Source organism: Uloborus diversus, chromosome 1 (genome assembly GCF_026930045.1).
Source record: "Uloborus diversus isolate 005 chromosome 1, Udiv.v.3.1, whole genome shotgun sequence".
Taxonomy (NCBI): domain Eukaryota; kingdom Metazoa; phylum Arthropoda; class Arachnida; order Araneae; family Uloboridae; genus Uloborus; species Uloborus diversus.
The window spans coordinates 100,840,259-100,977,446 of NC_072731.1; the positions used below are offsets into that span (position 1 = coordinate 100,840,259).

The 137,188-nt window shown below is 35.1% G+C and overlaps 1 protein-coding gene across 4 annotated transcripts; it reads right to left on the bottom strand.

Annotated features, from left to right (window-relative positions):
• Positions 1-8,277: 8,277 nt before the first annotated feature.
• LOC129235147 (26 kDa secreted antigen-like) lies at positions 8,278-112,256 on the bottom strand. 4 transcript variants are annotated; one of them, XM_054869017.1, is made up of 6 exons: positions 112,002-112,254; positions 111,002-111,131; positions 98,264-98,404; positions 12,763-12,892; positions 10,686-10,829; positions 8,278-8,804 (listed from the first exon to the last, which is right to left on the bottom strand). In XM_054869017.1, the coding sequence occupies exons 1-4, from the start codon at positions 112,137-112,139 to the stop codon at positions 12,864-12,866; spliced, it is 438 nt and encodes a 145-aa protein (XP_054724992.1). In that variant the 5' UTR covers positions 112,140-112,254; the 3' UTR covers positions 8,278-8,804; positions 10,686-10,829; positions 12,763-12,863. The 4 variants fall into 4 exon arrangements, with proteins under 4 accessions (XP_054724992.1, XP_054724922.1, XP_054724847.1 ...); XM_054868947.1 differs by lacking the exons at positions 98,264-98,404; positions 111,002-111,131; positions 112,002-112,254 and adding an exon at positions 16,455-16,630; XM_054868872.1 differs by lacking the exons at positions 8,278-8,804; positions 10,686-10,829; positions 12,763-12,892 and adding an exon at positions 38,143-38,464 and having other exon boundaries at positions 112,002-112,252.
• Between the last annotated feature and the right edge of the window lie 24,932 nt (positions 112,257-137,188).

Sequence of the window (137,188 nt, forward strand, 5' to 3'; positions counted from 1 at the left end):
TTTCTAGTACGTCATCGCTCATTTAAGGTAACTACTATGAGGCTTTCTTGTAGGTAGTGATGGCTCAGCCTTCCTCTTCCTCCTACCTCCACCCCAATTGAAAATTGCAACAAAATAGGCAGCAGGATTTTTTTTTAAATTACATATCCAAATAACAAAATCATATATTAAACATAAAATTACGGAGAGCGGAGAAACAGGACCATACACTTCCTAGTCGAAATATTAGAAAAACGAAGAATATTAGATGAACGTATTCAAAAACAATTTAAATATTTCTCAGAATTTTGAACCGACTGATTCCAAGACTCAACTACGCTGCTTGACAATTGCTAAGGAACAGGTGCGTTTTTTGGAATGGTTCAAAATAGACAATGGTTAAAGGAGCAGAACTAAGTACATAGTTAGTAGGGAGGATGTGCCTTTATTATAAGTACAAAATAGCAAATATTACTGCATCGATGAAGTAAAAACTTAAAAAATTTTAAAAAATTCCTACTTAGATTATTTTCTTACAACCACAAAAAAAAATTGATCTAGGTAAGAATGATGGAGACATAAGCGCCTTAGTCTGATGTGTGATTACTACGGACGCTAATGCACATTTTGCATCTGTTTTCCTTGCTCTCCACTAAACTATCGAGAAGTTCTTGGGGGATACTTTCCCACTCCTCTTTCGAGGCGGATTTGAGTTCTTGTACTGTTCTGGGAGGAACGGTTCTTTGCACAACACGTGTGCCAAGAGCATCCCAGGCATGTTCGATTGGATTTAGATCGGGAGAGTATGCAAGGCACTGCATGCGGAGAATGTTTTCAATTTGTACTGTCCCTGATACTACAATGCTCCTGTGTGGCCTTGCAATGTCGTCCATAAAGAGAAAGTCTGGACCTACAACCCCCCTAAAAAGACGAACATGATCCAGTACGAATTCTCTGCAATACGTTTGCGACGTGACGCTTCCTTGTTCATAAATGTGAAGCACTGTTCTGCCATTGTGCGTTATGCCTGCCCACACCATCAAGCCTGGGCCGTAGGGGAGAGGAGGGAGGATTGGGACACTTTTCACATAAATGGTTTTTATTCATAATCCTCTACTTATTCATTAATGCAAAAGTTCACACAATAAACTTGCATATTATAACTACATTTTAAAAATATACACAATGTTTAAACATTTTATTATTTTCACACTTGACTAATTACAAATTTGAAGAATTTTGTCCCATTCCTCCCTCCTGGGTGGGAGGAGGGGGACATGAGTAAGGGAGGAGTGAGACACATTTGAAAATTACAGAAAAATTAGCGAATGTCATAATTAGAAAGGTCCACATTAAAAGAAAAACAAGACTGTGCTCAACTGGTCCCACCAACTAATTGTGGTGGCGGTAATTTCATGATAATATCTGTTTTATCTATAATGCTACAGTCATCCTGTTGAGGAAAATTAAAATTTCATGTCCTTTCTCGTAAATTTTGCATTGTAGCTTTCAGTATCATAAATGCTCTCCATCCTTGCAATATAGTTATGGGGGGGGGGGTAGCAATTTGTTTATTTTTGCTGACAACCGAAGGGGGGATGTTTGAGTGATGCTTACGTAAGACAGTTTCGAAAATCTTAAAATGTAAAAAAAAAAAACTAGAAAAAAAATTTCAAATGGCTAAGTTTTTTTTTAAATTGTGATCTAAGAATTTTTCTTAAATAAGAAATTAAACAAGTATTTTTTTTTTAATTAAGTCTCAATTTTTTTAAATTGAATTTTTACTGTTAAGAAAAGTGGGGGGGGGGGGGGTTGCTATTAGCTTATTTTATTATTAAAGGGGGGTTTTCGATTTGCATATTTCAGCCGACAAAGGGGAGGAGAGGTCAAAAATTGACAAAAACATGCTTACGTAATATTTGAACAGCCCCTTTACAGAAGGGACATATTTATGGGGCATGTCCCATTCCTCCCTCTTCGGAGTGTCCCATTCCTCCCTCTTCGGAGTGTTCCATTCCTCCCTCTACACATTGCTTCTAAAAAATAACTTGTCACATAAACCATGCTGGTTTTAGGCTTAATTAAATTGCAGATAAGCATACATTATATACTTAAGGGGGTCCGGGACACAAAAATCGTCAAATTTTGCAATTTTTTTTTTAATCATTTAAAAAATTACTCCGTTTCTTCTGCTTAAAACGACGTTTGAATCGTTTCTATCTTTATTAGAACAAAAGATATAATTCTCTTTGTTGCCTGCATCTAACTAATGTGTATTGAACTTTAAAACTTTAAGCGCGTTTTTCTCCATGATGCAATTTTTCCCGATTTCTTGCATTCAAACTCTTATAAGTCAAGAACCAATGAAGATAAAGTAATGAAATTTGGAGTATGTCTTTTTCAAACAGTTTACTTAATTTTTTATTCGTCGATTTTAAAAAAAACGTTTACTTCAAAAAATATGTTTTTTTTTTATTTTTTTTTTTTTTAAAGTATCTTCGAATTTTTCGAAATTTTTCTTCAAATATTTTTAATTTTTTATTGAATCAATATTTTTAAAATCGCCGAATAGAAATTAAAGCTTAGATATTTGTGCATACTTTTTTGAAAAAAAATTGAAAATTGATCAACAATATTTTGAGTCATAGCAATTTAAAGCAATCTCAATTTAAAAAAAAAATTAAATTTAAATAAATTTTTTTTTTCATATTTATGTTGTGATTTTGCTTATTAATTAAACGGTGAATCAGTGTAAAAAAATTCAAAACTCTAAAGTATATAATTAAAAAAATTTCAAAATGTGTCCCGGACCCCCTTAAGATTACAATGATAATATATTATGTTAGTTTTACAAATTACATAAATAAAGAAATAAAACTAAAAATACATTAGAAACTTACTTTGGAGGTGAGAAATTTAACTTTTTCCAACTATTAACTGAAACTTCCTGCTGGATAAAATGCAAGTATGAAACAAAAAGAAGCTATAAACAGGCCTTCTAGTGGTCAAACTAACAATAAAACAAAGTGATTTATTTTGCCATAATTTTAGCTGTCCCACTCCTCCCACTGTCCCATTCCTCCCTCCTCTCCCCTACCGATCATGTTCGCAAACAAATTTTTGTGCATAACCTGTTCCACGCGCTCTCCACAATAGTTGGTGACCAGAATCACTCGTCTGACTGAAATGAGATTCGTCGGAGAACATCACTTTAGACCAATTTTGACGATCCCAACCAACATGTTCCTTGCACAAGCGAAATCTCCTTGACGATGGCGTAGTTGAAGTGGGATGCAACGTACGGGTTTCCGTGCATACAAACCAACATTATTTAATCGCCGTGAGATGGTTCTTGCAGAAACATTCATACCGGTAGCGGTTGCGAGATTTGCAGCTTGTCCAGGAGTGAAATTTCTGTTCCCTTTTGCCACGAGGGCTACATAGCGATTCTTTGAAAGTGTTGTGTTCCTACCACGAACCCCGGCATGCTTTCGCAAATCATTTCCACCTTCAAAGGCCTCTTTAATCTCGAGATTACACTTTTTGATACACCCATTGCAGCAGCTACAGTGGGGACACTTTGACTTGCTTCCAGTCGTACAACCGTGCGTCCACGATCGTAGGTAGTCAAATGATGTCTTGCTGACATTTTAATCTTAAATATTTCAAAAATCAAACATAATTTCAGACAAAAAACTTTTTCAACATACAGCACTATTTTTGTTAAACACCAATCATCGTGAATTTTAGTACGAATCTTGAGCTTGTATGCACTGTCTTTTATACAGATAACGAGTCTTGATCTACCACGACATCTGAACTTGAACTTATTTCCATTGGCCAGATGTCTAAGGCACAAATTTACATAAATCACTTGTTCTTAGCAATTGTCAAGCAGTGTATTAGAAATGTATTCACGATGAATAAAAAACCACAACAGTTCGGAATGAACAATATTTCCTTGCAGTATTTCCAGATTTTCCATCTTTAGAACAATGATAAAAGTAAGAAAAATTACGTAGGGATCACAAGGCAAACGAAAAATGTGTGAATAGATTTAGATGAACATAAATACATCGACAATTAAAGTAATACCTGTTTTTAAGTATGAAATTTTTATGTATAGTAAGCAGGGGCAGTGCCCAAAAGCGATGGCACACAACCATCAAATACTACGCAGTACCCCCTCCCCCGCATACAAACATAATCAGAACGCTCTAAAGAAAAGAAAGTAACCCTTAAAACCACCCTGCTAAACTTTTCAATAGTGAAAATTTCAATAGCGCAGAACGGGAAATTGAAATTATTGTACTCATAGGCACACCTACTGGAGGTAAGTTTGTGTGTGTGTGTGTGCATACAAGGCATAGCGGGCAGTTACATTTAAAACAGGGGATTGTGACGTGAAATGCCATAACCTTAAATAATTCTAAATATTTAGCAAATTAGTTTACTACAACTAATTCTCCATAATTTTTAAAACCAAATATTATGCTAATGTGAAACATTTATTAAACAAACGCTCTAAATTTGAAACAAATTCTTTGAATGATGTGCTGAAAACTTGTGTTGTTGAATTTAAGTTATGATTATTTCTTGAACGAAATTGTTTGAACATAAAATCTACATAACTAAGTCTTATTATTTACATATTTTCTATTAATTGTGCTTTGACTTAGACTTTTTTTCTCTAACGTTCTTCCACCACAGATTATCAGAAAAAACAAATGCTTCTTACGGCATGGTAAAACAACATGAAAGGTAAAAATATTTTGTTAACTGAAAAACTCAACTGAAACAAAGGATTCGGAAGTAAGATAGAATAATAATAATAAAGGAATTTTAAAAATGAAATTCTTTTTATCGGACAAAAGAGAATAAAGCTCACACTTTATGTTTACATAGCACTTTTTTTTTTTTTTTGTAATTAATCAAACTTATAGCGAGAAACATTTGAGTTTACTCGACAAATTTCTTGAAATTAAGTTTATTTAAGATTGAGTTATCTTTCTGGAAAATCCACTCACTCTTCAAAGAGTCACCCGCACTTCTTTTTCATTAAAACAAACGAAACTAAACTAAAAATGTTTTCCCCTCTTTATTTGCATTCGTTTGAGAAAGAATCAAACTTATCTCTTCAGGAGATTATTCGAATTCCAACCTCCCCCCCCCCCTATTCTTTTATGCCCAGTGCTTACTTTCATTTTGATTCCCGAGAGATTGTGAATAGAAGTTGTGCAAATACATAACGCAGTTGAATTGAAGGATGAGTGAACGAGACGAGCTTGGATCAACTAATAGTTAAGGAGCATTACGTGGAAGAAGTGAATACACGCAAACAAGGGAAAAATATTTTAAAAGATATTGTTGTTCCCGCATCATTTTAATTACTACTTACTTTTTAAAATCTTTCATTGTGTCTCAAAATTTAATAAAAATAATATTTTTTACCTAAGACTTGTTTCGAACCCGAGTTTGTCTATTTGACAAACTACAGACTTTCAGTTTATACAGAGTTGACCCTGATTTTAGGGAGGTTACGTTCCACAAAAATGCCACGTAAATCCCAAGCTCGTAAATCAAGCCTTATTAGTTATGTCAAAATTGGGGTTAGATTCCTTAGATTAAAAAAATGCTTCATTCTCGTGATAGATAAATGCATAAGTTTCATGTTTACTTATTTCAATACATACGCACAACGCATAGAAAAAAACATGAATTAATTTACTGTTTATTGAAAAAAAGAGCTGATTATGATAGTCCTTTGGCAGTCATTGATTATTTTTCTCTGCAGTTCTTTGTATGGCATTAAAGCATCCATGATCACTCGCGTCATTTCCTTAACGGTATCTTCCTTCAATAACAAATCAGAAAGATCATTTGCCGTCGTCAAAGAATGGCTAAAATTTTTCAATGTGAAAGATTTTGGTTGTGTGTCGTCGATGTCGATATCCTCCTTGGTTTCGTATTCTTTTGTCATTCCTAAAAGTTTATCTTCCAATGAGGTCTGAATTGGGCGAGTTTAATAACTTTACTTCTGGAAATAGCTCTGGGACCAATCACAAAAAATGTTTCCAGTGGCACAAACTCGCTTATTAGCGTGGTGAAATGCAGTTTATTGTATGTTATCTGCAATCTTATGAGTTTGGATTTTGAATGAGGGGAACATTTTCTCTGTTTGCAATGCGTAACATCTAAACTCACCTGGCTAAAACAAAATAAAGACTTCAAATATTAACTGTGTATGATCAAATCCGGGCAAACTAAACCCGAGTAAAATGAGATTTTCTTGACTTCACTTTCAGGAGTCCCACATATGCCGACTGATAAATATATTTATTTAAAAAAATAATTAAAGTCAGTTGAATGGAAACGGAATTTTAGTGTTTCAACTTTAGATCTTTAACTTCCTTGGATGAATTGAGAGATAAAATTTTGTGCTTTCCATCCAAGAGCAACTGGATGTGAATCCCGAGAGTAACTGGTTGGGGGAAATTTTTGGCTTTATGATTATTTGTTAGCAAATGAAATCCTTCGTACATTTACCCCGGAGACTCGGGGGAGAATCGAAATAATGACTCTCTTCCACATGGGGTTGATGTAGGCGGGTAACCGAAATATATACAATCAGTTTAGAAGCTTAAGAAGTTTCACACCAACGATGTTCTATCTGCGGCTCATAGATCGCATGCAATTCACTGAATCCTCCAAATATGATCTGAAGTCATTAAACAGAAAAATCATACGAAAAATTAAATTATGTGCTGAATTCATGTGGAATACACAGAAAAGCGTACCATAAATGAATGAATAAGTAAATTAAATGAAGTACTTCTCTTTGCCTCTTGTGTATTTGCTTCTAATGTCGTCGGCGCCATGCTAAACTAACGAATGTGAAAATTGGCACTTTTCAGTAGAGCCATAAAAATTATTCTTTTCGACGTGTCGCGTCTAGTTATTTTCAATGCTTTAACTTTTATAGACAACTTTAAGTGTAAAACTATTGTTTGAAGTAGTTATAACTAGCAGGTTGCCCTTTTTGAGTATCCGGCAAATGATCGAATTTGAAAAACGCGATTTGCGATTTTTCACATTCGCTAGTTTAGCATGAGGACGACGATGTATTAAACGCTTAAAATCAAAACATGCCTAATGTTAATTAAGTAATTACCTACTGTACTCGACATGAATAAATTTCAATAATTTTTAATGGTAATTATAACAAAAATAATTTTTATAAATCATTATAAACCATAGCATGAGTTATTAAACGCTTAAAATCAAAACGTTCCTAATGTTAGTTAAATAAGTACCTACTGTACTGGACATGAATAGATTTCAAACATTTTTCATGGTAATTATGACAAAAATATGAAATAAATTATTGGCACAATTATATCGTCGGCACCATGCTAAACTAACCAAAGTGAAAGATCGCGAAATGCGTTTTTTTAATTCGATTGTTTGCCGTAGTACTCAAAAAGGGCTACCTACTGGTTATTACTACTTCAAATGATAGTTTTACGCTTAAAGTTATCTAAAAAAATTAAAAGATTGAAAATAACTAAACGCGTCAGGTTAAAAAAAAAATATTGTTTCGGCTCTCTCCTGAAAAGTGACAATTTTCACATTCGTTAGTTTAGCATAGTGCTGACACGATATATCTTAATCTTAAAAGCTTTTTTTTTTTTTTTTTTTTTTGCTGAAATCAACTACGTGTCTAAGTACATAGTTAAAATATTGCAAAATGGGTGGCACTGCAAACTGAAAATATTTTACCATTTCCCTTTGCCCCCCCCCCCTGGAGATGGAAAACTTCATAAGGAAGCCAAAAGTGCCAAACAAACTGGTAATGTAGAATTAGCTCAGACCAGACGAATGACCGGTACAACTCAAAGATTGAAGGCAAGGCATGGTATATTCAGTAAATTATCGCCCATTAGCCAGGGCTAAATCAGAAATACATACCATGCCTTGCCTTTAATCTTCGAGTTGTAACGAACCATTGCTTCGGTCACTCGTCTGGTCTGTGCTAGTTCTACATTAGCTACCAGTTTGTTTGGCACTCTTGGATTCCTTAAGAGGTTTTCCATCTCCAGCTCAGTCACTTTCCTATGCCGGGCTGATAAGTGCTAATAAGCATGAAATTGCAGTCCTTGGCTGGAAATGACTGAACTGGCGGTGTATTTCATGTATTTCTGACTTAGCTAATGGGCGATAATTTACTGAATATATCAAAGGCATAGTTTGCCCACTGATTTATTAGAAGCATGTTCGAAAACACGAAGGACAACTATGCGTTTTCAAAGGCTTTATTTGATTGCACATTCTTCACTACCAATCAATAATAGTTTATATAAACAATTACAAATGATCGGAAATTATTGAGGTAACAGAAGTATTGAAATATCAATAACATCTTTATTTCACAATTCGTTCAAAATGTATACTTCAGATTTATTTTATCCATAAATATCCAAAACATACACAGCTTCTTAAAAAAGCTTTTATTAAAAAATCAGCACAATCAACATTCAAAGAACTTTTTCATTTCGAATAAAAATTTAAATGAAAACCAAACATGTTTTGCATTTGAACTTTTATATTCACTAAAATTACCATTTAGGAATTCAATACGTTGCTTGCATTGGTGACAGCAGGAACAAATTAAAGTCTGAAAAAATTGCAAGCCTTGATGGAGAGACTATGGTTTCTTGCGTATTCTTCCTTATTAAATCTCATTCTATAACTTGATAAGGGACCATAATGGTGAGGTTCGATATATTCATTCTGGCAGTAGACACAAAATAGATACCTATGGTTCGCTAATAGAGAAAAAAAATTCCAAAATTAGAATCAGACATTTCTTGATTAATTAAGCAATTTCTTCTAAAAGTTGCACATTTTTTTTAGCGAAAAGATTCAATTATTTTTCTCGTTTTGACAAGTCATGCCAACAGCTTACACTGAGATACGTCTCTCAATCTCGCTCTCTCTGCGCGTGTGTGTACGTGTGTGATGACACGTATATACACACACGTATGCACAAAAGATTAATAAAATATGTTTCAATCTTTCAATTATAGAATTTAAAAAAAAAATAAGAGGAAAGACACAAGTTGTTTTATCATAACTTATATCAAGCTGCATATTAGGAAATAACAACCGAAAAATAAAGCAGAAATAAATTAAAACTGCATGATATTTATTATATTACACAAAGTTATGGTAACACTATTTTAGCTAAATTAATAATAGGTTTAGTCCAGTGAATACACAAAATTTCTCAAGTGCAACATGAAACGACAGTGATAGAATGTCACATGGGAAATAGTTACATGCTAAAATAACTTTAAGCGAAGGAGACTGTACTTATACATTTCTACTTTAATGTGAACAGCGCAAAAGCACACTTGCTTTTCTTCTGATTTATTTATTTTTTATTAAATTTACAATTGCGAATTTTTTATCAACATTAGTCCCTCCATGGTTACATAGAAAGACTTTTGAGGGTTGTTATAGGGGCTTACGATCATATCCTTACTATAGTATATGAACCCTCACAGTAAGCTTGGGGTCAATTCTGACTCCTGAACACATTATTTGCCACTTCGTTGCAATTCAGACATGTCATCTAAAAATCTGGAAAATGAATCGATTTTGTTCATTTAATGGTAAATTTTATGAAAATCAATTGCAACGTGTGTGAAAAAGTAAATTTTCCATGTTAGTTTTTATTGATAATACTAGGGTACCCATGAGGTCTCAAAAGTTACTCTAGAAGGTTTTATTGTTCAATGTACAAATAGATGAGTAGGGTTTTTTTTTTTCACATTACTATTTTTTTAGGAAATACAGAAACGGTAAGGACACATGGGTCCCAAAAAATATAAAACTATTGTATTAAGAAAGTGTGGTGAACTATCTTGTCAGTAAGTAACAGTTCACCTAAGGCTTCACGCTTAAGGTGGGGTAAGGTGGAGAAAGTAAATAACGAGTCGTATCAATAGCATTTTCAGAAATGCATTTTTCGTAAGAGGTGGAAGCATATTTTCATAGTGATTTTCGTACTTATTACTTACATGGTTAAATTCCCAAAGTCAAAATCATGTTACAAATTTCTGAATATTTACATAATAATTTTAAGAAATTTGTAAAATGATTTTGTATTTTTGAATTTAACCATGTAAGTAATAAGTTTTTAAAATTTACACAATAATTTTAGACCGGCTGGTGGCGTGATGGTAAGGGAATGCTCTTCTACGCCTTTGGACCTGGGTTATGACCTGAGGTGGCCAGTCGGTGGATTTTCGATATGCAGAAAATCATCAGCGCCCATGTCGTATGATTATGCAGCATGTAAAATATCCCTTCTGTATTCGTTTGGCTTAGAATTCCCTTGGGAAAATTTAATTCCTAGTGCAATTTTGCATCAAAAGAGAGACCATGTGCCTCCATCTGGAGGAAAGTGGGCGTCAAAAACTTCTTGTGTCACGCATCAGCGCCTTAATGGTGGCACATGAAAGACTGATGTCTTGTTGGGGAGCGCAATAGTTCGGGTAAAAGCCTTGCTGGCTCTTCTGGTCAGCCTCTTATACAGCCCCACTGGAAACACATAATAATTTTGACAGAAGTTTATTAATTAATGGAATAAAATTTGATCGTGATGGTAGCAGTAACATACGATAAGACTAGAAGGTACCTACGGCTTCCAGGAACAGCAAAAGGAGCTTGCAGGTCCCCAGCTTTACAGGTAGTTGATTTATATCCTTTTTGGAGACACTTCTTTGGAATGTTCGTCGCAAGCTCATGCAAAAATGGAGGCCCCACCACATCGAATGCATCTGGGTCTGTCATTAAAAAAAAGTAAAATTCAAAAACAACTTGTTATACTGCTTCATTTCAACTCAAGTACTCTTCCGAATCAGCAATTAATGCTATTTGGGGAATAATTTACCAACATAGAGATATTTTTTATTAGCATTGATGTTCTAAAAAACAAAAATACGAAAGAATAGAAAAGTAAATATTTATCCATATGATATATATAGCAAAAGACGGGAAAAAACTCATAAAGGGGCACTCTACATTTAGAGACAACCGAAAGACAACTGAAAATTACATGTGAGTTATTTCAATGAGATCGTATCAGATTTTAATCGGTGTTATTTTACCCGAAATTTCATTTATGAAATTATTTATAGGGTAAGAGGAATACAATGAGATACAAAAACTCAGTTGCATTATTTACTGTTAAAAACACAGAAATCAATTTCATTCACATGATACAACATTTGTCACTGTAATTATAAAAATGGATAAAGAAAAACTAGGAAGCTATACAAGCGAAAAATTATGTAAAAACGAAATGCAATTTTGTCTCACTTTTCCTCGAGTAAAAAGGAACTGTAAGATACACTAAGTGCAAACGTATTTTCGAATTTAAAAACTTTGAAAGAATCTAAATTTATTCGGAAGAGAATTAAGGATTGTTGTCTTTTGGTTTTGGTATGAGTTATTACCATTGGCAAGATAACTTGAATGTCTTCTTGATACACATCAGGGACATCTGGTACCGGAGAAAAGTCACATTTTTCAGAGAAATTCAACTGCACCGCATCATTTGATGCGTTAATGCTTTAAACTTTCCCAACAAACCAACTTGTTTTTTTTTTTTTTTTTTTTTTTTTTTTTTTTTTTAAAGCTGGAAATTCTACAAGAATAAAATCATTTTTCTCAAATTTCTTGTAATCTCCTATTGGAACTGAATGAGATTGGTCTCCATCTTAAATACGGAAGTCTCCGTCTGAAGAGTCATCCAAAATTATCTGTGGAGGTCATAGTTTTATCGTTTCGATAAAATCTGGCTTTGATTTGTTTTCTTGGTTTTCCTTTTGGGTACTCACACATCTGTTCGGGATTCAGATAAAATGATTTAGAATATTCTGGATTGGTAAATTGGTATAAAATTTGATCTTGTGATGCAGCATTTGAGGAGGATGGAATGCTTTCACTGTAGCCTTTTTCCATCACTAGCACAACAGCTTCTTTCATGTGTGTTAAAAAATCTTTTTTAATCATAGTCAACTCTCGATAACTCGAAGTTTTATAACTCAAATATTTTTTATGTCGGAGTTTACATTTGATTCTGAAATTACTACCATTGCTAAGTTGTCTCTATATCTCGAAGGTAACAACTTTTCAGTCGAAGCTCTTATGAAAGTTTTGCTTTTTTTTCATGCATGAAAATACAGCAAAAACATGCTTTTTTTTTTCTTTTTCCTTTTACACTGCTTTGTTTTATCAGTTAGCATGAGAGAGGAGTCATCTCTTGCCCTAAAACAGAGGAGAGGTTATTCTCCCATTCGTACTGGTTATCTCCAAATTTTTTAATTTTTTGTAAATTTTTTTGACAAAAATTGTTTTTTATAGAGTAAGAGATTACGAAATGAATGGCAATAAAATTAATAAACTATTCACAAAGTGTGAATCGCCAAAGGGAAATCGTAACGTCAGAAACCGATTTATTTTTTTTTTTTTTCAAATAATGTCAATATTTTCAACTCTCGATATTTCGATGCTTGTTACTCGAATGTTCCTTTATTTCGAAGTTTTTATTGGGTCCGAAACTCATGAGACTGTCATGGAAACTTATCATAGCTCAAACTTCCAATAACTCAAACGTTTTAGCCGGACCCTTGGGACCTCGAGTTATCGAGAATTGACTGTAAATAACTAGTAGTTACTCTCTTCAATGTAATAGCAAAAGTGCATTTTACTCACCAGTTGATATAATAGTGGCGTTTTTACAATTTCGCTTCGGTAACTTAAACTTAATGGTCGGTTCGGTACCAGTAAGACCAAATAGCAGTTTATTCCCACATTTAGCTGAAACACCTTTGTGGAACTTCACCTGTAAAATATTCAGAAAATTATAAAGTTATGATGTTTATGAAGGGAAAGGGAATGCTACCTTTAACTTATGGAAATCATCATCATCGATGATTCATTGGTGGGTATAAGGCAGTGCATACTTTATGGCTTGTTTCGAAAAATAGCGTATATATTATTTGCTTTTTAATGAATTCTATATGTCATATTCGATTTTAATGATTTTAAAATAATAACATATTATGAGGGAAGTTTTAAAATTTGGAACAGAATGTAACTAATGAATAGTTTAATGAAAATAAACAAGCATCATGCATTTCAAAAATACCCATGGGCACTCCGATGGGAGGTCACTGCGACTTTACAAAACTTTTATTATGCAGCAAATTTTGTTTGGCGATTAGGCAAAACTATCAGCATTCGGCAAATTTTGTCTAGTGATTCGTCAAAGTTATCATCATTCAGCGAAATTTGAAGTTCTATTCGGAAAAATTTGGAGTTTCGTTCCGCAAAAATATCATCATTCGGCAAAATTTTGAGCTCTATTCAAAAAAAATTATTATCATTTGGTGACATTTGAAGCTCTATTCGGCAAAATTTAAGTTCCGTTCGGCAAAAAATTTCATCATTCGGCGAACTTTAGAGCTCTATTCAAAAAAATTATTATCATTTGGTGAAATTTGAAGCTCTATTCGGCAAAACTTGGAGTTTCATTCGGCAAAATTTTAGCTCTATTCGGCGAAATTTGGAGTTCTATTCCAAAAAAAAAATACTATCATTTGTTGAAATTTGAAGCTCTATTCGGCAAAATTTGGAGCTCTATTCGGAAAAATTATCATCATTCGGCGAAAGTTGGAGCTCAATTCGGCAATATTTGGAGTTCCATTCCTGTAAAGTTTGGAGTTCCACTCGATATATTGAGAATTTCCGCCCGCCCCCTCGGGGCGACCCAGAATGAACATTTTTTTTTTTTTTTTTTTTTGATAATGAAACACTCAAATTTGCATTGTACTGATTTAAACCGATTACATACACTGTGCTAAACATAAGAACGTTTTTTGAACCCTGATGCGATAAAGAAGAGGGTGGTTAAAAGTAAGTCGTGTGTATCTGTCTGTTGCACCATAGGTCCTTAACGGATGAACCGATTTAGATTTTTTTGACAGAAGAGAGTTTACTTAGGGTTACTTTAAAATACAAAAAAAAAGCCTTCAAAAAACACCAAGGAACTAAAAACCAAAAAATAACCGATTACACTTACCTTTTCCTACCCAAAACTAGAAATGAAAATTATTTACAATTCCAGTACAAAAATCAACTAAGCTAAACACCCAATTGTAAAATAAACACTGATTTTAATTACTACACGATGAATTATTTTAAATACCTAACTAATTATATACGATCTCTTCGTTTTTAATAATTTTTGAAGTCGGGGCCTCCTATAAACTACTATCTAACGTAACTGACAACCCATTCCATCCTTAATTAAACATTAATTTAACTAAACACGAAATTAGTCTTTAAAACCATTACGCAGTTTTGATTTGGAATTCTGTTTTAAAGATAAAGGAAAACCAATTGAGTTTTGATTTGGACTTGAGTGGAAAAAAAATCAAAACTCAATAGCTTTCATTTTTAGACAGTAAAGTTACATTGCAAAGATGGGAAATCATACTTATTTTTCTTTCTAACAATATCAATCATGTTTGAAAGTCAATAATTACTATTATTAGTTCAAGTTTCAAAGGCAATCTAAAGTAGAAAATTTAATTCTTAAGATTAGACACACCTTACCCAATATTATTGGTTGAATACGATTTGATATATTTGTGGTGTTTAACCAAGAAAGCTCTCAGTCATAAAACAAAAAAGGTTTTTTTCTTATTAAGCGTACCTTTATGTGTATTTCTGTCAAGCAGAAAAGGTAGCTGTTTGGATTGCATGCATTTCTTAATGCTTAACCCTTTATATGTTCAAGAAACACAGATCTATTAAGAAACCCAATTTTTCTTCGAAAGAAAAACAATGTTTCCATTTTTCTCAATTTTTCCAGGAAAAAAACGGTTTTTTTCCACCACTTCAAAATTTCCAGAAATTTTACATTTCTAGTTCTGACCCACGAGGTTCATTTAAAAAGGAGTTGAGGCAGTTGATATCAGGGAGGTCTTAAATTTCTAATTTAGCATTGGTTCTTGCTTTTTTTTTAGCACACCCCAATAATTTATCAGTTAATATCTATCATTTTCTGGAACTCCTTCAAGAAAATTATCAGATGCAAAATCTTACTGAAGATGATGAAACTTGTTGAGATGCAAAAGTTTAGTCTCCAAGGAAACTTCGTACTATCAAGAAAACAGATTTCTTTTATGCTGAACTGACAGTAGGAATTTGCATTATTATTTTAATCTGTTTCAAAGTATACCATTTGAGGTAATGAGAAGCAAAGGGATGCAAGTGGCAAAATTAAAAATTTGGAGATAACCAGTACAAATTGTAGGTGAACCATAGACTAATAATAAGAGTAGACCGAGCTTTCTCATTCTTGCTGATAAAGAAAATTGGTTCATAGATGTATCATGTGACTAGTGGAAGGGCTTGGCGAAGATTTTGGCAGCATGGTTGCTAGATGGCAGCATTATCTATAGTTTGGCACTCGACATGTATTTTAAGACAATGTGTTTTCATTAAAAAAAACTTCCAGGTGCTGAGATTGAACTGTTTTTCTTTTAGTTATGCATTATTTTGACATTAGTAATAGTTTTTGATCAGTTTTCGGTAACTTTTATTTCATTTGGAGCTGTCAGCGTTGGCGTGAACGAAATGGCGTAAACGTTTTGCGTTAACACAAAAATGTACTAATCGGTATCTTAAATTGAAACTGTAGGTAAAAATCTTACCGTTTGCTGATTCTTCTTGGTCGCTTGCATCTTTTATTGCTTAGAGAGTTATTGAAATTGACTAAAGAAAATGCACAATGCTATCTAAACGAAAAACTCACTATATTAACAAAATATTTACAACTTAGAATAACAAATTTACAAATCGGACTCCATAAAAGATCATTCTTCCGTGTTCCATCAATTCTATTTATTTTATTTCGCGCTGGCATTGATCGTCTGCTACGATTAACGCCCGCTGTTGCTAGGATATCCACCAGTCACATGGTTTGGTTTATGAGCAGCAAAAGGGTTGCCATAGCTCGGTCTACTCTTATTATTAGTCTATGAGGTGAACCCTTCCTCTGTTTTGAGGCAAGAGATAGAACTGGAAGTCCTGGTAGGTGCTGCTGTACAGCATGATTTCGAATAAAAATATCAATGAAAGCCTACCTAGGACGTAATCTTTATACGCGTTTTACTCAAAATTTGAAAATATCCACTTACATCCATTTGCTTCTCACTGCCTCATTTGATTTTTCTAAGTCTTTGCTTTATATTTTTAACATCGGTATAGATCATGAAAAACAGCCCGACCTTTCCACGTCACAGCGTTTCAATGATTCCACTTGTTTCTGCGACGTCATCCTTAAATTTTCATTCATAGTAAAACATACACATTATCAGTGGTAAATTTATACTAACCCCACATTGTGCCGTCGCATCAGCCAATCCCTCTTTTTTAACTTTGCGACATCTTTTCACTGCATTTACATCGCACAACGATATACACAAAAGAACCAGCGTTGGCAAGACGAAGAGCATCATAGTTATTTCCTCCCAGAGCGGTTTTCAATACACCGACTGGTGCCGGATTCCTATTGAAAATTCACCGTTCGTGAAGGAGATGAGGGACATATTGCTTAAGTTCTGACTTAACTGAACAAATACAGCTTTTCATCTTAATATAGCATAAAAAAGCTACTTAAAACATCAAAACACCGTGAGAAATAGTTTAATAGAGATTATCTATTCAAGATTATTTTTTTAACAACAGGTGTATATAGGAGATTAGCGGCGTAAACGAGTTGAAAAATATTGAAATTTTCTCAGTGTCTTCTCTGTAGTTTTATTTACTAGAACTCCCAAAGTCACGACATTTTCCATGGTTGTGTATTACGGATCGGAGGGGCTACGTCTTCTATGTGCTAAGAAATACAATAAGCGCTTTTTTTTTCCAATGCCAATTAAGGGTGTTTTTTGAGATTTCGAACTACATCTGAATTGTTTTGGTGTTGAAAAAAAAATTTTGGAGTGGAAAACAGGGCTTTTCATCACTTCACGGAATACGCTAGGAGCTTAGGGAAAATGATATTTCCACTTTTTGGATAACGAAACAGATTCTTCTTTTGTTTCTGGGTGGTGACGGAAATTTACTGCCGTGTGGGCTCAGCTAGTTACGCACATAAATCATAAAGGCTTTAAAGCATTCGAAATTTTAGCTTTAGTTGGCGTATTTAGCTAAAAACGATTCTCTGAAAAGATTTGATAGCTTCTAATTAACAGATTTTTAAAGAACTTAAGTCGCCTAATTAAAGAGAAAATACCGTTTTATACTCACTTTGATGAAGATGTGACTTCAATTCGAATAAATAAAAAGTAAGGACAAGTAAACACAGTAAATACGTCTTTAATATTACATTTATTGCAACTGCAAGCATAAAAAGTACGAAAAACTTTCTACTCTTGATTTACACTTTCATATAAAATATATATAGCTTAAATGTACCACAGAAAGTATGATTAGTTAGAAATTACAAGCAATGACGCTAGATTTCTAGCATTCCAATCAAAATCGAACTAGAAGATTAAAAACAAATGATCTCTTTGATTACATTTTTCTAAGTTTTACAGAAATTGGAATCCTTTGAGAAATATGAATTTTTAAATGAAAGAAAGATACATGAAGGCTGCACTATTTTGTCTAGAAATTCCGAGAATTTGCTCAATTTAGCTTAGAGCACAAGACATATTTTTAAGCACTTAAGCTTCAGAACGCGAAGAAACACAAGTTCTTCCCGAACTAAGAGAATATCATATAATTATTACTAATCAAGGGAAACATCTACAACAGTAAGTTTGTTTTATTGATTGAGTCACGAGTTTTCAGTGATTGAAAATATTCATAACTACTTTTTGCTGAAGTTGGAGAGTAGTTTTTTAAGAATTGTTTTTAAGAAATAATGAGTAAAATCTAAATTCTGTTTAAACGTTTTTAGCAAAAACTTTGCAATTTTCAATTGATGAAATGAGGAGACATAAAAACAAAGTAATTAATGTTAAGGTGTGTTAATAGTAACAAATAGTGGAAACAAAAATATGATGGAAAAATTCTTCTAAACTGATGACTTAAATTAAGGTAATTTTCAAAAGCCTGTATTATTTGAAAAGTTTCAAAAGTCCATGATAAATACATCTATGCTTGCTTAACATCATCCTTCAAACGTCATGTGAACAATTAACTTAACTTCATTATTACTATTTTTCTTTTGGTGACCGCAATTAAAAAGCTCATCTGACCCAGAAGACAGAGTAAGTAGCATAATAAAAGCTTATAAAAACGTTTTCGGACTAATAGCTTGAATCATTTAAGTCTCGAAAACATGAGTTTACAAGCTTCTCAAGCAGGAGAACGAACGTAGTGCTAATTTGCCGTGGGCAGGTAAAAGGGAAGTAACTGCAAATTTTTCAGGTTTTTTTTTTTTTCTTTGTCATCTATTGTACGTTAGCTTTATTGTACAAGCTTACTTATTTGGTTTAACGCTGAAAACAAAAGCGCGAACAGAACGTCTAATGGAATCGTTTCAAAAATTTTAAAAGTATTTTTTTTTTCTGAAAGAGCATTCTTAAAAACATAGAATCTGACCATTTTTTAAATAATTTCTTTAAGTCTAATATTTTTAAGAAATTACTTAAATCGGTGTTCTTTCATCGTTTAACGCTTCTGCGGATGAAATCACAAATGATGAAATGCCATTCAGTGTTGCCATTCACGGTCCAAAATATTTAATTCGCATCTTTACTCACGTGTATTGGCAACGATATGGTTGATAGCAAGCGTAGAGCGCAATTTTAATTCGCTGCTTGATTATCATAACGTGGAAACGTAGTAGAAAGATGCGGCAAAGTGCATCATTTGTGACGTCATAAAGACCACGCCTTGTTTGAAAAATCAGACATTTAAAAAAATTAATTTTAAAAAAAAAACTGTTGGGAAAATGAAAGCATTTTCTGGATCCATTTTTTTTTCTCTCAATCTATCCATTTCAATGACTAAAAGTAGTACTTTTTGACTGAAGGAAACCACCCCATTGAACATTTGCCTATTGTTGGAATTGAATCCAAAATGCGTTCCTAAAATATCTCGAAAACTCATTCCTGCAGATACTGCCGTTTACCTGCCCACGGCAGTAATCATAAAGAATATTTAAAGAGATGGTTATCAAATTAACCACGTATGAAACCAATTCGAAGACATGTATACTTAATGTAAAAACTAGTGATAAGTGTTGAGTAGTTTGAACGCTAGAATATTTTTGCTGACAAATAACTAGCATTATATTTCTGTGCAGAACTCATCTTAGTGTGTCAAGATCATTCCTGTAAAAAGTCTGATATGTAATCGCAATAATTAGTTTCAATAAAAATAAAAATTTTCGATTTCTTTGCTGTTACTCACAGCACCTGTAGATAATCTATTTTTAGGAGGGAAAAGTAAAAAAAAAGAAAAGAAAAGAAGAAGAAATGAAGACCAAATGGGTAATAAGGATTTTGACTCAAATGTAATTGATTGTATGAGGCAGTGAGAAACAAAGGAATGTAAATGCCAAACTTAAAATTTTGGAGAAAACCAGTACAAATGGTAGGTGAAATTGTCCTCTGTTTTGGACAAGAGATAGAACTAGTAATCCTGGTCGGTGCTGCTGTACAGCATGATATAGAAAAACTTTTCAATGAAAGTCCACTGCAACTTTAAACGCGTTTTACTCAAGACTTGGAAATTGTCCACTAACATCCCTTTTCTTCTCACTGCCTCATATACACTATATGACCAAAAGTATTGGGACACTTTCAAAAATTCACATTTGTACGGATTTCTCGAGAAATAAAAGACCATTTGCTCTGTAATTTTTTTTTTTACATGACAGGTGTACTCCAGCCGCCATTTTCTAATAAAAGTTAAGTCTACTATTCATTTAGGTAACGAACAACAAATTGAGGAAACAAAAAAAAAACGTTTTTGACCATTTTTCAATGTAAATAGCTGAGAATAAGCTATAAATTCCAGAAACAAATTAAACACCTGTCTAGAATTCATTTTTATACTTTCGTGAAAGTATCTGTTGTACCAACGAAGATATAAGCATTTCTTTCAAAAATGCAAAAATTTTTTCTGAAGGTTTTCGGCTCATATCACGCAGAGTTTTCCGTCAAACGTTACTAAGCTTCCAGAATATTTGACAGCATATCAGAGAAACATAATAATAAAATGTAAAGTTAAAATAATGAAAATTTAATGAAATATGAATGTATAAAGCAAATAATTTTTCACAGCGCATGCGCGAAAGATAGCAATTTATAATCCTCATAATCGGTAGTCCAGATATCCTACGTCTCATTAAAAAAAAATCCCCCTTGATATCTTTAAAATCTAAGAAGTTATCAGCGATCTAATGAGCCGAATTTTAAAAATTCTTGGCTAAACGACGAATCGTGAGGGATCGTTCGCAAACAAGCCGTTCTTATCATGAATCACTTTGCAACGATAGCAGGAAAGTGTTGCCAGTTTGAGAATGACCCCATACCATTCGAAGACCTATACAAGAATTTTAGAAATTCGGCTCATTAGATCGCTGATAACTTTGTAAATTTTAAAGATATCGAGATGGATTTTTTTTGTAAGTTGTAGGATATATCTGAGCTTTGGATTATAAACGTTATAAATTGCTATCTTTCGCGCATGCGCATAAAACATTAATTGCTTTAAACGTTCATATTTCATTAAACTTTCAATATTTTAACTTCATATTTTATTATTATGTTTATCTAACGTGCTGTCAAATATTCTGAAAGCTTATTAACGTTTGCCAAAAAACTCTCAGTGATATGAGCTGAAAACCTTCAAAAAAATTTTGCATTTTTGAAAGAAATATTTATATTTCCGTGGGTGTAAGAGATACTTTCAGGAAAATATAGAAATACATTCTAGATAGGTTTTTAACTTATTATTCCCAGCTATTTATATTGAAAAATTAACAAAAACCTTTTTTTTTTCCTCAATTTGTTGTTCGTCCCGTAAATGAATAGTAGACTTAATTTTTATTGGAAAAGGCGGCTGGAGTATACCTTTTATATGAAAAAAGTTACAGAGCAATTAATCCTTTATTTCTCGAGAAATCCGTAAAAATGTGAATTTTTGAAAGTGTCCCAATAATTTTAGGGTCAGTCATAGTCATATAGTATATGCTTCTCGAGAAATGTGCTTAGTAAAACCCTCCCCGATTCAAAAGTCTGATTACCTGATTGAGTTTCAAGAGTGTGTTTTGGCTTTAAACACATTTTGTCTAACGTTCTTCCACCACAGAGCCTCTGGAAACTCTGACAAATACTAGCTAATGCAGGGTAAAACAACATCAAATGTAACATTATTTGTTAACTAAAAAACATAACTGAAACAAAGCGTTCAAAAATAAGATACAGTCGAATCTCGATAACTCGAAGTTTAGAACTTGAATATTCCTTCATTTTTGTCTTCGAATATCGGGTTCAAACTCTTGAGACAGAAGCAGAAATTGCCCATTACTTGAACTACCAATAACTCGAACGTTTTAGCTGGTCCCTTGGGACTTCGAGTTATCGAGAGTTTACTGTAGTATAGTGCAAGAATTCAACAAATAAAACTCTTTTTATCGGACAAAAATGAGTGTAAAACTCACACTTTATCTTTACGTAGCTCTTTAAATAAATGGTTATAAATTAATCTCTAGAAAGTGTTAACGCGAGAAATTTCTTTAAATAGAGTTTATTTAAGATTGAATTGTCTTTAAAAAACACTCCACTCACTCTTCAAAGAGACACCCGCACTTCTTTTTTCATTAAAACAAACGAAAGTAAACAAAAACTTTTTCCCTCTTTATTTGCATTCGTTTCAGAGATAATTAAATATATCTTCTCAGAGGCTTATTTTACTTCATCTGCATTCTTCTGTACTCAATGCTTACTTTCATTTTGCACACCGAGAGAATGTGAGTAACGGTAGTAAAATTGAAAATAAAGCGAGACGAGCTTGAATCTACTAATTGTTGAGGAGCATTCCATAAAAGAAGAGATAGTGTCTCACACGTAACAAGGGAAAAAAAGGTTAAGAAATATACCTTTTCCAGCATCATTTTAATTACTTACTTTTGTAAATCTTATACTGTCTCAGAACGTAACGAAAATAAAACTTTTTTTTTTCCTAATACTGTTGGGAATTCCAAATCATATTATGAATTCTTAATGTTTATTTTAACATATAATATTATTTCATATTTTTTGGGTTTAGTAAATTCCCGGCCTTCTTGTAAAGTCATATGTTGATTCAAAACGTGTGACGCATTTCCCGATCTTTGACACGTGTGTGCCTCGCCCCACGTCAAGCAATGACGAAATTTCCTTTTTGTTCCATTGGCCTCCATCCTAAAATCGGGAAATGCAAATCTTGGATGGCATGCAAATGCCTCTGGATATTCAAAGTATCTCCAGATGATTTGCGCTCGATAGTCGAAATCGTAGTCTGTTGAAAGTACGGCATTTTTCAGTTCAGCCAGCCGAGTCGGCTGTTTGCCGTCAAGCTCTCAAATAAGCAATTTAAAATATAAACTTCAGTAGCTTTAAAATTCTACTATATTAGAAATGTTTCAAGAGCAATTATTTTTTGTTATTTTTGAGCAATAACGATTGCTTATTGTTCTCACTTGACAGTTTTTGGCGTCCTATCATTTTATTTTCCCACCAGCACCCACCGCACCACCACCGTCGACCGGCTCCTCACGATGCTGCTCCTATAGCGAAAGCCGTCTCCGGGTTTCATCCATGTCCAACACACACGCGCATACATGCACAACTACACACACACATACACACACACACAAACACATACACACACACAAACACATACACACACACAAACACATACACACACACATACACATACACACACGCATACATGCAGACACCTACACATACACACACGCATACATGCAGACACCTACACATACACACACACCTACACACAACTACCCACACTCATGTCTGCACAAAGACACAAACACATATGCCTACATACACACACACTCGTTATTGCGAAAAACATAATTTGAATTCCAAATGTCAAAATTCAAATTATTTTTTTTTAATTAACTTTGCTTGGTTCTTCTCTGTTCCGGGTGGAATCTTGAAACTCAATTTTCACCCACTTCCTGTGTTCAAATTATTTTGAAATTTTATATGCGACCCCAGACCCGATGACAATGCAATATTCTATGTTCAAATATTCTATGTTAATTAATTTACCATTAATTATAAGTTTATTCCAATTTTAATCGAAATTTTTGCATAAATCCATTAATATGAGGATGAAAAATGCTCGCATAAATTAAAAGTAAATCCATAAAAAAAATGCATAGCAACTCTGATTTTTCTGCTTCGGAGAAATGTTTTTCTAATATTCCAAGGTAGTTATAAGATAAATTTTAAATCTTTTCAAATAATTTCATGTTGAGAGAAATGTAGGAGAGCCTTCAGTTGAAATTTCATTGTTGATCACGATCATTGTTAAACTATTCTTTTATTAAAATGTGCCTAAAATTTTTAAAGCAATATAAATATAATTTTAGCAATTTGTACATGCAAAGGATATTACAAATTGGCGAACGTTTAATGTAAATGTTCTTATGCGGCACTTGATATGTTAAAACTAAAACCTTCAGGGAGAATTTCATAATATAGTTTTCGCAAATAAGTAAGGCACACATTTTCGAAAATTAGTTGCACGAGTGGGCCATTTGGGCATTTAATGTGTATTTACAGTGTCAATTTAAAGATGAAAGTGACAAGATTAAAGTGTATCAAAAGTCAATGTCAAGTTCTGGACTTAGTGACTTTTGCTTAAACGAACGAATTTGTATTTTTGAAACACTCATTTCAAAAGCAATTTCTTTATATATATATATATATATATATATATATATATATATATATATATATATATATATATATATATATATATATATATATATATATATATATATATATATATATATATATATATACATATCCTTTTTTTCTTCAAGACTGTTTTTGAGTTCGCTCCTTATCATAAAAGATCAACTACATTATTAAATTCTCGTGTAAAAAGGAGACAATTTTTCTACTGCACCACAGTGGCGTAGCGTAGGGGGGGCAAAGGGGGCACTCGCCCTGGGCGGCACTTTGTTAGGGGCGGCAAATTCTGTAACTCTACATTAACATCGAAAAGGCTTTTTTTTTTTAAATAAAACGGCGCTTTACTAGGGATGTATCACTAAATCAACATCAAAAATTTTTTTTTTTACTCTTCAGTTCTAACTTGCCTAAAGAAATTTTTCTCGTTGAGGCACGAGCACGAAATAACGGATACTAACATGCAGGCGAACCATTATCACTGGCGCTGACATAGAAAGACGAGAAGAGAGAGGACAATCTCGTTGGAGAGGATTATAAATCACAAAGATCGACAAGCAAGCAGGGGCGGACTGGGTCCCTCAAGAGGGCGCCAACCTTAACTACCAAAGGGCACGAAAGAACCGAGGTTCAAGAGCGCAAAGGTTCTAAAGGTGCAAAGTAAGCGAAAGCGCACAGGTCTGAGAGCGTGAAAAAACGAAGGCGCACAATTTCAAAGGCGCCAAAAATAAATAAATAAAGTAAACAAAGTCGCATAGGTTTGAGGAAGCCAAAAAAAACAAAAACGAAGGCACACAGAAGACGTTGGAGGACGCATCGGCGCACGCAGGCCAGTCCGCCCCCGCAAGCAGTCACTGCCAAAACTATCGTGATTACGCCTCCACGTATTTCCCTTGACAAGACTAAAAAACCTTATGCACCCTCGTTTTTTTTTTTTTTTTTTTTTTTTTTTTCCCCGCTCTCAAACCTGAACTCTTTTTTTTTTCTTGCGCCCCCGACCAGTTTTTATTTTACTTTATTTTATTTTTTTTTTCTCGAACGTGTGCGCCTTCAGTTATTTTGCGCCCTTGATCCTGAGCTCTTTTTTTTTTTTTTTGCCTCCTTAAACCCCTGAGCGTCTCTCTCTCTCTCTCTCTCTCTCTCTCTCTCTCTCTCTCTCTCCTCTCTCTCTCTCTCTCTCTCTCTCTCTCTCTCTCTTTTTTTTGCGTCCTTGAACATATGCGGTTTCGTTTTTTTTTTTTTTCTTTCTTTTTTTTTATTCCGTTCTTGATCTTGAGCGCCCTCCGTTTTTATTTATTTACTTTTTTTTTTTTTTTTTGCGCCCTGGAACCTTTTTTTTTTTTTCATTTTGGTTCATTTGTGCCCTCGAGCGTCTGCGCCTTCGTTTTCTTTTCTTTGTGCCCTCCCCTCGAAACTGTGCGTAACTTTCTTTTTGCTCCCTCAAACCTGTGCGATTTTTTTTTAATTGGCCCTTTGAACTTGTGCGCCGTTGTGTCTTTTTTTTTTTCTTTTTGCGCCCTTTGAGAGTCAAGGTTGGCGCCCTTTTAGGGGACTTAATCCTGCCCCGGTAGAAAGATCCTTTTTTGAGTCCAAAACGTATATTTCGAATTAAAAAAAAACTATTCGTCGACATTTTTTCGACATGTCTATAAACCTTCCAAGCACTAACTTGGATAAACTGAAACTTTTAACGAAATCGGTCCGGTAGTTTCCGAATTTACCCCGTACATATATACATTTGGATTTTGCGTTTCATTTATATGAAGAAGATATTAATGCTAAATTATAGGCACACTTAATTTCATTCATAATCTTCAGTGTGATCGTAACTTCAATTAATATACATAATCGGGGAAGATTTGTGGCTGAAGATCTGTGATGCGACTTATATGCAACATACGGTGCTTTAAGATTTATTATTTTTTTAATTTATATTTATTTTATTTTATTAATTTATATTTATTTTAGTTTTTTATCAACCTGAACTTTTTTTTTTGGACATGGGGCTCATAGAAATGAAGCCGATACTTGGATTTTACATCGAAAAGTAGATGATTGTACATCAAAAAGTACAATCGAAAACAAACTATAGAAAAAAAAATTTCGGTTTGATGATTTTTAAATATTTTAGGGGGAGTACCACCCTGAGAGGGTACCCCCTTGCTACAAATATGCTCATCTTTTTAAACTTTTATTTTCTCTAGTCCCCCAGAAGAATGTTAACGATTAATATAATGCCCCCTCCCACTCCAAATAAAAGTATTGGCTTAGAAAAAATTGAGAGGGGGAGGAGGTTGATCTCCAGAACTCCAAAACGGGGTGGGTAATAGGGGGGGAAACAGTGGTCATATTTGCAGGTCCGGAACTATAAATTTTGGACCCCCTGCAATTAAATCTGCAGGGCCTCTCCCCAGAGGCCAGCAGTGTATATTTGCAACGTTAATAAGTCTTAGTGAAAGTTTTATTCATTTTTTTTTCCAGTTTCTTGGAACGTCGAGCCCCTTAAGGCCGTGCCCCCCCCCCCCCCACTGCGGGGTCTGCGGGTACGCACAGATCCGGACCTGCATATTTGGATTCAGGGGGTCATTTTAAAAAACGACATTTTATACAACATTTTACAGAAACGACTGATACAATCGATATTGATAGGGTTGTTAAAGAATTTCCGTTGATGAAAAGTAGAAAATTAAAATTTTAGGTTAATAAGAAAAAATCTTTTCAAGTATAAAAAAATGTATCCATCAGGTAATTTGTAATCATATTTTTTTCTTCTTCTTTTCAATAAAAGGTTAAAGAAATACTACCAGTATACGCAGTTTTAGATCATGTTTTAAATGTTTTTATCTAGAGAAAATATTATCTCTCATAATGCAATAATTTTTGAAAAATATTTATTAGAATTTTCCGACCAACAGTATTTAATGTTGAAGTAAGATTATATTTAAATGTAAAACATGTTTCAGATAATAAAATCTTGTTTTCGTTCTGTAAAATATTAAGCATGTCGTTTTTTGTTGTGGGGGGGGGGCATATATCAAGACAATTTAAGAGGGGCGGCAAACTTGGTTCCTGCCCCGGGCGACAGAAACCTACGCTACGCTGCTGCTGCGCCAGAGTTTTTCAAAACTATTAATAATAGAATTTACATGTAATGCGGATGATGAACTCCAGCATTCGCTTCCCTTGTCTCTAACAAGTAGTCAAACACTTCCCCAGAAATTGAAGGTGAAAAAAAAGTCAGTTTCAAATTATGATTCTACAGTCAACAGCGTAGAAATAAGACTTTCATTTTCCTTATGTACTTAACCACAATTTACGCTGTTTTTTTTTTTTTTTTTGAAATTAATTAAAAATGTATACTACTTTAATTCCATTAAGGGTTTCGCATAAACCCTAGTTTAAAAAGCTAAATTAACTCTTAATGATTGAACAGTTTTAAAAAAATCTTTTATAATGTATATCAAATTTAATCATAAAACCTAGAAACTGGAAATTAACATTAAAAGAGTATATTTTTTACGAAAGATTACCGAGGAAAGTTCTATTTACACAGAACCTAAAGTAAAAAGCTCAAAATTAATTGAAATTTATCTTTAAAAAATACATGTTTCGGAGAAAAAACGATTTCACTAAAGTTGAAATAATTTCGACAAACCAGATTTTTCTTCACGCAAATTAGCCTTAACATCAAAAGATCTCCCGCATTCCATTTCGTAGCGAAAACAAATGTAACCAAAAAAAATGCATAGTATTTTCTTTATTTGCTTTCTTTATGGAATTTTTTCTCTTGTGTTTTTTTTTAAATGGTCTTTTATTATGCCGGATTATGCAACATTCCTGCCAAACACAATACGGTTAAGTGGTTTGTAGTTAGTGAAATGGAATGTACGGCTTTGTGATAAAACGTTCATTTATTTTTTGTTTTCCTTGTATTGGAATCAAACTACTTACTTTCGCAAATAATGTAAAACAAATACACAGGAATTTGACACTATTCGTAAAATGTACCGGAGTATAAATAAAAACAAGCAAGTAGTTAAAAAATGTGTAGAGTGCGATCGCCCTAATTAGACGTCTTGGCTCTTCAACGGAGCAATAAATTAGTGAGGGGTGAAAAGGGAACGAGGAGTATTTAAAAAAACAAAATAAATAAAACCAAAAAGACAGCGAAAATCGAAATTTAAATTATTTTTGAAACCAATTGTAACCCACAATGACTCTCAAAGCTTACGTTCGACGAGTGCGACCGGTTGGTTAATCACGTGACAGCAATGACGTGAGCGGTTACTAACCGATTGTTCACGAACCAATCATAGATATGCTTCACCGAACGCTTTCGGTTGATCACCGGTTACTTGCGCAGACGAATAACACGCAGGGGAAAAATGCTTATAATTGGTCAAAAATGTCACGTGGTTCCCTCAACCAATCAACCAGCTTAAGTTGCGGTTGACCGGTAGATCAACCGGTGAGACTCATAAAACGACACCGGATGTAACCAGTTAACCGGTAGCTCTCAAGAACGCTGCGGTTAGCAACCGGTTACTCACCGCTCGACCATTACGCCTTGGTTGAACCTTAAGGAATCATTTAAACATTCATAACTATGTTGCAGTTAATTTTCACATTTTATTTACTATTTTTCCAATATTAACTGTCAGTGTTTTTAGTTAGCCCATATTCCAATTTTAAAAAAATACATGTATAAAAGTACGTCAATCATCATTGATAAGTATTTCTCATCAAATAGTACCTATCACTTCATTTCGGAAAGGGAAAAAATGTAGAAATGGTATTTTAAATCATTTATCCATTTAGAGCATCTAAAATTAGCAATTTCATTTATAAGGGCAGTGGTGTTCTGACTTTTCTTCAGTTAATGAATCGAAAATAGTACAATTAAATTTTCTATTGATTGATATAAATTACCTCGCAATGATCTACAGTTCCATTACAATTACAGAAGTTTTATGTCATGGAAGGGAAATAATTTGAACGCTACGATACATCTGATTATTCAGGGCTAAACTTGCCTATTACAAGTACAGAAGCGGTAAGAAGGGGGGGGGGTAAAGTTTTTTATTGGACTCTTCATTGCTATCGTGATGATACACTTTAACAGTATTTTCGACACCTTGGACAAACGGAGAAGTGTTTTGCACAACGCCCCGTAATACTAAATCCCTATCGTTTTCTCGCTTTTAACATAGAGTAAAAGTGAACTCAAATCATAGATATAGCATAACCAGATGCACAACTGCGTAGTGAAAGCCAATAGCCGACATTAAACTCGCGAAACTTGAAATAAACGGGAAAACGCGTATCCTACGCGGATGCAACGCCGTTTGCATCCAATCAAGCTACGGTAAAAATTACATGCAATATGTCAGACAGCCCGGTTATCACATCCAGAGACTGCAGTTTCGTTCTTATTAAAACTCATCAGTCTGGATTAGTGAATAACCGAGCTGGAGGTAGATGTCATCTCATTGAAGCTGAGAAGGCCAACAAACTAGTCGATGAAATAAATTCATCTGATCAGCGAGTGTCCGCAGCATAGTGCGGCTTGATTCGTGAATTGAAGCCCCCCCCCCCTTAAGCCCGGGCCAAGGCAGAACTACATGCAATATATCAGACAGCCCTGTCAACCTGCCTCCAGCATGGTTATTCTCTAATTCAGACTGGTGAGTTCTAATAAGAACGAAACTGCAGTCTCTGGGTGTGATAACCCGGCTGTCTATTAAATTGCATGCAGTTCTGCCTTAGCCCTGAGTTAGGGGCGGTAACTTACTGCTAAATACGGCAAAAGTTGTTGTGTGCATAAGCCAAGTCACACGCATTTTCGGACATTTGCCCGTCTATACTAGAAAAGTTTATTGCTCATGGAACCGGTTTCTAGTTATGCATCTAGTTAATATTACATCTATGAATTAAACCTGTTTGAAGGTCACTTCTATCAATCGGAGAAGTTGGAAATTACACTCCTGTTTGTGAAGATTGCAACATCATGAAGGAAGCATCATAGTTGAGTGAAATTTAATACACAGTTGAGGTGGTAATGGTACAAATAAATGATTACATTTTCAAACCAAACAAACAATAAAAAGAGATAGAAATATGTATTTTGTGTGGCCACCACGCGCCGCAATAAGAGCTGCTACACGACTCAGCATGGAGTGAAACAAAGTTTGAATATCTGCCTGCGGAAGCGTATTCCGTATTGTTTGTATGCGCAACCAAAGTTCTTCTGTCGAAGCAACCGGACGAGGATCACGAGCGAGGCGCCGCCGAGCGAAATTCCACACATGTTCAATCGGTGGCATGTCCGGGGAATATGCAGGCTAAGGAAGAAAGGAAGAAGCTGTACCTGCTGCGAATCAAGGTAGGATTTGACAGTCCTGGCGACATGTGGCGGGCATTATCCTGCTGGAATACAGTCCCTGGCAATCCTTTTAGGAAAGGAATAGCTTGGGGCCGTAAAACACCGTTTATGTATCGGGAACTGTTCAAATTGCACACAATTCGTAGCAATTGTGATCGTCCGTGATATGCTATGGCACCCCAGACCATAACTCCGGGTGTTCGTCCACTGTGGCGTTTGATAATGCACTCCGGAATGTGCTGTTCACAGGCACAGCGCTTCACACGAATTCGGCCATCATGGTTCCACAAATTGAAACGGGATTCGTCAGAAAAGACGACCTGCTGCCAATCAGCACGCCAGCTTCTATGCACATTGTCCCATTGTTGCCACAGGCGGCTATGGTTTTGCGTGAGAGGAATCATGTATAAAGGAATCCTTGCGCGCAGCCCACGCTGCAGCAGACGTCTCCGAATTGATGAAGCACGCAATGAAAGACCTATAGTTGTTGACCATTGTGCTGCCAATTGTCTAGAAGAAGCTGTGCGGTCTGTTAGCGCCATACGCACCAGGTGTCTGTCATCGCGAGCTGACGTCACATTTCGGGGTCCACTCCCGGATTTCCGAGGTATCCGACCCTCTTACGTCCATTGCTTCCAATGAAATGAATGAAATGAAATGAAGGAGAGGGGGGCTCAGCAGAGCCAAGCACTGCGACCAGAGGTCAATTGTACTAAACCCCAAACAAAAATCTTAAAAAAGACCAGTAGCCGTAGCAAAGATTAGCAGGCATTTAATGGGAATATCATAGATTTCCCAAGGATCAAGTAAGTGGCGGCCAAGGTGTTCAAACCTATAGGCAGAAAAGGTATCACAATCACACAGAATATGTGCAACAGTTTCCTCATGAAAGCGACAGCCTCTACAAATTGGGTCGTCAGATACGCCCATAATAGTAAGATGCCGCTACAAGGTACAGTGACCAGTAAGGAGGCCAATAGCTCTTCTGACGCTGTTGCGGTTCAGACTTAAGAGCTCCTTTGCCCTAATGCTAGGGCAAACTCTATTAAGTTCTTTCGCCTGCCGCTGTCCATCAAGGTTGCGCCAGTTATTATACTGTTTTTTACCAAAAATATCAAAAACAGCAGTTCTAATAAGATTTTTTCGAAATCCCAATTGCGGGCTCAGGGCCAACAAAAGGGATATCAGAACCATTCCGAGCAAGATAGTCGGCCAATTCATTTCCCTGCACTCCAGAGTGTCCAAGTACCCAGCAAAGGGTAACCTTGTTCAGCTTTGCAAGATTGCAGAGCAAATTATAGCACTCCCAAACGATGTGGGATGTCATAACAACCTTCTTGAGTGCGTTTAAGGCAGCCTGACTATCAGAGCATATATGAACACAACGGTTTCTATAGCCACGACTCAGGCAAATACCACAACACACCAGGATAGCATAAATTTCAGCCTGAAAAACAGAAGTAAACTTGCCCAGAGGACAGGAATATTCAATACCATCACCGGGACAAAAAGCCCCAGCCCCAGTCCTTGCATTCATCTTAGAACCATCAATGTACCAGAGAGTGCAATCTTTACCATGAGATAAGGTAACATCCCTCCAGTCACTCCTAAAAAGAAAGATAACCTGATATGGCTTATCAAAAGCATACTCGCCAAGCATGTAGTCACTTGGCAGGCCAGAAAGAGGATGAGTAGGTATATCCTCATCAAAGTACTTCCAGGAAAGGTAACAAGAGTAGGCTTTCCATTGATTTGAGCGTTTAAGCCTCTCCATACACAAGAAAGCTTCAGCTTCAATCCGCATATGGAGCGGACATAAACCTAAAAGTAGTTCCAGCGCAGCAGTAGGCGTTGTCCTAATACAGCCAGTCATGGCAATGCAGACTAACCTCTGCAGCTTGTTACGCTCATTTTTAGCAATGTCAAGTTTAGTTCTTGACCACCAGACAATGAAGTCATACGTAATTATGGGGCAGATGACCATCTTGTAGATCCAATGGATAACCCTGGGGCTGAGCCCCCAGGTTCTACCAATAGCTCTCTTGCAAGATCAAAGGACTTTATTAGCCTTTGCCAAACAGTGGGTGAAGTGTTTCTTCCAGTTCATCTTGGAGTCAAAATAAATCCCAAGATACTTGACCTCGTCAGCGCAACTGCGAGTTTGTCCGAAAAAAGTAATATTACTCACCTGGATTGCTCTTTTACATGTAAAAGCAACCATAGTGGTCGTAAGAGGATTTACAGCAAGACCCTCAGAATGATACAATCGTTCCATGCACTTTAAACCTTGTGATAGGATTGAGGAGACAGTGTCTAAGAACTTTCCTCTGGCCACAATGACCACATCATCAGCATAGCCACAGCAAAAAAGGTCAGAAGAAATAATGCTTTCAAGCAGCGAATCTACAACAAGACACCAAAGGATAGGGGAAAGAACACCACCCTGTGGACATCCAGCATTTGCGTGAACAGTTAAATCGACACCACTAAGAGAGGCATTGACAAACCTATACCGTAACAGATGTCGAGCTGTCCGACCCTCTTCTGTCCATTGCTTCCAAACACGCATGATTGTGCTGCTGTTACACTGCACACCAGCGGTTGCTGCACGATAAGACAATCCAGCTTTACGAAGGCTGACGATTCTGTCCCGTTCAAACTCCGAAATTTGCTCAAATTTTGCTTTCTCCCGTCGAAGAGGCATAGTAAAGATTCAGTTTAAGTTTACTCTAGCATGTAACCACCGATAATCATACACGCCTCGCTACAGCCATATATTTATATTCGGTTCGATCCACCGTTCAGAGGGCGCTGCTCAGCGTACGCATGCGCTACCGATCTGCAATTCTAATCATTTGCATATCACGCCTAACTTTACATTTCCTGCAATTTTCAGCTCACTCGCGTAAGTCCTTCGTGGTGTTGCAATTTTCACAAACAGAAGTGTAATAGCGAAGAAATTAGCAGTTGGTTAATTTCTAAATTTAACTTTAAAATTAACCAATAAACAATTTAAGCTTGAATTATTTGGAGTTATCGCCATAACAACGTCTTCGTTTATGGCCGCTCGGTAGCGCTGTTCTCAGAATTATTACCATATCTTAGTGTTCACTTTTATAGGCAAATGCGATAGGCATTTCCTATTCGGGGGCGTTAGTTTTGTATTGATTACCATTTTTGGAAAAAAAAAAGAACATAAGAAATTTTAAATGTTTGATAACTTGTGATTTATTTCTATGAAAAATAAATAAGAGCAATTTATTTTTGACACATACAGAAGAAAAATGTAAAATTTTAGACAACTACCCACATTTATACTACAGTCCAATCAATGAGTGCTCAAAACAGGGGAGTAGCGTGCATGAAATATGCGATAATTTTTGACTTCAGAATATCGTTGGGGGTAGTTAGTAAGTAAACATACTAAAAGTCCCCGGCCTTGGGGGGTGAGCTAAAGGTGGGAGGGAGAGGGGAAGACAATTTTGGGTTTTTCGAGAAAATGTCCGAAACGGTGGAAAAAATGCGTTTAAAATAAAAATTCAAGCTAAATAAACTGACTATGAAACTGTTTCTACACATATTTGTCAAATGTCCAATAATTTTACGGGTATATGTTATGAAAAATCGATGATTTTCGGAAAAATTCTCCCTTTTGGTCATACATTTGCTCTTAGTGCCTCCCAGTATCAGTATACATGAAAAGTGTCAATGACAAAGTTGTAGAGATTTAAATTTCCTTCAATTTGATATGCTGTTCAGTTATATTTTATTCAACCAATCAAAAGTTACAGAATTTCAAACACGCACTTTCATGGCAAAAAATGGGACACTTGCCATTCACAAATTTCAAACTGACTCGAAAAGATGGCGCACTTCCTCTTTCTACAATGAACTCGAAAATCCTGATGGACAATAAAGAAGTATTTGTGGGTTACTACAACACAAATGATGTTTAATGTGTATGCGGAGGGGAGGCGGTGAAATTGCGACTTTGGCAAGGGGGAAGGAAAGAGTAAGAAGTGTGACATCAAGCATTTTTTAATAAGAATATGTTTATGAAAAATTAATTTATGAAAAGTACTTTGTAGCAAATAGGGGGGGAATTTAAAATGTTGAGAAAAGGTATAACATCATTTATGGACAGCCCCTTACCAAGAAATCGGACGAAGATTTGCAGAACTACGTAGTATATGCAGTATGAATTAGCTCCATACCCATTGCATAATTTAACGAAAGTGAACTGAGAAAGTGCAGAAAAGCTAGCATTTCCTTAGTAAGAAATTTGTTAGAAGTACTTAATAAGCAAATATACTGAAAGTCCCTGACCCTGGGGAGGGGAGTTAAAGGTGGGAAGGGGGAGCCAAATTTTGCGGTTTTCGATTATATCTCGGAAACAGCAGGGAAAATGTGTTACGAATAAAAGTAAAAGTTAACTAAATTTATTGTGAAATTGTTTTCATACATATATGTCATATTTCCAGTGTTATTTTAGATACGCGTTCTTGAAAACCAATACTTTTAGAAAAACAATTATCTCTTTCCTTTTGTCTCAGAGTGTCTGTGCCAAGCAGGCGCTCAAGGGATCTTGTGCAGTATGTGATAAGGACCCTGACAGTTTTCTGTGTCTTGAAAATCCACCGGCTGTGCACTTGAACGGCAGATTCAAACCTGATACCAAAGAAATACGAAGCTTATACCCAATCACAGCGACACCCAGCTGGCAAGCAATCAAAAACTATGAAGTTCTAGCATGTACTCAATTTCGTTACTCTTATTGAAATGAATATGTGACGCTATAGCAGGAAAATGAAAATTTTAATAATAGAAATAAGGTAAATGTAGCTGACCGGCAGCACCTTTTTGTAATTATAGTTTTTATTACATTATTACTAATGATATTTTGAAAGTGCTTGTATGGAATATAGACTGATAGTAATTAGAAAATGAAAATATCATCTTTAAGCTGACATCTTGGTTCTATTCTGAGGCGGAAGGGTCATGTCACCAGCAGTGGAAAAGTTGTTCTTAGAAATTGGTAATGTATTGATGTCATTGTCGTCCCCTTCGTCTTGGATAAATATATTGATTCCGTTGTTGCAACTGCCCTTGCAATGCAAGTTTGCGACAGAGTAGTCTAACGATGATTTTCTACAAGTGACCTCCTGGTCACTTGTAGAAAATTAATATGTCAAAATCATCTTCAAGATTCCGGCAGGAGCAACATCCGATTCCGAGAGTTTCAGCACGAGTTAGTCATTCTTCCTTTCCCAAACCCCCAATCCGGTACTTAAACATTAAATTCCTAGCTACAGGTTAACTTGGTAGCATGGCAAAATCAGTCTTGATATTTGCAGATACTTTGATAAATGATCTGTAAGGGAATTCATTGAGGTACTTTTCTGTGGCTAGAGCATCATACCATGAGAGATACATATGACCCCAGCAGACTCAATGGATTCATGGGAAGAAGAACTGTTGATATATACCTTAGATACATGTTGTATGAATTTAGATTTCTCGCAAAATGTTGTGATCAGTTGAGGATTTGGCTATCAAGAGGACAACCAGGAGGACTTCCTCTCAAATGATAGCTACCGAAGAACTTTGCCATCTGATCCGTCTTCGCAATATCAACGTCAACATCACCTAAAGCTCGGAGCGTATTTGTCTCGTTTTTCAACAGCTTCATCATTAGCGGATTCGTCAGCTCATTGTTATTATGAAATTTGGACAGAAACCTTCTTGTTTGGCCGTCGTTTCAATTTTCTAACTGACGTTGATGTCCACATGGTTTATACAGTCGTCTCTTTTTTCCTAACAGTTTTGTAAACTAGGTATCCTCAGTTCAATCTAGGTATCCCAGTTCAGTCTAGGTTTCCTAACAAATTCAAATTTAAATAAATCAATGTTGTTATCAATTTCCTTAAACAGTATACAGTCAACCCTCGTTTATCGCGGTTATTTCGTTCCAGACTTTACCGCGATAACTGAATTTCCGCGAAGTAGGATTCTGTATTTATAAACCGAATATTTTTCTTATTAGAGCACATAAAACTTACTTACGACTGTTTAAATAGGCTTTTAAGATAGAGCACCGTAGACCTAACAGCACCCTTAACCACTATTAAATTTGTAGTATTCTATATATTACACAAAATAATACACTAAACTAAAAAGATATCACTTTGTTAATTATTGGGAAATAAACTACACACACACACTTGTAATTCTTACACACTATTAATAATCTATGAAAAAAGCTCAACTTGTTTGATAATGAATTAATTGCCAGTTAGTAACCGTATGTGCCCCCGTTTGTCCCCAACATTCATCCTCATTAAAGGTATTACGTATACAACTTAAAAAGCTCGTACATTGTTGAACACCATCTACATTACAGATGTATTTATCCCCCAGCAATAATACAGTGATTTATACTTTTCAGTTTGTACTTAACGGTTAAAATGAGATAGTGATTCCCTTCACTTTCATCGAAGATTTTATACCTCCACTCCCTCAACTAGTACAACTACAACCGCTCAAAAGAGCTCACCTTACTTAAAAGACATTTACTTAAAAGTTATTTTTTTGTAGTAAAAAGTTTACACAAGCGCGTAAAATGGGTTAATTACAATATTTAAAAAAAAAAAAAAAAAACTGGAAAAATACCGCGATGTAGTGAAACCGCGAAAGTCGAAACGCGAAGTAGCGAGGGAAGACTGTATAATTGTATATAGTGCTGACTTACTGCACGTCCAGAGTCCACCAATTCATTCTGCATATACGTAATTTTGCAAATCTTTGCCAGATTCCTTGGTAAAGGGTTTGTCCATAGATGATGTCACACTTTTTTTCAACATTTTTAACCATCTACATCCGCTTCCCATTGTCACAAAGTTCGTTTTGCAAGCTACTTTTCATAAACATATTCCTATTAAAAAATGCTTGATGTCACACTTCTTACTCTTTCCTTCCCCCTTGTCACAAAGTCGCAATTTCACCCCCCCCCCCTAACACACACACATTAAACATCATTTGTGTTGTAGTAACCCACAAATACTTCTTTATTGTCCATCAGGATTTTCGAGTTCATTGTAGAAAGTGGAAGTGCGCGATCTTTTCGAGTCAGTTTGAAATTTGTGAATGGCAAGTGTTCCATTTTTTGCCATGAAAGTGCGTGTTTGAAATTCTGTAACTTTTGATTGGTTGAATAAAATATAACTGAATAGCATATCAAATTGAAGGAAATTTAAAGCTCTACAACTTTGTCATTGACATTTTTCATGTATACTGATACTGTGAGGCACTAAGAGCAAATGTATGACAAAAAGGGAGAATTTTTCCGAAAATCATCGATTTTTCATAACATATACCCGTAAAATTATTGGACATTTGACAAATATGTGTAGAAACAGTTTCATAGTCAGTTTATTTAGCTTGAATTTTTATTTTAAACGCATTTTTTCCACCGTTTCGGACATTTTCTCGAAAAACCCAAAATTTTCTTCCCCCCCTCCCACCCACCTTTAGCTCACCCCCCGGGGTCGGGGACTTTTAGTATGTTTACTTACTAACTACCCCTAACAATATTCTGCAATCAAAAATTATCGCATATTCCATGCACGCTACAATGTGTTCATTGACTGGACTACTACTGTTATCTTAAATCTTAAATATTTCACTTTGCCATAGTTTTCTTTACATTTCAAGATTATTTCATACATAAACTTAAAAATATACAAACATTGCTTTTCGTGGAAGTTTTTATTGAAATCTGCAAAATCAACATTCAAAGAGCTTTTTTCCATTCACAGCAAAAATTTTAATGAAAACAATACGTGTTTTACATTTTACGCTTTGTAGACCAGTTAGGAATTCAATACGCTGCTTGCATTGGTGACAGCAGGAACAAATTCCAGCCTGAAAAAATTGCAAGCCTTGATGGAGAGATTGTGGTTTCTTGCGTATTCCTTCATGTCAAATCCCATTCTGAAGTCTGCGAAGAAATCATAATGATGTGGTTCGATATATTTATTCTGGCAGTAGACGCAAAATAGATATCTGTGGTCCGCTATTTAAGGGAAAAAAAAGTTCTTAATTCGAAAATTAGAGTAAGACATTTCTTGATTAATTATAGTTGACAGTGATGATGGTGATCATCAGTGTTTTAGATGCAAACTTGTCATTTGAAACTCTGGGAAATAAATCGATTTTGTTCATTTAATGATTAATTTTATGAAAATCACCTGACAGATGTGTCCATCAATCCATGTACAAGTAGATGATATTTTTTTTTACCTTTCGCATTATATATATATAAGTAGTATTTATGTGTTGACTTCTGTCCACTTGTTGTCATCCATACACAATGACAGGCTTCTGTAATGTTAAACACGATAAAAAAGTTGTTGACATCCATACACCCGTTGACTTCTGTACACCATGGCATGTTCATGAGACGTGGCATGGCATGGTACGATGGGAATACTTGAGCCTTATGATACAACGAAGTATCCTATCAATGCAGATGATGTGAGTAATAAAACACGCCCGAGCAATTGGTTTATAGAAAGCGTGTACATCGGAAATATTTTGAAATCTCACGATAGCTAAAATATTAAACACACCAGCTGTGGTGGGAGGAGACGGTGCGTGTCGTATTGTAGAAAGCGATATGATTCAGCAAAGCATCTGATTCATAGAACGCGTGCTTACGGAATACTATTTAAAATCTCGTGCTAGACTCCCCAAAATATCAAGTGTATACTACACGTAGTTTTTCCCCTATTCCACCTGTGGGAACAGCTTGAAACCGGAAAGTGCAGAGGGAGGTTCGCGGTCAAGTTATACTGCTGTTGTATACGGTTGAACTACTGAGACTAGAGAAGCAATTGCTTTCAGAAGAGCACGCGCCGGCAATACAGTAAAGCACGATAATATTTACCACGTGTCGATGACAAATAGAAAATGAGAACTGAAATACATCTGGTGTTTATACCTGCTAAAGCGCACGCACATTTTCGTGCGACAACGAACTGAAGATAGCGTCATGCTACAGATCGCAGGTGGTATTCAAAAATGAGAGAGAAGAAGTTGCACGCGCCCGGCTACACCGAAACCAGGTGGCAGCCGGTGCATTTGTGATATGTTCGCTTCGAAGCTTTACTTGTATGGGAGGTGGATGCGGGATAAGATGACGCATGACACTGCGTGTTGTGGGGGAACAGCTTGAAATCGGAAAAAGCACATTGCTTTTAGAAGAGCACGTGCGAGCGATACAGTAAAGCACGATGATATTAAAAAGCGTAATCTTAATCTCATTTTAATGGATCACGCAATGATAGCCACCACGCAAGAAAGAGTCTATTCGATGATGGGGAAACAGATGGAAATCATAATTTCGCTCTGGGAGCGGGGATTCGCTTCGGCGCATTTTGGATCGTGCGTGGAGAGTGGAAGGAGATGTTACTCACCTGCGGGGAGGTGGAGAAACACCTAACGGGATTGATACAGGTTTTCAAATCGCACGCACATTTTCGTGCGACAATAGGCAGACAGGAGTGCATGCTACAGATCGCACGTGGCATTCTAAAAATGATATGATAATGAAAGAAAATTTCAATATTAACTGAAATTGCACGCAAACGCCCACAACAAAAACAGGTGGTAGGCATTGTAATCACGATACACTTGTTATTAACTTCGTTTTGCCATTTTCGCTAACAACAGCGTAGTATATGATGGGAATGAGAGTGTTCGTCATAATAACAGAATGAATCAGAGGACGCTATGAATCATCCCTGCATCGGTCACGTATAGCGTCTGAAAAGTTGGTCGATAATACAATTATATGCGCAAAAAGTATCATGAGTCACTGCACGAATAGAGATTCCACAAGCGGTATAAATAGTCGACCTGATGTTAGGAGGAATCACATCCAGTCTTCTGCTCCACAAAACAGCTCTAATTTACCTCAGCTTAGCAGCTTTCGCTCCCCGTGCTTATCTCCCGACTTTTAAATCCTTAATTCTTATTTTCATCGTAGAATCGTTGATCAGAAATAGATTTTCCTCTTGTGAGTGCTGTGATTTTCTACAATTCAACATGTCAACCGCTAAGAAGGGAAACCGAGCAGCATTCTACGCTGGTAAGTAGCTTTCATATTGTATTAATTCCATTTCGTAAAAATACTATGTTAGATTTGATGTGTGTGTGTGTGTGTGTGTGTGTGTGTGTGTGTGTGTGTGTGTGTGTGTGCGGACGGTGGAAAGCGAGGACCTCAACATGCTAACACACCTTCAAACCGAGGACGCACCTGCAACCGAGGACGTCCTCGGTTTGAACTAACGCTGTTTTCGCTATCAGGGGATCTGTCTTATGGTAGAAAATTGGTTTTTATTGAAATTTAAAATTGTCCTCGGTGGCCGGTGTTTACGCACTGGTGTGTGAAGTGTCGAAAAGTTCGTGTGTGAACTCACGTCCCCGTTTTCACGTTATTAATCAACACGAGTGTAAGTCCTCGGTAATGCGAAGTTAATGTATATGTCCGATACACACCTTTTTCGGAATTGATTTTTCTTCTCATTCTGGTTCTTTCATTGATGCTCATTAATGGATAAGTTGAAAGTTTTTGCGTTTCAAAGCACGAATTTCCTTTTGAAATGTCCCGTTAAAAAGAAAATCGATATAAGGAAGGGGTTTTTTTCTTTCTTTTTTCAAACAGTTTTGATATTTTTTATTCTACTTCTTTTTGACTCAAAATTTGATAAACTAAAACAACATGGACAAAGCATAATAATTAGTTATGTAAAACCTCGTTATAACGAATTCCTATACGACGTAATTTCCACGACGGCGAAACACATTTAAAGTTTTCTTTCCACATATTCGAGCATACTTCGACCATCGGTCATTTCTCTTTGCGAAAATTGATGTTTACAACATATTGACCATTTTTTATGTTTTCAGTTGCAACAAAACAAAATCTAAAAATAAAATTAAACAAAAAAAATAGAAAGAAAAAAAATGCTCTCAAAATATTTTTTTGTGTTATAAATACAGTCATAGTGCTTCAAAAAGTTTATTTACATCGTTTTCTTTTTTTATTTGTTAAGTAAATATGATTTGGCATTTCGTTTAGCGGAAAATGTTTTACTGAAATATGCTAAGTTTGATTTTGTATTGTACATAAAAAAGGAAAACATGTTTGTGCAACTTCTACTGAAAATTTAAATCAAATTTTATTCAATTTGCACATTTGTTTTATATTAAATTTATAGTTTTGCAATGTCCCGTTAAAAGTAAAAGTGATATAACGATGTTTTTTTTTTCTTTTTTGAGACGATTTTGATATTTTTTTGTACAGTTTCTTTTCGACTTTTAACTAGATAACCTCAAACTTCGCGCACAAAACAAAAACTTATCATTGTTAAATCTCTTTATAGTGAACTCTGATAGAACGATATTTAAATTGCAAAGAAGCACATTCTTAAGTCTTCTTTCCACATATTCGTTTATCAATCATCTCTTATAGCAAAAATTGATGTTTAAAGCGTATTGATCATTTTTTACACTTTTAGTTTCGACATTAAGTAAAATCTAAAAGTAAATTTGAAAAAAAAAGAAAAAAAAAACTCACACTTTTGTATTACAGATACAGTCATAGTGCCTCAAAAAAGTTTATTTTTCTCTTCTTTTCTTTCCCTTAAAATAAAAATCTGTAAAGTTTATGTATTTTTTTATTTTGTTCAGAGTGAAATGTTTTTCTGAAATAAACCTATTTTAACATTAAATTTGATTTTTTTCTTACACTAAAAATGGGAAACTCCCAATACATTTGTGCAACTTCTGCTGCAAATTTGAAGCAAATAACGTTTGTTTCATATTCAATTTAAATTTTATTAGTTCTTGTTAACTTGATTCTAATTTCAATAGATTTTGGGTTCAATCTGTCACTGAGATCATAAATTTCATACACTGATTGAAATTTAAACATCTTAGTGGGGAAAACACTATCGCGCTTAACATAAAGAGATCGGACATGAAAAGTATTGAAAAATTGATTTCAATCTGCTGAATTTTATGAAAATGATTATTGATCTATAAAAACTGATAATATACTACTTTATACGTGCAATGTATGACGTATCGCTAGAGTTGTACACCTCTACATAAAGTATTCATTCTCCCCGTCGCCTAAAATTTGCGGAGACCCACCACAACCGATGACCCTAATGCGTGAAAACGCTCATACAAACTCTTAAAAATTTCATATGTGCAGTGTCCGCCATGACCCCGTCCCCGCCACTTCTTTTAGTTTTATTGAAGGTTATGCATATAATCGCATTTGATAAGCCGCTACATAGTCAGATACACTCCGGCATTCGAGGACCTGTAGCATACACTCCGGCCTCCGAGGACCTGGAGCATACACTCCGACCTCCGAGGACCTGGAGCATCATACACTCCGGCCTCCGAGGACCTGGAGCATACACTCCGGCCTCCGAGGACCTGGAGCATACACTCCGACCTCCGAGGACCTGGAGCATACACTCCGGCCTCCGAGGACCTGGAGCATACACACCGGCAATCGAGAACCTGGTACTTAGCCGCCGGTAAATTCACATCGACAATTCAGTACCCTTGGCCTGGTACTTACCTTGGTGCCATGAAGAGTGAAATATGAAAAGTTTTATGGTTAATATTTTTAACAACAAAATTATTTTTAATCCTTATAAATTCTGAAATTTTTTTAAAAAAGAATTGTAATACGGATGAAAATTATTGGAAGTTGCCAGTTTCTACATTTCTTCTTTTTATATATTTTTTAAAGAATTGTAATACGTATGAAAGTTATAAAAGTTGCCAGGTTCTTCTTTTTATTACTTGCTACTCTAGCAGAATATTCAGTGAAATTTTTTAAGTGCTTTTCTTATCAGTATTCTGCGGAACTGAATACCGAATAGTCAGTAGCCTATTTTAGAGGAGGGGGCAGGGACCCTGGGCTCTCCCAAAGGGATAAATTAATTTAGCTATTTCATTTATTATTTGCATTGACTTCTCTATTATATTAAGATTTTTTTTTTACAGTTATTTAAAATGAACACAAAGCATACTTGAGTAAAAGCATTTTTGTCTGTTAAAGAAATAATACTGGAGTCAGAGGCCAGAGCGACAGAATAAATTAACTCACTGGTTTAAAATTCAAGGGAACGTAATATAGCGATTCCTCCAGTATTTATTCTTTAATAGAATCTATAATTACCATTTTAAAAATAATGTGTAGGCTTACTTAGAAGAGTCCATTTAGATCCAGGAATGTTCGAGATAATAGTTTTTTTTCCCCTTCAGCTTATAAAAAATGAAAAATGAAAGAAATCACATGGTAGTTGCTTAGCATAACCATAATATCAATAGAAACGGCATGCAGTATCAATATGTTATATCGACTGCATCGCGGTTTTAAGAAAAAATCAGCAACTGCTTTGAAATTCGCAAAGAAATAGTTTCTGAATTCTTCAATGAAACTTATATGTCATGAAGCTATGATTTTCTTAAATTTATGAAAGTTATAGTTAAAATATAAATTAGTTTATAAAAACTGTAATATAAATTGTTTTATATATTCAATTGCTTGAAATTTTAAAGACATTTTACGTCCGCATTCAAAGTGTATTAGTTCATAATACTTATGTACAAGAGTAGATTAATTGCCTTGCGAGATCCTAAAAAATACATTAAAAAAAATATCCTGAAAACTTTTTTAAGAAACATTGAATCGGTGGGGGGGGGGAGGAGGAGGTTCAACTTCCGTCGCCCCTCCAAAAATTATTTCTGTATCTGCCCCTCCGAACATGTTGTCGGAGTTTAATAAAACCGTAGGAAACTCAGTGGGTGTCCATTACCTGCTTTCGCCGTTCCCCTTCCGGGAAGACACCATTGGTCCCTCAAAAGAGATTAGTCTTTGTGTCCATAGCTTTGAGGCAAACCACAAAATTGACTCCAGATGGGCTATTTTCTTTTAACCTCTGTATGAGGGCTACTTCATTCCTTTGAAAAAAGCTGGGAGGAAAAACTAGTTCGTGACGTCCGAGCTACGTTTATTTCTCGAGTTGTTATTTATTATGCTTGACTGTTATTTTTTAAGTTTGTTTGTTTGTTTCTGTTTCAAGTAATTTTGTTATTTCATATGCAAATTTGTTATATTTAAATTTATCTGTTGAGGAGATAATAATGTCAATTGTGCTGTTGCAACATGCAACAATTACTATCGAAAAACCTAGGGTTGTAGAAGAATTTGAAGAAGTTTGAAAAATATTCACGGAAAAAATATTTACAAAGGCAAAGGTGTCACTAAGGATTTGTTTCATATACTAGAAAACAAGTATCCAAATTTATGTAAAGATGCATTGAAAAAAAAAATCGAATTCGAACGATTCGAATACGACATTTAAACCGATCTTCCAAAAAAAAAAAAAAGAAATGAAGATAAAAAACAAAAGAAATGGCTCCAGTCTAGCTTAAACACTTCTGCTAAATAAATGCATTTTATTAACATATTTAAATCAATAGTAAGAAACTTCATTTCCAATTAAAAAATAGTAATTTTCAAAATATCAACTTTTACAATTTTTAAACATGCCAGCCGTTAAAGCTACCAGTCCTAAGCCTGGATAATCTGTGAAGGAAAGTTGTGGTTTTATTCATCAAAATTTAAGGCCACGGTCACTCAAACTTGTATATGCAACGACATCATGCTAAAATTCAGTATAGAAAGTGGTATTAAAAATACAATCTTAGGTGTTAATGCTCGAGCGTTTGAAGAGAACAGAATGCATGAGCTTAGAAAGAAAATTAAATAATATATATGAAACAAATTTTCTGCTTAGAGAAACTTGAAAAATACTTCTGAAAAAAGATTTAATGCACACAATTGTCAATTAGAATGAACGAATGCAATAGTAGACAAGACTATTTCTCTTATTGAAAAATAGTAGTAAATACTGGGAAAAAATTATTTTGATACGTATTTAGACGCATTCTTTTTTGAAACAATAATAATATCCATCGATGTGTTCATGTTCAAGCAATGAATATTGCTGATTATTTATTTACAGTAGACTCTCGATTATCCGGCTCGCTACTATCCTGACTCCGTACTATCCGGCCTGGTTAAGAATGTTTGAAATCGGTCATTTGTAAAACTGGTCATGGAAGTGCATGGAGAAAATAAAGAATGCTAAAATGTTTTTCATTTTTTACCCCGTCTGCAACCTCCGTGCATTCTGATCCCCCAATAACACAGGTGGCACATTAGTTAGAAGCTGTCTCGCGGTCACTTTTGCACACGACACTTATCTATTAAATAAAACAGTAAGTACTACTTCTGCTTTTGTTTTTTATCTAAAACATGTATTTTAAATTAAGTAGGAGATGGAGTTAGAAAATTGAACTCCGTCCTATCCGGATTTTTTGTTATCCGGACTGCCAATCCGCCACATTAGTCCGGATAATCGGGAGTCTACTGTATTAATTTCCTTTTGAGCAGAAACTCGTAAAATGTTGCGTTACAGTTTCATGTCAAAGATTTTATTTAGTAATTCGAAACATCAGTTCACAAATTTAAATAAATGTTTTACATGCACATCGTTGTGGTTACGCGAATTTAGCACTTTCTTTTCGAAAAACTTTCAGAAGAACGCCCTCTCCCCATTATTAAAAGATGTCTAAAATTTAGTTTTTAGGGCTTTAATTTCAAAATATTTCAAAGGAGAGCCGTGAATCTCCCTCCTCAATAAAATTATCGAAATTCGTCTACAATTGAATCTGGAACCCAATTGTATGATTTAATGATGAATGCTTGTACTTTTCTGCCTCTTGCCTGCGAAAGACAGCACGATTTAAAGACAGAAGAAAACATTTGCAATCATGCGAATATTTCCACAGCAGTATCGGTTACTCTAGGCCAGCGGTCGGCAACCTAAATTAACTGAAGATCTATTTTCCAAGGTTCCAAGATTGGTGTGAATACAAGATTGACTTGAAGGGGGGGGGGGGGGCGTGATGCGTAAACTATACTAAATTGACTGTTCCGCACTGTAGATGTAAACGGATTCGTAGCAAAGACGGTTGAGTTGATTATATGCTGACTTAAAAATGTAGGTTTACTCTTATCCAAAAAAGACATTGATATTTATTAGGTAGTAGTTTTAAACTGCTAACATAACATTATGCTTACTCACATCAAAATATTTTTAAAAACAAGAATATTTCTTGTTGTAAAAATTATAAAATAGTGACAACAAAAAGTTTAGAAAATTATCTAATAACTTTTGATTTAGGTGTCAAACCTAATTTTGTTGTTGAAGTTTTGTTTTTTTAGAAATTAATGTTTATTAATTCTACTCAGACGTAAAGCAAGTTTCAAAATATTGCGCGAGCGACTCAAAATAGGTTCGAGATCGACCGGTCGAAAAGCAGTTTTAGTTCATCTGTAATGGTGTAAGGCAAAAACGAAAAGTGGGGTGGGTGGGGGTGGGGCAGGATTCTCTCCGGAAAAATTTTAGAAATTAACTACAAAATTACTACCCGCCTTGTCTAGAGGTCAGAGGAGTCTGATTGCGATGAGGTGGTCCCGGGTTCGAATAACGGCTTGGGCATGGATCCATGGATGTACTTTCTCTCCCCTGTCCTTGTCCTTCTTTGTGTGAATGTGTTGATTTGCCTACGCTGTAAACGGGTCCTTATGGCATGTGTGTACCGTGGAAGTGGGATTTCCCACCAAATTACTGTACAATTGGAAAAGTGAAGCAGCGCACCCCAATTACCAGCCTAGCTGGCACAAGACAACAACAACCACAAAAATCGTAATTTTCGCAATTTATTTGTAACGTTATAGCAAAGGAAGGGGGGATGGAATAACTTTCTTTTTATTTCTGGATTAAAGTCGATTTTAGACCTATTTTTGGTCAGCTTAGGAGTTCCGGAGATTCATTCGAAAATCAGAAATTTTAAGAATTCGGAAGTTTTTTTTTTAGTTTTCTGAAAATTTTAAAAAGTGCAGTTGACGGGTTTCTGAAATAAACGATTAAAATTTCTTCCAATTTTCTTAAATCTATATTATTTTGCCCATTTTATATTCTTTGTCTCACATTAAAGCTCAACAATCTACCTAACTCCAGCCCCGACTTTTGATTTAAAAGAGGCAAACGATAGCAATAAGCATTTCTTATACTATGTCTACACTGCTGCTATGTAAAACTTGCTCTTTTATAACTAAGTTTATAAGCAACCTAAAGTTGCGATTTTTTTTTTTTTTTTTTTTGAAAATTCACTGTAAAAAATTTCTTTAGAAATCAGCGGAACCTTTCCTATTTAAACACGTCATTAAATATATGGTATATAATACAAACTCAGTTTTTAAGCTTTAGTGTTGAAATTTTCCCTAAGAAATTCCCGAACCTTCCCTATTTTTAGTCATCAATAAAAAAAAAAATTTGAAAAAAAAAATAGAACCGATTTAAAAGTTGCTCTAAAAAATGAAATTTTTTTTTTTATTCTTTAAAGACTATCGATATTACTTTTAAACACAATTTTTTGAAGTTGGCGCAAAAACAAAAAGTAAAACCCATGGTAACCATGCTTCGTTCATATTTTTTTCCAGAAAATCATCCAAAGGTAGGAACGAAACATTTATATCGTTATTCAAATACGCTGTTATCAATGCAAAATGTATGTGGTAGTGAAGAAACTAGGACCCGTTAAATTTATAATTGTAGTTGAGTTATGGTTCTGAATGATCTTATCTATCGTTTTTGCGCCAACTTCAAAAATTATGTTTAAAAGTATTATTGATGTGTTTAAAGAATAAAATTATTTTTCACTTTTTAGAGCAATTTTAAAGTCGGTTCTATTTTTTTTTTTTTTAAGTTTTTTTATTTCATTCTTTTTAGTGTAAATGTAGATATTTCAGTAAAAGTAAGAAGTTACCATCACGAAACTTTACATTATTTTTTTCATAAAAATGCTCCATACTGAAAAAAACCATATAAGCACGCTTTAAACTGTAAACGATTGGCACTAAAAATTTATCTTTGTTCCTTTCTAGAATTCATTTGTGGGTTAATTTAATTATAAACATTTAAATATCCCTAACTATTTGCATTTCTGTATAGTTGAGGCAAACATAACCTGTTAGTATTGTGAAGGCTAAGCAGATCCTGAGCACTGCATCACCTCGTTTCCAGGTTAGCTTTACCACCACTATGGAGCAATGACACTGATGAAATTTGATGCTTGCTTCAGAGAAGCCTTAATTCAAAATTATCATTACAATTACTATTAATGTTATTGTTATATGGCACCAAACTTTTATAACAATGGGTTTCATATAATTTTAATCATATAATAGGGAAATTGCATTAAATTTACTGTTTTTTGCCCATAACTGTTTTCTAAAGAAGAAACATGGTCAAACAAAGTAATGGGACCTAAGTTGACCCATCGCCTATCCATTAAAAAAAGAATCATCAAAATCGGTTCACTAGGTGAGAGGCTGTAAGTAGACAAAAAAAAAATAAAGAAAGAAAGAAAGAAGAAAAACATACATGTGGTATTAACTAATAACCGCCTCCTTTTTGAAGTCGGTTAAAAATGACCGGAAATTGCATTTTTAAAGGTATGAGAGGATCCAAGACCCCCAATGCTCCCAGATACAGCACTTATTTCCCAAAAGCGACGACCGACGAATTTTTAAAAATGTTGGTTTAGATTTTTAAAAACTTCTTCGTAAAACTATTTGAAGACAGAAGGGAGCATGCTAATTAAATTATGGGAATATGGGAACGGAGAAATATATGTAGGGGCAAGCTATGGAGTAGGGCCTTGAAAAAGTCATTCGTGATGGGCTCTAAAATTTCTTTGAACGGCCCTGAAAGAAAGGAGTTAAGAGTTATTTCTCCGGAAATTTATTGAAATCGATGACCTGGAAATGACTTTCAGGCAATCTTTGATGACATTTGGAAAATGGTCAGGATTCAGGGAATATTTACATTTTTTTTGATATTGTTTAAAAAGCAGCTCTAGGCTACATCTTGAGACGATAATGCAGGGAGTGGTTGCTCTTCCTCGAACATTTTTCGAAATTCAACGCGTAAAAATGTACTTAGCTGTTCTTGGTGAAAATAGTTACTTTCAAAAACTATTATTTCTCGAGATTTTTTTTAATACAATTTTTTGAAATAAAGTGGAAGAAAGAAAAAAAAAACTAATTTTTTTTTATGGATAAGTTTTACTGCAACAGTAACGAACATTTCGGAAAGGACTCGGTGGTACCCCCTTGGCTACGTTACCGGCCTCAGGGGGTATTTAATACCCTCCTTTGCTGTGCCACTGGTTTTTGCCTTGTTATTGTACCTCCTGAGGTAAAACTAAGAATATGAACTCCTCAAACTACCACTCTAGGATTAGTACTATTCAAGGAGCGAATAACAAAATATTGAATAATATAAATTGATAAATATGAAGAAAGAGCAAAAAAAAAAAAAAAATAGTATTTTGATCGCTATTTACCATTCTTGCTCTGCTCACTAACATCTTGCACCTTTCAAACTCTCACTGGGGGGATAACAACTTAAGAGTTACAGTAATATTATGGACTAAGGCAGATATATATTTATTGTTTATTATAACATAAATTAGTTTTAAATGTAGAACAAGAACAAAAGTAAGCATTTTTCGTTTAAAAAAATAATAATGTTTGATATCAAAACAGCAAGGATCAAAAATTGTTGCATTACCCAATTACCAATTCGCATTATGTATTACCAATTAGCACGATGTTTGGAATTGTTTGACCTTCTCGAATGTTTGTTGCATTACTAAAATAACAATTCGGAGGTGTGTGGAATCATTCAATTTTGTAAACTATTTTATATGACCCCTTTTAACTTTTATAGCATGAACTTTTAAATTGTATGCAAGTGCTTACAACAGTAGACATTTTTGAAGCTTCAAAAAATATTCATTTCAAAAAAACATTTCTCAATATTGTAATGAAAAATGTAGATTTTATCATAAAATATGGAATTTAGCTTAGAATCTCGACGGAAAGGTTTCCAATTCCGTAAACAAGGAAAAAGTTGCATAGCGATTTTCAGAGAATAAAAAACACATGTTTTTTTTCTCTCTGACGAACGCGTCACTCCACAACTTGTTGCTTTGACCTTCACGAAGGTCAATCCGCTGCCCCCTCAACCTGGCCAAAATTCGCAGAAACTCTCCAAGACAGATAACATGGAGTAGCTGTGTGATTCCACGAAAAATGGTCCCGGCACAATGAAATATATTTTTCACATAAAATTAAAAGGAATCTTATTTTGAGACTAAAAAATGTCTGTAGTACTTTTTAATTTTACTATTAGTTTTAAAATTTAAAAAAAAAATCGTAAGTTATCGTTAATTCCATCTTTAGTTGCTAATTTTACATTTATATGAACAACAAAAAGTCATGTACTGCCGAACGTCAATTTGCACACGGATAGCCAGTTTTTTCTACTTATATGTAGATTTTATACTAGTTTCACTGAGTTTCTCTGTTGGATGACTTTCTATGATATTCAAGTTCTATTAATTGTGCCTTTATTTCATTTAATAATTATCATGTAGCACAATCACTAACACATCTTTATAGCTGCAACACATGCCAAATTTATCATTACCTCCTTACAATAAGCAATAGTAATGCTTTCTATTGGTAGGTCATTCAGCGGTTCTACCACCACAGTTTTTCCAAAATACTATTTCAGTCGATAAAGCTTTAACAATTGTAAATTACATAACATTTGAATGTTATGTAAAACTTTTTAAGTTAAAAAAGAAGAAAGAAATGCAAGTGTTTAGTTCCAACTGAATTGAATTAGAGAAATAAATTACAGAATTACTGAGTTAAATTACAGAAAAACTTCAGAGAGAGAGGAAAAAAAAAAAAAAACGCTGAACGCAGACTTTCATATTAAAGTTAATTTAAGTCAATTATTTTCTTCATTTGACACATACTTTTTTTCCCAGTGGGAGGGCTTTAACTCATAAAGCCCTCCCCCTGGAAACGGCCCTGTGTCAGTAGGACTAAAAGAACAAACTGAGCTTAAAATTGAAAGGACCATCTTTCTCGCCTTATTCTCAATTGCATTTGAAGTTTGACAAAAAATTTGAAGAAATTTACTTTAACCATGAATAAGTATATTTGATAAAATACGCTCATTCGGCCGTTCTGCTGCGAGGTTCATTAAAACACAAAAAGATTCCTTTGGTAACGAAATTCATGTATTTTATCAATTTTGAGTTTATTCACGAAAACAGTAGCCACAATGCCCTATATTCTTACAACATTTGGCAGCTTTCTAAAGTTCCTTTCATTTAAATTTTTGTACCTATATGAAGTAAAAAATCATCAGTTTACAAAATGTCTAAAAGTTGAAAACTGATTTTGAAGACAAGTTTAAATACAACTTCAAATGTAAAATATTTCTTTTATGACACTTAGCCCTTTGTTGGATATTAATTTCAGCAATCCTAACACCTAAGTCTATGTACGCTACTGCATTTCATAATCAAAGATATATGTAGATGAGGGTACGGAGTTGAAATGTATATGCTAATAATGTGTCCTTAAACACCCTATTGTAAAATAGACTGAGTTCATAATTTTACTATAGTTCACTTTTAATGCTAATGTTTTCCTCGTTTAACCAGCAATTTGTTGCATTTAATTTTTAAAATACCTCCAAATGAAGCCTTTTTAATGGATAAATGAAAATTAACAAAGAGCAAGTAAATGTAATTGAATATTGCAATGCTTTTAGATCTTTGCATGAAAATTTCTTATTGATGATATTTTCCTAAGGAAACCTGAAAAATGCCAAGTACCATTCTGCAAATTTTGTTTTGAAAATAGGCAGATGTCTCTTTACGAGAACAAAATTTCCTAAAAGCTAAAACCAGAACAAAGTTTCTAGAATGAAAAGTTTTAGTTTTAAAGAGGTCAAACTACGATTTTTCGCTAAAAATTGCTGTTTTTCGTAACTTAACCTCTTTGCGGCACGCATGTTAATATTATCGGATTAAACTGAAACATTGCAAATTGTGTGGCACATTTTAGGGGGGGGGGGTGCAGCGAAAGAAATTCGAAAATTGATTTTTTGGGACTACTTTATCGTACACACTTTAAAATGAACTGAAGATTTTCGAACTGGAACAAAAGACATTAGTTTTCAATGTTTTGCATGAAGAGTGTCGGCTGTAAAATCAGCACATCTTGACGGCATTTTGTTAAACTAAACAAAGTCCCTATTCCCAGGGGCTTGCACAGGAAGTTTGGGGTCCATCAATATAGATTTTTACGGGCCCCTTTCACATCGTTTACTCCTATACGTCCCTACATACGTGTCACTCCTCATTTCAACCGATTCTACTTATTACAACTGATGTTTTCGCTTCAAGGTCTTCCGCCATCTCTCCATGGTCAAGCTTTAACGATCATTTAACGGAGAATCTTATATGTACCAGTAAACGTCTCTCTCTTGGTTACTGCCGCCACGTTATTTTCGGATCGAATGCAACTGAACTTATTTGAATTCGAGCTCCTGAGAAATTAATAAAAGTAATGTTAGTTTACTTAACAAATAATGGTCTGGCTGTAAATTTTAGTAAAACAAAATCAACATCATGAACTATTTCTTATTTACTAACAATGTAATATCAATCCTTCCTATCACACGCAGTTGGAAAATTGAAAGATTGAAATAGACAACACAAGCTTTTGATCAGTGCAAAATTACTGGTGATTTGATTTAAACGCAAAGGGATATCTTAATTGAACTATCTCACAAAAGATTTCTGAATTCCTTTATAACAGGGGTCGGCAAGTAATTTTAATTCAGATTCGGATACTTTTGAAAATTTTCATTGAGGTCCAAGAAAAAGAAATGCCTTACAATTCTTTTATTTGAATTTTCAGTCCTAAATTAATATTAAGAGCCATTGTCTGTAAGGATCAGGCAGGTTGTGATTGTTGACATTTTTAATTTTCTTTATTTTTACAAATGTTGTTCCTTATCATGAATGTAATGTTTGTGCAAACTATGAGCTTTGTCTGCCTTACCGTTTTTGGGATATTAAATTTTTTAATTTAGGGGGCGTGGCACATTTTTGCGTGTTTTTCAAATTTGCAGATTTTAAAGTTCTTGTTGCTTTAAGCGCCCCTATAATGACATGGATTTTTAAATTCTATACTATTATATGGTCTTCTTAGATACTATTACAGCTGTCAAATCGGTGTTACTACGAGGGCGACGGCCACGAACTCCGTTTAAAAATGACCGAAAATGAATTTTTTTTCTATATTCAAGGCCAATTTTCTCAAAGCGCCTTCATGATGACACCAACATTTTTAGATCATTTTCTAGCCACACTTACATACATCAAAAATATGTATCAAAATCGGTGTCACTCTAAGGGCGCCAGAAGATATTGGAACTTTTATTCGATAAATTTCACAAAAACACAAATATTTAAAATCTAACTACAACTGTCGCCCTCATAGCAGAGATCTGATACTAAATTAGGTTGATAACCAACATGTTTGTCTAACATTTGCGCAAAAAAAAATCGGTGTCACTCCTATTATTTTTGGAAATATAATCGTTCGAAATTAGTACGTTATGGCGTTTTTTTATATTTATTTATTTAATCTTTTCACCCCCAGATAGTTTTTTTGAACATATTTATTTTTAATTTCAACAAAAATGTGTATCTTTTAACAAACAGCTTTGGGCAGTAAGAGCGTCTTTTTCTTGAGTAGAAAATGCCCGTTTTGATATAGGTATAGGCAGATGTAGTGTGCATAATGTGTCTGGATTATCATACCAATACTCATCTTGTTTTTTCGGCCAAACAAATCTATTTATTCCAATTGTTCTTGACATACATTTGACCTCAACTTGCAAATGGATTTTATACGAAAGATGTATAGAGAGAAGCTCTTACAAACATCTTATATAAATGCTTCAAATTTTCAACTAATAAATACCCCTGCATTGCCAAAAGTTCAATTTAATGAAATTGGATGGTCCTATCTTTCAGTGGCGGATCCAGCCGATTGTTTTGGGAGGGGCCATCCGAAATTTTTAAACAAATTCCCCAGGGCCGAATTTCGCTCCATGCCGCTCCTCGGCAAATTTGAAATCTGCCGTCCCCTCCCCTCCTCCCTAAAAGATGCAAAATATAATTAACTCAAAATAACGTAAAAAAGTGTTCCCTAGATTCATACTGTCAAAGTTATGAAGAAATGATGGCGGTTCACATTCTGAAGCGTCCCGTTGAAATGATCACAGTGCTCTCCCACAAAATTTTTTATTCGGCAAATTTTGCAGACGATTCGGCAAATACCATGATTGAAAAACATTTGACTTTCATAAGATGTGGGAAAGTAACCATCATTAAATTACAAGAAAAAATTGTCTCTGGAAAATGAAAGAATGCTAATATTTTGCTTTCAAGAATAACAATTCAATTCAAAAAATGTGTATTATAATAGCAAATTTTAACCCCCCTGAAACGTTTGCCACTCTAGGCAGCTGCCTACTCTGCCTATTAGGAAATTGGGCCCTGATAACTCCCCAGAAATTTTATTAAAATGAAGTCTTAAAAACTCAATTTTCTTGGTATCAAGACATTGAGAGGGTGGATTTAGGAATCTCCCTCGAAAATGTTTCAAAATTTAAATTTCCGAGTAATTTTTGAAAATTAGGAAACTAAAAACGCATTTTGGCTATTTTTGATGATGTACGGAGAAATATCAGGTACCCCTAAAATACTTTTTGAAAATAAAGCTTAAAAACCAAAATATTCTGTCATTATACATTAAGAAGTTAAAAGAGGAGGGGTGCTCTTGTAACTCTTCAGCTGTCCAGCCTGAAAATGCACCTTTAGGTAATGTTTGCTTATATTAAAGGAAGTGTGGAGGTGCTTAGAATCCTTCCTTCCTGGAAAGATTTTGCCTTTGAGGCTCTAAAAATTCGATTTTTAACTATATTTATACATATTTTAGAAAGGGATGGAAGATTCGTGGGCTCCTTCCTCACTAAGCTATCATAACGATATAAACTAGGGAGGGAGGAGGTCCTATCGAAACTCGTTTGTAATTGAAGTCCTAAAAAATTAAGTTGCTTTTAAGCAAGTTGATAAGGGCTGGATAAGCTAGTTTCCGTTGACATTTTTTCTAAATGAAAGACTTAAAATGCAATTTTCTGCTACATATCAAGGCATTTGTGAAAGGGCATGAGAAAGGTGGTTCTCCTCCTAGTTTCGATATTAAAGCCATAAAAACGAAAATTCAGCCTCTCTTTGGTCTTGTGAACAATAATTATACTCTGAGAACCACAGCATTTAGAGATCGTCCAAGTGTCTGTAGTTGGAATCAAGAAATAACGTAAAAGATGGAGAAAAATTTTGGAAATAAAATTTTGTTTTGAGGATAGGGGTATAATTTTTCTCCCAATTAAGGCTTATACTTCTTTTTCAGTAAAATACATGTGTTAATTTTGTTATCTTCTCATAATAATCTTTTCTTTTTTTCCTTAAAAAAAATTCTTACAATCACAAGGCTTTGGGAGGGGCCATGGCCCCCATGGCCCCCCTCTAGATCCGCCCCTGCTATCTTTACGAGCTCAGTTCAAGTTCACTTCAAAGCAGAAGGAGTATTTATAAGAACAATTTACGATTGTTGAAAATACTGGGAAAAAACAACATCCCTGTCAAGTTGCACACTACATGAGAAATGCAGTTCGTAACGGGGAAAAAAACTGTTCGTTGCTTCAGAGTATTGTACTATGAAACAAATCCTATCCTTTTTTTTCGATGGAAGAAACAAAAAAACGAATGCATTCTCAATACATCAAATGAGAATATTGAAGAAAGCGAACATTCAGAATCTGAAACTGAATTTGAGGATAACGTATACCAAAACGAAGAAAACATTAAGAATCAAGTCAATCCAATTTCAGAAAGACTGTCATCTCTTATTGAAAACTGCTAATTTTTTAGCACTAAAGCATGGGAAAACATGGTATCCCAGAAAAAGAGTAAAAGTTGACCATTTGCAAGTTTATGTCAAATGCATGTCAAGAACAATTGGAATAAATAAATTTGTTTGGCAGGGAAAAACAAGACGAGTATTGGTATAATAGTCTAGACATGTTATGCACAATAGATCCACCTGGTACCTATATCAAAACGGGCATTTTCTATTCAAGAAAAAGACTCTCTTGCTGCCCAAAGCTGTTTATGTTATAAGGTACACTTCTTTGTATTAAATTAAAAATAAATATGTACAAAAAAAAAATCTGGGTGTGAAAATATTAAATAAATAAATATAAAAAAAAAACGCCATAACGTACTAACTTGGAACGATTATATTTCCAAAAATAATAGGAGTGACACCGATTTTTTTTGTGCAAATGTTAGACAAACATGTTGGTTATCAACCTAATGTAGTATCAGATATCTGCTATGAGGGCGACAGTTGTAATTAGATTCTAAATATTTGTGTTTTTGTGAAATTTATTGAATAAAAGTTTCAATATCTGCTGGCGCCCTTATAGTGACACCGATTTTGATACATATTTTTGATGTATGTAAGTGTGCCTAGAAAATGATCTAAAAATGTTGGTGTCATCATGAAGGCGCTTTGAGAAAATTAGCCTTGAAGATAGAAAAAAATTCATTTTCGGTTATTTTTAAGCGGAGTTTGTGGGCATCGCCCTCGTAGTGTCACCGATTTGACAGCTGTAACAGTATCTAACAAGACCATATAGTAATATGGAATTAAAAAATCCATGTTATTATAAAGGCACTTCAAGCAACAAGCACATTAAAATCTGCAAATTTGAAAAACCGGCAAAAATGTACCACGCCCCCTAAACAAAAAAAATGTTTTCTCAAAAATGGTGAGTCAGACAAAGCTCAAATTTCGGATTTACATTACATTTATGATAAGGAACAACATATGTGAAAATAAAAAAAATTAAAAATGTCAACAATCACAAATGCTTTAAACTGCCTGATTCTTACAGACAATGGCTCTTAAATACAATCATTTACAAATCATTTGTATTCAAAAATCAATGGAAGAATTTATGGTTCTGAGATTTGCAAGCGAGATTCACGCAAAAGCACTTTGTTTATGCAGAGAGTGTTTAAGGTGGGCGCCTAAAGTTTTACGCAACATTAGATATCCAAACGTTTCTCAAACGTATGTAAAACTTATAGTTGGTGCAAACTTAACCTGGCAACGTAATGTTGTGATTAGGAAATGCGTTGCCTTCACAATGCTGCCAGGTTAGATTTGCTCCAGCAATAGTATATTAAAAAAATGGTGAGAGTGGTTCTCAAAGGTATTGTTAACCACATTAGAATATTTTAAAAAGTACTTTAAGTGCCCAAAGGTATTGTCATCTGAAGACATAATTAACGTGTGCAAGTTATACGTCTAAAGTTTTGGTGGTCCAATTTTTGACCGATCGCGTTCTGGATATTGACCGCGGTTCACCTATCAATTCCCAATCAGAGTTTAGAATAGAATGGGGGTTTAGAGAGAAAAAAAGAAACAGAAAACTATGATGCGCAATCGAACAAACATGAATGAATTTAACGAAAATCTTTTTTAAAAATTGTTCAGGAACATTTATCTGAACAAGGATTCTCAATCAGGGGTGCGTGAGAGATTTACAAAATACAATGAAAAAGTAACTCTAGTTACAATTAGCTCGACTTTTTCTTTTTAAAGTCATTTTGATATCAATACGAATACATCAATTACTGATCTTTTAAAGCAAGTGATATAATGAATAATCATTGGGGCATAGAAATTGTTTGCTCAAATATATTGAACTATATTTTCCCACTAGAAACTAATAAGGAAAAAACAGTATTTTTCTATTTGGAAAATCCCTCCCAAAAAATTCTTCTGGTCTCGCAACTGCGCAGACTGACACAAAAACAGTGTAGAGATAAAATGTATAAGATGTTGTGGTGACATGTGAATATTTCCGATATTACCTGTTTTTTTTTTTTTTTTTTTAGGTTTTTCATTGTTTATCCCCATATTCTGTAAATCCGGATTTTCCGAACATATTTGCATACTTAAAGTTAAAATACCCGACGACACTGGACATTGAAATTGAATTTGAAGAGGGCTTTGTAACAGTTACAATCTAATGTTTAAAAACTTGTGAAGGACGAATTGGCAGTATTACCAAAGATGATAATTACTCACATATGCAGGTGTTGTGAAAAATAATGGTACTACAAGCCAACTTCACCTAGATCCTAATTGACTAGCACTTACTTCTTTGGTTATGTGATTTCAGCTGCTCTAATAATAATATTACAATTAAAAGTTTTCTATTTATGCGCATTCAAATTTTATGCACGAACTTCTCTATATTTTCATTTAGTATCTAGCTTTAATTTTGAATTCCGATTTTATTAACCATACACTGTAGTGGTGTGTGCATGGCATGGAGAGGGTGGCGGGTGCTACCTAGCATCAGTGTTCAAAGGGAGGCACAGAGCCTGAATGGTTGGTACACAATATCATTCATGTATTGAAAATTTGATAACGTTATATAGGGGCGATTTATCTGTCGTAATTACAACAGGGTTTTGGAAAGGGGAGGGGGGGGCAACGATATTTTCTGCGACTGTCTGGTCGTTTTCTAGAACCTACGCAACTGCTGAGCTCCGAAAACAAATGTTTTTACGCTTTTTTACTCTTTTTAGGGGCAGTGTTATGTGCATTTAGTATTATTGCACAATAGGTATATAAAAAATAGGTACATAAAAGATTAATGATTTTAAAAAAATTACAAAAGTAACATATAAACATTTCTTTGAAAAATGTTGCTTAAACTCCCTAAAAAATATATTTTTAGGAAACGTTTTTTCGCACATAAGTTCTATGACTTAGGGAAAAGTTCCATGAAGCCTAAATATGCGTAAAATCCAATCACTGATGAAATGTGACATGGTCAGTGTGAACAAAATATTTCAGTTTTAGGAGGTTGACCCACTTACCCCAACCAACCCTACATTTTTAAACAAATGAATAAATACAGCGACAATAAAGTTATCACCAATTTCTTTACAACTGAAAATGTTTATTATAATTCTAATGATCAAAACTAAATCTTAGTCTCATTAAATCACGGAAAATATTTTTCCTCCCGGATTCCCTACCATAAAAGTGAGCTTAAACATCAATCCACTTTTTTCATTTTCATATCTTAATAACTCCCCTTATATGATTCTCAGGATTTATACATGAGGAGTCATCCAAAATTTTTGAAAAAATAAAACTGATATGGCGCTTTAAGTTTTAATGCGGACTTTATGAAAATTGAAATTTGGAGCTTCCTCCTTTTCTCATCATGCCTTTCAATTGCAATTTCAAGCCATCTTAGCTGCCGTTTGGACTTGGATGATCAGCCGGAATTTTTTTGAAGTTACCATAGTATGCTACTCACTGTTTAAACTTTGCAGGCGGTTTACTCAAAACTTTATAAGAGACATTTTCATCCCTTTGCTTCTCGCTACCTCATATACTTGTGATAAATATGTATCATAAAATAAGATGTTGTCAAATTTTGCATGATTAATATAAAACGTGAATATCAAAAGTATCTATCATTTCAAATGTAATAACCATGGAAGCATACTGTTCAGCTTGGAGTAATTTTAGAATTTGTTATAGTTCAAAATTTTAAGATTCTTTTACTCATCTTGATATTTACGCCTTTCTGTATTGCGATATGAAATTACTTAATATTTTAAAACATTAGCTGCAGATTTGGTACCCCATGTGCCTATGCATTAACCTGATTTGGTAGGGAAAGAGCGGGGGGGGGGGTGCTTATGATGCCAGGGTAAATTTTTCTTGCTACTCTGCCCCTGATGTCCCTCTAGACCAGCGGTTCCCAACCTTTTTGATTGTGCGGCCCACTAGTTTTGTAAAAAACACGATTAAAGCCCAGTAACGAATAGTGGCTCCCAAAAGTGTTCGTACACTTCGAAATTTTTTAGTAAAACTAAAATAACGCAAAACTGAATTCGAACATGAAGTCCAATATTTTTTCACATCATTCCTATGCCATTCTAAACAAAACCCTAGGTTTTTTGTTTTTTTTTTTTTTTTTTCAAAATATTGACGGATCTTCTTTTTAAAATGGGTCAAAAAACGAAGAGACAGAGAAATAACACGCCACAAAAATTATCGTACACTCAAATATTTTCAGATAAATTCATAATTAAAATTATCATATGTCTTTTTTTTATTATTTTTGCGTTGGGTTGAGCCTTTAAAGTCATTTAGCTTTAATTGTTTTTATTATTTATTCCCTAACATTGTGCTTATTACTTTAAAATGGCTGGTATTCGTAAAAAAAGCACTAACACCATTCAAAATTTGAATTTTTTCTTCACAGTAGCGGGAAATTGGTTTGAAATGTCTCTAAGTTAGTAAATTTATTCTATTTTATAGTAAAGTGCTTGATTAAATGCTTTGAAGAAAAGAAGTGGACCGAAAACAAGGTAAGAAAAAGTCAACCGGCTAAGTTGACAAAGCGTGATCGGAGATTTGCAGTTAAAAATTTTGTGAAAAATACACATTTGAGTGCTGTAAAAGTTTCTGCAGAGTTAAATAAAAAAATTACATTTTATTTTCACTTAAAATTGTTCGCCAAGTTCTCTGATTAGCTGGATTAAATGGGATCCCTTTCCGCAGAGATGTTCTTGGCCTTTCGAAAAACAGAAAGCTTACGACATTAGTCGCAAAATCAATGATAAATAAGCTCAAAACGTTTTAGAATTATGTCTTACAGATAAAAATGAATTCAACATTTTTGGTTAAATTAGTATAATTGTAAATATAAGAAAAAATTAGGAACTTAATCTGAAGAACTTAGTTGGACTAGTTAATCAGGACGGTGAAGGTGTTCTTGTGTGAGGATGCATATCAGCATCAGGACTTGGTAGTTTGGAATTTTTTGATGAAATAATAAATCATGCTGTTTATTTAAATATTTTAAAAACCAAGTTTAAACTCTTAACCAAAAATTTGGTTAGCGGAAAGCGAAAATTGTAAAATTTCCGATTACATCAAGTGAAAATCTATGAATTAAGCAAACTTGTTTCAATAAATTTTCAACTATCTTTCTTTATGTTCAGTATTAGTTTTATTTGAAAGGTTTGTCTGTATACTGAAAAAGAAGTTGAGGGGAAAGAACATTGCGATAGCCATATTGAAGTACTTGCCACAAATGGTAATAGCTGTTTTGACAGGCTTGCGGCGACCGCCAAAAAGCAATATCCCCCCTTGCCACCCTTTTTTCTCCTAAACAAATCACCATAAACCGGTCTCAGCAATTATCTTAAACTAGAGTAGATGTGCCTTCTCCCTGCCTTTGTCAACATCCCCCGGTTGGACATCACGTGATCATGGGACAACCCTCACAAGAAACTTTCCCTTATCGAAGAGAATCGCTTTTCGCAGCCATCATTTGCACAATTAAGGGAAATAAAACGCAATTCCGGAAAATGTGGACGCGTTGTCCGCACGTGATACATCTCATATGTTTCATTAAAAGTTATAATTAAAAGGTGGAATAAACAAAATTTTTTTGCTTAAGAAATCACAAATGTATGCGCGTACTTTAGCAAAAAATATTGTTCATTACCTTTTCAAATTATCACTTTTTAATGAAATGCTGGAACAAATGCCAGCTTTTTCATGGAATGATCTATTAGATATCTTCCCATCATAACTTTTGTACAGACGCAGAAGCTATTTAAACTTTTTTTCAAGTGCCTTAAATCAGGGCCCGATTAAGACGTCGAGGGGCCCTAGGCCAAACCCTTTTTCAGGGGCCCCTGTAATCAAACATTACCGTTTTTTTTGGTTAGGTAAAGCAATTTTAGCAATTTGGGGGCCCCTAAAGAGCGGGGGCCCTAGGCCAAGGCCTAGTTGGCCTATTAAGTAATCAGGCCCTGCCTTAAATACTGAGTTCAAATAGACGACTTCAATGTTAAATATAAAAAAAAATCTTCAACAAAAATTTACCTTCTAAATTTTATTTTATTTAAATCAAAATTTTCAAATACAGATAAATAGATTCAATGCGTTTTTTTTTTCAACAACTTTTGAAGCCAGTGTAACTATTTTTCATAAAACCATATGTAAAATCCTAAATCAATTAGAAATACAAATGTAAATAGAATTGAATATCAGTTAATTTTAATTAAACAGTATTTGCATGCGTTACACTCTTACACTCCAGTAATATATTAATCAAACACCAACTTTGGTTTATTCGTGATTTTTAGTCAACTTGAGTTTTTTTTTTTTTTTTTTAAGTGCTCAGAAAATAAATTCATTTGTTACTTTTCAGTCCAATTATAAATTACATGAATGGTCGTTTGGAATTTGGTCGTTGAATTGTCCCCTTCTTCCCCCATTTTTTTTTTTTTTTTTTTTTTTTTTTTTTGTTCCACAAAATGATAGTTCTGACAATTTAAAATCAAGTTTGCAGAAAACTAGTGATTATTGTCCCTTATACAGTATTAATTTCGTTAGTCTCCCACGTATTGGTCTTTGACTTAATTTCACTGTATGAATTAGGTGAGTTATACATTCTCATGCTTAAATATTTAAAACCGATTAATTTTATAAACTTGTTAACGTGATTATCAGCTGCTTCTGTTTCCAACATATGCTCATTTAGATTTAGAAAAACATAGTAATTCGAAATTTTTTCCATAACTCTTGTGGTCATGAGTACCATTATATTTTTGTGTTTTATTTCCAAAACTTTTTCACATTCTCGACTGACACGGTCAGTTGTTCTCCACAAACATTCATCTTTCGACGGTTGCAATGAGCTATTATACTTGAATCTGTCCAAAAATTCTCAAATTTTATTAATCCTGTTTTTTGGTTTGTTGTAAATATAAACACATGTTCTTTATCAGTTAATATTGTTTCTAAGTTGTTATTGAGAAGTACTTGAAACATTTAACTCTGTCCTGCAGTGGCGTACTAAAAAATTAATTTTGTGAGGTGCATATTGTTCTTGTAACAAATTAAGACACTTTTAGAACTATCACTCGCTGAATAAATTTTTGTTAATGCCGTATTTTAATTTATTCTGTTTAAAACTGCCTAAGGATTTTTAAAAATTATTTTATAAAAAATACAAAGATGAATTATTTAGAAATAATAAAGCTACCACAAGAACAAAATTTGCACTAGCCAAAATTTGGGAAATCTTCATTGGAAAATTATTAAAATTCATTCAATAATTGAAAATACAGTCACAATATGAAAAGATTAAAGCAGCGAATGCATTGAAATAAAAAGTTATGTACAGGTTTTGTAAAGTTGCATCTATTCACATTTTTTGTTTCACAAAATTATTAATATTTATTATAACAAACATTCCGTTCACGCTTTTCAAATGTACTAAAAATTATAATTTTTTAAAATCAAATTACATTGCTGGAAGCGATTTTTCAGCAGTACATTAGGGTGGTTCTTAAAAGCCATGAATTTTTTTTCTTCTGTTTTTTGCAGGTCAGTTTGAGTAATTACTAAATTATTCAGAGGTAAATTAATGGCCTCAAACTTTGAAAATGAACCAAAAATTACGATTTCACGAAACTTAACAAAATGCATTTACAATTATCGTATAAATTTCAAAGTTTTTAAACATTATTATACTATTGACTTTATCTATCTATCGACTATCGAAAACATCGACTTTACTTTTTAACCGACTTCAAAAAGGAGGCGGTTATCATTTCATACCGTATGTATGTTTTTTTTTATTTGTCCACTCACAGCGTCTCACACAGTGAACCGATTTTAATGATTATTTTTTTAATGGATAGGGGATGGCTCAACTTAGGTCCGATTACTTCGTTTGACCATATTTGTTCTTTAGAAAAAAAATTATAAGTAAAAAACAGTAAATTTCACGCATTTTCCCTATTAAATGATTAAATATAAAACCCGATGTTACAGAAGTTTGGTGTCATACAACAGTGATATTAATAGTAATTGTAATGATAATTTTGAGTGAAGGCTTCTCTGAAGCAAGCATCAAATTTCTTCAGTGTCATTGCTCAATAGTGGGAGTAAACCTAACGTGGAAGCGAGGTAATACAGTGATTAGGATCTGCTTAGCCTTCAGAATGCTACCAGGTTACGTTTGCCTCAACTATAGTAGTACTTTATCGTTATCATCTATGCCAATAGCAGATGATCGGGGCTAAGTAAGGAGATACAGGATTGCATTACAAGCATCTTGTATGCTGTGAAATGTAAATTAGTTTGGGAAAACGTATTATTTAAATGGTTATAATTAAGTTAACACGCAAATGAATTCCAGAAAGGAGCAAAGATAAGTCTTTAGTGCCAATCGCTTAAAGTTTAAGGCGTGTTTATAGTTTTTTTTTTTTTTTTTAGGTATGGGGCATTTTTATGAAAAAAAATAAGGTGGTTTCGTGATAGTAACTTCTATTTCTGAAATACATTTACACTAAAAAGAATAAAATAAAAACATTTTGAAAAAAAAATAGAACCGACTTCAAAAGTGCTCTAAAAAGTGAAAAATAATTTTATTCTTTAAACACCATCGATAATACTTTTAAACATAATTTTTGAAGTTGGCACAAAAACGATAGATAAAATTCTTCACAGCCATAACTCAACTATAACTATAAAAAATTAACCAGGCCCAGTTCTTCACTACCACTTACATTATGCATTGATGACAGCATATTTGAGTAACGATATAAATGTTTCGTTCCTAATTTTTGATTTTCTGAAAAAAATATGAACGAAGCATGTTACACTGGATTTTACTTTTTGTTTTTGCGCCAACTTCAAAAATTATGTTTAAAAGTATTATCGATGGTGTTTAAAGAATAAAATTATTTTTCACTTTTTAGAGCACTTTTGAAGTCGGCTCTATTTTTTTTTTCAAAATTTTTTTATTATTTGAAGTTAAAAATGTATCATCAATGCAAAAACTAAGACTTTTGTCTCTGTTAGCAGGATACTTTGACTTTCAATAGCTAGCTTGTTTCAAAGAGCAATTTCATTTTGTTTGTATGGCCACACCGCCCTCTATTAAATCCGTCACTGGCCTTTAGAGCAGGAGTCTCCAAACCATGGCCCGGGGGCAAAAAGTGGCTCTGGAGCATACGAATTTTGACCAGCGGCAACTGGTCAACTTTAAACTCAATAAACCAACAAAGTAATAATAATTAGGTATATTTAATTACACAGTGAAAATTTCTTATCTGTTTACATTCTGTAAGTTTCTGATTTTCACACATATTAGGGCAATTGCAATATCAGCACTTAAAACACTTATCATCGTGTAATTCAGTTCCTGTATTCTATCTTAGAGACATATTCAACTCGATTGTGTTCGATTTGATTGAATCCTAAATACTAATAGGGTAGCGCGAAATTTACTTCCAAGTATGGTAAAAAAAATTTCTGGCTGCGTTATTGGTAGGTACAGTAATTTTGTACTTTGTTAAAATTTCAACTATTGGTAGGTATGATTGATCGTATTCGATACGATCGAATTCTGTTAGGGTTGAATATGCTCCTTTATGTAACATTTTTAAAAATCCTTACAATTTTGTACTTTGTTTCGTTAGAAATTAAGGGTAGCAGTAGGCTCCAAGTTCCGAGACCTTGCGCCTCGGCACGATCCCAAAACAGATATCCTTAATCGAGCAGAATAAGGGGAATAAGACTCAAATAAAAAAAGTTAGATGGGTAGAGGAGAGTCGGGAAAATGCGACAGTGCTACACTAATTCTGAAACAGAATATGAAAAAGCTTCTAGCTTGCCCAATAAATATAGCAGCGAGAGTCTAAAGTGCTGCACCTATACTGGACCAGCAGGAAATTATTTTTCATTGTATTGCTGCATGAACGCAGAGTTGTCCCATTTCTCCTGACTCCCCTACAGGAAAAAGATATCGGAAAATATTTCCAAGTCAATAAAATTCTTAATGCCATGAATTTGGTTTGTACTGAAATAAACCAATTTGAAATTAGTTTTTAAGTAATTTTGAACATTTAAAGTTTTAACCCGTTAAATAACAAACGTTAATTCTAATGCTTTTCTTCCCGTGTTAATGTTTCCAACGCCTGGCGGATGAGAACTAAAGATATGAAGTAAAATTTGAAACTTTACTTCTGCATAACCAAGAACAGACGCATCAAACAGGCCCGGACTGGCCCGCCGGGCAACCGGCCACATGGCAACCGATGCGCCCCTACGCCAGAATTTTTTTTTTGTTTTGTTCAAATATATTCTTTACAAAAAAATTATTCCCCCCCCCCTTTCTATTTGTTACTAAAAAAGATATTTTTCCCCCTTTAACTGACGATTTTTCTTCTCTCTTTTCCTGACACCTCGAAATTATTAAGTACAAAAGTTTTACGGTAATAAGTCTTTTAGCTAATCACTGAAGAACCTGGAATTATTTTGCCTTTCTTTTCAAAACTTGTTCCTTTCTTTTCAATCATTGTCACTCCTCACTGGTGCGACTTTAAAGGTTATTTGGGGGTCAAAATCCTTGGTCCCCCACTGCCTTGAACAGGGGTCTTGACGAGTAAATCATAAATTCTAGGAACCGCTGATAGCTTACTCGATACCCAGAATCACCTGCGAAATTCTGGCGGAAATTTAATAGAGGCGATTTGGAGTGAGGAGAGCGGGTAAACATGAAAGAAGTTTATTCAGCTTTTTTCTTGGGTGCTTCCTGAAAAGTAGTTATCAGTTGTATATTACGCTTCCATTTTTAATAGTAATTTATATACCTTTTTTTCTGAAATAAAAATTTTATAGCTTGTTTTGTTTCTGTAATAGTGTATCAGGACCGCAATATTTTCTACTGCAATTTTAATCATCAATTTTCTTGCTATCATACCTCCGATGGCATTAACACAGTTAACGAGCATCTCGAGGTGACTCATCTCTATTTGGCAGAAAGCAACATCAAAGAATGGCAACATCCTGTAGCGCCCTTTTGCCTTCTAAAGAGCCCTGCATATTTTTTTTTTCTTACACAAACACCCCATATCTGTAATAGTTGTTGTTTTAACGCCCGGGTGCGCCCATCTGTCGTCATACTAAAGCGTCCACCAGCCATACTGTGACCCCCCCCCCCTCTTTTTTTCAGGTCTTTAAAAGAATAGTTTTTGAAAAGCCCGTTTTTGCGATCGTGAATTTTAAAATCACTGAAAAAGACACTTTGAGACACTGGAAAAAAAAAGAAAAAAAAAACATTTTCAGAGAAGAGAGCTCTTTAAATCTAGAATCAAGACAAACATCCCATACCTGCAATCGTTATAGTCTAAGTGCCCTGTTGCGTTTTTAGATGCGCCCTCAGTCTTTTCAATTCACGTTATCGCGACAACTCGACAAAAATGACTTTTTTCCAGGTTGCGGAGTCAGAGTCGAAGAACCGGAGTCGGACTGATTTTGGGGTGAAGGAGTCGGATTCGAGAGTCAAAGGTTTAAAATTTCAAGAGTTGGAGTTGGAGAAATAGTTCATTTTCCCCCTGAAGTCCGCAACTCTGCCAGAGCTTGCGGAGTCAAAGTCGTTGTCGAACTCTTTTTGTGGTAAAGGAGTAGAAGTCGAAGTCGGAATCAGAGTCGTAGTCAATTTTTTTTTAATTCAACGCCGCAGCCCCGCTTTTTTCCTTGAAATACTCCCCCCCCCCACCTCCGTTTTTCAGGTCTTTAATCCCACTTTTTATATACTGTCGTACGCTACAAGTTTCTTGAACAGGGGCGGATCTAGAGGGGGGCCATGGGGGCCATGGCCCCTCCCAAAGCCTTGTGATTGTAAGAATTTTTTTTAAGGAAAAAAAGAAAAGATTATTATGAGAAGATAACAAAATTAACACATGTATTTTACTGAAAAAGAAGTATAAGCCTTAATTGGGAGAAAAATTATACCCCTATCCTCAAAACAAAATTTTATTTCCAAAATTTTTCTCCATCTTTTACGTTATTTCTTGATTCCAACTACAGACACTTGGACGATCTCTAAATGCTGTGGTTCTCAGAGTATAATTATTGTTCACAAGACCAAAGAGAGGCTGAATTTTCGTTTTTATGGCTTTAATATCGAAACTAGGAGGAGAACCACCTTTCTCATGCCCTTTCACAAATGCCTTGATATGTAGCAGAAAATTGCATTTTAAGTCTTTCATTTAGAAAAAATGTCAACGGAAACTAGCTTATCCAGCCCTTATCAACTTGCTTAAAAGCAACTTAATTTTTTAGGACTTCAATTACAAACGAGTTTCGATAGGACCTCCTCCCTCCCTAGTTTATATCGTTATGATAGCTTAGTGAGGAAGGAGCCCACGAATCTTCCATCCCTTTCTAAAATATGTATAAATATAGTTAAAAATCGAATTTTTAGAGCCTCAAAGGCAAAATCTTTCCAGGAAGGAAGGATTCTAAGCACCTCCACACTTCCTTTAATATAAGCAAACATTACCTAAAGGTGCATTTTCAGGCTGGACAGCTGAAGAGTTACAAGAGCACCCCTCCTCTTTTAACTTCTTAATGTATAATGACAGAATATTTTGGTTTTTAAGCTTTATTTTCAAAAAGTATTTTAGGGGTACCTGATATTTCTCCGTACATCATCAAAAATAGCCAAAATGCGTTTTTAGTTTCCTAATTTTCAAAAATTACTCGGAAATTTAAATTTTGAAACATTTTCGAGGGAGATTCCTAAATCCACCCTCTCAATGTCTTGATACCAAGAAAATTGAGTTTTTAAGACTTCATTTTAATAAAATTTCTGGGGAGTTATCAGGGCCCAATTTCCTAATAGGCAGAGTAGGCAGCTGCCTAGAGTGGCAAACGTTTCAGGGGGGTTAAAATTTGCTATTATAATACACATTTTTTGAATTGAATTGTTATTCTTGAAAGTAAAATATTAGCATTCTTTCATTTTCCAGAGACAATTTTTTCTTGTAATTTAATGATGGTTACTTTCCCACATCTTATGAAAGTCAAATGTTTTTCAATCATGGTATTTGCCGAATCGTCTGCAAAATTTGCCGAATAAAAAATTTTGTGGGAGAGCACTGTGATCATTTCAACGGGACGCTTCAGAATGTGAACCGCCATCATTTCTTCATAACTTTGACAGTATGAATCTAGGGAACACTTTTTTACGTTATTTTGAGTTAATTATATTTTGCATCTTTTAGGGAGGAGGGGAGGGGACGGCAGATTTCAAATTTGCCGAGGAGCGGCATGGAGCGAAATTCGGCCCTGGGGAATTTGTTTAAAAATTTCGGATGGCCCCTCCCAAAACAATCGGCTGGATCCGCCACTGTTCTTGAAGGGTCCGTTTTTGCTATCTTGAATTTTAAAAAGACTTAAAATGACATTTTAAGACATTAAAAAAAATGTTTTCAGAGAAGAGAGGTTTTTTTTTTTTTTTTTCAATCTTCACTTAACGACCAACATTCCGCCCCACCGTACCTGTACTCGTTAATTTTTAAGCAAAGAACCCTGTTGCGTTTTTAGTTGCGCCCTTCAGTCTTTTTAAGCTGCCCTACAGCCTTATCGTAACTCTTGTAACAATAAATATTTCCGCGCTTTACATGACATTCACGTTATTGCGACAAAAAAGTCTTTTTTTCTTTAAAAAAAAACACTCCTCGCCTCTAAAAATTCTGCCCCCCCTTTGAAAAAAATCTTAAGGGCCCCTAACAAGCCACTGTATCGCCTCCCCCCCCCCCCCGAATGACTATTCTGTTAAACGAGTGATTGTTAAGCTTTACAGGATCCTTTTGCAAAATTTATATGAAATTATTAAAATATTTTTGGTTGGAGAGCAGTGGCGCAACCAAAAGAGGGACCTACAGCCCTCCCCCCCCAGAATGATGAGCTAAATGTTTTTTTTTTTCAAAAGTATTCTTTATTATTGAAGATGAAAAAAGAACACGTATAATGGGAAAACAAAGAGTAAATTTTAATTAAAAAATAATACTGTCCGGGGGAAAATCTTAATTTCTTTTGAAGAAATCTTTGAATTAAAAATATTTAATAGTTGCAGCTTATTGGTCAAGTTCAAAAATCGCTAAAAGTTGCGATTTGTGAGCTTTAATTTCGAAAAATTTCTGGCCCTAGTATACCAAGATGTGGTTCTTCAATCGTGTTTTTAAGACTTGAATTTAAGAAAATATACGAGCAAATGTTTCCGAACCGCCTTCCTCTAAATTAAAAAAAAAAAAAAAAAATAGGTTCTTTAAAATCACACTCACCTTCTTACACACACCGAAAGTTGATGTAAGCAAGAAACATAAGAATTTTTTTTTCTCCTCCCTCGCTCTGCCGACTGCAATCATTGATTTGTAGACCCCAAAGCAATATTTACAGTGTATTATCTTAATTTTCTAACGATTATATATATCTTTATAATATTTATCTTTTATAAGCTTTTCGTTTGTCTATTTTTTCTGATACTTTTGTAGTTCCAATTTACCCTTAAAAGGCTTCAAAATGCAGAATTTTGCATCATTTTTTCGAAATTTTTCCGGGGGAGAAACCCTCGGACCGTAATTTTAGAGTATTACATATCTCACTTAAAGGGAAACCCTGCACTACCCTCCTAAAGACCATTCCCCCTCTTAAGGTCAATAAAACATTTAAAAAAAATAAATAAAAAATAAAATAAAAACCGCAGGCAAAACATTAGAATCCCAAGAACGAGGACTCCCCCCCCCCCGAAAATATCCCCAAAAAACCCAAAATAACAATTTTAATGCCCCTCTTGTGGGATCACCTATGAAAGAAGTTTTGTAATTAGTAATGAGCAATGACACATGAAAATATTTTCACCCATCCCTTACCCTCCTCGTTGTATACATCTACAATGAGTAAACAAGTACAGAAATATCTTGCGCCCCTCTGAAGTTCCAAGGTTTGCGCCCCTCTGAGGGGTCCAGTCCGGCCCTGGCATCAAATATGCACATTTGAAACGAAACAGATGTGTAATATGTTTGGAGTGTTGTGTATTTGATTCGCGCTTAACGTCCTTAAACAGAGCCAAAATTTGTTCTTCTAAGACTGCAACTTTTATGAATTTCCGGAGAGTTTTCATAGAGAGACTCCAAAAATTCCCATTTTCTAAACATAACCAATCATTGACTAAAATTGCGTCTTTCAGACTTCACTGGCGAAACTTTTCCAGAGAGGGTCTCCGAACCCTCTTCATTTCCTAAACTTCACAAGTTATAGCCTAAATTGGAGTGTTTAATCTCGAAAGATTTCCGGAGAAGAGCCACCTAGTAACTTAAATTCACCAGAAGTTAAGTAAAACTCATTCTTAAAAATTCCGATTTTGAAAATTTTTCGAAGTAAATCATCAAAAATTTCCTCTCCTAACATCCCCAACACACATAATCTGTAATCATGATTTCCCAAGTTCTGCAGGAAAAAACTTTCAGAGAGAGCCCCTGGACCACGCCCGGATCTACAAATCTTGGGCTCCCTTGCATTAAAATCTCTAGGGCCCCTTCCCAGAGGCCAGCAGTGTATATTTGCAATGTTAATAAGTCTTAATGCTAGTTTTTTTTTCAATTTTCTTCATTCAATTTCTTAGGCCGTTGGGCTCCTTTGGGACGTGCGCCCCCCCCCCCCCCCCGCACATCGCAGGGTCCGCTGGTACGTAGATCCGGGCCTGCGCTGGACCATCACAGATAGCATAAAATTGCGTTTTTAATCTTCTTTTTCTTCAAATTTCTGGAAAGAGCATTCGATTCCCTAAAATAGTTTAAGAAAGCTTGAAATTGACTATAGTAAGGGAAAATACTCCGGGAAGGAACCTCAACCCAATCTCACCTACCTGTACCACCAAATCTCCAAAACTTTTTTAAAATTACAGTTTTGACATCATTTTTTCAAATTTCTCCGGGAGAGTCCTGACCCCCTTCACGCATCCGCTTCTTTTTACTACCTTTCTCTAGCAATAAGTGGGGTATAATGTTTATACTCTAGCTTTTATCTACGTTTTTTCGATAGGGAGCCATAACATGTTTGCACGCCTCTTTCTGTTCTGCGAATGCATTTTTATCTACCAATGTGATAATTTACTCAGCTTTATAAGAAGTTTTTGCCTGAGCATGGTTTTGGCTAGTATCCAGACTCATGAGCATAAAGCTAGAACGTAGTTACTATCTCTGTATGCTGTAACTGACATTTTCGGTGTTTGCTTGCAATTTCGTCTTAGTTCTAGCCATGGGGCGGTAATTTGTAGCTTTATATCCAACTGAGGTGCATACAGAGTTTTCAGACCTTTAATATGTTCGCGAAATTATTCATATTCTTCAGTATACTATATAAGTTTATTTCAAGTAAAAAACCGTATTTAAAGTCCTAACTTTTTTGGGAGAGTTATCCATTGTAGAAAAAAATTTCATATTGTTTAAATAAGGGTGTGTGTCTCTCTACCCCCCCCCCAGCGATATTGAGAGTATCCGCAAAAACGACGAAAACGACCCTCTAAAACGGTGACTCCTTACTTGGACCGAGGTTAGCCCCCCACCCCTCTTGCTTGAGTTCTAGATCCGCCACTGAAAAAATCGAATGTTCGGCGTATCCAAATACTTCAATATTCTGCAGTGGAATAGTAAACAAGTTTAAATGATCCATAATTAGAGAACAAACACATTTTTTATGCATTGAATAAAACTTATAACATTGTACCAGAGTATAAAATTTGTTCAAATTGTTACTTTCTAATTTTATCAGATTCGAAGTAATTTTAATGTAAGAGAAAATACCCGATTGTTGATCGAAATATTTTTGCTTTTCAATTTTTCTTAAATCTTATGAGAGCACGTTAGCCGTCATATTACTCATTTAAATATGACACAGTAACCAGAAAAAAAAAATCATTATCTTAAGTAATATTAAAAATATAAAGTCCATTTATTGTTACCTAACAATAACTGCTAATTTTTCATGTAAAATACGTAGTTAAAAAATGAAAAATCACCTGATATTAAATTTAGCAGTAATCTAATTTCTGAAGTTTTACATCAAATGATAGAGTAAATATTGTTTAAAAACAACCTAATTAAAATTAATCGTTGTAACCAAAGTTTGATAATCCTTTGCAATAAAGAGAAAAAATGTAAAATGCGTGGCAGTTTTAAATTTTATTCATCAATCAGTTTCCGAAGAGATTAACATTTTAGAAACTCACATGAATAAATCGTAATTTGTAATGATATGTTAAGCAACTCGGGTTTCTTTTTCTATGGAAGAAACACCAGATTCTTTATTTATTACACAAAATGTTATCGTACTTATCAGTTATCGAATCATATATAGGAAAGAAATTAATTATACATTTTTGCAGAGTTTCAGATAAACATATACCACATTAGAATTTCGCTATATTTGTTTTTTCTTTTGGAATGTTTTATTTTAAATTAAGAATTATACTTAATATAGATAAGTTTATGTTGTTAAATGCAAATGTATTTACTTTCCGAAAAAAAAAATCTATTTTAAATTGGTGTAAAATTAAAATCTTGCAGTTAAAAATTTTAAGCAAGTATTCTGCTGAATATTCGGTTTGAATTTTAACCGAATATTTAGTATCCGGAATTCGGGAAAATATGGCATTCTGTGCATCTCTAAAAATAACCATCATATATTGCTGCCAGGAATAATAAGCGAGTTAAAATTTTAATTTGCAAAATTTTAATTCTTTATTATCTAATATTTTATGTATTTTTTCCCAAAATTTGTTATTGAATTCCCACTTCATTTGCTCTAATAAAATGACTGTTCCCAGCTATGTCGTTTTGGAAATACGTTCCATATAACCAAAAATGCGCCTTGATTTGGAAGCCGCAGGACACCCAATGTTTAGTACTCAATGCTAAAGAATACTAAAGTTACAACATGTGTCGATTCTTCTACTAAACTTAAACTTCTACTAACGCACTAAGAAAAATTCAATAAAATTTTACTTATATATATATATATATATATATATATATATATATATATATATATATATATATATATATATATATATATATATATATATATATATATATATATATATATATATATATATATATATATATATATATATATATATATATATATATATATATATATATATATATATATATATATTTTTTTTTTTTTTTTTTTTTTTTTTTTTTGCTTTAAAAATGAAACTTTTACATACCAATAAGAACGATACTTGTATTCAATTTTTTTTTTCTTTTCTTTTTTTGGTCAACTTTTATGGGACAAGAATTAAAATGGCTAAACATTTATTTGTTAGAGTTCATTTGCTGAGTTTTACAAGAAATTTGGAGAGAATAACAGATGGATTAAGTTAAGTCCTCGTTCTGCGGTAAAAACGCACATTTGTGTATGAGGTCCTCGTTTACATTGAAAAAAAAAAAAAAACAAGTTTGAAATTTTTTGAAAAATTGAAGTTCTTACGTACTAATCAAATGATTTTAAGCATAAAAATCAAAACGATGTTCTTCTGACATAACGTCTCAGTAGGTCCTCGTAATTAAAAAAACATGAGCGTTCAATTAAATAAATAAAAAGCCATCACTTTTATATATTAAACGTTCTTTATAAGTGCTGTATATTAGAAGTCAATAAAGAACTGCACTCTGAGGCAGTGGCTTATCTCAAAAATATTCGTGGTGCGCTTAAAATACAGCAATAAAGCGCGCAGACATATTCATTATTTTGCAAATCGCTGTACGGTTCTGTTTTATTTTTTAAATTTTTTTTCGAATTTCCGAAAGTGATTCGGATAATCGGAGTTCGGATAACTGGAATTCTACTACTTGTTAGAGTTTATTAGCTGAGTAACACAAGAAAACCCGAGAAAATAATGAAAGGAGAGCAAAGTCCTCGTTCTCAGGTACAAACGCACATTTGTGTATGAGGTCCTCGTTCTCAGGTGCAAACGCACATTTGTGTATGAGGTCCTCGTTCTCAGGTACAAACGCACATTTGTGTATGAGGTCCTCGTTCTCAGGTACAAACGCACATTTGTGTATGAGGTCCTCGTTCTCAGGTACAAACGCACATTTGTGTATGAGGTCCTCGTTCTCAGGTACAAACTCACATTTGTGTATGAGGTCCTCGTTTACATTGAAAAAAAAAAAAAAAAAAAAAAAAAAAAAAAACATGCTTGGAATTTCTAAAAAAATTAAAAAATCGAGGTTCTTACGCACTAATCAAATGATTTTAAGCATAAAAATCAAAACGATGTTCTTCTGACACAACGCCTTCAGTAGGTCCTCCTAATTAAAAAAACATGAGCGTTCAACTAAATAAAAAGCCATCACTTTTATATATTAAACGTTCTTAATAAGTGCTGCACTAGAAGTCAATAAAGAACTGCACTCTGAGGCAGTGGCTTATCTCAAAAATATTCGTGGTGCGCTTAAAATACAGCAATAAAGTGCGCAGACATATTCATTATTTTGCAAATCGCTGTACGGTTCTGTTTTATTTTTTAAATTTTTTTTCGAATTTCCGAAAGTGATTCGGATAATCGGAGTTCGGATAACTGGAATTCTACTACTTGTTAGAGTTTATTAGCTGAGTAACACAAGAAAACCCGAGAAAATAATGAAAGGAGAGCAAAGTCCTCGTTCTCAGGTACAAACGCACATTTGTGTATGAGGTCCTCGTTCTCAGGTACAAACGCACATTTGTGTATGAGGTCCTCGTTCTCAGGTACAAACGCACATTTGTGTATGAGGTCCTCGTTCTCAGGTACAAACTCACATTTGTGTATGAGGTCCTCGTTTACATTGAAAAAAAAAAAAAAAAACATGCTTGGAATTTCTAAAAAAATTAAAAAATCGAGGTTCTTACGCACTAATCAAATGATTTTAAGCATAAAAATCAAAACGATGTTCTTCTGACACAACGCCTTCAGTAGGTCCTCCTAATTAAAAAAACATGAGCGTTCAACTAAATAAAAAGCCATCACTTTTATATATTAAACGTTCTTAATAAGTGCTGCACTAGAAGTCAATAAAGAACTGCACTCTGAGGCAGTGGCTTATCTCAAAAATATTCGTGGTGCGCTTAAAATACAGCAATAAAGTGCGCAGACAGATTCATTATTTTGCGAATCGCTGTACGTTTCCGTCTTATTTTTTAATTTTTTCCTAAATTTCCGAAAGTGATCCGGATAATCGGAGTTCGGATAACTGGAATTCTACTATTTGTTAGAGTTTATTAGTTGAGTAACACAAGAAATCCCAAGAGAATAATGAAAGGAGAGCAAAGTCCTCACTCTCAGGTACAAACGCACATTTGTGTATGAGGTCCTCGTTTACACTAAAAAAAACATGCTTGAAATTTTTTTTTAATTAAAAAAATTTAGGTTCTTACGCACTAATTAAATGTTTTTAAGTACAAAAATGTAAAAATTGTTCTTCTAACACAACGTCTTCAGTCGGTATGACGTGCGAAAACGTAGGGTCCTCGCTTTGCACCATCCGCACACATTTGTGTATGAGGTCCTCGGTTACATTGAAAAAAAACATGTTTGAAATTTTTTGAAATATTAAAAAATCGAGGTTGTTACGCACTAAGCAAATGATTTTAAGCACAAAAATCTAATAAGTGTTCTTCTGACACAACGCCTTCAGTAGGTCCTCGGTGTGTCGGTGAAAAAGTAGGGTCCTCGCTTTGCACCATTTGCACACAGTGGTGTGTGTGTGTGTAAGCATAAAGTGCTAATTTTTAATTTTTTTTTAGACAGAAAGAGAGCCGTAGACGAAATATTCGATGTTGATGAAGCGTCCACTTCGCTGCTAGTCTCCAAGCCACAGCCCCTTAAAGCCCTGCAGAAAGAGGAGAAACGAACTAAATTCGATCTTAATCTAGAGGACGAGATCGGCAAAGAGGAAATTCCCCCGTATGCGGTCAACTGCGGAAAAGGGTACGCAGTGGAGGTGAAAGAATATAGACATCTTTATTACCTGGGCTTCAGCAAGTCGGGAGATGCCGGGGAGGTGAGAAACCGTTTTAATTTTCCCCTTGACATGTTGCCTAAACTTCAACAGGCACTAGAAGCAGTAGCAGCCCACATAAATACTAACAAGAATGTTGAATACTAAAGAAAAAGGCGTGGTACTTATCGCAGCGAGAGGGAATTCTCCACACATGGTTTTCAGCACCTAATGTGTTTTAAATACGACATAAAAAAAAAAAAAATACGTTGACCATTTAGTATCGAATTAATACTGTTGTACATTTATAGTGAATTTTGTTTTTGTTTGTAATATTCGCTTGCTTTTATATCGTAGTAATGATTAATTTTAACGAATATCGTTCCTCTTTTAGAGGTTTTACAAGAACGCTTCGTGCTATAGTAAATTATAGCGACCCTCAGATTTTGTATCGCGATGCTAGACCTATAATTTACGACATACTAAATACATCTAGTTTACTAAGAATACGTTTAATCATTTGCTTAAGTATCCTTTTTAAAAAGGTGGACGATGAGGGAAATACGATTGAGCGAGAATTCTATTTTTGCAGTTTTGCACATCGAATACTTTCGCGCTTTCAAATTGGTGAATCTATTGACGCGGCTTTTGAAAAGATTTTTAATAGTATTGAACACTTTGTACGTAATGGAAGCGGTTGGATATTAAAAAAAGTAAATCACATTGATTTGCGAATAGGAAATTATAGAAATTTAAGAGGCGGATGTGGACAAGTTAGCTTACCAACTAAGTTGAAAAATAAAAATGCAGTGCTGAACATAAAGTGTAATGACAATCTTTGCTTTTTATATGCGATTGCTGCTCATTTATACCCAGCTCGAACCCATAGTGACCTGGAACTATAAAAAGTATGTTAAGAAATTCAAATTAAATGGGATCAAGTTTCCGATTGCAATTTCAAAAATTAAAGTGTTTGAGCGATTAAATAAGTTAAAAATCAATGTTTTCGGCTTTGAAGAGAATGAGGTGTTTCCTATTTATTTAAGTAAACAATATCAAGTTCCTGAAATAGATTTGCTTTTTTATAGCAATCATTTTTTTTTAATAAAGAACTTTAAGAGATTTGTCAACACAAAACGAGGGCTTCACTATTACTGCCGTAATTGTTTGAATGCTTTTGCGCGTAGAGAAACTTTACTATCTCACAAACAGCTATGCCAAAAAAATCCTATTCAAAGAGTGTCAATGCCGAAAAATCAAGTCGTAAAATTTACCAATTTGGCTAATATGCTTTTTCATCCCTTCTGCATTTTTGCAGATTTCGAAGCTTTGACTGAAAAAGTTTCGACTGCGCTGCCTTCGAACTCGCAAAGTTATATTGTTCCAATTGAACGTCATTCAGCGATTAGCTATAGCATTATTGTAACAGACAGTGAAGACAAGATAATATTCCATGAATACTATGTGGGTAAAAATTGTATTCAAGTATTTTTAGAAACTGTAAAACGACTATCGGAAAAGCTAATTCAAAAAATGATGCAAATTGCGCCGATGAGAGAAAATGAAAATCACTCCTATGATTTTAATGTATGTCACATTTGTAAAAAAAAATTCGTGCAGGGTGATATTAAGGTGCGAGACCATTATCATTGGGGAGCCGGATACATTAACGGATTAGCACATCAAGCATGTAATCTCAACTATCGGGCGACATATTTCATACCGGTCGTTATTCATAATTCTAAAAATTACGATACACATTTAATATTAAAAAATATGCCTGAGAGTTTTGCTAAAGTAATAAATATAATACCGACAAACTTAGAAAAGTTTTCCATGTTTTCACTTGATAATTTAAGGTTTTTAGATTCATATCAGTTTTTAGATGCTTCATTAGAAACTTTGGTAGACAATTTAAGAAAATCAAATCATGAGTTCAAAATTTTTTACTCTTTCTTTAAAAATAAAGAGGCTGAACTTTTACTGAGGAAGGGAGTTTTTCCATACAGTTATCTAGATAATATTGAAAAATTACAGGAAAAATCACTACCATGTCGCGACGATTTCTTTAACATTTTAACTTCAACTCCGATAACTGACGATGATTATAATCACGCAAAAAAAGTCTTCCGAACATTTAAGTGCCAAACGTTGTCAGATTATTTAGAGCTTTATCAAAATACAGATTCAATATTGCTAGCCGAGGCGTTCTTGGCCTTCCGCCGGATGTCATATAAATACTACGGATTAGATAGCATTTTTTATCTCACTTCCGCTCAATTAACTTGGAATGCAGGTCTTAAATATACTAAAGTCGAACTTCAGCTTTTGGGTAATGTAAATGATTACATATGGCTCGAATCTCAAATGAGAGGGGGAATAAGTTATTTAGGTAAGCGACACGCAATAGCGAATAATCCATACATCGGAGAGACTTATGATAGTTCTAAACCACACAAATACATATTAGCGCTTGATGCTAATAATCTTTATGGGTTTGTCATGAGTCAAAATTTACCGATTGGAAACTTTTCTTGGTTAACTTCGGAAGAAATTAACAACTTTGATCTTTTTAAATATGATTGTAACTCACCCGTGGGATTCATACTTGAAGTTGACATATCATGTCCTCCTTCGATGCATGATAAATGCAAAGATTTGCCTCCGGCAGTTGAGCACTTGACAATTAATTATAAAATGCTCTCTAAATATTCCAAAAAGTTATGTGACAAATTTAATTTGAAGCATACACTACCGAGTAGAAAACTAACCCCAAATTTTTACCCTAAAAAAAACTACATCGTTCACTATCTGAATTTGCAATTTTACATTAAGCTGGGTATGGTATTATCTAAAGTTCACAAAATATTTTCTTTTTCTCAAACGCAATGGTTAAAACCGTATGTAGATTTTAACAACGAGAAACGTAAAGAGGCGACCGATGATTTTTCAAAATCTTTCTTTAAAAAAATGAATAACAGCTTCTTTGGGCGTTTAATGCTCAATCAGAGGAAAAAAATTTCCGTAGTCGGATCGCTAACCGAAGAAGAGTGTAAAAAAAATCTTCAAAGTCCGTTGCTTGAAAATTTCGAGTCTGTTAATGAAAATTTAACTTTATTCAAAATGAAAAAACCAAATTTACTCTTAAATTCTCCAATTTTTTGCGGCTATTGCATTCTGGAACTTTCAAAATTACGTTTATATCAACTTTTTTACTCGTGTTTCAAAAAAAGATATGGACAGGACTGTGATCTGATTTATGTTGACACTGATAGTCTTTATATGTGTATTAAAACTCAGGACGCGTTTTTAGATTTGCGGACATATTTTCGCTCTGTATTAGATTTGAGTAATTATCCTTATGGTCATTTTTTGCACGACGACTCAAACAGGGGGAAAATGGGGCTACTAAAGAGCGAAACCATATTACCAATTAAAGAATTTGTAGGCTTAAAACCAAAAATGTACGCATTTTCATATGGCGAAAATTTAAAAATGACGGCTAAAGGGATTAAAAAATGCACTTTAAAAAATTTCAATCTTGAAACATATAAAGAGGTTTTGCTAACGGAATCTTGCACTCGACAACAACAGTTCTCCATAATTTCAAAAAAACATGAAGTTCAAACCATCGTACAAAATAAAGTAGGTCTATCTGCTTATTACGATAAACGATATATATGTAGCGATGGTATTAATTCGCTACCATATGGTCATTATAATATCAAAAGCATCGACGAGGAATATGAAGATGATAGCACGATAGACGCAATAGAACTTTAATGTATTTTTGATGTTTTGTCTTGCTCGTAGTTTGCTCACATGTGTAGTTTATACAATTTGTCTTGTGCGTAATTTATGTGATTGTCATGTATGTAGTATGTAGTTTATGCTATTGTCTTGTCTGTAGTATATGTGATTGTTTTGTATGTATTGTATGTAGTTTATCTATTTTGTACCAAAAAGTCATGTAAATGCATTGCACGCTGCAATAAGTATATAGTCATGCTAAAAAAGAAAAGAGGATGCCAAAATAAAGCTGAAAGCATCCACTCCCATCTTTTTAAATAGTTCTTGTACAGGGCGATTGTAAAATTCTCCTCCCTGATCTGTTTGCACATGTACAACATTTTTCATTTGAGTGAATAGTTTTTCAAAAGCATCGGATAATGTGTGTGCTTTTTTATCCTTTAATGGAATTGCACGTCCATATTTGGAGAAAACATCAATCACGGTGAGAAGATATTTCATGCCATTGTTGATTGACGCAAATTTTGTCATGTCAACCAGATCACATTGTATTAATTCGTTTATCCCATAAGAGATTACTTTTCTTCTGTTAAATTTATATTTAATGGGTCGATGTAATGTATATGTATCTTGACTCATTAACCATGTTTTGACATTTTTGAGAGATGTAGAGGATGCTTTTGCAAGTCTTAGTATACCCCCATAGGACGCTGGATTCTTCGGATCATAATAAATTTTTTCCAGCTTTCTGCGATATGATTTTTCTGGCTTTTTTATCATTTTAAGCATTTTAAAGTTTGATACATATTTTTGACAAAAGTAGTAAGACTTGTCGTTTGAAAATCATATTTATAACGTCATCAGAAAGATGCGAATTCAGCATTACATTGCAGTCATCTACTTTACTGATATGTTTCTTCACAAAGTCCTCAGATAACTTCTGATGTTTAAATATTTCGTTCCAATCAATCACATCCTTTAAGGCTTCTATAATTGTTTCAGACAATGTTTGATGTTTAGACACCAATGTCATATTCAAAATTGCAACATGCTCGATGATAAACGTGTCGTTTAAAATCTGATATTGAGAAACTTTTTGCCAATTTACTTCATTGATAAATTCTTTCAGAAACTTTTCTGATAAGATTTGATGTTGAGACACATAGTCCCAGTTGATACTATCCTTGTTGTTTCGCATAAAATTCTCGGATAACTTTTGATGTATGGATATTAAATTCCAATCAACTTTATCCTTGAATTCTTGGATAAATTCTTCAGAAAGTTTCTGATGCTGCGATATTAATGTCCAATCTAATGCGTGTTTGAATGATCTCATAAGATCCTCACTCAAAACGCTATTAACGGACACATCTAACCAGTTTACAGACATTACACAAGCAAGCTGAAATACACTTCCGCTCCACTAGAGATGTGTTTCTACAATAACCCGTTTTCACGTGTTCAGACATGCTTTTACGACGTGAAAAATCAATTTCATTAGTAATTCAGCCAATTTTCTGGCGACAAGTTTACGTTCGGTTTACCAGACGGGCTACTTTTCGCAGCTTCACCACTAAAAGACAAACGAGCTGCAACACTAGGTCTTTTGCTCTTTGGAGTTTCAAAATTTAAATCGACTGAATCAACTTTTACTTTTAGTTTTTGAGCAAGTTGTTTATTGCCAATCCACGTATGTGGAATATTTATTTCTTGCAAAGCTTTCAAAAATTTATCAAAATGCATGGGTTCTTCTTGATGTTTTGAGTTGCGCAATAAATAGGAAAAAAAATCTGCTATTCTGGAATGTTTCAACGGTTGATTATTTTCAGTCATTTCGCCTTTTTTGTTCCATGAATATTGTCGTGTTTTCAGTTTTTGAACAATCATAGGAATAAATTTCCAATAATGTCTAGGAGCCGATGCGAATATATCTTTCAGTATATCATCATCATCATCAATTGGAGCATCATCAGAAAACTGTTCATTTCGATCATTCCCAGAAGAAACGACTTCTTTCTCATTTGCGATGCTTACTCGAATGGGTTCTGCAGGCTCGTGTACTGTTTTTTGATATCTCGTAATTAACTGACCTAAAATCTTTACCTTCATATCATCGGGGAGTTTTTCACGATCCAGTAAATCAACAATATCAGTTTCAGTTCGAATTTCTGGTTTTTGAAATTGATAAGAAGACATAAACTCCTCTGGAACTAATGCCATTTTTTTCGCCATCACAGTTCAAACAACTTATTTGTATTAAAGATATATTACTTAGTGTAGCATATTATATTTGCTAGGTTCGATGCTGTATGCATTTTCATTGGTTGATAAAGATGCAGCTTCATATTCTATTGCCAATTGCTCGTCCAGCCATTCCGGCGATTGCAGAAACAAGAGCCGGCAATACCAAAGGAAGAAATCCGCCCATTTGGCTGGTAAGCATTTTCTTTTTACGTCGTATACTAATTGATTTTTTCGCCAATTTTCTAATTGCGCTTTTGTATTTTTTTAGCTTTTTGATGCAGACTGGAATATTACCAGATAAAATATTCAAACATATTTCACATAGACAAGATACTTGAGATGGATTGGCCAGCTTCAATAATGTCTTTCTTTGCTTTGGAGAGGACGTCGACAATAATTGCAAAAAATGGTAATTTTTCTTTAACTTCTTCATATCTTGTCGCTACAGTTTGCGAGAATCGTTCCGATGCACGCTAACGTTGGTGATAAACTAACGATAAGATTGAAAGGTTTTCGCCTTTATGCAATATTTAAAAAAATAATAATAAAAACCTCACAGCTAATGGCTCCGAGTGGCTTTTAGGTTTGAGGGTTGTGCTTCATGTTCCCATAAGGCAATACTCATCTAACAGTTCAGAGTAGCTTTTAGAGTTGAGTGTTACTTATTTGTGCGAATAGTACTGAAGCTTAAACAATCTGGTTCATCATAAAATATTTTTTAAATTTGATAAACCCAATGAATGCCGTTATTATCTGGAAAGAGTCCACATCGCAAGCGGTGTTCTTCAAGTGTCTTCGGATGCAAATCTACAACTAGATAGCCATACGGCTCTGACACGGCTTTTTGATATGCATCAACTAGCTTGTGAGATTTCTTGGGAAACAATTGCCGACCTAGACAATTGATTTGACTAGCATCACGCGGATTTTTGAATAATATCAAATAATGCGCATTGAGACTTATGTCTCTCATGTACTTAGATCTTGGAAAAAGATTTTGTAATATGAGTATAACACTCAAATTACAATGATGTGATGCAGCAGTAAATAAGTCCGCAATTTTTTCATCTAAATGGTGAAGAAAATCATCAATTATGATTAAGTCGCCATCTTCATATGTTTCTGGTAATCCACGAATAAAGTCAATTGTTGGTTCCTCTATGAACCAGGGTGCCGAATAAAGATAGCACCATTTGACTTTACGAAATTTCGGAGAATAAATGTTTTTCTTCACAATATTTTTCGTCAGCCAAGTTTTGCCACATTGACTAGGACCGACTATGATGCTGTTTGAAGGATGATTCAACAGAAACATATTCACTCTACTAAAGTCAGCCTTGCAATGTGAGTTCATGACTATCTGTCGATATATCTACGTATACAGACAATGCTTCCGACAACCAAAGAGAAGCAAGAATCATTTGTGGCTCCGCCTTTATACGGGCTACGTCACTCGTATGACTAATATACAACGCTCACCTATACATCCTAAGTGATTTTAGGTTTGAGTTTTGCATAACATTAATGATTTGCTTTAGAGGTCTAAGTTTGCTCTGAGTAGCAAGCATACCTCTTTGTTAATGAAATCTTTAACAGTGCTTTATTACTCGACTATCTGTCCTAAGTGTCGTTAGGCTTGAGTATCTGCACATCATGTTGATAATGTCATGCTACGTACTTTTATCGCAACGCTCGCCTATACATCCTAAGTGATTTTAGGTTCGAGCTTTGCGTAACATAAATGATTTACCTTAGAGGTCTAAATTTGCTCTGAGTAGCAAACATACCTCTTTGTTAATGAAATCTTTAACAATGCTTTATTACTCGCCTAACTGTCCTAAGTGTAGTTAGGTTTGAGTATCTGCACATCATGTTGATAATGTCATGCTACGTACTTTTATCGCAACGCTCGCCTATACATCCTAAGTGATTTTAGGTTCGAGCTTTGCGTAACATAAATGATTTACCTTAGAGGTCTAAATTTGCTCTGAGTAGCAAACATACCTCTTTGTTAATGAAATCTTTAACAATGCTTTATTACTCGCCTAACTGTCCTAAGTGTAGTTAGGTTTGAGTATCTGCACATCATGTTGATAATGTCATGCTATGTATTTTTATCGCAACGCTCACCTATACATCCTAAGTGATTTTAGGTTAGAGTTTTGCGTTACATTTATGATTTGCCTTAGAGGTCTAAATTTGCTCTGAGTAGCAAACATACCTCTTTGTTAATGAAATCTTTAAGAGCACTTTATTACTCGCCTATCTGTCCCAAGTGTCGTTAGGTTTGAGTATCTGCACATCATGTTGATAATGTCATGCTACGTATTTTTATCGCAAAAATTATCTTATTACTTGCCTATTTGCCCCGAGTGGCTTTAGGCTAGAGTATTCCGATCGTACCACGCCCGTGCCATACCATGCCACGTGTCATGAACATGTCACGTTGTGGAAAAGTCAAGTATGCCATAGCTTGTATTCACTCCTCTCTCAGCTCGTTCAGCCATTCCGAGGACGAGAGCCCTCTCTCACTTCAGCATCGCTTCGTCGACTCGCCTATTTGCCCCGAGTGGCTTTAGGCTAGAGTATTCCGATCGTACCACGCCATGCCATACCATGCCACGTGTCATGAACATGTCACGTTGTGGAAAAGTCAAGTATGCCATAGCTTGTATTCACTCCTCTCTCAGCTCGTTCAGCCATTTCCGAGGACGAGAGCCCTCTCTCACTTCAGCATCGCTTCGTTGACTCACCTATCTGCCCCGAGTGGCTTTAGGCTAGAGTATTTCGATCGTACCATGCCATGCCATACCATGCCACGTGTCATGAACATGTCACGCTGTGGAGAAGTCAAGTATGCCACAGCGTGTATTCACTCCTCTCTCGGCTCGCCTCAACCATTCCGAGGTCGAGAGCTCTCTCTCACTTCAGCATCGCTTCGTCGACTCACCTATCTGCCCCGAGTGGCTTTAGGCTAGAGTATTCCGATCGTACCGCGCCATGCCACACCATGCCACGTGTCATGAACATGTCGCAGTGTGTAGAAGTCAAATATGCCACAACGTGTAATCACTCCTCTGTCGCCTCGTCCCCCCGCCATTCTGGGCGAAAGCAGAAACAAGAGCCAGCAATACCAAAGAAATTCAACCATCTGTCCGGTAAGCATTTTCTTTTTATTCCCATCGTACCATGCCATGCCACGTCTCATGAACATGCCATGGTGTACAGAAGTCAACGAGTGTATGGATGTCAACAACTTTTTTATCGTGTTTAACATTACAGAAGCCTGTCATTGTGTATGGATGACAACTAGTGGACAGAAGTCAACACATAAATACTACTTATATATATATATATATATATATATATATATATATATTTGACTTTGAGAATCTATTCTGCAACATTCCCATCGAAGATTTATATACAACGTTGTTGAAACTATTTGACGTATTTTGCATTGGTGAGGAATTGGGCATCGACAGAAATTTTTTCAATAGTCTTTGTCATTTCTGTTTCTTTAACAATTTCGTGACTTTCAACAACTTTACTTTTAAACAAATACATGGAATAGGCATGGGCACCAACTATTCTAGCAGTGCTGCTAATTTGTACCTTTTTTTCTATGAATTTAAATACACAGTACATTATAACAAAAAACATGATATTTTAAGTATATAGACGACATCCTTATCTTCAACAAAAGTATGGATGACATTTTCCCTTTAATCTATCCACAAAATCTACAACTCACTAAAGCCAATGACAACTTTCTGTCTGCTGATTTTCTGGACATTTCTTTCAAGATTGTTGATTCTAACCTTATTACAGATATTTATGATAAAAAAGATAACTTCAATTTTTACACAAAAAGTATGCCACATTGGTACAGCAATTTACATAAAAAGGTCTTCATTAATATTATAATTGAACAGCTCAGCAGATTTTTAAAAATTTGTAGTAACAATTCTCAATTTAATAAACAAATCTTCAAATTTGCTGCAAATCTCTATTATTACAATTTTTATCCTGCCATTCACATTTTATTATCTTAATTTGTTCAAGAAATCTTTTCTTCAACATAGACAGATTTAGTTTCCACCCAAACAACTGCGATTTGGCAGCAGTGTTATTGGGTAACTTTGATGATAAAGAGCGCTGAAATCCTTTCGGCTTCGGTTTTGCTCTCGGACTTTGTTTGCTGGTTTTCTTGCTTGGGTTTTCGTCGTTGTGTAATTGGTCTTTGCGGTGTTCTTTGGGGTTTTCGGTGTCTGTTGGACTTGTTATGGTTTTGTTTCGTAGCTTGGAAGAAAATGACGGCGTGTTGTGATGTTGGCAAGGCATTACCCGTTTGAGGGCAGTGTGGTATGTGGTTGTTTTCTGTTTTTGTGGTGGTTGGTGTTGGCTTGTTTTGCGGTTTAAGGTAAGTCCCTTTGTTTTGTTTTTTTTTTTTTTTTTTGCATGTTTTTGTGAGTTTTTTGTTTCGGGGGGTGAGTGGTCTGCTCGTGGTTGTCATGGGGTCCATGGAATGCGAGGAAGGACTGAAAGTGGACTATGTTGGTGACGAGGTTGCTATTATTATGGTGGCTAGCATTCAGCAGAAATGCCAATACGCAGCGGAGAATGGTACTACTACGTTCCCCGTTTTCTTTACGTCAGTCGGTCAGAAAAATTTACCACGAAATAAACCTAAAATTCTGAAGGACGACCTATTAAAACAGGTTGAAGATAGGGAAGGTACAGGAAACAGAATCAAATTCACTCGCAACAACCAACTCATAGTGGAGACAAATAAACTAGACTGTGCTATTAAATTGGCAAATATTGTTCAATTGGCAGGCATTGAGGTCGAGAGTACAGTGCACATGGAAAATTACACTTCCAAATTCTTATTAAGAAACATATCAACGGAAATTCCATTAACCGAACTGGTAGAGGAATTGGAAGAGGCCAATCGCATAAGAGTTGCAGAGGCAAGAAGATTTTGTGTAAAGGGTAGTCAAGGTAAATCACCCACTGAATCTATTCTAATCAACATATTTGGGAAAAATATACCTAAAATCATTGTTGTTTGGCTCACCAGTCAAAAAATCAATCCTTTCTATGATCGTCCTAGACAATGTCTATCTTGTAAGGCATTCAACCACGCCACGAAGAATTGCAAAGAGGCAGCTAAGTGCATGAACTGTGGTCAGAATCACTCGAAAGAGCCTTGTATGAATCCTCCTCATTGTGCCAATTGTGACAATGACCACCCGGCTAATTACAATCAATGTCCCGCTAGAATCAAGGAAGAGAGCATATTACGGTATAAGGCGCAGGAACAACTTACATTGGTTGAAGCTAGAAGAAGGTTTCGAGCTAATCAAATGACTAGTTATGCTACAATCACCAAAAAATGGCACGTCTAACAACATCACGAGAGAGGACCTAAATGATGCAATTCAGCAAGTTATCCTTGTTTGTGAGAAAAAAATAGCTGAAGCTCAACAAGATACTATCACTGCTATGAAAAAGATTTTCGAGAGCTCTCTTGAGCAGATCCATAAAAGCATATTGGATAATGTTACTCACACCATCGCCAAATCGATGGAACACTTCGGTAATAAGTTAGATATTAAGTTTGGTTATGATTCTGAACATAAAGGTAAAAAAGCAAAAATTAAAGGAAATTTTTTGATGGCACCCCCTCTGGGGACTTCACAAAGCTTTCTCGGCACTCCCGGGGATGATGGCGTTCCCTCCGCGGATGTGGCCAATCGGTAGGCCTGTGGTGTACCAGGGCCTTTGTGGGTTTGTTTTTCGTTGCGGGTTTTCTTTCTCCTATGTCCTTTTCTTGTGTTCAGTGGAACGCGAGGAGCGTCTTAAACAAAGGCACCTGGTTTTCGAACTCTTTTTTTTTTCTAATGCCTCAGTCTTGGCTATTCAAGAGACTTTTTTAAAAATCGGAGGGAGCTTTGCTCTCCCCTGCAAGAACATTTATCGTTTAGATCGTCCTAACCGCCCGGGTGGCGGCATTTTATTTGCCATTAACAATAAAATTCTCTACAAAAGTATCGATATGAATTTACCTCCATCTGACATTGAAGCTATTGGCATAAAAAAATTTTTGAAGAATAGTAAGACTTTACAGATGTTCAACTATATTCGCTCAAAGGGAAATGGGACTCTAATTGGCTCGACAGTTTTCAAAAATCTTTGATCCCTCCATTTATCATCTTTGGAGACTTTAATATCCACCATAATGCTCTGGGTAGCAATCACAACTCCTCTGATGCCGAGAAAGTCTTAAATTGGATTACTGATAACAATATTTGCCTGCTTAACACACATATACCGAACACTATTCCCACGGTAGTACTGGGTCTCTTCTAGATTTAACTTTATGCTCTGCCAATATCTTTTCTGACATGCATATAAACATACACTCTGATTTGTTTGATAGTGACCATCATCCCATCCAACTGTTTATAAATTTTAACACGGACCAAGTCCAAACCTACACTTATGCATGCTGGCAAACTTTTCTTAGCAGTATTAAGGAGAATCCCCAATGCGTCGACTCATCAGGCACTTTCCTGATTCCAAAAGTTATATCTGATGCTATTAACAAAAGTAAAAAAAATAACCAAAAGAAAGTACACGGGAACCCCCCTTGGTGGAATGCTGAATGTAGATATTATCTTGGCCAAAAACGCAAAGCCTTAAGGATAGCTAAAAATACGCTTTCTAGAGAAAAGTGGATGGTTTATAAAAAATTGGCTGCTAAACTGCGTCAGATTTGTTGGAGCAGTAAAAGAGCGTACTGGGGCAAGACTTGCGATGCAGCGGTAAAAAGCAATAATATCTTTAAGATTTTAAAGTCTCTGGCCAACCGATCGTCTGACAACATTAAGTCAAACTTTATCCTTAATTCTGGAAACATATCACACTATACTCCGGTGGCTCAAGCTAATGCTTTCGCCATATCTCTTCAAAAACCCAAAGTTAAATGGGGATTCCATTTGACCTCAGTGGCCCTTCAGTCGACAATTTTGATGAGCCGTTCTCCTTTGAAGAGCTCCAAAACGCGATTAACAAGGCTCGGAATACCTCCACTGGACCCGATGGTATACCTAGCAAGGCTCTGAAGTTTCTTGACAATAACCATCTTCGTACACTTCTGCAGGAAATTAATCTTAGCTGGAGTTCTGGTAATAGCCCAGACAACTGGAAAAAATCTACGATCATCCCTTTGTTTAAGAAAGGAAAAGACCGGAATGATTTAGCATCATATAGACCCAGTTCTCTCACCTCTACTATCGCCAAAACGATGGAACGTATGATTTTCGCGAGAATGATGAAATCTGTTGTCAATTTCTCAAATTTTCCTAATAACCAGTGTGGGTTTCTCCCCTTTAGAGGGTGTGACATCATTCAAGCTCAAATACACCACCAAATTTGTGAAGCTCGATCCCTCAGAAAATTTTTCATTCTTATTGCCCTCGATTAAAAGCAGCATACGACTTAGTCTGGATCGACGGACTAATATTCAAGATGTTGAGAATGGGAATTAGCAATAATGCAGCTTTATGGATCTATAATTTTCTTTCTGACAGAAAGTTCAACGTCAAATGGAGAGATGCTCTATCTGTGGAAAAAGCTCACTTTAGAAGTGTCCCTCAGGGCGCTGTTCTCAGTCCTTTATTATTCCAAATTTATATCCAGGATTTGAAAGACAGTGTCCCTACTAATGTTAATTTTATTACCTTTGCCGATGATATCTTTCTGTACTGTTCCGGGTCAGACTTAGACCTAGTCATGAGTCGGCTACAGGATGCCCTCTTTCACATCCAAAATTGGTGCAATACATGGCAGATGAAAATTGTTCCAAGCAAATGTGAGGCTATAAACTTTTCGAACAAGAAACTGAAACCAAGTATCAACTTTCAAATTGACGCCATTGATATCCCATGGGCTGATAAAATAAAAATTTTGGGTCTTAATTTTTCGAAAAATCTTACATTTCATGATCATTTTAAACATATTGCGCAAAAAACCACAAAGTATATCAATGTTTTCAAATTCATTTCTTCCAGGAAATGGGGAGCCAGGTCTGCCCACTTACTTAGGATCGGGAATATGTGCATACGTAGCAGGTTGGACTATGGGTGTCACGTTTTTGTTTCATCTTCTAAATCCAGCAGGAAAATCATTGATACGGTCTTCCACTCCTACCTCCGGGTCGCTACAGGACTGCCTTCTTTTACTCCCTTACCTATTTTACTCAAGGAAGCTGGTGAAATGCCACTGCAATTGCGACACAATATGTTGGCGAATATCTTTTACATCCGTCAGATTAGTTTGAAAGAGGAGTCGCCCATTGGAAAATTTTTAGCTTCCTTCACCATGGAATCCCGTCCGGCTAGAAAACATCAACACCCCCTGGCGATTTCATGCTCCAATCTTCTTAGAAATCTCAATGTTTTCAAAAGTCAAATCATTCCTTTGAATAAGCCGGTTGGCGCAGGAATTAAATGTAAAATTCATATCAATAACCTTCCTTTTCAGAATAAAGATTTACCTCCAGACGCAATAAAAAGCCTATTTCTGGAATGTAAGAACCATCTCTTTTCTAACTGCAACATAATTGCCACCGACGTTTCAAAAAAAGGTGACTCAGTCGCCATTCGGATTGTAAACTTCAATTCTGGTGAAGAACTTATGGGTAGAGTCCCATCTATAAATTCTTTGTTTGCTGCTGAAGGCCTAGCCATTTGGTTGGCCATCATTACTCTTCAAAAACAATGTTAAGAACATCATTCTATCGGATAGTCTATCTGTGCTTAACTCACTGGTAGCAGTTCATGTTAAATCTCCCTGGATATCGCTTATGATAAGGAAAGCTATTGAAAACAGAGTCGGATCGGTGTCGGACATCTGGCTCATCTGGACACCAGCTCATGTTGGGATTACTGAAAACGAGAGAGCTGATGAATTGGCTAATCTTGGGCATTCCCTGAACCTAATCCTTCATTGGGTTTCGTGCAGTGATATCATTCAGACTATTAAGAGAAACACTTGGAAAGAGTGTAATTCAACTTGGGAGAACTCAAAATATGCTGCCAACTTTGACCATCTTTCCTCTATCACGAAAGATAATAGATTAATCGCCAAAAGCAGGTATTGGGATGTGCTATTCTCGAAACTTAGGACAAGGACTCTAACGACTTATGATAACCTCTACAAAATCAATAAGTCTCATTCGCCAATGTGCCCCTCCTGCAATGTAAAGGACTCTGCAGATCGTTTTCTACTATCATGTCAAGCTTTCGAGAATCAGAGAGAGGTGCTCAGGAAAGCCGTTGGGTGTACCCCTCTCTCCTTTGGCTCTGTGTTGTGGCTTGAGGGTTGCGCCTTTCGTCGTGTTCGTGCTGTGGGCAGGTTCCTTGGTCAATGTGATCGGTTTTAACTTTCCTTTTGTTGGGTTTTCTTTGGTCTAATTGTTTATACAATAGGGGATTATTGGAGGCAAAGTCGAAGTAGCGAAGCAGAAGCCTCAATTAACATTTGAAAGAAAGAAAGAAAGAAAGAAATCCTTTCGACAGGAAGGTGCTTTTTGGATGCCCTGCCCCAGCGACCTGTTCGATTGGCGAGGCATCGGATTTTTAGTCTCTTGCAAATGGATACCTTGACATAGACCAGCGGTTCCCAACCTTTTTCTCTTTGCGAACCCCTTGGAACAGACAAAAAAGTTCGCGAACCCCCTGATGTTGAAATTAGTAACATGTAAGAAACAATAAAAAAACAGCATGTTTGCTTTCCATTTTTTGCAGCATTTGATTGCAATAAACAAAAATATAATTGTAAAATATCATTAAGTGCAAACATTAATAAAAAGTTAAAACTACATCTACAAGGAAAATTATAAACAAGAAGTTTTATAAACCAACTATTTTTTTTAAGCATACTTTAAATTGGGGAAAAAATCCTTAATGCGATATTTGTGGCTGTTTGACGGAACAAAGAAACTGAAAGTTTGGTTCAATGTCTGACAGTTTGAGTCTTAAATCAGGCTCTGCATTCAATCTGCTTCGGTATTTATCTTTGAGGTAAGTATAGGAGGAAAATCCTTTCTCGCACAGATATGTTGTACAAAATGGTAATAAAATTCGAGTTGCTTTTTTGGACAAAACGGTATAGTCATTTGTTACACTGAGCCAGAAGTGAATTAACGAGAGCTCTTTAAAGGTAGTTTTCAATGAATTATCACAGGATAACTCGATGAGCATTTCCTTTTCAGGTAATGTCAGGGGTGTTCTCTAAGCATGGATTTCCTTCAAAAGGATTGCGTATCCAGTTGTTTGAGAGAGGGACGTTACGCCTATTAGGAAAATACTCGTCAAAAGTTAGTTCCAAGATGTTGCAGATGTTCACATACATTTCTTTTAACGCTTTCATCAAGTTTCATTGAGTTTTCTGATAAAAAACTACTAAGAGAAGTGAAACAAGAAAACTCACCCATTTCCAGGCATTGGATCCAAAAATTCAATTTTTTTACCATAGCTTCAATTTTATCATATACAACGAAAATATTAACAACTGCACCTTGCAAGGATAGATTTAATTCATTTAATTTTGAAAAGATGTCAGCTAAATATGCAAGCCTTTGCATCCAAAGAGGATCGAATATGCAAGTGGACAAGTGAAATGGATGATCAACAAAAAATGTTTGGACTTCTGACTTCAATTCAAATAAGTGTGTAAAAATTTTGCCACGGGAAAGCCATCTAACTTCTGTGTGAAGAAGTAAAGTAACATGAAGGCTTCTCAATTCCTCACAAAGCGCGTGAAATAGACGGCAGTTTGTGGCACGTGATTTTATGAAATTTACAATTTTTACCGCATCATTCAAAGTAGCGGATAATTCTGCCGGAATACGCTTACATGCTAATGCTTGTCTATGAATGCAGCAATGAGTCCATTCAATTTTCTCGTTGATCTTCTTTACTCGCACCAAAAAGCCAACAAATTTTCCTGTCATTGATTTTGCACCATCCGTGCACACACCCACACACAAAGACCAATCTATTCCATTTTCTTCAAAGTAACTGTTGACCAGTTCGAAAATTGCTTCTCCAGTTGTGTTGGTTTTCAAAGGTTTTGCAAATAGTACATCTTCTTTAATTGTATCGTTAAAAATATACCTAACATAGACAAGTAATATTGCAGCGTTTGCTACATCAGTCGACTCATCAAGCTGGATCGCAAAATTATTCTCTTTTATTCTATTCACAAGTTCTTTCTCCACATTACTTGCCAAATCAGTAATTCTGCGTGATACTGTGTTGTTTGATAGCGGAACCAGGTCAATTTTTTTTGCTGACTTTTCTCCCAGCATACACTTAGCAATATCTTTAGCACCCGGTCCAATTAAATTTTCTGCAATTGTATGTGGCTCTCCAGATCTTGCAATTCTATAACTGACTCGATATGAAGCTTCAAGGGCCATTTTACTATCTTCGTTGGATTCTAACAGGAACGTAGAGACGCTACACTTTTTATTATATTCCAGTTTTCTTTTAAAATATTCGATAGGTTTGTCCATGTGTGTCGGATGCTTTGTTTCGAGGTGTCTTCTCAGAAGTGACGGTTTCAAACTGCTGTTCGCTAGAACTTCGTTGCAGAGAAGACAAAGCGGTCTAGGTTCAGACTCTTTTCCAGTAAAGTAAAAGCCCATTTGTAAATAGTCACTGTCATATTTTCGCTTTTTTCCTTTTTTCTCCCCTAGTTCACTTTTCTGTTTAGTCGGGGGAGGCGGCAGTTCATTACAGCTATCTATTTCAATATCCTGTGTTGATTCGAAAGTTACTGCTGATGTTGAGGGTTGATCGATTGACTGCTTGTCCATTTGTCGCTCAACCAAACTACCAGTTTTCAACCATCGATCCATAACAGCAGAAAGTTATTAAATCATAAAAATTACCAACACGATTATAACTTCACAAACAGAGTAGCAAGTTCACGTAGCAAAACCAATTGCAAACAAAATCACTTGTTTTCAAGCATCTCTAAAGTATCTCTAAATACGTCTGTTAACAACTATTTTTCCAGAACTATGAGCATGCTGATGTTATATATTTTTGAAAACGAACAGATGGGTAAAATCCAGTAATAAATTTTAAGTTTGTCTGCTATGTCTGTCATGTCTGCTATTCGATGACTCAATTCGACGGAAATTCCCGAGTTATATTTCAACCAGATTAGAAATAATACCCCTATGATGCATTGTTTGAGAATTCTTTATTTTTTTCCACATATGTATATTATGTATATTGTTTGATTGACTCCACGCGATGGCGCCTTTTTAAGGTCATCCTGATCCCCGCCACAGCTTAATACAACGTTTCTGCATGGCGCCTCGCAATAAAGAAGGAAGGATATCTCTTTCTGTTGTCTATCGAAAAAAAAATGAGAAAATTTCTTTTTAACCAAGATTATAAAACCGCTGAAAGATTTTTTTTTTTGAGCTTAATACAAGAGTCTGGCGCGTTTTCAAATTAAAAAAAAATTTTAGTCACTATGTGTGCAAATTGAATATTTTATAATTTTTTACCAAACTAGGAAAAATCCGCCATTGCACCGAAATTTTCGCGAACCCCCTTCCTGCACCTCGCGAACCCCTGGGGGTTCACGAACCACCGGTTGGGAACCTCTGACATAGACATTGTTGTCGACGAAACGTTTGAAATCATGTGGTATGTAATTTTTCTCTTTTATTTTGCAGGTCAGAGCTGGGGGGGGGGTGGTAATAAATGACAGCATATTACTAATAAACCTTACGCATACTATTTATACGTGTAAAATTTGTAGCATTTTATCCAAACAATAAGCATATACAACGTTTTATAATTTTCCTGCTTACTGTATTAAGCCTAATACGTAGCTACACATATAAGTTCGTTAACTCAAATACACATACTTTTACTTTTAATTTTTGCTGCATGTATGATACTGACCCGCACAGAAACCTTGCAGAATATTTAATATGCCAGCTGCTCCAGCTCTTCGTAAACGTAGCAGCAGATTAATACCCATGATTTCATTAATTCTTGTTTTAAGTGTTCCTAGTTTATTTTTTAATGTTCCATGTTTATTACTGTTGTTGTTTATCTTCGTTGTTACATACACTTATTTCTGTGCTACCCGTGTATGTGAAAATACATACTTTACTATATTTTCAATACATTTAACTACTTTAGCTGCAACATTGCGCTGTTTAAATGTAGAATATTTTACATCAGTTTTGACCATTTTATATATATATATATATATATATATATATATATATATATATATATATATATATATATATATATATATATATATATATATTAAAAAATTCAGAAACGGTGAGGTCACCCGAGAACTAAGAAATATTTGCCATGAATTTTTGATTTAAGCAATTATGTTAGGAAAGGGGTGAACTATGTTGTTATTAAGTGACGGGCCGTACTAATAACATTTTTAGAAATGCATATTTCTTTTTAAGAGGTGATAGCCTATCTCCAAATAGATTTACATTCTTAATATCTACAGGGTTAATGTCCCAAACTCATAATAATTTTACAAATTTCATTGTTTTTATTTCCTTTTACCAAAAAGAAAGTATTCTTCCGTGTGCAGGTAAAGGGCAGTAACTGCAAATTTTTCATTTCTTTGCATTTTTGTCAGCTGTTTTACGTTATCTTTTACAAGCTCGTTTATTTGGTTTCCGCTGGAAAAAAAAAGCGCGAAAAATACGTCTAATTCCAACCTTTCCCCATAGTTAGTATGGAATCCAAAACGCGTTTCTTCGAATATCTCGAAAACTCATATCTGCAGATACTGCCGTTTACCTGCACACGGCAGCATTGTATTCGTGAAAAAAAAAAAATCACTCAAAAACCGGCCTTAATTTTCATTTTGCTCGCCCCCAAATGAATACTGAGGTTTTTTTTCAATCCGACCACACGTGGATATATGCCTAAGAACGTATAGACACCTGTAATATCCATTTTGACGATACCCGAGTTAATTGCAACGAGTTTTCTCGTGACGTCAGTATGTACGTATGTATGTGCGTATGTACGTATGTGAGTATGTATCTCACATAACTCAAAAACGGTATGTCCCAGAAAGTTGAAATTTTTTACGTAGACTCCTAGTGGGGTCTAGTTGTGCACCTTTCTTTTTGGTTGCATTAAGATGCTCCAAAGGGAGTCTTTCACACCTTTTTGGGGGGAAATCATTGTTAATTTCAATGCAAACTCAAGTGTTGTTAAAATTTGGCAAACACTTGGCAATATATCGCCAAGTTTTTGGTCGCCAAGTTTTGTCGCCAACTTGGCTACAAATTTGTAGTGTTTTTTTTTTTGTAATCTGGTTTTAATTTGGTCACTATTGGCGATATTTAGAGAGTTAACCATTGAATCACATTAAAATTGCCAAAGTTGAGAAAATAAATCTGTATATATATATATTTTTTTTTTTGCTTTGGTTCGCAACAAACATGGGGTGAAAATATTTGAAGTGTTTCTTTGCTTACTTCAAGTCCAAGGCACCATTATCATTAAATTAGCGTAAAAGGAAGTCATGTGATGCTCACATCAGCTCGTTAACGTAATAATATTTACAGAAGCTTTTTAATTTATGAGGTAAATGTTGAACCTAGCGGTAGAGCAGCAAAAAGTATGTTAGTAAAACCGTTGAAGATACCTACAGCCACCAGGAGAAACAAAAGGAGCTTGCAGGTCCCCAGCTTTGCAAGTGTTTGAGTTATACCCTTCCTTGAGACACTCCTTTGGAATGTTGGTCGCCAACTCATGCAAAAATGGAGGTGTCACTCCAATGGCATCTGGATCTGTTTGATATAAATAAAAACTAAAGTAAAATTCAAAAACATCATAATTTCCAACTTTATTTTAAACCTTTAGTGCTATTCTAAATCAACAGTAGTTCAATAGCTGCTGTTGGTCGAAAAACTACTATCACGGGGATATTTTTCTCAAATTCTACGACATTATATCAATGTTTTATCAGCAGTGATATTCTGAAAAATGAACCGCGAAAGAACAAAAAATAAATCTTTATCAAATATATGTCAAGCAAAAAAAGTAAGAAAATCATAAAAGGTGCACTCTAAATTGAAAAATACCTAGACGATAAGTTACGTCTAGTCAAAATTGCATCTTAGTTGCTTTATGGAGATTGTAGTAGATCTTTTTTAACGTTATTTTACAGTAAAAGTAGTTGTACTTTAGAAAAAATGTTTATCTATAAAACAAGTGAACATATATATAACAGATGCTTGTGCTACTTCTCGATTATTTTGATTTTTAAATAAGTTAAGATCAGTGCCGGATCTAGGAATTTTAGGTGGGGCAAAACTTCAAAATGCCGCCCCCCCCCCCCCCTTAACACACGCATCCATCTTGCTTCAAATTTTTTTCAAACGCAAAACTTTTCTTGCTAAAAACTTTTTGAAATTTTTCAAGATTGTAGTTCGAAAAACCGTTTTAGAAGATCTATAGTAATGGTAAGGGAGGAAGAGGTTCAGGGGTCATCCTCTAAAAATTTTAGAAATTTAAACTCCAAGTACGCAACTGTGAAGTATTTCCGATTGTGACAGGAAAAGAGGGGTCCGGGGCTCTCCCCAGGAAATTGTTTAAAATAGTATTTCGAAAAATGCAGTTTTAGACGATTTATAGTGACGCTAAGGAAACAAGAGATTCGGGTGCTATCCCTAGAACATTTTTGAAATTGCAGCCTTAAAAACGCGGTTGTAGGCTTCCTTTGTTAAAAGTTAGTGCACCGTCAGCTTTTTGAAGTTAATGCTCTCAAAGCGTAATTTAACCAACCTTCGAAAAACAGAAGGAAGAGTTTTCAAGGGGCTCTCGCGCAGAAATTTTTCGTAATTGAAGCAGTGAAAATGAGGTTAAAGACGTTTTTTGATGATGTTAGTGAGAGAGAGAGAGTGAGGTATTCTCCCGAAATATTTTCGATGCTGTAGAAAACGCAGTTTTAGACTATTTTTGGTAATGTTAACGTTAGGAGAGGTTTGGAATCCTTTCCTGGCAAATTTTCGGAACTGAAATTTCATTAATGAAATCGTAGGTGATCTCCAATAATGTTATATAGAAGGAGGAGGTTTGGGGATCTCCTTCGTAAAGTTTTCGGATTGAAGCCTTAACAATGAAATTTTAGAGGATCTTTCGTGATCTTAAGAAGAACAGATTCGGGGGACCTACGGATTTTTTTTTTTTTTTAATTACTGTCAAAAGACGAAAATTATTCGATTTTGAATGATGCGGATGGCAGGGCATTTCTCAGGGGGTTACGATGGGAGCACCCTCCCGGAAGTTTTTCAAAATTACAGTCCTAAGTTCTCATGTGTAGGCCATCTTTAATGACGTTAGAGCAAAGGATGGGGTGCGAGAATATTTCCCCTGAATTCTTTTAAAACCTTACAATTACAAAAACTCACTTCCAAAAAGTTACAAAACACCTAAAAAGTTACAAAAACTCACTTCCTAGCTATCTTTGGGGACGCAAAAAGAAGAGTTTGGGTTTTCCCACTCTTCTCTCCTTTTGACGCCACTATCTTCATTTTTAATTTTAATTATCGATAAACATATTGTGGTAAAACCTTCGCCCAGTTTTCCTTTTCCAAAACCCATTGTCTGCTTAGATTTCCCGTAGGCTATTTCTATGTGTGACTTGAACTACATTTGAAGAATTTTCACTGTATAAGGTTAATTTTTGGTAAAATTTAAAAAACTTAAAAATATTATCTATGTTTTTGGTATACTAGGCACATGTACTACCTGCGTGGTAGCCAGCTCTTAAAAGCTCGGGGGTTGAATACTTGAATAGTATATGTCGGTACATGTCAGCATTATCAAAAAACTTGTCATCTTTTATAATACTCGTTTAATGTCAACCAATACTAAGCCTACCACGCAGTTGAAATAAACAAGTAAATTCTTGCTAATTTGATAAAAATGCAAATACTCGCTGACTTGTGCGTTACCGACCTCTATAGAAACCTGTAAATTATTATAATATGCAACTGCTGCAGCTCTTTGATAACGTAGCAGTTACGGAGCATTCTATTACTTATCTTAATGTTAATATTGTTCAACTTTTCCTATTTACATGGTTTTCAATTTACATTACATGGGCGCCCATATGCAAAGTTGCAAGGGGGGGGCTCAAATATTTTCCCTGTGGTTTAGCTGGATATTTTCCCCGTGGAAACTGATTTCAGGACGGATTAGAGTCATCAAAATTTGACATTTCTAATAACTTATTCATTAATGACTGGAGAAGAAATGTTTTTACATTTTTGCAATGAAAAAAGTACTAAAAGCAAGGAAGTTCTAATTTCAAAGGGGGGCCCGAGCCCCCCATTGCCCTCCTATATGGGCGCCCTTGTTACATTGTTAATATTCTTTTGGGTTTCTTGTTGTTTAGTACACTTGCCATTGTGCTACATACGAGTGTGACATTAAATTGTATAATATAAGTATATACATTTAATACTCTAGCTGCGTTTGCGTTGTCTAAATGTGGAATATTTTACTTCAAGTTTCAATAACTATATATATATATATATATATATATATATATATATATATATATATATATATATATATATATATATATATATATATATATATATATATATATATATATATATATATATTGACATTGTAAAATATGCCGCTCCTTAAAATACGCCACCATAGGTGGGAGCACGGTGCCTACACCAGAAGCCAGTCGATGGTACTATCAATATTTAGTACATTTTTATTTGATTCTGCTAAGTACGAATCTATTTAAATGCCTCGTACACATATGTAGTTCAATCGCACAAAAAGTGCTTATTTATCCCCTATTTAACACCTAAACACGCCTGTGTAAGGAGTCGCTTGCTGCTCGCTTCCCGGTTTTACTGACTTCTTTTGTAAAACATGCAGCCCCATGTTTTTGAAAATAAATGACTCTGTAAGTCAATTTCAGTCGTCAGCAAAATAAACGAGAAAGCATGAAATTCTACCTACACAATTTTTAACGTATCTGTTAAGTTAAATTTTCATAGTTTACTTTTGCATTTTTTTTTTTTTTTTCAGTTTCATATTTTCAATATTATAATAACCCAGAGTACTTTCCAGATTTTCTTAGAATAAGTCTCTTTTTCCTGCCCGAAACACCACTCAAATTTGTCGCCGCCTGAAGATCCCCCTCCCCCATAGATCCGGCTCTGGTTGAGTTAAGCATCCGAAATTACATTATTACCGGTTATACTGTAGTAAGTAAACCAAGTAAACTTCTACACAGAATAACAGACTTATATATTGATACAGCCATACATTCGAAATTATTTTCATGGGAGAAATAAAGTTGCAAAATTTTAAAAACTGAGATAGCTGTGAAAATAGAAGGAAACACCCTAAATAAATACTTACTTCTTTTTACAGAATGAAGGAAGTACTATTGCAAACGCGAAAAAATTTTCACTTACATATTGGCTTAAATTACCATTTTGCTCACTCTCGAATGACTGTTGAATGATTTTCTCGGCCCCCGGCGGGGGGACCGCACGTGCATATGTACCTAAGAACGTATGAATGCCTGAAATATCCATTTTGATGATCCCCTAGTGAAATACCTCGAGTTTTCTCGTGACGTGGTGTATACGTATGTGTGTGCGTATACCAGGGGCGGCATTTCAGCATTTCGTTTGGGGAGTCGAGTTTCTTGAACATGAATTTCCACAGTACGGTATAAAATAAATATTGGTTAACAGGAAGGAATAATAATAAAACGGTTTTAATGTTAAGAATAATTAGGGTTGTTAAGAACAATTAAAATATTTTCGAACAAAGCTTCAAATTTATTTTGTAACAAGTTATCTCGCAAAATATTTCGGTACTAGTTTTTATTTTTTAGTAAAGTTTTAGTCTGATATTCTTCGGGTCAGGAAGAACAAAAAATTTTGGAACTATATTTACTCAATATTCAGTGTTTTGCTTTATTTCCAGTATAGCTAAAGATAAAGGTCTTACTTCCCACATTTCTCTTCGAAAGTAATTCTCTAACCTCCTCAGACACAAAAGTCATCTTTAAAATGACTGACCAGATTGAAATAGACCAAAAACAATAGAAGCAAGAAAGTTATGTTAAAAAACACACTTCCTTCATATTTCTCTTTGTAATAACCAAGAAAGCTTTTTAAATTGAGCTAGTATTTATTTTGCGTCATTAAAAAGTAAAGTCGTAATTCACAAAACAATTACTCTTCCCTGATGCTATAACTTTTTTTTAAGTGCAGTGACGCAGCGAAGGGGGGAACCCCCCCCCCCCCCCAAAGCCATTGGTTTTAACATAAACGCAAATTCTAATGCAGCAGTTTATGCATATGAAAGGGCTGTTTGATTATAAAAAAAATCCCCTTCAGAACGTATTTTTCATCCAAAAAAAAACCCTCCAGAAATTTTTGATCAAAAGAACCACTCCAAAAAGTATTTTTCACCAAAAAAAAAAATCCCCCAGAAGAATTTCTGACTGCGCTAGTGTATAAGTGTAATATTTTCATTTTCATTTTCTATAACCAACTTACATAATATTGAATTTAAGACCAAAGAGGAATGTATCTCATCAAATCCTACCTCAATTTCTTGAGAAATTGATTATTTTATTCAAAATATTAATTTAATAATTTGACTGCAACTTCATATGGGTTTTGTCACCTCTTCTACATTGGCATACAATAAAAACTGTTATAAAAAGTTCTGTCACAAAGTTCCACACTTGGTTCAAGTATGCATTAGCGCGAAAATTACAGAGTTTCAATTGTCAATCCAATAATTGATATTGAAATTTTAATGATAGAGTGTAGCAGGGGCGGACTGGCTGACTTTGGCACAGTCGGCAAAAGAGTACCTTGGCCCAACTTTGTAAATTAAAAAAGTTAAATTAACCAGTACGGAATCTCGATTCTTTCGAGTCAAGCAAAGATATTAAAGTACCGCTAGTTCCTATTTTCCGTTAAGTTTCTAAATCAAGTTTTAAAGTTCTAAAAAAAGAAAAGTGTGAAACGTAAAATTAAACTAACACTGACACTTTTTTAATGTGCCTTCAAAGAAGGATACTAATGATTATAAGTCTGAAAAGGCGCATCTTTAGGCTTCTATACTGACAACATAGGAAGGACGCAAGGAAAGGGAGGAATAAGGTTATTCCCTCGGAATTTTTTCGAAATTGGTTGATCTACATGCGTCTAAGGAGAAAAGGATTAGGAGAAGGGGTTCTAGTTCCCTTCCAAGCGTTGTTTTCAAAGTTGATGTCGAAAACCGCAAACTTACAATTTTCGGTTGTTTGTTGTTGTTGTCGTGTCCAAAGAAGTGCAGAGTGCGAAAGGTTTAAATGGCTCCAAAAGTCTTAAAAACAAGATCCGCTAATTCTGGAGCCCGATGACTGTAAAGGATTTCATGTGGTGGTGCTCCAAGTTGGAGGAGGGAGCAAACAATGGCCTGGCAATTAAAGACATGATCCGGGGTTAGTTGTGAATAGATACAGTGCTTGCAGATGGGATAGGATTTAAAATTATTTGGTAGAATCTTCATGCCCTTGAAATGTCCAGTACGTAGCCTAGTTATTGTAGAAGAGAGGTTTCTTGGGCAGTGGAGGTTAGGGATTGTTGCATTGCTGAAAAGCTGATTATAGATCCTTCGCCTGGCTACAGCATTAACGTCTTTGAAGGTGGCTGTTAGTGGTTGGTCTTGGTCACGTGCCTCCTTTGCAAGGGCATCTGCACACTCATTTCCCTCGATTCCGACATGAGCTGGGATCCACTGGAGAATGCAGGTTGTCTTGAGTGAGTGGAGAAAAAAATTAATTTCTTGTGTCAGTCCTGTCATACCGTTACGTATGGCTTCAAGTGCTGATTTTGAGTCGGAAAAAATCACGATTTCTTCTATTAGGTCTTCAGGAGTAGGGGAAGAAAGACAATGAGCAAGAGCCTCTTTAATAGCGACAAGTTCGCTAGTAAAGTTTGAGGCGATTTGGCCAGTGGGTATTTTAAGCTTGACATTATTTCCTGAGGGATAAATGATGGAGATTCCTGCGCCACCTCTATTACAGTCAATGTCAGAGGAACCATCTGTGTAGATTAATACACTGTTTTCTTTTGCAAGTGAACGAATAGTCTTCGCCTTTCTGTAATAACATTTGATTTGGTTCCTTCTTAGAGCATGGTTCAAGTAGGTAGGTATTGATTTTAGTACTCTTAGGAGGTCTAAAAGTAGAGAGTGGTTCTTGAGTTATGTCCAAGGAGGAATGGGCAAGACCAATGGCTCTTCTGATATCCCTGTCTAACTGCAGCGTTGATGATCTCTGAAGCCTTGATGTGCCTGTCCAAGCGTTGAAGGCTCTGTGGGCAATGTGGTCTTTATTGTGGCTTCTGATTTTATATGTGAACTTTACAGTAGAGGGTTTCCGTCTGTTCTCGAGGGAAACAAGACCACTTTCGAGTTCAGCCTTGGTGTTATTAGCAGAGGATACTGCACCAATGATGATTTTGGAAGCTCTATATTGGACTGAGTCTAAAGTCTCTTTGGCAGATTCGGATGCATGTGCCCAAATGGGGGAACAGTACTCGAGTACTGGCCTGATGACGGTGCAGTAGGTGCTTTTTAACGTTGATGATCTTGAGCCCCAGTTGGTGCCGCAGAGTTTGCGGAGGATGTTCAATTTTTTTAGACTTTTGTTTGCTGTAATTTTCGTATGTTTTATAAATCTCAGTTCTGGATCTAAAAACACTCCCAGGTATTTGGGATTTTCGACGCGCTTAATAACGGAGTCTTCAATTCTTAAGTTCGGTTGGAAGGTTCCACGATTTTTCCGATCCAATTTTCGGTAACGCTGAGGAGAGGAAAAAGGGGTTCTCCCACAATTTTGTTATCTTAACTTTTTTTTTTCAAATTTGAAGTCTATTTTAGTCTATCTATGTTTACAATAGAGTGTGGAGGGTTCTTCCCAGACATTCTCCGAAATGAGAAGTTTTAGAAATGCAATTTAAGGTTGCCCTTGGTAAAACTAATGGAACAAGGGAGCATCGGGCAAGGCCGTAGCCAGAATTTTGTTTCGGTGGGGGGGACGAAAATTTTCAACAAAAAGACGAAAAAGTCACCTGGTGTTATCATTTTTGAAGCATTGCGCATTGGTAGACATATGACAGTAAGAGGGGGGAGGGGGGCAACACAGCAAAGTGAAAATGTTTTTGGAAGTAGACGTGGGAAACTGATGGTGGCGATATTATTGTTTGCTTTTTTGGATTTTTTTCTTGTGAACAGTAATTTTACTAAAATATCAAAAGTTAAAGTTACTTTATCAAAATGTGAACAAATGTTTTCTCAGATAATTTATATTTATTATTATAATATCATTTAATCAAAATTTAATAATGTACAAGTTTTGTTGGTTCAGAAAACAATGTGTGGTGTCGTAAGCGTCGCAATTGCGAGAGATACCAATGACATAAGGACCTTTAATTGGCGCTCAAGGTGGACATGAAATAATAATATATACCACCAATCACTTTTCATGAGCTGTGAGGATCAGGAGCGCCCAAATGATTGTTTGTAAGGGAGGAGCAGACCTAGGAGTATTTTGAATATTTTGAAATTCATGCCAAACTGACACTGGGTTCGGTATCTCATTTTAGACGCAATTTCAAAAGACATTTTTTTTAACTCAACTCAGGCTACATTTGGTAGTAACGCAAGGGAAATGATTTGGCTTGCAGATAGTCCCTCGGAAATTTTTGAAGCCTTAAAAACGCATTGGGGACTGTCCCCGGAAAATTCTGTTATTGAAGTTGTAAAAACGCAATTTTGGGATATATGTTAGAGGATGAGGGGGTTCCTATAACTCGGAATTTTTTTTTTTTTTTTTTTTTTTTTTTTTTTTTTTTTTTTTTTTTTTTTTGCGTTATAAGACTTACGCTTATGAGACTAGGGGTTCTCAAATTAGAAGATGATTCGGGAGTTCTAAAATTTTTTACAATGAGACTAAACGCCAATACAAATTTTCTTTGGATGAGTTTACGGGAATTATATGGAAATTTAGGAGTTTTCCCTTCTTAAAAACACATTCTAAAGTTCTCTTTGGTAGCATTAGACAAAAAAAAAGTAGTTTTCCAGGGAAAATTGTTTGTAATTGAAGTCTAAGAAACATGATTTTCTATTTTGTTTAGTACGACGGCTTATAGAGTGCGTAAGTGGCTACTGCCCTCCCGTGAATTTTCGAAATCAAAACTCTGAAAACGAACTCTGAAACCTTGCCTCCCCCTCCTCCACCCTTAGAATTCAGTCCTAAATCCGCCTATGTTCAGGAGCTCTCTCTTCTAAGTCGAAATTTTCCTGCTTCAGATTCAGTTTTCAGACTTGCTTTCCCGTATGCGATTCTGAGATCAAAATACTCGCATAGCGATAATTAACTATAAATCAATGAAATATCTTGCCAACTGAAAGCATTTAGTTGAATCTGTCACAACCAGTGAATACTATGAGCGTGCACGGAAATTTTGGTGCCCGTCACAAATGACTTTTACGGACCCACTTTTATCTTGTTTATCCCTACGTCCTTACATATATTTCACCCCTCATTTAAAAAATCTCGGATCGGACCTCCTTCAGGCTCGGAACTGGGTCGGGTATCCCTTCTCTCCCTCCCCCCTACCCCCCAAAGCATGGCCCACGCATTTATAGCTGAGCTGGGGCCGCTTTGTCTAATGGTGCAAGTCCTTTCAATTTTTGTTAATAGACGTACAAATATAAGTTCTTAACGCTCTTTTTTCGTCCCGGGCCCTCTTTCAGGCCTTGTCGGACCCCAATTTTTTTGGCCCCCTCCCGTTTCCTCAATGCGGAAGCCATGGCCCACAGAGCTCTAAAAACTAGAGAGAAAGTTGATAAGACAGGAAAGCATTCGCATGTGTGAACTTCGGCCATTTACTTTGGTCCCTGCGTAGGATGGAAAAAAAAATAAACCTGTTTCCAAACGCTTTTTTCGCATAGAGTATGCGAATTACATGGTTTTTTTTTTTTTACTATGACACTTTAAAGAATGTTATGTAAATTTAAAATGTATTAAGTTCAAGAAAAAAAAATTGCTTGAAGTGGCCCACTCGGTGGTTGGCCCAGTCGGGGATCCTCGACAAGCTGACCTGGTCAGTCCGCCCCTGTAGTGTAGCGTTGTTCACAAAACGCTCTGCAGGAAATAAAGTAAACAAAAATTCAAACAAAGTCATACATATTAAAATAATATTAGATTTTCTATCATTGAGAAGGTCGCTTTCCAGTAATTCTTCCAGGGAGCTTTTATAGGTTTAACTCTTGAATACCATTTGTGTCACTCAGAGATTGTTAAGTAAATAGCCTGAAGATATATTTATAATGTGAAAGTATCTTTTGATATGGGAAGTTTTTCAAAAAGAGCATATCTTTTCAAAAAGTTTCTATGAAATCATATAATATATCGAGTTACTAAAATGTGTTTCAAGTACAAGGAAACAATGAACACTTACTAACTAAACATTAAGTTAGAATATGAGCATTAAATTTACGTAAAATGACATGGAGTTTACGTGCAAAAATTGCGCAGTCGCAACACTGTACGAACATCTCATACAAGATGCACCATCATAATATAGATTACACAATTTTTAAATATTTAATCCATATGAAAAGATTACTTCTTTAGTTAAGGCAAACCATTACTCTCAATCAGTTTTTTCTGTTCTGAAATTGCAGGCAAATCATTTTCTAAGTTATCTATATTGAATTTACCCCTTTTCTTATTATTCTCAGTGAAAACTTTGGGGGTGCGACCGCCCCCTCTTGACCCCCCTATTTGCCGCCCCTGGTATGTACGTATCTCGCATAACTGAAAACGGTATGCCGTAAAAGGTTGCAATTTGAATGTAGACTTTAAGTGCAGTCTAGTAGTGCACTTTCCCTTTTGATCCCATTCGAATTTTCCAAAAGGTGCCTTTTACACGTTTTGGGGAGCGAATCAGTATCAATTTCATTACAAGCTTGAGTAATGTTAAAATTTGTCAAGGTTATGGTCCCCAAGCCTATGTCGCCAACTTGGTGATGTATCGTCAAGTTGGCGACATAAATTTTCGAACAGGCAAAAAATAATAATTTTTCGAATCTGGTTTCAATTTAGTGCTTTTTGCAATATTTAGCGAGTAATCCATTGAATCATTTGAAAAATGTCAATATTTATAAAATGAATCTCTGTGAAAAAAAATTTTGCAAATAGGTTTGCAACAAACTATGGATGTAATTAATTAGTTAAAGTGGCTTACTCTAAGGCATTGCTATATTGTAGTTTTGCCTTATACACGCTCATACAGTTTTTATGCAATTTTAGATTTAGATCACAGACGATAATAAGAAGATCTTTCTTTACGATTGAAAGTGGATTTCTTTGCAACTTTGACCAAGCATGACGGCAATGCACAAAATAAAAAATTGTCGTCAAGATTTAAAGTGAGCCAAGTTAAGTACCACGGGGAAGTACACAACTCAAAAGTACATAAGTCTCTATCTATATGTTCATCATGCTTTCACGTGTGTAGAAAATGTTAGAGGCTATTCATTTAAGACGTATTGCTTCTAACGAACGTACATACACTGCTCGACATTGAAAATGCAACACCAAGAAGGAGTGGTCAGAAAATGATGAAATTTGGTAAAAAGACAGAGACAGGAAGGAATAGTAAATGACCTTAATTTCAAAATGATAGGCAGAATACAGAGCGAGAACGGCGTCGGCTCAGTAGGATGTAGGACCACCGCGAACAGCGATACACGAAGAAACACGTCTAGGCATGAGTCAATAAGGGTGCGGATGGTGTCCAGAGGGATGGCTCTCCATTCCCTTTCAACCATTTGCCACAGTTCGTCTTCAGAACGGTGCAGGGACAGAGTCTGCAAACGGCGTCCAATCACATCCTACACATGTTCGACTGGTAACAGGTCAGGAGAGTATGGTGGTCAGGGAAGCATCTGTGTGCCCTGGAGAGCATGTTGGCACATGCGAGCACTGTGTGGTCGGACGTTATCCTGCTGAAAAATTGCATTAGGTAGCCCTTGAAGGTAAGGGATTGCCACCGGCCGTAGCACATTATTCAAGCATCGTTGGACCGTCATAGTGCCCTGAATACGAACTAGAGGTGATATGGAATTGTACGCAATTGCGCCCCAAACCATTATACCACGTTGTCGTGCGGTGGGACGTTCCATGGTTACTGCCGGATTAGATCTGTCTCCACGTCGACGCCGCCACACACACATGAGGTGACTATCACTGGATAAACAGAAGCGGGATTCATCTGAGAACACGACATTTCGCCATTCTGTCATCCACGTCGCTCTAGTCCGGCACCATACTAAACGTTTGCTGTCTATGTTGTGGGATCAATGGCAGTCTTCTTAGCGGACGCCGTGATTGCAGACCACGTGCGATCAAACGACGGGAAATGGTTCTGGTTGGCACGGGAACATTCAGGGTATCTTGCACCTGCTGCAGAATCGAGGAACAAGAGACTTGTGGGACTGCTACAGCTTGTCGGTGGATGCGGCGATCCACGCGTTCTGACGTCACTCTAGCTGCCCCTGCACCCCTCAATCTTGCCACATTTCGTTGTTCCAACCATCTTCGGCACAGACGATGCACCGTGCTCGCATCCATGTGGGTATCAGCTGCGATTTGACTTACGGACCAGCTCCCCATCTCAGTCCGATCACCATACCGCTCGTAAAATCGTCGATCTGCTGGAAGTGTCTTCGTTGACGGCGGCTTGGCATTCTCTCGTGTTACACGTATCCTCCAAAACAAAAACAAAATTTCTTCGATAATTCTCCAGTCAGAAATAACGACTCGAATATTGCCCATTCTGCAGGTTCCTTCCCTTATATCTTACATCACGTGCGTCGGACATAACTCAGTGATGTACGTCTACTCTAAAATTTGCATAAATTTCTGAACACTCCTTCTTGGTGTTGCATTTTTAACGTCGAGCAGTGTATGTCCACGCATCCATTCTTTTGCACGATTAAAAACATCTATTTTTTTTATAGAAACAAGAAGTAGTGTAGTGTGCGCATCTGCTTTTTTTTAATTATGTAATGTTTGTTTACTTGCTATTTTTATGACCTTTTTCAAATAGAAAAAAAAAGCTTTGTTGATCACTGTATTGCTTACAAAGTAAGAAATTTATGGCGATAAGATTAATTTTGTCACAAATTTAACTGTTCATAAAAGTGTGAATCGATGAATGGAAAATGCAAAGGCAGAAAGCATAGATTTTTTTTTTTTTTTCAAATAATGTAAATGTCGAATAATTACCTAGTTCAATGTAACAGTATAAGTGCATTTTACTCACCAATTGATATAATAGTGCCGTTTATACAATTTCTCTGCGGCAAGTTAAACTTTATAGTTGGCTCGGTAGCAGTAGCACCAAATAGCAGTTTATTTCCACATTTAGCTGAAACATCTTTGCTGAACTTCACCTATATAAAATATTAAATAAGCTATGATGCTTAAGAAATTATTCATACTTCCAGAGTTACCTTTTTTTTTTTTTTTTCATGTTGAAATTAAAATTTTTAATGCGACGCAACCAACTTTCTTGCACAAAGTTTCCGTTTAGAAATTTCTGACAGAGTTGCAGAAAATATAGTTTTAACTTATAAAACATTTCATCTTCTTTTTTCTTCCATCTTCATTGTCCCAACACCTTGCTTCGTCTGAAAATTTCATCTTTTAAATCTTACCCGGACTTTCGTCAGAAACTATATCATTATTTTGAAATTTTTGTTATTTGTTCTTAACAAATATTTCGTTAGCTTTAGTCAAAATTTTTGTTTTCGTTTTATTATTGTAACTGCCGAATATTTTTACAGTATTTATCAAACCATTATTAATATCAATCTATTTCCGTTAGAAACATTCATATTAAGGCTCTCACTAGAACTTTTATTGCGTTTTTTTTACTTATGCGCCTTTTTCTGTTGGTCCCTTTGTTCGGTGAACAAGTGAGAGTTCAATGCATATGGCTTTCTCTGGGCAAAATATTTAACAATTTCTTCTCGATACGTACGCCTTTACAATCTCACAAAAAGATGAATGATTTTCAAAAAAGAAAATTACAGAATTTAATCACAAAAATTTCTAGTGAAGATGTGAGAAATTTTTGTTTGTCTTCTTCGAGACTTTCTTTGTAACGCACGTAGTATTCTAAATATTTTGAATGTAAATTAAAAAGCATACCAAACATGACAAACAATGTGTTCGTTCTAGCCATGATTTCATATTAACCGTGGTCTTATTAAGGGAGTTAAAATGTATATATAAATATCAGAGATGATTTTATTACTTACCTTGCATTGTGGCGTCACTTTATCAACGTACGTTGGAACCAATCCATCTTTTTTAAGATTGTAGCATTTTTTTACTGCATTTACATCGCACAGCAATACACACAGAAGAACCAACTTTGGCAAGAATGAGTGCAGCATAGTTGCTCTTCCCAGAACGATATTCAAATTAATAACCACGCCCAGATTCTTATTGAAAATCTATCGTTCGTGAAAGAGAACAGTGCTGGCTTAACTGAACAAATACAGCTTTTCCTTTTAAAATCGCATAAAAAACTACTTAAATCATCAGAACACGGTGAGAAACGGTTTAATTGAGATTATCGGTTTAAGATTATTTTTATCGCGACAGGTGTATGTTTGAGATTAGCAGTGAAAACGAGTTACAAAGCATTGCAATTTCTTTCTCTCAATGCTTCACCTTTAAATTACTCGTACATTAACTAGAACTTCCTAGTGAGAACTTCCTAAGTGATTGGTCAACTATTATCATCCAAAGATTATTTTTCACTTTTTAGTTCATTTTGCTACGAAAGCGTGTTTTTTTAGTTTTTTAAACTATTATTTATTTTTCTGTTTTTGTCTTATGTTGGAGAATTATCAGGCGACGAAATCATTTATAAAACGAGTGCAAGGTAATATCTTAAAGTTAAGACACGGGCACCCCGATGGGAAGCTACTGTGAGTCATCGATGTATGTTTGTGGAAATCATATTTATATTACTTTGAAAATTTGAGATGCATTTGAATAAAAGTTTTGTTCAACAATGGTCTGATCAGTAATGAATTTCCAATTGAAGGCTCACCTAAATTTTGGCATGAAATTAGTTAAAAACAATTATATTTCATGTTCTAATTACCTTGGAACATTGGAACAAATTTTGCCTGATGCAGAAAAATTAAAGGTTTTTGTAGATATTTTTAATTATTTTTGCGAGCATTTTTAATGTATTTTTTCAAATTTTTCCTTTTTCACATTGTTGGATTTATGCCAAAATATTGATTAAAATTGGAGGAAACTAACAATTAAAAGAGTTAATTAAATTATTTGATCATAGAATATTGCATTGTCATCGGGTCTGAGGTCGCGTGCCAAATTTCAAAAGAATCCGATCGCAGGAAGTGGGCGAAATTTGAGCTGCAAGATTCCGTTACAAGATACATACAGGTGAAGCTAGTAAAAGCGTGTTAAAAAATAAAATAATAGTTTAAAAAACTAAAAAAACACGCTTTCGTAGTAAAATGAACTAAAAAGTGAAAAATAATCTTTGGATGATAGTAGTTGACCAATCACTTAATTTTAATGTAATACAAAAAACCGTGGGGTGCTGTCTACTAACATTTTTGCTTGGACAACAAATGGTGGAAATTCAAGACAACTGATAAGAAGCCCCCCCCCCCACGCTTTTTTGTATTACATTAAAATTAAGTGAATGGTCAACTACTATCATCCAAAGATTATTTTTCACTTTTTAGTTCATTTTGCTACGAAAGCGTGTTTTTTTAGTTTTTTAAACTATTATTTTATTTTTCTGTTTTTTAGTCTTATGTTGGAGAATTATCAGGCGACGAAATTATTCATAACACGAGTGCGAGGTAATATCTTAAAGTTAAAACAAGGGCACCCCGATGGGAAGCTACTGAGTCATCGATGTAGTTTGTGGAAATCATATCTACATTACTTTGAAAATTTGAGATGCATTTGAATAAAAGTTTTGTTCAACAATGGCCTGATCAGCAATGAATTTCCCAATTGAAGGCTCACCTAAATTTGGCATGAAATTAGTTAAAAACAATTATATTTCATGTTCTAATTACCTTGGAACATTGGGACAAATTTTGTCTGATGCAGAAAAATTAAAGGTTTTCGTAGATATTTTTAAATAATTTTTGCGAGCATTTTTTTATGTATTTTTTGAAAATTTTCCTTTTTCACATTGTTGGATTTATGCCAAAATATTGATTAAAATTGGAGGAAACTAACAATTAAAAGAGTTAATTAATTAATTTGATTATAGAATATTGCATTGTCATCGGGTCTGAGGTCGCGTGCCAAATTTCAAAAGAATCCGATCGCAGGAAGTGGGCGAAATTTGAGCTGCAAAATTCCGTTACAAGATACATACATACATACATACATACATACATACATACATATATACAGGTGAAGCTAATAAAAGCGTGTTAAAAAAGAAACCAGTTCACCGTAAAAGCAAGGGAAAAAAAGAAAATCATATATTTGTACATACTTTTACATTTAATTTTCTTCAATTCATTTAGAAAACAATTTTTTACTTTCTTTGATATTGGATTTAAAACTTAGCAAGTTACTTTATAATTGGAGTAGTCAAATGTTTTGAAAACAGTTTACTGATGACAAAAACTTACGCAAGTTTAAAATCCATTATCAAAGAAAGTCAAAGAAACAGAAAAAAAAAGTGTTTTGACGGGTAAAGGTAGGACGGGTGAAAATTGCTTCTACTCTTCTACATTTGATCGAAGGCATTGCCTGTTTAGTGATATTTTTATAGTTGAAAATGTAACCCTAACTCCAGTAAATTAACCCTAAACTCCAGTAGGTAGCGTTCATTGTTGACCATTTTTTCGTTTCTTCATTCCCCTGAAATGACACAGTCTTACCAGTAAAACAGTTTTGTTACCGGATCGAGTTCAGCCTTGTCGCAATAAAGCCTTTCCCTGCATGTTAAATATTACCAAAACATATTATCAAATCATCATGTCGTGGCACGAGTTTCATTGTTCTAACACGCGTGTTACTCAATCATCGGCTATTATATATATGAGGATGATCAAATCCTATGTTTTTAAGCATGCTCTTTCAGAAAAAATACTTTTACAATGTTTAAAAACGACCCCATTTTACAAAAAACAGTATCAATATGAACTGTTTGTTTATTTTTCGCCGATGGCGGTGAAAAAGAAGATAAAATGATACCTTTCTTTTGTGGTTTCATAAAGTATTATGGAAGAACTACCCTCCTCCCAAAACCACATTTAAGAAATATTATTCATGATCATTCGAGTATAATGCAACAGTACAACTGTGGTTCAGAATCTTGCAGTGACTTTAGATTATATTTTTTTTTTGGAAATTTGGATCAAATATATTTTGAGAAAAAAAAAGTCATTGAAAAATGACAAACTCATGGTAAGACCCATTAGCACGACACTCTAAGCAACTGAGCTAATAAGGCTTCCCTCCTCGGGCGTTATACATTAAAACAATGCGTATTAAAAATCATAAAAACCTTTTTTTTTTTTTTTTTTTTCGAAAAACTACCAAAATGTTTTTGGTTTCTTTTCGACTGAAAGCAGTGAAAAAAAAATCTTTAAATCGTACCTTACTTATGAAATTTGATGAATTATTAATTAAGTTATTGCATTGGTCGCAAAAATACCTTTGAGGAATAATGTGTATGATTTATCTATACTGCCGTGTGCAGGTAAAGGGCAGTAACTGGAATTTTTTTTTTTTTTTTTTTTTTGGTACAAACTCGTTTATTTGGTTTCCGGTGAAAAAAAGGCGCGAAAAAGACGTCTAATTCCAACCTTTCCCCATAGTTAGTGTTGAATCCAAAACGCGTTTCTTCAATTATATCGAAAACTCATTCCTGCAGATACCTGCACACGGCAGTATACGTGTGTGTGTGTGTGTGTGTGATGATATATACTGTAGTGTGCATAAGATATCTCTAAATTTGCTCTGAGCCCCGACACGGAAGGGGATCATAAGTTTGACGTCTCTATGTATCTGTGTATCTGTCTGAGGCACTCTAGCGCCTAAGCGGATGGACCGATTTTGAAAAAAAAAATTGTTTGAAAGGAGAGTTGATCGAGAGTGTTCTTATCTAGGTTTCATCTTTGGATGACATTAACCAACAAAGATATTAACTAAAAACCTCTAAAATGTTTTTCACGATTTTTGCAGTGAAAACATAGTTAAAAAAATTTTAATTAAGTACTAAAATAAAGAGAAAAATTTTCCCGCTTCTGATATAATGTGCTTGGAACTTCCATGTTTCACAAAATTCGAATTATAACGTTTTTTAAAGCAGATTTTAATAACGGCAAAGCCTTTTTATTCACGCGATTGATAACCGAATTCATTGTTGGGCCGAGAAGAAATGAAGCGCAACAAAATTTTTATCTGTTGCCATTTTATATTTAATGGCAAATAAAATACTTCACATTGATTTTAATAACATAAGACTTTTAAAAGGATTTTCAATTTTCCTTCTTGATTCTACAGTTGCAACTCAGATGGGGGTTTTTAAAACATTTAATTTTATCGTTGCTTGTTATCCTTCACCATATAGTATCGGTGGAGGGGAGAGAGAAGAGGACATCAAAACAAATTTCGTGCTCAATGTCCTTAAAAGCATAGTCGGGCCACGGTTGGGAGGGAAAATTTACGTAAGGTCAAAGGACTTTTTTCAAACTCATAGAACAGACACACACACATAGCTGTGCGGGTTCAGCAAGTTACATGCATAAATGTTTGAAAACACTCGAAATGTCAGCTGAAATCGAGGCATATTTAGCTTAAAACGCTTCTGTCAGAGAATTTTAGTTTCTAATTAAAGGATTATAGAACTTTAATCACGTAATTGGAGAGGAAATATCATTAGTGATTTGATCTCTTTGATCAAAATGAGCTTTCAATTCTTTTAAATAGAAAGAAAGGACAGGGATACACAATAAATATTTCTTTAATATTTTATAAATTGCAAAGGCAAACTAGAAAAGTTCTAAACATGTTTCTTTCTTTTGACTCGAACTTTCATAAAAAATATTTATAGCTAAAATGTATCACTGAAAGTATGACTGCATAGGACTTCCAAACAATGCATCTGGTAGATTTCTAACATTCCAATTAAAATCGAACAAGGAAAATAAAAATACTAACAGAATCTACAAAGATCTCTTTGATTACATTTTCCTAAGTTTTGCAAAAATTGGAGACCTTCGAGAAATGTTTTGAATTTTTGAAATTAAGGAAAGATAAGAAATAACTGTGCTACTTCATCTAGAAATTCTGTGCATTTTCTCAATAGAAAACAAGACATATTTTTAAACACTTTAGTTTCAGAAAGTGAAGAGACACAATTTATTTCGCAAACATAAAATCTGTCTCAATAAAATTATTATTAATCAAGTGAAATATCAGCAACAGTAAGTTTGTTTCATCGACTGAGTCAGAAGTTTTAAGTTATTAAAAAGATTCATCTTACTTGTTGCTGAAGTTGTTTTTTGATAAATTTCAAAAGAGTTTATACAGGGTGTTCCGTTTTAACCTGCAAAAAAACCTCTATTTTCGCAACCGTTAGTCCTAGATGCATACTTCCAATTTCAAAAATGTTCAAAATCAGGTGCGGAGTTAAGATATTGAAAGTTTGAAGTAAAAGTAAAAATGAGTCAAAAAAATACAACATTTAACTTTTTATACTGGCCCTATGTCCCCTAACTTATGTTTAGAGAAATAATCTCCATTGAAAATTAATGCAAACACAAAAAAAAAACTGGACACTTGTGCGACCAAAACTCAAGGAGATAAATTCCAGTTCAAAGTTTTAAGGGACCATACAGAAGATGAGATTAGAACTTATCACCCTTTCAAAAGAATGACAAGTTGTCAAAGTTAAAATTAAAATAAATAATAAAAAAAAAAGGTATTTATATTCTTCATTGCTATTCAAAAATTCATGCAAATGTTATGCCATGATACGCAAAATCACACTGCAAAACCTCGAACAATTTGAACTGGAATGTATGCACACATATAATTTTAAACACTTGTAAATCGTTCCCAATATTAGCAGCCCTCATGCACCCACAAACCAAGAAGGATGTGTTAAAGAGGAGAGAACCTTTTACACAAGATTTCTCATACGCTTTTCTTTTTAAACGTCAAACACAAACATCTTTTTTTGTTTACAGACATTTCAAAAATAGATTCATCACTGAATATAATACTTTTCCAATGTTGTTGCCCCTGTTTGAGCTTCTTTTTGCTACAGGATAGTCGTGCACGTTTCTGCTTCATGTTTATCTTTGGTCTTACTTCGTAGATCCTCAATTAAAATTGCAGTTTATGCAACCGTGCAAGTGTAGTTGACGTGGATGAGATAACTATGCATTCTGTACAACACTTATGGACATAAGAAGCATTTTTCAACATTTATTTTGGACAAATTACTTTAATTTGGGTTCATCTCTTCCAGGTGTTACAATTTTTCTACTTCGTTTACTTCGGTTACTTTTTATTTGGTCAGTCCTTCTATATTCTGTTAAAATCTTACATACCATAGCTTATAAAAGGTTCATTTGAATTGAGTTAGATAGATTTTTTCTAACTTTAAGAAGTGATACAATATGTAATTTCGTTTTTTTCCAATTTATCACCTTGACGACCCATTTTGAGCAGTAAAAGGCTTTTAAAAGAGCGTAAAATTATCCGAGCGCCAAGCTCCATACTTGTGACAAACTATAGGGTAACAGGTATGAAAATATTTTCGCTACTTTTTAAAATTCACATTGAAGGAATAGATTATTCTAATTTTTTGAACATATAAAAAATCTATCTATTTCTCCAATGTGTTAATGATCCATAAATTAATAAAATAATATCTGAAAAGTTGTTTAAATTGATTTACCCATTCATGAATAATGAGTTTTTGTATTTTTAATTTGCATGCGTTCATTTTTCTTGACTCAGGGACAAGTTTTGTTCGAACAGTTCTGATATTCTATTATTTTGAATTTGTTTAGTATTATTTTCAGTTAATACTGAAAATACTGGTATTTTCCTCAGCAAATACCAGTATTATGAAATTGCAAAATTGCTCGAAATACCGGTATTCGGTATATCGGTATTACAATCCCTAGTAAAGTGGCTTAAGTCACAAATGTGCTGCGTTCGATATCTCGGTGAATATTGGTCACACTCATTTCAAACTATTCGTGTTGGAAATGTTTTGCAACGGAGATTATTTCTCTATGTATAAGGTAGGGGACCTGGGGGCCGTATAAAAAGTTAAATTTCGTATTTTTTGACTCATTTTTATTTTTGCTTCAAACTTTCAATAATCTTAAACTCTGCATCCGATTTTGAACATTTTTGCAATTGGAAGTGTGCATCTAGGACTAACGGTTGCGAAAGTAAAGGTCTTTTTGCAGGTTGAAACGGAACACCCTGTATATGTTCCATATACAAATCCACAGTTTACGTCGATTCTCGACCAAATTTGCAGGGAGGTACTTGGGTACACGAAAAGGAACGTCGGAGGGGGGTTTCAAACGCCACAAAAGTACTAAACCGTTCGAATATTTATTTTAGGGTCCAAAAATGGAATGAAATGGCTCTTTCTACCCGAAATAATTAATCGATTTGCTTGATTTAAGTCTCATTCGAAAGCTAGCGAAAAATGCCTTTAAAGTTGATTTTCTTCCTTTCGAATTTAAAAAAAAAACAAGGCTGTAAAATCACCTAGAAAAAGTTTATAAGCATTTTTAAGTCTAATGGAACATCCATGTCAAATCGGAAATTTATCGTTTGCCAACGAGTTCAATTTAAATAATTAGCGTGAAGAAAGATATGTTGCTATTCTTTTTCTCAAATGTGAGAACAAATAAAATTCTTGCTTTTGCTTTGAGGTAAAATTTTACCCTTTTGTTTTTTTTTCTGCCAACAGAAGATAATCAAGGATTTTAGTTGAATAAATGGAGGGTTGTGTTTAATTTATTCTGAACTTTTAGATTTGCCGTTAACGGAATGTAAGAATTATTATTTTGACAGGAAATTCTGCAGTATTTTTTTTTCTTTTATTTAAGCCTAATTGTTGAACATCCGTCACATGACATCACTTTTATTTTCTAGGTAGACCGTGCAAAGCCGTGCGACGCAGCTAGTAATCAATAAAATCTAAATTATGTACAAATGTTATTAGAAAAACTTTTGTAGGTTAAACTAATAAAATAATGTTTCATCAAATTAAAATATTGAATATGAAGGAACGTTAATTATAAAATAAGGTGAAAGCATGGATATGAAGGGAAAAAAAACTTTTAAACTGATGACTTAAGTCAGGGAAAGCTTAAAAAGCCAGTCTTATTCGATAAGTTTCAAACGCCCAAAACTCAAAAATTGTTATTACTAAAATTCAGTCAATTAATTTGATATTTACGCTGCTATGTTAACAGTTTTTAATTACTAAAATTCATTATAATTTTTGGCAATAATTAAAAAGCTTGTCTCCCGCAAGAGAGAGTAATTACAACAAAAGCTTATAAACAACATTAAATTTAAATTTTTTTAAAAACCTGACCCTGATTGACGATTTTGTATTAAGATGAATTTCGCGGGTCAGATAGTCAGAGCACACACAAAATTTAAAGGCATTTAATTTTTTCTAGATGGCATGTGAGAAACACGGAAGTGAAAAGATAAACACACCTAGTAACATTTTAATAGTCACAAAAGCAAAATCAAAGTGGGAAATTGAAAATCATTTTAAAAGTCTTTCATATATACTAAACTTGCTTACGAATACATTCCTTCTAGTCGGTAATTTGATTTTACATTTGAGGCAGTAAGAAGCAAAGGGATGTACGTGGACATTTTCAAATTTTGAGTAAAAAGCATTTAAAGATAAGGTCCTAGGTAGGCTTTCATTGATTCTTTTTTTCTAAATCGTGTTGTACAGTAGCACTTACCAGGGTTACTAGTAGGGGAAAGTGGGGCAACGTGAAATAATTAAGATAACTTACTTTTTTCAAATTAAGCTGGCTGGAAAATTGATCTAAAAACTATGATACATCAAGAAAGAACAATATATTTAAAATAAAACTTGCATTGAAACATTATTTTTTATTTTTGGCAATAAGTTTGTAGTGCCATAAAAAGGGTGAACATTTTTCACTTCTTTTTCTCATGGGGCATAGTGAAAAATAAAATATTTGTCTAATGAAATATTTTCTATTCAATTATTAAAGATATTTTTGGTCAAATAAATGAGTAACTGAAAGAATGAATAAATAAATGAAACAATAAACAAATTAAATGAACAAATTAATGCGAAAAAATAAATCAGTTAATAAAATAAAGAATGAATAAGAAAATAAGTGAATGAAGGCATAATTATTAAATGAGGGAACCTAAATGAGAAAAAACTAATAAATGAAAGTGTTTTGATAAAAGATTGAATAAGTAAATGAAATGAACTATTTCACTTTGCCCCGCATGCACAACACTAATTGTACAAAGCATTAAAAATAAAAAATAAGCTTAATATTTAAAAAATACAATACTGCACTGAATATTAGAGGATCTCGATTAATAATTAAAATGCTAATAACAAGAACTTCATCATTAATTTAATAATAACAAAACTTATTTTTCATTTACAACAAAATATTTTAATGTGAGTATCAATTTTTGAAAATTGCTTGTATTATCATATTCTTTGATTTTCAGAGGTAATTTTTTCTCGATTGGAATAGACTACGTGTGTTATTACATAGTTTAAATATTACTAGATAGATGAAAGCAAAGTATATACATATTGTTACAAATTCTGTAAATAGTAATTATTGTAGTAACGTAACCTGTAAATAGTTTCCCGTAATGAATATACAGCTCCTATACATTCGGTTGAAGTATATGGTCCCCCTATTTTTCATTGATAACATTCGTGAATGAATAAAAAGGAGAAATAAAATAACGGTCTACTATTTTCGAGAAACATTTGGAATCTTGTGGAATATTTGAGAGTTCTCTTTCGGTGTGTATAAAAAGCGTTATGCATGATAAAGAGTTCAGTTTCGATTGAGAATTTGTACTGAGAGTGTATTGACTCTGTTTATTGCGAGGTATTTCACTGTGTTGTTTTTCGTATTTGGAAGTAAATACGTGTGTAACCGTTGAGTTTACGGTGTTGTGTGATATTTGCTTAATTGCTGATGATTAATTTAGCAGTTGTTACCGATCTTTCCTGTACATTGTGTAAATAAATTTCCTGTGCTTTTAATTAAGAACTGTGTCGTCCTTTCAAGAAAGTTGGAAGTCTCGCCGGATCCGTGACAATTGGCGCCCAACGTGGGGCTTCTTCAGGACTTTCTTGGAGTAAGTGTGACTTTGGACATTTTTTCATAAAGACTTTTTGAATTTGAACTTTATTTTTATGGTGATTACTCGCGCAATGGATGAACAATTAAAAAAACTTCTTGACGCAATCAACTCTGTGAAGAGTGATATGGCGGCTAATCAAGAACCATTAAAAAATGACATTGCGGCTAATCAAGAACAATTGAAAAATGATTTGGCGACTAATCAAGAACAATTGAAAAATGAATTGGCGGCTAATCAAGAACAATGGAAAAGTGATTTAATGGTGCTGAAAAATGATTAAGCTTCTAACCAAGAGGAAATTAAAAACGACCTTACTTCGGTAAAGACTGATGGAAAATAATTTAATGAGACAGAGCATCGAGTTGATGCTTTTGATGAAAAATTTGAAACAGTAGAAAACTGTCTCGCAACAGTTGAAAATCATGTGGATGAGAAAATTAAAACCTTGGAAAGGAGATTGGCGACCGCGGAAAGCAGCTCTGTACAGTTTGGCGCTACCACCTCGGTTGCTCGACCGTCCATTAAACTTGCCACATTTGATGGGTAAACTTCGTGGCAGGTTTACAAAACTCAATTCATGATAGTGGCGGAAGCGAACGGATGGGACTCTGTTACCAAGGTCTGTCATCTTGCAGCATCCCTGAGAGGTGACGCAGCGGACATTCTCCAGACCCTTCCGGATAGCCAGCGCCTGGATTTCGCCGCCCTAACATCTGCGTTGGAGCTTCGCTTCGGTGGGAAGTGCCAGAAAGATTTCAGCTGACTCCAGTTGAAGTCCCGTTTCCAGAAAACCGGGGAAACCCTGCAAGAGCTAGCGGTGGACGTCGAGAGACTGTCTCATCTTGCGTTTTGCGACTGTCCTGCGGATGTTCGAGACAACCTGAAACTCAACTACTTTATCGACGGAGTTCGGAATCCTGAGATCCAGAAGGCCCTCCGGATGGCGAATGTAAACGACCTGAAATCCGCTTTGGTATATGCGATGAGATACGCGGCCGCCCAAGAAGCAACCCGTGTGGATCGCCATCTAATCCGGACTCAGGAAGCTGATGAGTCTGATTCCAGGTCGTCCCACCTCGCTGAACTTGAGAGACAACTCGGTGACTTGGTAAGACATCTGAACAGCTTAAGAGCCAATGTCTGTAAGAATCAGGCAGTTTACGGCATTTGTGATTGTTGACGTTTTTAATTTTTCTTATTTTAACATATGTTGTTCCTTATCATGAATGTAATATTTGTGCAAAATATGCGCTTTGTCTGCTTTACCGTTTTTGAGAAATTAAATTTTTAAATTTAGGGGGCGTGGCACATTTTTGTGTGTTTTTCAAATTTGCAGATTTTAAAGTTTTTGTTGCTTTAAGTGCCCCTATAATGACATGGATTTTAAATTCTATACTATTATATGGTCTTCTTAGATACTATTACAGCTGTCAAATCGGTGTCACTACGAGGGCGACGGCCACAAACTCCGTTTAAAAATGACCAAAAATGAATTTTTTTACTACATTCAATGCCAATTTTCTCAAAGCGCCTTCATGATGACACCAACTTTTTTACATAAATTCCTAGCTACACTTGCATACATCAAAAATATGTAATAAAATTGGTGTCACTATAAGGGCGCAAGAAGATATTGGAACTTTTATGTGATAAATTTCACAAAAATGCAAATGTTTAAAATCTAACTTCTACTCTCGCCCTCATAGCAGAGATCTGAAACTAATTAAGTTTGATAACCAACATGTTCGTCTAACATATGAAATAAAAAAATCGGTGTCACTCCTATTACTTTTGGAAATATAATCATTCGAAATTCGTATGTTATGGAGTTATTTAAAAAAAGAATTTTCTAATTCGAATGGCTTTTTGCGCGGTTTGTTTTAAACTTTAATATAAAATTACAGTAGTGACGCCTAAAATAATATGTTTCTAATGCTTTTTATAAAAAAAAAAGCTTTATAAAAAGCATTAGAAACACAGTAAATCGATATAGGTACAGATGGACGTATTGTGTAATGTGCATTATGGCTAAAATAGTCGTACTAATATTCATATTTTTCCAACCATACTAATTTTTTATCTGTTATTTATATTAAAAATGCAACTATTTATAACATAATGTCTTAAATAGCGATGAACATAATGTATTATACAGCGAGCTTTCAGAATCTGAAACATAATTTCAAGATGACGTTGACTAAAACAAAGAAAACATAAAAAATCAAATCACCTAGTTTCAGAAAGACGGTCATCTCTTATTGATATCTGGTAATTTTGTAGCACTAAAGCTTGGGAAAACATGGTATCCCGAAGAAATAGTAGAAGTTGACCATTTTCTAATCTGAATACAACTAGCACCCTCATAGAAGAGATCTGAAACTAATTAAGTTTGATAACCAACACGTTTGTCTAACATTTGAACTAATAAAATTATTGTCACCCCTACTACTTTTAGAAATATAATCATTCGAAGTTAGTATGTTGTGGTGCATTTTTTTCATTTATTATTATTATTTTTAATTTATTTTATTTGTTTATTTATGTATTTTGTTAATTTAATCTTATCACACCCAGATAGTGTTTTGACCATTACAAAGAAGCAACGTTTAACATAAACAGCTTTTGGCAGTAAGAGCGTCTTTATGTTGAATAGAAAATGTTCGTTTTGATATTGGTACAGGTGGATCTATTGTGCGTAATATGTTTAGATTATCATACCAATACTCGCCTTTTTTCCAGTCAAATAAATTTATTTATTCCAATCCTTCTTGAGATACATTTGACCTTTACTTGCAAATGGTCAACTTCTACTATCTCTCTGGGATACCATGTTTTCCTAAGCTTTAGTGCTACAAAATTACCAGATATCAATAAGAAATGACCGTCTTTCTGAAACTGGGTGATTTGATTTTTTATGTTTTCTTTGTTTTAGTCTACGTCATCCTCAAATTATGTTTCAGATTCTGAATGCTCGCTATATAATACATTATGTTCATCACTATTTAAGGCATTATAGTATAAATAATTGCATTTTTAACATTAATAACAGATAAAAAATTAGTATGGTTGGAAAAATATGAATATTAGTACGACTATTTTAGCCTTAATTCACATTACACAATACGTCCATCTCTACCTATAACGATTTACTGTGTTTCTAAAGCTTTTTATGAAACTTTTTTTATAAAAAGCATTAGAAACATATTATTTTAGGTGTCACTACTGTCATTTTATATTAAAGTTTAAAACAAACCGCGCAAAAAGCCATTCGAATTAGAAAAGTATTTTTTTAAATAACTCCATAACATACTAATTTCGAATGATTATATTTCCAAAAGTAATAGGAGTGACACCGATTTTTTTATTTCATATGTTAGACGAACATGTTGATTATTATCAAACTTAGTTTCAGATCTCTGCTATGAGGGCGAGAGTAGTAGTTAGTTTTTAAACATTTGCATTTTTGTGAAATTTATCAGATAAAAGTTCCAATATCTTCTGGTGTCCTTATAGTGACACCAATTTTATTACATATTTTTGATGTATGCAAGTGTAGCTAGGAATTTATGTAAAAACGTTGGTGTCATCATGAAGGCGCTTTGAGAAAATTGGCATTGAATGTAGTAAAAAAATTCATTTTCGGTCATTTTTAAACGGAGTTTGTGGCCGTCGCCCTCGTAGTGACACCGATTTGACAGCTGTAATAGTATCTAAGAAGACCATATAATAGTATAGAATTTAAAAATCCATGTCATTATAGGGGCGCTTATAGCAACAAGAACTTTAAAATCTGCAAATTTGAAAAACACGCAAAAATGTGCCACGCCCCCTAAATTTAAAAATTTAATTTCTCAAAAACGGTAAGGCAGACAAAGCTCATATTTTGCACAAACATTACATTCATGATAAGGAACAACATATGTGAAAATAAAGAAAATTAAAAATGTCAACAATCACAACCTGCCTGATCCTTACAGACAATAGTTCTTAAGGGGGTCCGGGACACAAAAATCCTCAAATTTTGCAAATTTTTTTTATAATTTGAAAAATTGCTCCGTTTTTTTCTGCTTAAGAGGACGTTTGAATCTTGTTTCTACCTTAAATAGAACGAAAATTATAGTTATTTTTGTTGCATGCATCTAACGAATGTGTACATAACTTTAAAACTTTAAACGCGTTTTTCTCCATGATGCAATTTTTCCCGATTTCTTGCATTCAAACTCTTATAAGTCAGGAACCGATAGAGATAAAGTAATGAAACTTGGAGCATATCTTTTTCAAGCAATTTACTTTAATTTTTATTCGGCGAATTTGAAAAAAACGTTTACTTCAAAAATTATGATTTTTTTTAAAAAAAGTATCTTCGAATTTTTCGAAATTTTTCTTCAAATATTTTTTATTTTTTATTGAATCAATATTTTTAAAATCGCCGAATAAAAATTAAAGCTTAGATATTTGTGCATACTTTTTTGAAAAAAAATTGAAAATTGACCAACAATATTTTGAGTTATAGCAATTTAAAGCAACCCCATTTTTTTGAAAAAAACTAATTAAATTTAAATAAAAAAATAATTTTTTTTCATATTTATGTTATGATTTTGCTTATTAAATAAATGATGAATCAGTTCAAAAAATTTCAAAACTCTAAAGTACATAATAAAAAAAATTTCAAAATGTGTCCCGGACCCCCTTAACAGCTCAAAAGAAACAAGAGCAGAAGTGCTGGAAATGCGGTAGTGAAGGGCACCTGCGAAGGAGTTGTCCGGCTCGCCAAGCTACGCGAGGGAAGGAAATAACCACCACCTGAGCTCTGCAGATTTCCTCTTCTAGTAGCGGCAGTAATGGACTTTTCATTTACGCACATGTAAATGGGAATCCCTGCAGACTGATTGTCGACACTGGAGCCAATGTGACAATCATTAGGACAGATGTGGCTCGTGAATTTGGATTGAAACTGTTGTGGACCTCGCCACGCGTAAGTCTCCAGACTGTGACAGGTGACAAAATCGAGATTGAAGGTAAAGTGGATTTGGAAATAGTGTTTGGGAATGCCATCTACCATCATACGGCATTCGTCGCTGATATCACGGACCCCTTCATTCTCGGATTGGACTTTTTAAAGAAATATGACTTCACCCTGGACTTCAAGTCTAATGAACTGCACTCGATGAGAGAAGACATAGCCATCTTCAACGCTGAAAATGATGTAAAATCCGCTCATCAAATAATAGCCCAAACAGATTTATCGATACCCTCAAGGTCAGGATCATTAATACCTGGCTCCATTGAAGAAAGCAATAGTTTTCGATTTGGACTCATTGAATACCCTAACCTAAGCAATAACCTAAAAGGAGTGCTGGTAGCATCTACGCTTGTGGACCTTTCTAAGGATGTAATTCCTGTGAGAGTCGCCAACGTGAGTGAAAGGCCAAGGAATATCCGGAAAGGTGAAGTGTTAGCAACTTGTAATCCAGTAAACTGCATCATTAGAAAAATCAATTCCCCCGAGACTGTGTCTTCTGAGTCCTTGACATCGAAGTTAATTGGGAGTGCGCCATTATCGAAAGATCAAAGAACTGCTGCGGAACAATTGGTGGACGACTTCAAGCATCTGTTTTCATCTACATCGGAGGATGTTGGCTGTACGAATTTAACGCAGCATAGGATTTACACTGGAGAACACCCTCCTATTAAACAGCATCCAAGACGACTACCGTTCACCAAGAAGGAAGAGGTTCAGACCCTCCTGAAAGAGATGAAGGAGAATGATGTAATCGAACCTTCATCCAGTCCTTGGGCCTCTCCCATCGTCTTAGTCCGAAAGAAAGATGGCTCCACCAGATTTTGTGTCGATTACCGACGGCTGAATGAAATCACCAAGAAAGACAGTTACCCTCTTCCACGGATAGACGACACCTTGGACACTCTTTCCGGACACAAGTGGTTTTCGACCCTGGACTTGAAGAGCGGCTACTGGCAGGTTGAGATATACACCCTGATGACCGAGAGAAGACAGCGTTTACAACTGGACAAGGCTTATGGCAGTTTAAAGTGATGCCCTTCGATCTCTGCAATGCACCAGCTACGTTCGAGCGTCTTATGGAGACAGTGTTAAGAGGACTCTCTTACGGATCCTGTCTGGTCTAATTAGACGATATCATCATCGTGGGACGCAGCTTCGAAGAACATCTGGCTAATCTTAGGAAGGTGCTGCAAAAACTTAAGGAAGCCAATCTGAAGTTAAGCCCGTCCAAATGTAATTTGTTCCGCCGAGAAGTGAACTACCTTGGTCACATCATCTCTTCTGAGGGTGTACAAACCGATCCAGAAAAGGTATCTGCGGTCAAGAGTTGGAGTCGTCCCGAAAACATCCATCAGCTCCGAAGTTTCCTGGGGCTCTGCACATCCTATAGGAAGTTTGTGAAGGGTTTTTCCAACATTGCACGACCTTTGCATAAGCTGACGGAGAGCAAGCAAAAGTTTGTATGGTCCAAAGAATGCGAAGATGCATTTCTACGACTGAAGGAGCCTTAAACATCAACGCCTATTCTCTCATATCCTCAGCCTGGAAAATCCTTCATCCTCGACACTGATGCGAGCCACGAGGGCATCGGAGCATGTTTTATCCCAAGAAATTGACGGCAATGAACATGTCATCGCTTACTGGAGCAAATGCTTATCAAAGTCGGAGCGAAATTACTGCGTCACCAGAAAGGAGTTACTGGCCATAGTGAAAGCTGTAGAACACTTCCATCATTACCTCTACGGCTGGAAATTTCTGCTTCGGACAAATCACGCCTCGTTAACTTGGCTTTTGAACTTCAAAAATCCGGAAGGCCAGATAGCCAGGTGGATACAGCGACTCCAGGAATATGACATGGAGATCAAGCACCGAAAAGGGTTGTCTCACGGTAATGCAGACGCTTTATCAAGGAGACCCTGTCCTGAGAACTGCAATTATTGTTCCCGAATCGAGAAACAGTATGGAACGACTAGCCCTACTGCCTATCAGGTGACAGTGACTCCAACATCATCAGAACCTGATCCATGGAGTGACGACCAAGTTCGAAAAGATCAACTTGAAGATCCCGACATAAAACCAATTTTGGAGTTCATGGAGAGTGACAGTCGGCGACCTAGCTGGCAGGACGTTTCCATCTTCAGTCCTGCAACAAAAAGATACTGGACTTTACGGAACTCACTCCATTTACGGAACGGCGTGCTACACCGAAAATGGGAATCTGACGACGGCAAAACATTTAGGTGGCAGTTACTGGTTCCCCGATCAAGGATTTCAGATGTTCTGAAAGAAATACATAGTAGTGCGACTGGAGAACATTTTGGTGTCTTGAAAACCCTCAATAAAGTTCGGGAGCGCTTCTTCTGGAGCAGGGCGAAGGATGACGTGGAGAAGTGCTGCCATTCTTGTGACGCCTGTGCTGCTCGTAAAGGACCGAAGAAAAGTAGCAGAGGGAAGCTACATCTGTACAACGTTGGAGCTCCTTTCGAAAGAATTGGGATCGACATCCTGGGTCCTCTACCAAGAACTGCTGATGGGAACAAATACATTCTTGTTTCCATCGACTATTTCACCAAATAGCCCGAAGCGTATCCCATTCCAGATCAAGAAGCTACCACCGTAGCAGAGACTCTAGTCCAACATTGGATCTCGAGATATGGAACACATTTGCAGATTCATTTCGATCAAGGGAGAAATTTCATCTCTGCTGTGTTTAAGGGCCTATGTCAAATTTTCGGAATTGAGAAAACTAGGACAACACCACTACACCCACAATCGGACGGCATGGTGGAGAGATTTAACCGCACAATCCTGAATAATCTCTCACTTATGGTCTCCAGAAATGAACAGGATTGAGACAAGAAGCTACCTTTGTTCCTGCTGGCCTACCGCAGTGCTGTCCACGAGACTACCGGATATGCCCTATCTCAGATGCTCTTCGGATGAGAGCTTCAGCTACCTTGTGATCTCGTCTTCGGTCGTCCTCCGGATGCGCCTGCATCGCCTGAAAAGTACATCCAGGATCTCCAAGCCAGGTTGGAAGACGTTCATAACTTCGCACGAGAGCGAATCAACATCGCGGCGGAGAAGATGAAGACCCGATACGACACAAGGTCTACTGGACATGAATTCAACGAAGGCGACAAGGTTTGGTTATGGAATCCCATCCGACGGAAATAAAAGGTCTGTCACCCAAATTGCAGTCGCATTGGGATGGGCCCTACAAAGTCCTTAACCGACTAAATGACGTCGTAGTGAGGATCCAAAAATCACCTAATGCAAAACCTAGGGTTGTACATTATGATCGGTTAGCCCCATACTATGGCCATAGTTCATGAGTATTACGTAAACAACCATGGTTGATTACCTAAAAGTTGTAGATATTTTTTTTTTCTTTTAATGTTTAGTAATATTTCTTGTCATTATTGTGTTTCCTATGCATTATTGGTTATTATTTAATGTGTGTATTTGTGAACTTGTGATAGAAGTTTGGCACCCTTTCAGGGGATTGTACTGCCCGGGACGTGCAGTCCTTAGGAAGGGGACAATGTTACAAATTCTGTAAATAGTAATTATTGTCGTAACGTAACCTATAAATAGTTTCCCGTAATAAATATACAGTCCCTATACATTCGGTTGAAGTATATGGTCCTCCTATGTTTCATTGATAAGATTCATGAATGAATAAAAAGGAGAAATAAAATAACGGTCTACTATTTTCGAGAAGCATTTGGAATCTTGTGGAATATTTGAGAGTTCTCTTTCGGTGTGTATAAAACGCGTTATGCATGATAAAGAGTTCAGTTTCGATTGAGAATTTGTACTGAGAGTGTATTAGCTCTGTTTATTGCGAGGCATTTCGCTGTGTTGTTTTTCGTATTTGGAAGTAAATACGTGTGTAACCGTTGAGTTTACGGTGTTGTGTGATATTTGCTTAATTGCTGATGATTAATTTAGCAGTTGTTGACGATCTTTCCTGTACATAGTGCAAATAAATTTCCTGTGCTTTTAATCAAGAACTGTGTCGTCTTTTCAAGAAAGTTGGAAGTCTCGCTAGATCCGTTACAATATATACATTTTTAATTCCTTTTCTCGTTTTATGCACGAATTTCTCCAATTTAAAGAAAAAAAATACAGTTCAAAGTGAAATAGCCAAAAAAAAAGGAGCTTAAATCTGCTTTGTGTGCAAAAATAACTTTACAATAAATACTTTGTGCTGACAGAGTGGTGTTGTGGTTAGACGCTGGTCTCTTATACCCAAAGGCACAAGTTAGGTCCTGGCTCCAGTCGGTGGATTTTCAAGATGCGTCGAAATTCTCGTGGCAATGGCATCTCACCGATTGTGGTGCCACGTGAAAGAGTGGTTGCTATGCCGGCGGATCGCACTGGGTCTGCAGAAGGCAGTGTTTCTACCGCAGCCCCATTGGAAAGAATAAATACTTTGTGTACAAAACCGGTCCGTACTCCTCGAAGTAAATTAATTTGCAACGTAACTTCTATGTTCTTTCGAAATCATTAAGTTTTATGATCATATAAGTATTTTATTATATTATTTTCTAATCCATTTTTTATTTACTTCACTTATTGCATATTGTTTGAGAAACGATAATCTAAAATTTATTAAAATCATAATAATATGCGTGTTCATTCGGTTTAAAACATTTTTAGGAATTTAAAATTCCTTTGACTAAAACGTATTCTTCATCCATATGAAATTTTTAAGAACTGCTTTCATTCCAAAACAAAATATTTTTAATATACATTGTTTTTGCATCTCCAACAATTCGTCCAAGAAATTCCTTTCCTTGTCATTTCATTTTCAAGAACCGGGGAAAAGAAAGAAAGACAGAACTTGATTTTGATTGAAGTAGTAGTTTAAAAAAAGTAGTCGCATTCCGTAGATTTTTTTTTATTTTTTTTTTCATGTAAAATGATTGCGTTCTTCTTTAAAAGCTTGGAATATTTTTCTGAGACATATTTCACATTTTTCTTTTTAAACTTTCATTACTTTACGTACCCGATAGCAATTAAATTCTTACTGTAGAAGAAATTGTAATGAAAAAAATGCGATTTTTTATGCTGTATAATCTTGGAGAGGGGGGGGGGCAAGATTTTATTCAAGTAATTGTTTCAAGAATTTTAAATAAAATAGAAGCACTGCAAATGTAACAAAACTCATTCCTATAGATTTAGATCAGTTTTACAGTCGGTGCTTCGTCAGCCCCTCAGGAATTCACGAGGGGTGGAAAGGGGGTTCGCGAAAATAAAAAGGAAAGCAGGATTTTAAATCACAGACGTAAAACAATAACTTAATGACATACTTTATATATTTACTGGAATGTCAATAATTTGAAATTAAAATTAGAAATACCATTAAATTTAATTCTTTATATGATTTATATTTTGAATTCTTCTCGATTTCATGAAAGTAATTAAAATTCCTTGATAATTTAAACTCCTTTAAAAATTCTTCACTTTTATTCCTAATCCCTTAACCTTTTTGCCTGTTTTCTAAATCTGTACACCATTTCTTTTAAAGCAGTTTACACATTTTCAACTATTGATCATTTTATATTTAATTCAGTGTTGTGTTTCTCCATAGGTTGGAGAAATAATCAAAATCTAAAATTACCAAGAGTTGATATGAGCAATCTCATACTTTTGCCGACCTTAAAATGCAGAATTTTGTATATTGTCTTCCAAATTTTCTTCGGGAGATAACCCCCCGGACCCCTAAAATTGGAGGCATTCTATACCTCACATAAAAGGTCCCTGTGCCACTCTCTAGGTCCTGATACCCTTCCTCTTCCATGGTGAATCGAAAAAAGACAGCGGGAACATCAAAAAACAAAAAGAAAAAAAATATTTAAACTAGTATGTTGTGGCCATCACGAAACTATCTTCTCTATCTTTCTTATAATTCTGATCCCTGCCTATGCTTGACGAGGAAGCAATATTCCCAACAAAAACAAAATTACACACCTCCAAAACTTGACGATCATCCCAATTCCCGATTTATCTCAAAAGCAAAGCATAGAATGAAAATTGAAAATTATTTTTAAAGCCTTGCTTGAAATAATCACAAACATTTATTTGTTAACAAACACAAGATGGCAACAGTTAAAAAGTTTAAATCACTGCGATTTTCTGGTTATTTTCCGACAATTAAAATTATGCGAAATATATAAATACTAGTGGTACCCGCACGGCTTTGCCCGTAATAGAAAAATCAAAAGGTTTTTTGCTTCGCCTGTATATTTACAAATAATGTATGGTGAATTTTCTCGCCAGTTGGCTTGTACCCATCTTACGGTTCCACGTTATGATAATTTCGTATCTCGCCAATTGGCTTGTGCCCATGTTACGGTTCCACGTTATGATAATTTCGTAATTTACTCGTCCATCTTATGATATTTGTTTTCTTGAAATTGGAATAGAAAAAGAACCACATCGAATTTTCGAAAAATCGCTTCGAGGTGCACACCCCCATGCTACATACTAACTTTGTGCCAAATTTCATGAAAATCGGCCTAACGGTTTAGGCGCTATGCGCGTCACAGACATCCTACAGACATCCAGACATCCTCCGGCCAGAGAGACTTTCAGCTTTATTATTAGTAAAGAAGATATACGCTGACGACAGTCTATCACGATTTATCTTAGCTTACGTTCGACGAGCACGACCGGTAGCGACCGGTTAGTTAATCACGTGACAGCTAATGATCACGTGCTCCAATCAACAGCTTAGAATGGTAACCGGTGAGGTAACCGGTGGATTATAGAACGCTGCGGTTAGAAACCGGTTACTTATTATCGGTCGACCAGTGAGTTTCGTCGAAAGCAATTTTATTGTTGCAATTATAAAGCTATTTTTATTCACAAAAGAAAATCAGCCCCCCTTGGAGCGACTGGTGCCAAAATTGAACCAACGCCTGTTTATATATGGATTCCCATTTATTCCAAATTTCATCCAGAACGTAGTATTACTTTTTGAGATATATGGCACTCACAATGAAAAAGAAAGATCGTTCGATTGCGCCACCCTCTTTTCAGCTATTGACGTCTCTTGAGATATAGAGGTCACAATTGATGGCAAAAAACGTTCTATAGCTCAGCTCTTGTTTGAGCTATTGACAGAGCCGGATCTACGGGGGGGGGGGACAAGTTGGGGTTCTTGCTCCGGGTGGCAAGTTTAAGGGGGCTGCAAATTCGAGTGGTGCTTCCTGGGGCGAAGTGATCAACCGGCCTGCGGGCCGGTGCACCCCCCTCCCTTTCTGTGCGCCCTTGCGGCTTCGGTTTTTTTTTTTTTTTTTTCGAGCAATCACATTGCTTTTTGTTCTTATTTGACTGTTTTGAATTCCTGTGATTTTATTTTCCCCCCGCCTCCCTCTGCAGCACCACCGTTGACCGGCCCCTCCGGATGCTGCTTCTCTAGCGAAAACAGTCTCCAGGTGGCGTTCGTATCCCACACGCATACATACACAATTACACACACATACACACACTCATGCCTGCACACAGACACAAACACACACGCCTACATACACATTCTCGTGATGGCAAAAAATAATCTGAATTCCAAATGTCAAAATTCAAATCAATTTTTCTTTCTTTTTTTTTCTTTTGCGCCCTTGAACCTGTTTTCCCTTGGTTCCTCCCCCCCCCCATCCATTGAATAGTAATGATAAAAATAATAATATAAAATAATAAAATATTAATAAAATAGAAATACTAGTTTAGTGCTTAAAATTCTGTGAGTTTCTAGTTAATTTCCAAACAGGATTTTTCATATCCAACCACTGGTACACACTTTCAATTACCTTTTTTAACATTAAAGTCGTGCATCTTATATGGCACTGAAACACATATTAATATTTTAAAAAGACTTTTAAATCACGCAATTTTCCACCTCCAAAATTAAGTTGAATTTCTAGCTGATTTCCGAACTATGCTTTGCATGTCCAAGCACTGGTACCCGCTCTATAAGGCTAGATTATTATTTATTTATTTTTTATTTAAAGCATCGATGCAGTAAATTTTATGGCGCTAAAAGAGATATTCATACTTCAAAAAAAAATTCAACTTCGAAATTCGCCGCCCCTAAAATTTGCCGCCTACACCAGGAGCTGGGCCTGCCAAAGGACTTTGGGAGTTCAGGTTGACGCTCTCTCGGGGGGCCTAGTTCACCCCCGGGTGCTTCCGGCAGGAAAAATAGGCTTATTCTAAAAAAATTCAGAAAATGCAAGAAATATTAAACAATTAAAATCTGAAACTAGATAGAAAAAGAAAGAGTAATTCAAAAGTTAAACAAACTAAAAAAGTATGGAGTTACTCACTAAAAGAAAACTTAACAGATAGGATAAAAATCGTATAGGTGGGATTTTATGTATTCTCGTGTATCTGGCTGACAGTTGAAATTGATTAGTAGAGTCATTTGTTTTCAAAAACAGTGGCATATTTTTCAAACTAAGTCGATAAAACGAGGCGGTGAGCAGGAAGTGGCTCTTTACACAGGCATTTTTAGGTGTTAGAGAGTGGGAAAAGTAAGCACTTTTAGTGGGACTTAACTGGAACATGTGTACCAGCCACCTAGATATTTTCGTCTCTAAGTCCCTGTAGTAAATTAAATAATAATTTACTGAATATTGATTGCTTCCTCGTTGATCAATTTACTGGCTCCTGATGTAAGCACCGTGCTACCACCAATGGCGCAAAGGCGACTCGTTTAAGGAGGGGGGGGGGGGTTGAATGCACATTTTACGATTAAATGCATGAATAAACTTTTTCTTCGTGTGATAAAACCATACAACAATAGTTTTTCCTTTACAAATGTTCTAACTCACCCTTTCCTTAGAACTGGAGGGGGAGGGATAAGCCTGTAAATTTTGCCGGAGGCATTTACAAGCACCAGCAAGTAAACATATGGCTCTCCATCATGGGCGCAAAAAGGAAGGAAACAGTCTTGTCCCCAAATTAAAGGAAGAAAAAAAATACTGCTAACTTTGTTCTGTAGTATTTATTGTGCAACTGTAAAATACGAGCATTTGGAGATTTTGGTGTAACATCTGACCGGTATTACACAGGACAAAGCATTAAAATAGCAGAAGAATACTTAGTTTAGGTATTACGAAGAGGGTCATTCTGTAAATAGTATTTAGATTAACTTAGATTATAGCTGAATCAGGCTAAGAACATTGACATTGAGAATTTCCTGCTTACCAGCATAAATGCTAAGGATCATATGGATGCCTCACCTGCCAAGTCGATTAACTCCATAAAACCGAAAGTCGAGAAAAGATTTGAAGAAAATAGATAGTGTTATCCATAGGAGTGAATAGGCCCTCGTGTTACATTTTCTGCCATCACATTGTCAGAATTGTACTGAACCAAAACTTTAATATTAATTCACATGCTAAGCATTGATAAAGCACTATTAAAGCAAAAATGAGGATTTTTTCAAGTGGAGTTAATCGACTTGGCATTTGAGGTATCCATATATTGAGATCTTATTTTAACACAAACCTTCAATGGTATTTTATTGACAATTGGGCTGTTGGCTTAGACCCATACGACAGTGGTGCAACCAAAGGGGGAGGGGAAGCACGGTGCCGGCCTCTCTTCAGAAGGCCGAGCATATTAATTTTTCAAAAACATACCGAATTGTTAGAGAGAACGCGCCTTGGGAAAATGAAATAATTTTAATAGGAAAAAATATAGAATGTTGGGAGAAATTTTAATATCCTCAAAATGCAACAATTCAGAAGCTCTCTTCCAATAGGCAAAACTATTTAAGAGCGTCTCAAATCTCGTTTCCAGAGCTCCAATTTCGCAAAACTACAGGGGACCCGCCTTCAAACAACATCGAAAGTCGTTTAAGACTGCTTTTTTAGGAAGTACAATTTTGAAAAACTGCTGAGCCCCAAACATTACCAAATGTGATCTACAGTCACGTTTTTAATGCTTCAGTTTCGGAAAAATTCCGAACAAAAAGGCCCACGAACCTTCTTTCTCTACTAGGATCCA

Excerpts from the sequence above, each read along its gene's own strand:
- LOC129235147 (XM_054868872.1), bottom strand. The coding sequence starts at position 112,139 with ATGCTGCACTCATTCTTGCCAAAGTTGGTTCTTCTGTGTGTATTGCTG. Across the intron at positions 111,132-112,001 it reads AAGTGACGCCACAATGCAAG|GTGAAGTTCAGCAAAGATGT; the intron begins GTAAGTAATAAA and ends TATTTTATATAG. Across the intron at positions 98,405-111,001 it reads CGGCACTATTATATCAATTG|ATCCAGATGCCATTGGAGTG; the intron begins GTGAGTAAAATG and ends TATATCAAACAG.